Below are 141,917 nucleotides of genomic sequence, written 5' to 3' on the forward strand. Positions count from 1 at the left end.
TTTGTATTTTTAGTACAAACGGAGTTTCACTGTGTTAGCCAGGATGATCTCGACCTCCTGACCTCGTCATCCGCCCACCTCAGCCTCCTTAAGTGTTGGGATTAGAAGCGTGAGCCACCGTGCCCGGCCAGCTCTGCCTCTTTTGCAGATTGGGAGACAAGTGCAAAGAGGTACCTGGCATGGTTCTGAGTCCAGGGAAAGACAGGAAGCCATCCCCAGAGGGCCACGGTGATCTCTCCAGAGGCCAGCCCTTCCCACTGTGCCCTTGCTTGGGGCAATAATGGCTCAGCCAATGGACCATGCGTGGTGTGCACTGTCCCCCATTTTAAGAAAGAGGGAACTGGGCTTCAGAGGGGAACAGCCACCTGCCCGAGGTCACCCAGCCAGGAGGTGGCAGTGCCTGTCTGATGTAGAGCCTGTGAGTACGGTGGGCAGGGGAGAATGAGGCCCAGCGAGAGGAACGACCTTGCCCAAGGTCACGCCAGCACTACCAGGGCCCAGACCCCCAAGGCTGGGCCAGTGCTGGGAGCACTGGAATCCCAGGCAGAGTCTTCCCACGACCCTGGATGGGGGTGGGGGCTGGCCTGGCATTTCCTGTTTGGGCAGAACCCAGGGCATGGCCTGAGTGGGGAGATAGGGAGACTTCCCACGGCCCCTCCCCGCTCAGGAACTAGCCCAGGATGCAGTGCGGGGCAGGGTTGGGGCCCATGTCCTGGGTCCCAGGCCGGCTCTCCCCTTGATATCCTGGTGGTCTTGCTCTCGTCCCTCCACCCCACCTCAGAGTCTCCACATCCTTGGATTTCTCCATTCTGGGAGTTCACCATTCAATGAACAGATTCAGTCCCAGGTCCTTAGGAGAGCCTGAAGCTATGACCTTGGACAGTCACATCCCCTCTTTGAGCCTCAGTTGCCTCCTCTGTCAAATGGGGTGATTGTGAGAATGAAATGAGAAGTCGCCTGCCCAGCACTTTGGGAACCCCACTGCCCCAAGGGAGGAAGTCACCAAGGTCCTGACAATGACCTCATGTGCTTCCCAGACACAGACCCGAGACCACAGAGGTCAGGGGACCCATGCGAGGACACACAGCCAGCTGAGGCGTCTCCACTGCCATTTCCCGGGACACAGCCATGAAGTGCCAGGAGGGTGCACTATTGTGTCCAGTGCACTGGGTTCACCCCAGCGATTGCTGCTCACTGGCTGTGTAGCACTGGGAAGGTCACCCTACCTCTCTGAGCCTCAGTTTTCTCTTCTTCGAAATGGGAAGAAAACTAACCTGATGGCAGAACATGATAAGCTGATTAAATCATGGTCTCCCCAGAGGAGGAGGCTGTGGTCTGCTGTCTCGGGTCCCTTCGGGTGGGATGAAGGGCCCCCAGCTGGGAAGGGTCAAGTTGCTGGGACAGCTGGGAGCGGTGGCTGACCCATGCTCTGTGTAAGCAGGACCCAGCTTGTTTGCATCTCAGCACTCCACAGTGTCTGCCATGTCAATGCTCTGGGGTGTAGGCCCTGCTGACCTCTCCCACCTTATTCCCCCACCACACTCCTTTGCTAGCACATTCTCTATCCACGAAGCCCCCTTTCTGTTCCTCCATTCTACAAGTTCATTCCAGCCTCAAGATCTTTGTAGCTAAAGGTCTCTCTCCCTAGATCACACCCCCACCCCCATATTTCCCCTATTTTACTTTTTATTTTATTTGTATTTATTTATTTATTTATTTTGAGATGGAGTTTCACTTTATCGCCTAGGCTGGAGTGCTGTGGCACTATCTCGGCTCACCACAACCTCTGCCTCCCAGGTTCAAGCCATTCTCCTGCCTCAGCCTCCCAAGTAGCTGCGATTACAGGTGCATGCCACCACGCCAGGCTAATTTTTGTATTTTCAGTAGAGATGGGGTTTCACCATGTTGGCCAGGCTGGTCTTGAACTCCTGACCTCATGAGCTACCCGCCTCAGCCTCCCAAAGTGCTGGGATTACAGGCGTGAGCCACCTCACCCAGCTCCCCTATTTTATTTTTATCTTCTATCACTGGAATCTAAAACAGGACCTAGAATAGTTTAGGCACTAAATAAATGAAAGGCAATGAATAAATGAATGCATTCTGATTTTGAATCTAATATGAGTCTTTGTTTTTTAATAGACCCATTTAACTCATTTGCATTTATTGTTTAAATGGATATGTTTGGTATTGTGTGATTCTGTATTGCGTTTTCTGTTAATTGACTGATTGGTTGAATGAATAGATGAATGAATGAGTGAATGAAGCAGAGTAAATTTCAGGTTGCTGGGGTGGGCTGAAGATTGGGGCTTCTCTAAGCTTTCCTGGGCTATCCAGGGTGAAAAGAGCAATGGTGTTGACCCTAGACCCCTCACTTTTGCAATTATTTATTCCACAGACCTTGATCCCCCAGATGAGGGATCTGTCCATTCCTCTCAGCTCCAGCCTCTCCAATGTAACCTTCATCCTGTCCCTCCCAAACCACCTCCCCACACAGGGAGCAACAGGCTTATGATTCTTTGTTGTAAGTTGGATTCTCATTCCCATGCCTGCTCCCCCATTAACTGGTGGTGTGGCCTTGACTTACCTGAGTCTTCATTTCCTCGTTTGCAAAATGGGATCATAGTATTTGCTTCCTACAACGAGTGTTGAAAGGATTACATGGAATGACTTTGGTCAAAGGGCTTAGCACAGTTCCTGGCTTACAGTAAGCACTCAACAAGCTTAGGTTTCATTATTGTGGTGGTTGTACCTCAGTTTCCTTCCATTGTAAATGAAGTTGATTGTCACTTCCTTTCAAGCACCTTAGGATCCCTAGCCTGAAAATCTGGAGCTGGGGAATATGTCCAATCCACCTTCTCACTTTGTTCTCTACCCTCAGCTCCCAGAGAGGGAATTTTTGGGGACTCTAGGGGATCCACAGAGACCTGACCTGCCACCAGGAGGTGGGGAGAGCAGACAGCACAAAAAATGTGAAAGCTTCTTCAGGGACTGGGTGTGGTGACTCACACCTATAATCCTAGGACTTTGGGAGGCCGGGACAGGAGGATCACCTGAAGACAGGAATTTAGGACCAGCCTGGGCAATATAGTGAGACCCCCATCTTTACAAAAAGTTAAAAAAAAAAAAAAAAAAGGAGCTTCTTCGTGCCATCTCTGTGGCCACATCAGCATTATCCACACACACAGATGAGGTGAGGAAACTGGGACTGCACTTGCTCATTTAATTCCACAGACACACCCCCTTGAGCACCTACTGTGTGCCAGGCTGTGCCAGGCTACAGGGCAGGCAGACCAGGCCCCTCTCTCCCGGGGCTCACAGCCCGCCAGGGAAGACAGGAAATAGCAAGTCAGCCTGGGAGGATTTAAATCAAGCGCCTTGCCCAGCCCTTCAAAGCCTTCCAGAGAATTTTCCAGCATCCCTGCCTAGTGGGCGGCCCCGTTCCCTTTTCTCAAAAGAGAAAGCCGAGGCCAGAGAGGGGCGTTCCCAGCCCGGCTGGAGTCACAGCTTCCGAGGGGTGGTGACAGTCTTCCTGCCTTTGCCCCAGCTGGTGTCCCTGCCGGGAATACTCTTCTCCTGGTGGGTCGCCAGCGGATCCTGCCCAGTGCTGGGACACTGCTGGGCGTCACTTCCTCTGGGACCTTCCTGGCTGTGAGAGCGAGGCCCTGACACTCTTGCTCAGCGCCAGAGGGTTTCCTCTTTCATAATGAGTTTCCTACTCACTAGGAAGGTCTGTCTCCCTTGATACTCTGAGCCTCACGAGGGGCACAGGCTTTGCCATCTTCCTGGCGCCTCTCACCTGCCCAATCAAGATGGGACCGAGCCGCTGCTGGGTCTCCTCAGGAAGACGCCTCTGCCTCTGCTCCAGGCGTGGATGGCACCGAGGGCCTCTCTCCCTCCATCTTCTCCAGCTGCAATTTTGCACTTGGTTTATGGAGTTATTTCTTTTGATTTTTTTAAGACCTTAAGTACTTTTTTTTTTTTCTTCATTCTTCTTGCCCAGGCTAGAGTGCAGTGGCATGATCTCGACTCACTGCAACCTCCACCTCCCGGGTTCAAGTGATTCTCCTGCCTCAGCCTCCCAAGTAGCGGGGATTACAGGCGCCTGCCACCACATCTGGCTAATTTTTGTATTTTTAGTGGAGATGGGGTTTCGCCATGTTGACTAGGCTGGTCTCGAACTCTTGACCTCAGGTGATCCACCCGCCTCGGCCTCCCGAAGTGCTAGGATTACAGGCATGAGCCATCGCGCCTAGCCAAGTACTTTATTTTTTTAATTTTAATTTTTGTAAAGACAGGGTCTTGCTATGTTGCCCAGGCTAGTCTCGAACTCCTGGCCTCAATCTATCTTCTCACTTCAGCCTCCCAAAGCACTGGGATTACAGCCATGAGCCACTGTGCCCAACCTGTGGGGTCATTTTGTTGTCTAATTCCTGTTCTAGAATGTTGTCTCTGTGAGGACAGGACTTTTGTCTGTTTTGGACACTGCTGTGTCCCTAGTTCCTAGCACGGTGCTTGGCACATAGGTGCTTAATAACTATCTGTGGAAGGAAGGGAGGACGAGAGGGAGAGAGGAAGAAAAGAAGAACGGGAGGGAGGGAGAAAGAAGAAGGGAAGAAGGCAGGGAAGGGGAGGTTGCCATTTAGTAGTCCAGTTTTTCATTTGTTCGTTCCACATATACTTATTGAGCACCAATTGTGTGCTAGTTCTGGGGAGAGAGTGGTGCCAGACGTAGACACGATCCTGCCGACAAGGCACTGACTTTCTGCTCAGTGAGAACCATTGTCAGGTTTGGTGGTGGAAAGCGCTGGGAGGCAAGGTAAAGTGGGCGAGGGGCTGCAGACAGCATGTCGGGGGCACCTGGGCCAGGCTGCCAGCAGGAGGGCTCAGCTGGCAGGGACAGGTCCCGGCTCCCCCTACCCCCAGCTGGCAGATGCCCAGGGTTGTGGTAGCTGTGGGCAGCCCGGGTTGCCAAACGCCACCACAGCTGCGTCACTGAGAGCTGGGAGGGCCCTGAGGCTGAGGGGGCTGGATAGGGCCCCCACACCCAGGCTGGCTCCAGCCCCGAAGCAGACAGAACTGGTCACAGGCCTGCCCTGTGCACACTGTTCCCCACTCTACGTGACGTGGCTACATGGCTACTTCCTGTTCTGGACCATTTTCAATCTGCAAAAAGAAATGGTGCAAAAAATGTGTTTAAAATAAAATGAAAAAGAAAGAAATGGTCCTGAGCCTCTGTACATGTTCCCACCTCCAGGTTAACCATGGCAGTGACTGTGGGAGGCTCCTGGCATCCTTCTGATCTCAGCCCCTCCCCACCCCTCCAGAGGTAACATCATCCTGAACCTGGCATCCATGACTCTGTGTGTGATTTCACAGTATTACTTTCCTGGGTCTACTTTAGTGTGTCCCTGGGCAAGTCACTTATCTTCTCTGAGCCTCAGTTTCCTCAACTGTAGGATGGGGATAATAATAGTCCCCACGTCGGAAGAGTAGAAAATTAAATGAATGCATGTATGTAAAGCTCTTTGATGGGCACCTGGCACTACATAAGTGTTCACCAGTGTTGCTGCTGGACACCCAGAGCAGGGGGCAGACAGATATCACTTGTATCAAGAATATAACTTTCTTTCTTTCTTTTGAGACAGCATCTCATACTATTGTCCAGGTTGGAGTGCAGTGATGCAATCACAGCCCACTGAAGCCGTGACCTCCTGGGCTTCCTGCCTCAGCCTCCCAAGCAGCTGAAACCACAGGTGTGCACCACCATGCCCAGTCAATTTTTTGTAGAGACAGGGTCTCAATATGCTGCCCAAGCTGGTCTCGAACTCCTGAGTTCAGGCGATCCTTCTGCCTCAGTCTCCCAAAGTGCTGGGAGCAGAGGCATGAGCCACAGCACTTGGCCAAGAACACAACCTCTTAAACAAGCTCATGCGCGGCGGCGCCAGGATTCACGCCAGTGGCTGGCTGCGGAGCGGCATTACGGAGGAGCTGGATGCTAGCTCTGGTTTATTCTGTTTCACTTCCTGTCAGGTTTGTCTCCCTGATCAGTTCTGAAAAACCAGGATCAGTGCCTGGTTGGTTCTCTGCCGTCACCCCTGCCCCAGCCCTGGAGACTCCAAGGATGGGTTTGTGGAGTGAAGTAAGGGGACTCAGTTTCCTCATCTGTGTGATGGGTCTTACAGGCCATAGGAAGGCGAGGGTGCCCAATGTGAAGTAGATGCTTTATTTTTTTATTTATTTTTTTTTTTTTTTGAGACGGAGTCTCGCGCTCTGTCACCCAGGCTGGAGTGCAGTGGCGCGATCTTGGCTCACTGCAAGCTCCACCTCCCGGGTTCACGCCATTCTCCCGCCTCAGCCTCCGAGTAGCTGGGACTACAGGCGCCCGCCACCACGCCCGGCTAGTTTTTTGTATTTTTAGTAGAGACGGGGTTTCACCATGTTAGCCAGGATGGTCTCGATCTCCTGACCTCGTGATCCGCCCGCCTCGGCCTCCCAAAGTGCTGGGATTACAGGCTTGAGCCACCGCGCCCGGCCAAGTAGATGCTTTATAAATCCTTGTTTGTTTCTTCCTCTTCCAGCGGTAGCTTCTCCCCCTCCCCCAGGGCTGGGCCTGGACCCCACTACCTTCAGGGCAGCCATCATGCTGACAGGGCCCTCCGAGGCAGTTAGGCTGGGCTCGCCACTGACTCACTCGTTCTTTCATATAATCATACATTCACGCATGCTCGCATTCAACAAATGTTTTGTATGGTGGCTCATGCCTGTAATCCCAGCACTTTGGGAGGCTGAGGTGGGCAGATCACTTGGGACCAGAAGTACAAGACGAGCCTGGCCAACATGGAAGAACCCCGTCTCTACTAAAAATACAAAAATTAGCTGGGTGTGGTGGTGGGCGCCTGTAATCCCTGCTACTTGGGAGGCTGAGGTGCAAGAATCGCTTGAGAATCGCTTGAACCTGGGAGGCAGAGGTTGCTGTAAGCCGAGATTGCACTGCTGCACTCCAGCCTGGGTGACAGAGTGAGACCTGTTTCAAAAACACACACACAAGTGTTTTGAGCACCCACTATGCGCCAGGCTCTGGTCTAGGCTCTGGAGACACGGGCATGAATAATACAGGCCAAAATCTCTGTCATGGCGGGGCTGACACCTGTCCAGGGAGACAACCATCAGACAATGGTTATGGCACTGGGTGACCCAAGCCTGAGGGAGGGGAGGGGAGGGAGAGGGGTCTGGGTCTTATCCTGAGGGTGATGGGGGCACATGAGTTGGCAGAGGCCAGACTTGATACAAGTTCTTCATACTTCACTCTGGCCCCAGCAGAAGCGTGTGCTGGAGTGAGGCTTAGCGCAGATAGAGGTATCCACAAACTCTGCCAAGTCAGACCTGGCCTGAGTTCCCTAGAAACAGGCCCACGATGTGGGAGCCGGGGCCTCCACCGTCCTCGCAGGGCATGGGATCAGGCGTCAGCACCTCCCCATGGAGGACAGTTGGGCAATGGCCTTGGGCCTGAGGGCTGTTCAGTCCTGTGACCAGCCAGGCCCCTTCTGGGAATGGAACCACACCCCAATCCCCAGGCGATGACGTCCCACCAGGGTGTTCCCCACACAGTTCCCACCAGCCCCAGATGAAAACAACCCAGTGCTGCATCCATCACCCAAGGCCTCGTCAAATCCACCAGGATCCACCCAGACGGTAGAATATTCTGGAGTCTCGGACAGGCAGAATGGGGTGGAGTTTTGGACCACAGGCCTGGCCTGAACCTGAGTTCTCCAGTCACTGCTGTGCGGCCTTGGGAAGGTGCCTTGCTTCTCTGTGCTTCTGTTTCCTTATCCTCAAAATGGGGATGAAGATAACAACAGACCCTCGACCAGCCATGGTGGCTCCCACCTGTAATCCCAGCACTTCGGAGGCTGAGGTGGGCAGATCATCTGAGGTCAGGAGTTCAAGACTAGCCTGGCCAACACTGTGAAACCCATTTCTACAAATAATTTAAAAAAGAAATTAGCTGGGCATAGTGGCACTTGCCTATAATTCTAGCTACTTGGGAGGCTGAGTGAGGCAAGAGAATAGTTTGAATCTGGGAGGCCGAGGTTGCAGTGAGCCAAGATCAAGCCACTGTACTCCAGCCTGGGCAACAGAGCGATACTTTGTTTCAAAAACAAACAAACAAAACACAACCAGCCTGCGCTATGGCTCACGCCTGTAATCTCAGCACTTTGGGAGGCTGAGGTGGGCAGATCACAAGGTCATGAGTTCAAGACCACCCTGGCCAACATGGTGAAACCCATCTCTACTAAAAACACAAAAATTAGCCAGGTGTGGTGGCGGGCACCTGTAATCCCAGCTCCTCAGGAGGCTGAGGCAGGAGAATCGCTTGATCCCGGGAGGCAGAGGTTGCAGTGAGCCGAGATCACGCCATTGCACTCCAGCCTGGCGACAGAGCAAGACTCCACCTCAAAAAATAATAATAATAATAAACCACAACAGACTGTCATGATAGGCTCACTTCACCCTGTGGTTAATGATTTAATCCATATAAAGCAGTGGTCTCCAACCTTTTTGGCACCAGGGACCGGTTTCGTGGAAGACAATATGAAAGGGGCTGGGGGTTGTGTGGGGGGATGGTTTCGGGATGAAACTGTTCCACTTCAGATCATCAGGCATTAGTTAGATTCTCATAAAGAGCCACAACCTAGATCTCTTGCATATGCAATTCGCAATAGGGTTTGCACTCCTATGAGAATCTAATGATGTGGCTGATCTGACAGGAGGCGGAGCTCAGGCGGTAATGCTCAATCCTCCGCTGCTCACCCTCCTGTTGTGCGGCCCGGTTCCTAACAGGCCACGAATGGGTACCTGTCTCCAGCCCAGGAGTTGGGGACCCCTGAAATAAAGCCCCAGACTGTGTCTGGTACAGAGTAAGCCCTAGAGAAACTTTGCTGTTGCTATGATTATTATTGACATTATCATTAGGTCAGGCATGGTGGCTCACACCTGTAATCCCAGCACGTTGGGAGGCTGAGGCAGGAGGATCCCTTGAGTCCAGGAGTCTTGTGAGACCTCGTCTCTAGAAAAATAAAAAACAAAAAATTAGCTGGATGTGGTGGCATGCACCTGTAGTCCCAGCTACAGGGGAGGCTGAGGCAGGAGGATCACTTGAATCTAAGAGGTCAAGGCTGCAGTGATCTATGATTGTGCCACTGCATTCCACCCTGGGCGACACAGTGAGACTCTGCCTCTTAAATAAATAAATAATTAACTTAAAAATAAAAGCATTAGCAGCAGCAGCAGTAGTAGCAGTAGTAGGAGGAGGAGGAGGAGGAGGAGGAGGAAGAGTAGAAGTATGGATTAATCCAAGGGAGAAAAAAGGAGAGAGTGGGACAGAGGTAAAGCGGGCTGCTACTTGTAGAAAAAGGTAGAGAGAATGACCAGATAGATGCGTGTGTAGATGTTCACATCATCTCCAGAGACCTAAGAGACTGGTGGCAGTGGTGGGGGGAGTGGGGACCTGAGGGAGGGAAAAGGACACCGTCTTTCCACCCTTTGTCCCCTTCTAGGCTGTTCGGGTTATTCTTTTCTTCTGTGCACTTGTGTGGATATTCAAAACCAAACACTAAAGAAAGAAATTCTGCAAGAGGTTTCCTTCCTTAGCGAAAGCCCCAGATCATCCCTCTCAGCCCCGCCCCCTCCCACCCCCGCATCCTGGCCTGTGGGTGGCCCAGTCTGGTCTCCCACCTCTGCTGGTGTTCTGTGCTCCTAGCTTTGGAGCAGATCCGAGCCGGAATGCCCTGCAAGAAAGGGGGCTCCTCGGAGTCCCTCGGAGTCCCTCAGAGTGGCCCTGGCTCTGGGCGGCCAGGGGTGTGGGGCTTTGGGGAGGGGGGTCCCGGCTGACTGATGAGAACTCCAAATGCTCCCCAGCCCCGGCTGCTAATCACTTCCAGATTGGCCGGGTCAGGGCCAGGGCCGCCGCCGCCTGGCTCCATAAACAGCCCGTCGCTCCAGATGGCGGCTGGCTCCAGCCTGGCGAGCAGGTTCATGGGGGACTGGGGGCTGGCAGCAGGTGGAGGACCCCCACCCCACTAGCCGCCTCAGTTGCTGTGCCTCCACACCACCCTGAGTTGGGGACCCTGGGCCAGAAGGGGTGGCAGAAATTGAACCCATTGCTCAGAGGAGGGAAAGTGAGGCCCAGAAGGGGCAAGGTGGGTGGGGTCAAGTTAGGGGGTAGACAGAGATATAAGGGGGGTGCTCCTTGAGGGTTGATGCTGGGTTTGCTTCACCTCTGTGAATCCAGCACGGGGTGACGATGCTGTAAAGACCCAAGGAGGGAAGGAAGGGGGGCATCATTGCCTGCTGGGTTCAAATTCTGGCTCCAGCTTTTACTCCCTGAATGAATCAATTATTTCCACCTCCTGGCCTCAGTTTTCTCATCTGTAAAATGGGGATGGCTAGAGTACAGGATTGCTGGAAGATTCAATGATTCAGCTCCTGCAGAGGGTTTGCACTGGCCAGCCACACACGGCACAGGCACTGAGCACAGCCTCTCCCTCTTCCTGTTCCGGAAACTCCTTCTATTCCTGCTTCTCCTGCCACAGGAGAGCACAGTGGCCTCCTTCAGGAAGCCACCTTGACTTTTACTCAGACCTCTCCCTTTGTGCCAGGCACTGTGCTTTTCCCACAGCCTCTCTCATAAGGTCTCTCCTCCACACAACTGGCACCTGACGCTCTTGCCCTTTTGAAAACAAGGAAACAGAGGGTCAGGAAAGTAACTGTACCCAATGCTGTTAGGGCCCCCACCCCTTGCAGATGAGAAGACAAAGAGCCAAGGAGGCAGTGGGATGGATGTGTTGAGGTCGCCGGGAAAAGACAGCCCGGTGTGCACCTGGAGCTGTCTCTGAAGGTCACACAGAACCTGGCGCAGCGTCAGGTGACCCGGCTGCCTCTCCCGCCACACCCACCAACCCCAGAGCCCACACTTTGGCACAGGAGGAAGAGATCCAGGCTGGTGCTGGGTCGTAATATCCCAGGGAAAGGCGGAAGGAGCCTTGACCTGCTCCTGTACCTGCCTGTCTCCAAACTGGGCTGGATCCTGGCTGGGTGGCGGCTGGGTGGCAGCCTTGTCCCAGGACACCTGGCAGCAGGACTAGGTGGGGGAGCCACTTGCTCTGTGAGTTCCCCTCACGATCATCCCTTCCTGCTCAGCTGAGCAGAGACACAGCTCCTCCAGGCCTGAGTCCCCATTTTTTGCCATCTTAATCTTCATTCCTGGCACAGAAAAGCCTCAGTATTGCTTTGTTGAATGCGGTATTGAGCACATGGGTAAGGCACTCCTCCAGGCAACTTACTATAGTAACTTTTTTTAATGGTCACATAGCCCCCTGAGGAGGGGGCTATATTATTGCCAGTTTATAGATGAGGAAACAGAGGCTCAGAGAGGTTAAGTGACTTACCGGAAGTCACACAGCTGGAGCTAGGATTTGAACTCAGGTCTCCTAGCTCCAACGTGCACATTCTTGCCCACATGTCCCTCCTCCCAGGGTAGCAGTGAGCCTGAAATATGTGCGGTGCCTGGCAGGTAGTAGGTGCTTTTCCAAGCCCTTCTTTTGCATCACTCAGCCTTGAGGTCAGCGGCGCGTTCTGCCCTGTGCATGGGAGGAATGTTCGTGGCGGCCCCAGCCTGGGTCCGAGAAGAAAGGCAGCCTTGTGGGCGAAAGGTGAGCGGCTGGGTGGGCGCGGGCGTGTTTATCCAGGGCCGGCGTGTGGCTCGGGGTGGCGCCGCTGTCAGCCGCGCCGGCTGCCCCGGGCCTGTGCTGGCCTCCAGATGTGAGCTGGCTCCAGCCGGCCGGGCCCCCCCACCCCACGCACAGAGGGGCTTTATCAAAAGCGGCTGTGAGGAGGCCCAGGAGGCCGCCTGGCTCCAGCCTGCTGGCTCTGAGCCCCGGGCCTGCAGAAGCCAGGCCAGCCGCACTTGGGCTTTTGTGCCCGGGTCTTCGTATGTTCCACGGCCCAGCTCCTCTGTTCTCCTCTGTCCCCTGGGGGCCCAGGCGAGGGACAGTTTTTGCCAGGAAACTGAAGCTGCAGGAGCAGTCTGGGAGGGGTGACAATGCCAGAACCCTCCTGCAGCGTTTATTTTTCTACATTCCCGGGGGGTAGAGGTAACCTACACGGAAGAAAAGTGCAAAATTCATCAAAATTCAGGGAGTGCTCAGTGAGACGTCAAAATGCAGACACTCGTGGGAAGGAGAAATTGCAGATTCAGAGAGCCGGTTCTTAGCGGGGAGGAGAGTAACTGGGTGGGGGGAGGGTGGTTCGCAGGGGCTATGTTTTCTCTGCAGTATTTTCTTTCTTAGGTGGGGGCGGGGGCTGTTATTCTTTTTCTTTTTCTCTTTTGGAGACAGGATCTCACTTTGTCACCCAGGCTGGAGTGCAGTGGCGCCATCTCTGGCTCACTGCAGTCTTTGACCTCCTGGGCTCCAGCAGTCCTCCCACCTCAGCCTCCCGAGTGGCTGGGACTACAGGCACGCGCCACCACGCCCAGATAACTTTTTTTTTTTTTTTTTTTTAAATAGAGACAGGGTTTTGCCATGTTGCCTAGGCTGGTCTTGAACTTCTGAGCTCAAGCAATCCTCCTGCCTCGGCCTTCCAAAGTGCTGGGATTACAGGTGGGAGCCACCACGCCTGGCCTCCAGGGATGCTATTCTTTATATTTTATTCAGTGGCCTGAACTATTTTGTAATGATAAATTGTAATAACTGGGGGAAAAAAAGAGAAAAAACCTGAGACGTCTCCCTGCTCCCAACCCTCAGCCCTACTCCTGTTAAAAATGGCTTCTAATGCTTTCTAGAGAATGTCTGAACACCCACAAGAAAATCCACATACATTCTCTTCCCTCTTTCGTTTTTGGTTTTACAAATAGTATCAAAATATAGGCTAGCCATGGTGGCTCATGCTTATAATCCCAGCACTTTGGGAGGCCAAGGTGGGCGGATCCCCTGAAGTCAGGAGTTCGAGACCAGCCTGGCCAACATGGTGAAAACCCATCTCTACTAAAAATACAAAAATTAGCCAAGCATGGTGGCGAGCACCTGTAATCCCAGCTACTTGGGAGGCTGAGGCAGGAGAATCGCTTGAACCTGAGAGGTGGAGGCTGCAGTGAGCCGAGATCACACCACTGCATTCCAGACAGAATGTTTTTGTCTCAAAAACAAACAAACAAACAAAAAAACGCTGCTCTGCACCTGGCTCTCTTCACTTAGCAATATGCCCCAGCCCTCTCTGCAACTGTCCTTGTTTGCAGCTGTGTGGTATTCCACCATGGGAATGCACCATGCCCTGTTTTCCAGGCCCCTGTTGATGAAGATGTAGGTTGCTGCCTGAGGTTCAATACTACAGACCGCACTGACTATGGGTACCCGGTGTCCGAGTCTTCCAGGACTCAGGCAGGTGCTGCCTAGACTCTGAGGGTCAATTCTTTTTTTTTTTTTTTGAGACGGAGTCTTGCTGTGTCGCCCAGGCTGGAGTGCAGTGGCTGGATCTCAGCTCATTGCAAGCTCCGCCTCCCGGGTTTTTACGCCATTCTCCTGCCTCAGCCTCCCAAGTAGCTGGGACTACAGGCGCCCACCACCTCGCCTGGCTAGTTTTTTGTATTTTTTTTAGTAGAGAGGGGGTTTCACCGTGTTAGCCAGGATGGTCTCGAACTCCTGACCTCGTGATCCGCCCGTCTCGGCCTCCCAAAGTGCTGGGATTACAGGCTTGAGCCACCGCGCCCGGCCGAGGGTCAATTCTTAGAGGTAGAGCTGTGCAGAGTAGACACCTCCTCTTCTGAGAGCCATTGCTAATTTGCTTTCCGCAAAGTGTGTGTCCCTGTTATCCCACCAGCACGGCGGCTGAAAGGGAAACTGAGGCACAGGGACAGTTGGCTGTTCAGAAGGATGAGAGAAAACAGCTTCATAAGGAATCTCTACTAAAACCTTTCTTGGTTTCGTTTCTTTCTGATTGCAAAAGTGAAACACGTCCATTGAACAAACTTTAGAAAATACAGAGAATTGCAAAGTTAGAAAAGGCGGCCTCCTCCCTCCTCTCCACATACCTACCTCTAGTGGCTGGAGGAAGACGAGGGTTTGGGCCGCAGGGCAAGCTGCCTGGTGTCCTCCCTAGCCCCATGCCTGACTTGCTGTGTGGCCTCAGGCAAGTCTCAGCCTCTCTGGGCCCCTGTGTCCTCATCTGTAACTGGGAATCCAAGGGTGCCAGACTCGAAAGGCTGTTGTGAGGATCAGGTGAGGTCACGCGGGTACAGGAGTGGCCCAGCACAAAAGGTTTCATAAGAGGAAGCTGTGACAGGTCCTCCTTCTGCCCCTCTGCCTGTGCGCCTGAATCCAGGATTTTTCCCTTGACTTGCCCCCCACAGTGAGGGCTGGCATTTTATTCCCGCCCCCCATGCTGGCACGTGACACAGCCCCGGGCACATGGGAGGAACATGATAAGTGCTAATGGATGGCCCAGGAACGCCCTCTCCTCCACCAAGATCCTGAAGTCTGAGCAGTGGTTGGTGACAGAAGGCCTGGATGCGAAAAGCCAGCCGACCACCAGAGTCAAGGCCCAGAGAAAACAGCAGGTGCCTGAGGCAAGGAAGCCAGGATTCCCAGATCCCGGCAGCCTGGCCCCAGCTGTCCCAGAGGGTACTCCACCAGCCCCTGGGTCCACTCCACCCGGGGTCCAGCCCTGACTGTGCCAATGGCAGCAAAGATGGAGGGGACCCCAAGGGCAACTTCCCAACCACCAGCAGCATTTAGGAAGCACCAACTGTGTACCCCACTCTGGACTGGGCAGCATAGAGATTGTACCCAAGTGAATTCCTGGGGACCAGGGGTGGTGACTTCATTGTCTTCCTGTCCCTAGAGCCCAGCACTGGCTACTCATGGATTCAAACATTTATGGAGCGCCTACTGTGTACCAGTGACTATGCTGAGTGCATCTACCTGCCAAGAGAGGGAATTTCCGGACCGTGGATTTAGGGAGGGGAGGAAGAGAGTGCACTTTCTTTCTTTTTTTAAAATCTTGTTGTTGTTGTTGTTGTTGTCATTGAGATGGAGTCTCACTTTGTCGTCCAGACTGGAGTGCAGTGGTACAATTTCGGCTCACTACAACCTCTGCCTCCTGGGTTCAAGTGATTCTCTTGCCTCAGCCTCCCAAGTAGCTGGAATTACAGGTGCCTGCCAACATGCCTGGCTAATTTTTGTGTTTTTAGTAGAGACGGGGTTTCACCATGTTGGCCAGGCCAGTCTTGAACTCCTGACCTCAGGTGATCCACCACCTCAGCCTCCCAAAGTGCTGGGATTACAGGCCTGAGCCATCACGCCCGGCCGAGAGTGCACTTTTCTATCAAAGCTTTTTTTTTTTTTTTTTTTTAAACAGAAAGCATTCTTTTCGCAAATAAATAAACACATCAAGAATTCCCAAGTTAAGCCGGGAGCGGCGGCTCATCCGTGGAATTCTGGCACTTTGGGAGGCCAAGATGGGAGGATCACTTGAGCCTGGGAGTTTGAGACCAGCCTGGACAACATAGGGAGACACCATCTCTACAAAAAACTCAAAACATTAGCTGGGCATGGTGGCATATGTCCGAAGTCCCAGCTACTTGGGAGGCTGAAGTGGTAGGGTTGCTTGAGCCCAGTAGGTCGAGGCTGTAGTGAGCCGTGATTGCACCATTCCAGCTTATGCCACAGAGCGAGACCCTGTCTTTAAAAAATAAAAATTCCCAAGTTAGGAAAAAAGACAACCCTACCACCTACCAGTGATAGGAGGAAGTTCGGGGGCCTTGAGAGCCCCAGAGGAAACACCTGACATAGCCTGTGGGGCCAGGAGAGGCTTCCAGGAGGAAGTGAGTTCCAGTCAACGACCCCAGGAAGCATGAGAGGGAACTTGGGTGGAGGGAAGGAGCCCTTTGGAAGGCTGCTGCCCGGGGCAGCCGGGTGGTTGGGTGCTGATGGTCTCACCCATCCTAGCCCAGCTGAAGGTGAGGCCTCTTGCCCCATGAGTCCCTGTGTCCAATGCTTCTTGGCAGAGCTTATTGCAGCCGTAATGCAAGCATCATTTCCATAATTATGTTTCCGTCTTCCTCCCTTCCCCCCCGCACTCTGAACTGGAGCTCTGCAAGGGCAGAGCCCTTCCTGTCTGCCTCATCCACCACGCTGTCCCCTGGGCCTGGAGCACACAGCAGGTGCTTACGGTGGATGGCCTTGTGTTCCCCTGAAGTTCATGTCCACCAGGAACCTCAGAGTGTAACCATATTTGGAAACAGGAGCATTGGCTGATTAATTAGATAGGGATCTCCAGATAAGATCATACTGGAGTTGCGGTGGGCCCGAAGTCCAATGCCTGGTGGCCTTGTAAGAAGAGAAGTGGGAAGGCCAGGCATGGTGGCTCACACCTGTAGTCTCAGCACTTTGGGAGGCTGAGGCGGGTGGATCACTTGAGGCCAGGAGTTCGAGTCCAGCCTGGCCAACATGGTGAAAACCCATCTTTACTGAAAATACAAAAATTATCTGGGCGTGGTGTTGCACACCTGTAATTCCAGCTACTCGGGAGGCTGAGGCAAGATAATCACTTGAACCCGGGAGGTGGAGGCTGCAGTGAGTCATGATCATGCCACTGTACTCCAACCTGGGTGACAGAGCAAGACTCTGTCTCAAAAAAAAAAAAAAAAAAAAGAGGAAGAAGAAGAAGAGGAGGATACACAGAGAGGCACAGAGGAGAAGGCCTTGTGAAGACAGAGGCAGGAACTGGAGAGATGCGGCTATAAGACCAGGAACATGGAGGAACCCTGGGGAACACCAGGAGCTGGAGGAAGTGAAGGCGGGTAATTACCTGGAGCCTTCAGAGGAGGCACACCCTGCTGACGCCCTGACTTCAGATTTCTAGCCTCCAGAACTGTGGGAGGACATATTTCTCTGTCTCTCGCTCTCTCCCTTTTTTTTTTTTTTTTTTGAGACAGGGTCTTGCTCTGTTGCCCAGGCTGGAGTGCATTGCCTCGACCTCTCCAGGCTCAAGTGATCCTCCCACCTCAGTCTCCCGAGTAGCTGGGACTCCGGACATGCACCACCACGCCCAGCTGATTTTTGTATTTTTTGTAGAGATGGGGTCTCCCCATGTTGCCCAGGCTAATACTTCTCTTTTTCTAAGCCACCAGGTTTGTGGCAGCCCTGGAAGACTAGTTCGGATTTTGCTGTGTGAATAAATATGTGAATGAATGAATGAATGAAGAAAGGAATGAATCGAGAGCTCCTATGGGTTGTGCAGGGCCTGCAGGGTGTGGCCAGACGTCTGCCTGAGGGCCGTAGGGAGCCATGGCAGGGTCCCAGCCAGGAGCTGGTTGGGTCTGCATTTCAGGGCTGTTGCTCAGGCTGTGGTGGGTGACTGGATGTCATCCAGCCAGTGAGGTGGGGGCTGTGAAAAGCTGTCGGGGGCCCAGCCTCACGGAGGTAACCAAGAAATCAGGTTCTGTAGAATCCTTAATCCCATAAGCCCACGTCCACACCCAGCGTGGACACCCACAGCCGAGATTTCAGGGGTCTCTCCCCTTCTGGTGTCTTGCAGATAAGTTACAGCCAATGTTTATCCCCGAGTTCTGAATTCATCTCAGAAGGTCCATCCAAGTGAGTCTCATCACCTTCAGCTCCAGTCCAGAGCTCAGGCAGTTGGGAGGGAAGTTCTCCACCTGTCTGCCCTTCATCCCTCTTGCTGTGACCCTGGAAGTCAGGAGGCAGCAGGATGCAGGGAAAAGAGCCTAGAGTCAGCCTAGGTCCTGACTCTGCCCAGTGACTGGGCAAGCCTCATTTTCCCCATCTGTAATTGGGGAAAAGTCATCTGGTTTGCAGAAGCTGTTGTGCAGAGTGGAGGCCAACACGGGCTGACAGAACACCCAGCACATAGTAGGTGCTTGCTAGGAGAAGTGGGCCCAGGGTCCTCTCTCCAGGCACAGCCCTGAGTCTTAAAGGGAGACTCCGGCTTTCCCAACCTCAGATCTTTTGAAAGCCCTGACCCCTTCCCTGTGGCCTGTCCAGTAGCCCCACAAGGCCACCCTATCCCCCAAGGAGCTTGACACCCTCAGAGGGAGTAAGACTTGGATTTCATGCTCATAAAATGACTGGAATCAAAGCAGGGCTTATGACATGGAGCTGTTTTGAAGTTGGCCCAGGGCAGGAGGGGTGTGAAATTCCTGACTGTTTTGGCCCCTCCTGGGGGAAACCAGGGCCCCTGGCAGGATGTCTGGGGCCCAGACAGGAGGTTAATGGCTGGGTACAGGAGGTACCTGCCATTTTAGCAATGATCCAAATGCCAACATAGACTTTTGGGGAAAAAAATTCTAAGTTTCAGAGAAGACAAACGGGAAGACTCAATTGAAAAGCCCCCTTATCTGGGGCTGGAGACGGCGAGGACCCAGTGGTTGCAGTGTGGGGACTTGGGCCCTGTAGCTAGGGTTCCCATCCCTGCCTTGCTGCTTACTTGCTGTGTGATGTTGGGCATATTGCCTCGCCTCTCTGTGCCTCAGTTTCCTTCTCTGTTGAGTGGGTCTAATACCAGTCCTTTCGTCAAAGGCTTGCGGTGAGGGTGACCACATTGACATTTCCTGCCCTGCTGGCCCAGCCTCTGGGTATCATAAGCTCAGTCACTGACACTGTTACTAGTAGTTTTGTTTTTTTTTTTTCTTGCTATGTTGCCCAGGCTGGTCTTAAACCCCTGATCTCAAGTGAGCCTCCCACCTTAGCCTCCCAAAGTGCTGGGATTATAGGTGTGAGCCACTGCACCTGGACCAATTACCAGTATTTTTCCTGTAGACACGAACAGCTTCTGAATTGAGGGCTACCTGTGAACCAGCCCCTTCATAGGTCTCCTCTCACCAAATCTTCCTACAGCTGCATGAGGCAAGCCATGAACCCCCAGGCAGATGATCAGCGATGTCTGGACACTTGCCCGGGGCACACAGCCGGTGAGAGGCAGGGCCAGGATTCCAGCCCCAGTCCTTCTGGTGGCTCAGTTCACATTCTTGGTCACTTTCCTTTAGGAAATACGGAAAGGTGAGGGGAGGAAAGAAATGTCCCTACACCCATACAGGGAGAGCAGGGTTGCTTTTCTTTGATTTTGTTTTTTTTTTGTTTTTGTTTTTGTTTGAGACAGGGTCTTGCTCTGTTGCCCAGACTGGAGTGTAGTGGCACGGTCATAGCTCACTGCAGCCTCAAATTCCTGGACTCAAGTGATCCTCCCACCTCGGCCTCCCAAAGTGCTGAGATTACAGGCGTGAGCCACCATGCCTCATAAGAACAGGGTTTCTCAACATCGGCCACATTCTGAGCCCAGTGCATCTCTGCATGGGGGCCGCCTGTCCTGTCCACTGTGGGATGCTTAGCAGCATCCTGAGCTTCTGCCTACAGATCAGGAGTGTGACAACCTAAAATGTCTCCTCCACATGTCCTGGAGAGGGGCAGCCCTGCCTGAGAACTGGACTGAAGTACTGGGGTTGAAATGGTGGAGTGTTTTCTTCTGGGTTTTTTCCCTGACTACACACACTGGGGAAATACAGACACACGCTGGGGAAAATAGGCATTTTGTTGCATGCTTTGCATTTTCTCTTTATTTTTTAATTTTTAAAAATGTTTGTTGACCTGGCCCAGACGTGGTGGCTCACTCCTGCACTCCCCGCGCTTTGGGAGGCCGAGGCAGGCAGATCATCTGAGGTCAGGAGTTCGAGACCAGCCTGGACAGCATGGCGAAACCCCATCTCTACTAAAAATACAAAAATTATCTGGGCTTGGTGGCGTGTGCCTGTAATCCCAGCTACTCAGGAGGCTGAGGCAGGAGAATCACTTGAGATGTGGAGGTTGCAGTGAGCTGAGATTGTGCCACTGCACTCCAGCCTGAGCAACAGAGCAAGACTCCGTCTCAAAACAACAACAACAACAACAAAAATGTTTGTTGACCTGTCAGCAGGAAGAATTTTTAAAATTATTTATTTTTATATGTATTTAGTATTTTATCATAAAAAATACAGCTGGGTGACATCACACATACATTGAACTTAGGTGAATCCATGTTCTTGGGCTGGGGTGAAGGAGAGAGAGCAGTACCATGAGTGATAATGGGGTGATGCTGGCATCAGTGACCCGAGCCAGGAGCTGTCACAGGCCCATTGACTGGGGCTTTCCCCCATCTTTGCCATTGTACAGATGGGGAAACTGAGGCTCAGAGACTGGACAGCGTTCCAGAATTCCAGGGGTAAACCTCTGGAATTCAGTGTGGCTCCACAACCAGGGCTGCAGGTGTTGTCCCCTCTGGGTCAGGCCCCCGTGGCTCCTCGGGGCACCCCTTGTCTGGACCACTTCTGCCCCAGGGCCCCCCAAGAGTAGGATAAGGAATCAAGAGGGGTTGAGCAGGTGGGAAGGAAGTGAGGAGTCAGGTGCAGTGGCTTACGCCTTTAATTCCAGCACTTTGGGAGGCCAAGACAGGAGGATCACCTGAGCTCGGGAGTTCAAGACCAGCCTGGACAACATAGCAAGACCCCATCTCTACAAAAAATGCAAAAATTAGCCAGGCATAGTGGCATGAGCCTGTGGTCTCAGCTACTTGGGAGGCTGAGGTGGGAGCATCACTTGGGCCCAGGAGGTCGAGGCTGCAGTGAGTAGTGATCATGCCACTGTACTCCAGCCTGGGTGACAGAGCAAGATCCCATTTTTTTTTTCTTCAGATGAAGTGCTGCTCTGCCACCCAGGCTGGAGTGCAGTGGGGCAATCTCAGTTCACGGCAACCTCCGCCTCCTGGGTTGAAGTGATTCTCTTGCCTCAGTCTCCTGAGTAGCTGGGATTACAGGGGTGCATCACCAGGTCTGGCTAATTTTTGTATTTTTAGTAGGGATGGGGTTTCACCATGTTGGCCAGGCTGGTCTCGAACTCCTGACCTCATGTGATCTGTCTACCTCAGTCTCCCAAACTGCTGGGATTACAGGTGTGAGCCACCGAGCCTGGTCCCCATTTCTTAAAAACTAAAAAATAAAAACATTTTAAAAGGAAGGGAGGGAGGCAGGGTGGGAAGAAGAGGCCCTGCACCCGCCATCGCCCGCAGCAGCCACTGCAGGGAGGACTCTGCTGAGGGAGGCCCAGGGGCTACAGGGTCAGGGCCCAGGGCTGACAGCTCCCTCCCAGGCACACACACAGAGGCCGCTCATTCCCATTACACAAAGGAGGACGCCCCTGAGGTGGGAGGGTGATGGCTTCCAGGCTGTCTACCCAGGAGGGCCGTGTCTGCAGGAGGGGACCTTTCCCTAATCTGAACAAAGGCCTCCCTTTCTCCTTCTGTGCAGAGGTTGGGTTGTTCGCCCAAAGTCACACAGCAGTAAATCACGGGCTGGGATTTAAACACAGACTGCCTGCTCCGGAATCCTCGTTTTACCCATTCCGTATCTTATATGGCTTGTGGACATGCATACGTGTGTTTGGACACACACACACAGAGACACTCACACACACGCACAGACACACACACACACACACACGCAGTGGCAGCTGCTCCCCCAGACTCAAGAACCCCTGCATCTGTCTCCAGGGCCCTCTGAGACCTGGGGCCGCAGCAGCTGTGTCTGGTTTGCAGCCCAGCTGAGAGCAGATAATCCCAAGTCCCTCAGACCCCATTCCAGCCCCCATCAGCCCACTCCCCAGCTGTGCATCTTTGGACAAATGGAGCCTCTCTCGGAGCCTCAGGGTCCTTGCCACCCCAGCACCCCCGCACCCCAGGACTTTGCTAGGGGTCCTGTGAGCTGAGGCTGCTTTGTGATTTATCTGAGCAGAGTTCCAGTGGGGCGCAGAGACCACCACACGCAGCTGGCGTCCATGCAGCCTGGCTGGCTGGTAGGGCTCAGTGGCCTCCCAGGGTCCCTGCTCCATCAGGCTTCAGGGCCTGGTGTGTATGATTTCATAGGAAGCACTGACCTTGGGCAAAAATGTCACAGGGCATCAGCCTAACGGATTTGGCCTGGCTGAGAGTGAGCGGGAGGGTTGGAGTCCCCCTCCTGGGGCCGGGTTCTTCAGCGTAGGGGAACTCAGGGACCTCGGTCATTGCCTGTGATCAGGGTGAGGAGACAGAGGCCCAGGGACCAGCAGCCTTCCCAGGGTCACCCAGCACTGCCTGACCTCTTCCACCACCTCGGGGTCTTTGGGAAGGACAGGGTCGGTGGGGGTACAGGAACCTGCAGGGGCCAACAGACCTTCTCCTGGCAGGTCATTGAGGCCTCAGTTTCCTCTTCTGTAAAGTGGGTTTGATCAATAGTCCCGATCTCAGGGCTGGGGGAGAGTCCGTGAATTGCTTTGTAATGAGCTCAGCATAGAGAAGGGGCTCATTATGTCTTTTTTTTTTTTTCTTTTTGAGACAGAGTCTCGCTTTGTCGCCCAGGCTGGAGTGCCGTGGCACGATCTTGGCTCGCTGCAACCTCTGCCTCCCGGATTCAAGCGATTCTCCCGCCTCAGCCTCCCAAGTAGCTGGGATTACAGGCATGCGCCACCACGCCCGGCTAACTTTTGTATTTTTAGTAGAGATGGCATTTCGCCGTGTTGGCCAGGCTGGTCTCGAACTCCTGACCTGAGGTTATCCGCCTGTCTTGGCCTCCCAAAGTGCTGGGATTACAGGCGTGAGCCGCCGCGCCCGACTGTCATTGTTGGTTTGCCTCACATCCCTGACCCCATCTGGAAAGCTCTGTACTTAGTGCTGACTGCTTGGCGCTGCCAGTCCTGGGTTCAGATCCCAGCTCTGGTGGGTCACCCTGAGCTAGTGACAGAGCCTCTTGGAGCCTCAGTGTCCTCATCTGTGAAACGGTGTCACCAACACTACCAAGGAATGGTTGGGAGCAAAGTGAGATGGTGGCACTTCAGGCACCTCAGTTCATCAGGGTAAGTAAAGTTGCTCTCTGTTGACCTTGCCAGGCTAGAAGTAGCTGATTAATTGTCATGGTGAGTGGCAGATGGGCAGCTAAGGCCACCGGCTCAAGGTCACAGGGATCAGAGTGGAATCTCACTTTGTGGCTCAAAGCTGTGTGATCTTGGGCAAGCCAGTTGGCCTCTCTGGGCCTCAATTTCATCCTGTTGGCATCAGAAGACCCCAGGACCATACAGTGGAGGACTGAGTGTAACTTGGCATCCAGTCAGTGATGTGCTTTGCACCCAATGCCTGGCACAGCACTGCGCCCACCAGGAGAGGTGGAAGGGTGATGGCTCCCAGGTCGTCTGCCCAGGTGGGCCGTGCCTGCTGGAGGGGAGACCTTTCCTAATCTGAACAAAGGCCTCCTTTCTTCCATCCACACCCTCCCCTGGGAGTGCAGCCTCACACCTTAACCCGTTTCCACAGGGGCCACTCTGGTGCCTGTCCCCGGGTCACTCTGGACTGGCCAGCCTCCTTGAGCCCCCGATCTGAGGGTCTCACAGGCATTGTAGTTTAACACACTCCCATCCAGCTCCAGAAGGCCCCCACAAACTGCCTCTTCCTGAGCCTCCCCTGAGTTAGGCCAAAACCTGGGAGTCCCCCAGCTCCTTTCCCCCTCTTACCCTCTCACTTCTGAGTCCTGTGGGCTCCCTGGTCTGAGCGTCCTGCATTTCACGGACATCTAAGAGGCCACAGGAAAGGTATGCATTCCAGAATCAAGGAAATGCGGGAGCTGGAGTCTCATTCTGTTGCTATGTTGCTCAGGCTGGTCTTGAACTCGTGGCCTAAAGTGATCCTCTCGCCTCGGCCTCCCAAAGTGGTGGCATTACAGGCACGAGCCACTATGCCCAGCTCCTGATCACTTCTTACCTCTTCTGGAACACCAGGTCCAGTGCCATCCTCTGCCCCTCTGGTCTATGGCAGTCAACTCCCTGCTTCCAGCAATGCCCCGTGGTCTGTTCTCTGAAGGAAGCTAGAGGGAAGCTAGAGGTAAAAACCCGGGGCACATGCGTCCCTCCTCTGCAATGGTTCCCATCTCCCTTGGATAAAAAGATGGATCTTTGAAAGGCCCTGTAGGATCTGCCCCCTCACCCCTCCCCCACCCCATCTGCTAAGCTTCCTCCCCGCTCCCTGACCCTGCACTCTGCTCCAGCCGCACTGGCCTCCTGGCTGTTTCTCCAACAAATTAGGCATGCTCCTGCCTCACGGCATTTGCACTGGCTGCTTCCTCTGCAGGACACATTCTTCCCCCAGATGTCCACATGCCTCACTCCCTCACCTCCTGCAGGTCTGTGCTCAGACGCCATTTCTCAAGCATCAGGCACCTGCCCCCACTCCAGTTTTCAATGGCAACTCTGCCCCACCCCATCCCCATCCCCCTCCCTGCCTTGTTTCCCTCTATAGCATGTATCACCATCTCATCTTCTACATCGTTTACTTTTTCATCTGTTTACTGTTTCTCCCTAGTCCCTTGCCCTGCCCATCACCATTCCCAGAACATCCATTTCATGAGAGCCACGTTTCTGACTGTTTTGCTCCCTGCTGTGTCCGCTGGGCCTGGGGCCGTGCCGGGCACACAGTAGCTGCTCATTAAATATCTGTGGAATGGGCAGCTCTGGCGAAGCAGGAGCTCTAGGATTTGGAATCAGCCTGTAAGCTGTAGAGGGCAGTGTCCTTTGGATGGCACAGCTGGGTCAGCATGTTCCCAGCAGGGGTTTGTGGGAAACAGCTGTGGAGGGTCCTGGTGTCTACAGTCAGATTCCCAGGGCAGAATGCTGATGGATGGGCCATGGCACGATGGGGAGGCCAGGGGGTGTGGCTGGGTCCAGCTTTAAGCCTCTGGCCACCATGTCAGGTTTGTGAAGCAAAGGGTCAGGAAGGCACCAAGGGCAGTGTGGCAGGAAGTGAACGGCCCAGGCTTCTGGGAAAAAAAAGAATTATATTCCAAGGAACCCATGGCTTGGGTGCCTGAGCCACTGGGGGCAGGGAGGACTGTGAAACGGGCAGGGCTTTTGTGGGCAGATGGTGGCCTCACCTGAGGTTCAGAGTGGTCAGGTCTGTAGGTCAGGGTGACCCTGGAGAGCTGGGATTTTGACCAGGTCAGGGGAAGTGTCCCCAGATTGTGAATGGCTGGGGCGTGGCAGCCAGTCCACAGCTCCTGCTGTGGTGGGGAGGGGAGACCCCCATATGGGCTGGAGTGCAGCTCAGGGAGCCCCAGAGGTGACTGAGCCACTTCCTTGTGCCAGCCGGTGTCCATGTCCACCCCCAGGGCCAGATGTGGGCAACCAAGCCAAGAGAGGGGGCTGCCGAGGCCCCAAGCTCATCCATGTGTCCATTTATCCATCTGTTTACAGAGTGTCTATTGCATGCCATGGGCTGCAGACTCTTTTTTTTTGAGATGGAGTCTCGCTCTGTCACCCAGGCTGGAGTGCAGTGCCATGATCTCAGCTCAGTGCAACCTCCACCTCCCAGGTTCAAGCGACTCTTCTGCCTCAGCCTCCTGAGTAGCTGGGATTACAGGTGTGTGCCACCATGCTCGGCTAATTTTTGCATTTTTAGTAGAGACAGGGTTTCGCCATGTTGGCCAGGCTGGTCCCGAACTCCAGACCTCAGGTGATCCACCTGCCTCGGCCTCCCAAAGTGCTAGGATCACAGGCGTGAGCCACTGCACCCAGCCCCTGTGCTGTAGACTTAATGTGATCATGTGACTTGCATCTTACGGCCCGGGCCTCTGCTCTTGCTGTTCCCTTGGCCTGGAACTGTACCTACCAGACTCCAGGCCTGGCGGCTCCTCCTCACTTGTGGTCACCTCCTCCAGGAGGCTCCCTGCCCACTGCTGCCTGCCCACCCTCTGTTCCTTTACTTGGGTATGTGCTGAATGCCTGGAAGAGAACCTGGTGCATTTCCTTCTTTGTTGTCTAACTCCCCCATTCAAATATCAGCTCCGCAAAGGAGGGTTTTGTCTCTTTCATCACTGCATGTCCCTAGCACAGGATTTGGCACACTGTAAACACTCAATGAATGCTTGTTGAATGAACGAATGGACACATGAACAAATGGAAGCTCTACTGCGGAAGCTCAGGGATGGAGACTGGTTCCTAACCCAGAGGGAGAAGATGTCCTGAGTAATGATGCAGTCACTGGTAAACTGAAGCCTAAAGAAGCTCAGGCAGGCGGGTGAAGAAACCAGGGAGATGGTTTTGTTTCAAAACACCTTCCTCCAAGGGAGGAAGAGGTGAGCTACCTCCAAGGTTGCTCAGAGGTGGAGACTGTGATTAAAAATAAAAAAGGCGGCCAGGTGTGGTGGCTCACGCCTGTAATCTCAGCACTTTGGGAGGCCAAGGGAGGCGGATCACCTGAGGTCAGGAGTTTGAGACCAGCGTGGGCAATATGGTAAAACCTCATCTCTATTAAAAATACAAAAAGTAGCCGGGTGTGGTGGTGCACACCTGTAGTCCCAGCTACTCGGGAGGCTGAGGCAGAAGAATCGCTTGAACCTGGGAGGCGGAGGTAGCAGGGAGCTGAGATCACGCCACTGCACTTCAGCCTGGCTGCAGAGCAAGACTCCATCCCAAAATAAATAAATAAATAAACAAACAAATAAGGCTAGAAGTGGTGGCTCACACCTGTTATCTCAGCACTTTGGGAGGTCAAGACGGGAGGATCACTTGAGGCCAAGGGTTCAAGACCAGCCTGGGCAATATAATGAGACTCTAGCTCTACAAAAACAACAAAGCCTTTAATTCCTTGCTACCATAAAAATCGAGACATTTCACTACATCCTGATGTTCCTGTCTCTCTTGAAGACTTGGAAGATCTGGCCATGTGGGCCAGCATTCTAGAGGCAAACATGGTCAGTCCTGTGTTCTCCACAGCCCCTATCAGGTCCTTGAGGTATGTGAGCTTCAAAGCCTTGTATTCACAGCGCCACCCTCACTACCCCCACCTGCTGGGTGACCTTGGACAACTCTTTCTGAGTCTTACCTGGTCCTTGGCAAAAAATGGGTTGGAGGCCAGGCATGGTGGCTTACGCCTGCAATCCCAGCACTCCTAAGAGGCCAAGGCAGGATCACTTGAGCCCAGGAGTTTGAGACCAGCCTGGGGAACACAGCGAGACCCGTCTCTACTAAACAAATTTTTTTTTTTTTTTTTTTTTTTGAGACGGAGCCTTGCTCAGTCGCCCAGCCTGGAGTGCAGTGGTGCGATCTCAGCTCACTGCAAGCTCTGCCTCCCGGGTTCATGCCATTCTCCTGCCTCAGCCTCCCGAGTAGCTGGGACTACAGGCGCCCGCCACCACGTCCGGCTAATTAAAAAAACATTTGTTTTTTAATTGGCCAGCGGCCCGCACCTGTAGTACCAGCTACTCAGGAGGCTGAGGCAGGAGGATTGCTTGAGGAGGAGGTTGAGGTTGCAGTCAGACTTGATCATGCCACTGCACCCCAGCCTGGGTGACAGAGTGAGACCCTGTCTCTAAATGAATAAATAATTAGTTGGGCGTGATGGCGCCCACTTTTGTTCCGGCTACCCGGGAGGCTGAGACAGGAGAATCGCTTGAGCCCAGGAGTTGGAGGCTGCAGTGACCTGTGATCGCCTCACTGCACTCCAGCCTGGGCGACGAGAGACCCTGTCACAAAAAAAAAAAAAAAAAAGAAAAAAAGAAAAGAAAAAAAAAAAAAAAAAGAAAAAGGGTTGGAAGCGCAGGTACTGGGGGAAAAAGCTTGCCCACTCTGCTTTGGGGGTCTCCAGTAGGCTCCCGCTGTGCCAAATGCACACACCCAGATGCCCGGTGGTCCACCCCTGCCCGGCGGTCACGCCTGTTCCCTCCTCCAGCCCCAGCCCCAGCCCCGGGTCGGCTGAGAGGTGACGCGTGGCCCGGCCCAGCCGGAGCGTTGGTCCCTGGAGCGCTAGCGCCCTCTGCTGGCCCAGGGTGGGCTCGCAGGCCCGAGCCGGAGCCGGGAAGCCGGGCGCCGGGAGAACCGGGAGCTTCACTCTTCCGGTAGGTGAGATGGGGAAGAGCAACAGCGAATACATAAGCAGAATATACCGAAAGGAAAGGAAAGAACAATAGCGAACATTTACGGAGGCGGTGCTCCGTGCCGAGGACTGCAAGAAGCCCACACCATGTAAAACCACACGTAATCCTTAGAATAACCCGGCGAAGTGGCTACGGAAACGCACGGAGAGGTTAAGGAGCCCGCCCGGGGCCACACAGCTGGTAGTGGAAACGGCTGACTCCTGGGCCTGCGCTGGTATCCACCGAGGCGGAGAGAGGCTGTGAAGGTATCACCTCCGCTCATTCACTCATGCATGGCCTTCCAGCCACTCACCCATTCACAAGTATTCGCTGAGCACCTACTGTATGTCAGACATTGTGTGAGTGTGAGATGGCAGGAACACAGCCATGAACACAACTGGCCCCGTGCCTACCCTCTTGAAGCTGACATTTTAGTGGTGTGGGAGGGGGCAGATAATAAACATGAATATATCATTAACAGCTGCGCCAGAGGCCAAAGGATAAACGTGTATGCACTCGCTGATGTTACTCGGGCACCTACCCCAACATGATATTTTGCCGCATCTGAGCCCCACCTGTACTATGATTTACTTGACATTTGCTCCTAGAGTTGGTTTTTAGTTAAGTGTATTTACTTATTTATATATTTATTTATTTATTGAGACAGAGTCTCGCTCTGTTGCCCAGGCTGGAGTGTAGTGGCGCAATCATGGCCCACTGCAACCTCCACCTCTTGGGCTCAAGCGATCCTCCCACCTCGGCCTCCTGAGTAGCTGGCATTACAGATGTGCAACACCATACCTAGCTAATTTTTGTATTTTTTTGTAGAGATGGGGTTTTGCTGTGTTGCCCAGGCTGGTCTCGAACTTCTGGACTCAAGTGATCTGCCCACCTTGGCTTCCCAGAGTGTTGGGATTACAGGCGTGAACCACTGTGCCAAAGTTGTTTTTTTTTTTTTTCCCCGAGATGCAGTCTCACTCTGTCACCCGGGTTGGAGTGCAGTGGCACAATGTTGACTCACTGCAACCTCTGCCTCCTGGATTCAAGCGATTCTCCTGCCTCAGCCTCCCGAGTAGCTGGGATTACAGGCACGCACCACCATGGCCAGCCAATTTTTGTATTTTTAGTAGAGACGGGGTTTCACCATGTTGGCCAGGCTAGTCTCAAACTCCTGACCTCAAGTGATCTGCCCACCTGGGCCTCCCGAAGTGCTGGGATTACAGGCATGAGCCACCGTGCCCGCCTGCCAAAGTGTATTTTTAAAAGGGAATCTCGGCATGGTGAAACTCTGTCTTTACTAAAAATACAAAAATTAGCCGGGCCTGGTGTTGTGCACCTGTAGTCCCAGCTACTTGGGAGGCTGAGGTGGGAGAATCGCTTGAACATTGGAGGCAGAGGCTGCAGTGAGCCAAGATTGCACCACTGCACTCTGGCCTGGGCCACAGAGCGAGACTCCATCTCAAAAAAAAAGGGGGAGGGGGCGAGGGAATCACATCACCACACCTAGCCAACCAGTATCAGCTGTCACTCATCAGACAGCATCCTGGACTGACGATGAGGTATTGACATCACCGTTATATTAATCAATGTCCTTGGCATGCCACATCAGTTCCCCTGGTGCCTGGCAGGGGCACTAGAATCTCCCCCTGGGAATCCCAAGATGAAGCCAGCCCCAGGGCCAGGCCTAGGGAACGAAGGTGCCATCAGCTTCTGAAGAAGGTGGGTCCTCCCAGTCATCGTGGCCTGTGCCTTCTCTGGATTCTGCTGATGACCCTGAAGAATCTGAGGGGCAGGCCTTCCCTGGCCAATCTGAAAGCAGTGGCTTCCATCTTAGCGTCCTGCCCACCATGGACAACCCTGGGTCGTGGAACCCCTGTCTGCTTCCTTTCATGGCCAGCAATGGGTGTAAGGGAGACTTGCTCAGACCTGATTCTCAAAATTCCTACCAGGGAAGGCCAGGCTTCTGAGCCAGTCCATCTGTTGTCCCCTCGACCCAGCCACCCAGCTTCCCTGCGTGCAGGGCAGAGGGAACAGGAGGCCCCATGGGGCCACTGGGACCCTTCCCTTGTCACTGCCAATGGCCTGACAGGTCCACGTGACCCACCAAGAGAGGAAGGCCAGGCTCAGCCCTGAGGAGTGATTCACTGATTCAGTTGACACAGCCTGACTGTGCTGGACGCTGCTTTTTGTTGTTGTTGTTTTGTTATTTGAGATAGGATCTCGCTCTGTCTCCCAGGCTGGAGTGCACTGGCGTGATCTTGGCTCACTGCAACGTCCGCCTCCCGGGTTCAAGTGATTGTCCTGCCTCAGCCTCAGGAGTAGCTGGTATTACAGGTGTGCACCACTATGCCTGGCTAATTTTTGTATTTTTAGTAGAGACAGGGTTTTGCTATGTTGGCCAGGCTGGTCTTGAACTCCTGGTCTCAAGTGATCCTCCCACCTCACCCCCCAAAGTATTGAGATTATGGGCTTGAGCCACCATGCCTGGCCTAGACACTATTCTTTTTATTATTATTATTATTATTATTATTATTATTATTATTTTGAGACAGAGTTTTGCTCTTGTCTCCCAGGCTGGAGTGCAATCGCGCGATCTCGGCTCACTGCAACTTCCGCCTGCTGGGTTCAAGTGATTTTCCTGCCTCAGCCTCCTGAGTAGCTGGGATTACAGGCACCTACCACCACACCCAGCTAATTTTTTGTATTTTTAGTAGAGAGAGGGTTTCACCATGTTGGTCAGGCTCGTTTTGAACTCCTGACCTCAGGTGATGCATCTGCTTCCGCCTCCCAAAGTGCTAGGATTACAGGTATGAGCCACCATGCCCAGCCTATTCTTATTATATTTTGAGACAGAGTCTGGCTCTGTTACCCAGGCTGGAGTGCAATGATTTGATCTCGGCTCACTGCAACCTCCACTACCCAGGTTCAAGTGATTCTCCTGTCTCAGCCTCCCGAGTTGCTGGGATTACAGGCACGTGTCACCATGCCTGGCTAATTTTTGTATTTTTAGTAGAGATGGGGTTTCACCATGTTGGCCAGGCTGCTCTCGAACTCCTGATCTCAGGTGATCCACCTGCCTCGACCTCCCAAAATGCTGGGATTACAGGCTTGAGCCACTGTGCCGAGCCTTCAACACTGTTTTTAACACTGGCTTCATGGCAGTGAAGAAGCCAGATGAAGCGCCCACTTGCAAGAGGGACAAAGGAATAACTACCACAATGAATGAGATAGTTAAAATATACTGGGCATGGGAGTCCAAGGAGGGTGGATCATTTGAGGTCAGGAGTTCGAGAACAGCCAACATGGTGAAACCCCATCTCTACTAAAAATACAAAAATTAGCTGGGCATGGTGGCAAGTGCCTGTAATTCCAGCTACTTGGGAGGCTGAGGTACAAGAATCGCTTGAACCTGGGAGGCTGAGGTTGCACTGAGCCAAGGTCGTGCCACTGCACTCCAGCCTGGGTGACAGAGTGAGATTCTGTCTCAAAAAACAAACAAACAAACAAACAAAAACACTGGGCAGAGGACTGGGGGCGGCTGCTTTGCATGACTCAGGGAGGGCCTCTCTCAGGAGGAGACACACGAGTGATAACAGAGGGGCTGGGAGGCAGCCACCTAGAGAGAGGAGAGGTGCAGGAAGAGCATTCTGTGCTCAAGTGCAAAGGTCAAGGTAGGGTGAGGTTCCTGAGTTGAGCAGGATCCCTCTGGCTGTGTGACTGAGAGCCCAGGGCGGGGACAGTGATTTGGGGTTCGAAGGCAGCCGTATCCTGAGACCTGGCTTTGGACGCAGGAGCGTTCTAGGGTGTAAGCCTGGAGAACCCACTTGCTGGCGCGAGGCTGGTGCTTTTCAAATCACTGCCCTGGGCTGGAGACAGCAGAAACGCACGCCAAGCAGTGAAGACATGCTCTGGTCACGGGCAAGCTATGGGTGGTGTCAGGCAGCCACCCTGCCAGCCTGCCAGGCTTCGATTTCAACACCTCTTCATCCACAAGACTCTGAAGGGCTGAGGCCACTTTCCTGCCTTTTGAGGGAGGAACTGAAAATGTCCCCAACTGACCACCGGGGAAGCTTCTGATCTGACTGCACAAACTCACCCACCCACCTGTTCCACAAGCCACTTGGCAGCTGGTGAAGGTGGCTTCTGCTGGGCCAGTCCCGCCAAGCCATGACAGAGACACTTGTTTATTCAGTCAATGACCGTCTCAGACAGCGAGAACTCCTTTACATAAGGCAGTCTTACAGGTGAGTGAGAAAAAGTAACAAAGGCCAGGCTAGTATTACAGGCATGAGCCTGTAATACTAGCACTTTGGGTGACTGAGGCAGGAGGATCACTTGAGTCTAGGAGTTCAAGACCAGCCTGGGCAATGTAGTGAGACCCCCATCTTTACAAAAAATTTAAAAATTAGCTGAGTGTGGTGGCCCACACTTGCAATCCCAGCTACTTGGGAGGCTGAGGTGGGAGGATCACTTGAGCCAAGAAGGTCGAGGCCACAATGAACCATGATCATGCACTCAGCCTGAGCAACAGAGCGAAACCTTGTCTCAAATTAAAAAAGAAAAGAAAAAATAACAAAGATGAGTGAATGACAGAGTTGGCTTTTCACCACAAGGAAGGACACGAAGCCTCGTCCTCATGAAAACCAGGCAGCACCACGTTCAGAGCAAGGACGAGCAGGCACAGACGCGTGCCCACACAGAAAGGGAGGGGACCAGGTGGGCCTGCAGTGTTGGTGGGAGAGGAAGGCCACCATTCTTTGTTGGGAACTTGAAAATGTCAAAATTTAAAACGCAGCCGGGCACGGTGGCTCATGTCTCTAATCCCAGTACTTTGGGAGGCCGAGACAGGAGGATCAAGAGGTCTGGAGATCGAGACCATCCGGGCTAACACACTGAAACCCCGTCTCTACTAAAAATATAAAAAAATTAGCCGGGTGTGGTGGCAGGGGGCTGTAGTCCCAGCTACTTGGGAGGCTGAGGCAGGAGAGGCGTGAACCGGGGAGGTGGAGCTTGCAGTGAGCTGAGATCGCGCCACTGCACTCCAGCCTGGGCGACAAAGCGAGACTTCTGTCTAAAAAAAAAAAAAAAAGGGCCGATATCTGGCTAGCCGTAGTGGCTCATGCCGGTAATCCCAGCACTTTGGGAGGCTGAGGCAGGTGGATCACCTGAGGTCAGGTTCAAGACCAGCCTGGCCAACATGGCGAAACCCTGTTTCTACTAAAAATACAAAAATTAGCTGGGCATGGTGGCAGGCGCCTGTAATCCCAGCTACTCGGGAGGCTGAGGCAGGAGAATCGCTTGAACCTGGGAGGCATAGGTTGCAGTGAGCCGGGATAGTGCTATTGCACTCCAGCCTGGGCGACAGAGTGAGACTCTGTCTCAAAAATAAAATAAAATAATAAAATGCCTGTATCCTTGGATGGAGAAACCTGTTCCTAGAACTGTGTTCTACAGAGGTATGCAAATGCACACACATGCCCCGAAGCCAGCGGGCAGCAGAGCAGCGGAGACCACCTCAGGTCCAGCAGTCCAGGCCTGGCCACTGTGGTGGTGGCCCTTTGTGTGCTAGGTGTGTTGAGATTAACTAAGGAGCAGATCCCCAAGGGTGCTCTGCAGGGCGCTGGGAAGAATATCCCAGGGAGGAGTACAGTGGAGACCACATTCCCATTTGTGTAAAAAAGTGGGGAAAGTGCATGAGGGGAAGGGAAAGAATGCGAAGTGGTGCTGGCTGCACATGCATGCGCTCATGTGCTGCCTGTGCCATCTCAGAGGCTCACACAGTGGTGCTTACCTTGGGAGAACGGGGTCAGAGGTGTGACTTCGCCCTGCACTCTATTCACTTTCTTTTTCTTTTCTTCCCATTTTTTTTTTTTTTTTTTTTTGAGACAGAGTCTTACTCTGTCACCCAGGCTGGAGTGCAGTGGTGCAATCCTGGCTCACTGCAGCCTCCATCTCCCAGGTTCAAGCGATTCTCCTGCCTCAGCCTCTTGAGTAGCTGGAATTACAGGCATGTGTCACCACGCCCGGCTAATTTTTGTATTTTTAGTAGAGACAGAGTTTCATCATGTTGGTCAGACTGGTCTCAAACTCCTGAACTCAGGCGATCCGCCCACCTCGGCCTCCTAAAATGCTGGGATGACAGACATGAACCACTGAGCCCGGCATCTTTTTTTTGTCTCTTTTTTTTTTAGACGGAATCTCACTCTGTCACCCAGGCTGGAGTGCAGTGGTGTCATCCCAGCTCACTGCACCCTCTGCCTCCCTGGTTCAAGCGATTCTCCTGCCTCAGCCTACTGAGTAGCTGGGATTACAGGCACGCACCACCACGCCCGGCTAATTTTTGCATTTTTTGTAGATGGGGTTTCACCATGTTGGCCAGTCTGGTCTCAAACTCCTGACCTCAAGTGATCCACCCGCCTTGGCCTCCCAAAGTGCTGGGATCACAGGCTTGAGCCACTTCGCGCGGCCATTCTATTCCCTTTCCGCTGTTTGAAATCCGTTCTAGGATCATGTATTCTCTATTTAATAAAATAAAAATAGGCTCTTCAGCTCGGATCTCCCCCAATAGTGTAAGGGGCCGATTCATTTTGTCAGCAGGGTTTTGATATGGTCTCTGGCCTTCACCGGCAGTGGCTCATTCCCTGTCACAACTGACAAACCCACTCTGCCTTTCATCGACTCTAAAATGGACATCTTCACATTTCTGGAATTGGAATGTTTCTTACAGTTATAGTGTCTTACGCTTATAATTGGCAGCGTTTTTCCTTTTTTTCTTTTTTTCTTTGAGATGGAGTCCCAAAGTGCTGGGATTACAGAGTGAGCCACCATGCCAAGCATTTTTTCTTGATGGTATATAAACTAATAGTGCATCTTGCAGCAGGTTCAGTTACCTATGGGTCTGGTTCCCATGGGTCTCCTAAAAACAGGTGGCGCCACCCAGGCTCAAGCATGTCCCTGGGCAGAGCTGCCAGAACCACAGACCTCCTAGAGGTTAAAGGAACATCACATTGACCTTCTTGGGAGGACCAGGGACAGCTGGTGACAGAGAGTCACATATAGCAGTCTTAACTGTGGCCTGTGCTGGGCACGGCTCATGAATGAGTTTATTTTGTTCTACGTGGGATAGGAGAGGTTTTTGTTTTGTTTTGTTTTTTGAGACAGGGTCTCACTCAGTCGCCCAGGTTGGAGTGCAGTAGCATTATCATGACTCCCTGCGGCCTCGACCTCCTGGACTCAGGTGATCCTCTCTCCTCAGCCTCCCGAGTAGCTAGAACTACAGGCATGTGCCACCATGCCCGGCTAATTTTTTAATTTTTTGTAGAGACAGGGTTTCACCACATTGCCCAGCTTGATCTCAAACTTGTTGGCTGAACGGATCTGCCAGCCTTGGCCTCCGAAAGTGCTAAGATTATAGGCATGAGCCACTGCCCCGGCCAACTCTGTTAATTGACACATAAATGTGGGGAGACGTCATGTAAAATTCTGCCTTCACAGCTTCCTTGGAAAATCAGAAAAATCTGGCATTCACTCAGCCCATGTGCCCAGTACTTAGTAATACCTTCACACTCACCTGTCCTCACCCAGCTGCATGACATCAGACACATGTCAGAACCCCAAAGATGTGGCCAGTGTCGTCTTCTCACAGTGACAGGGCCACCGGCAGCAATGAGATGGCTCTAGCCTAAGGTCTCCCCTCTCCCAAGGTCACCTTGGCCCGTGTGTGACAGCTGACTGCATCTAGCAGGTGACCTTGCCCAGGTCTCACAAGGAAGTCTTTGATGTTGATCTGTTATCATCTGGAGCTCAGAGCTCTGTACAATCCACCCACCCCAGCAGCTTGTTTCTTGCAAACTGGAAAGAATGAAGCTTTCGCAAGCTGCTTTTTTTTGTTGTTGTTTTGAGATGGAGTTTCACTCTTGTTGCCCAGACTGGATTGCAATGGCGCGATCTCGGCTCGCCACAACCTCCACCTCCCGGGTTCAAGATATTCTCCTGACTCAGCCTCCTGAGTAGCTGGGATTACAGGCATGCGCCACCACACCCAGCTAATTTTGTATTTTTAGTAGAGACGAGATTTCTCCATGTTGGTCAGGCTGGTCTCGAACTCCCGACTTCAGGTGATCCGCCTGCCTTGGCCTCCCAAAGTGCTGGGATTACAGGTGTGAGCCACCGTGCCCGGCCAAGCTGCCTCTTCTAAAAGGAATTTCCTCCTCTGCCAAGTAAGGAAGTCCCTAACGCTGTATCTTGAACTTTGTTATGAGGCTCCGTGATGAGGGAGTGACGTCAAGAAGGGACAGGCCAAGAGAGGGAATATGACTGTCCCTGGGCTCCCCAAGGTCCTCTGAGGGGAGGTGCAAGAGGCCAAGCAGGGGCCGGGTGTGGTGGTCCACACCTGTAATCCCAGCATTTTGGGAGGGTGAGGCGGGCAGATCACCTGAGGTTGGGAGTTCGAGACCAGCCTGACCAACATGGAGAAACCCCATCTCGACTAAAAATACAAAATTAGCCAGGCATGGTGATGCATGCCTGTAATCCCAGCTACTCGGGAGGCTGAGGCAGGAGAATCGCTTGAACCCAGGAGGTAGAGGTTGCAGTGAGCCGAGATCATGCCACTGTACTCCAGCCTGGGCAACAAGATTGAAACTCCGTCTAAAAAAAAAAAAAGGCCAGGCAGGGTGGGAAGGGGCACAGAGGCAGGGGCCGCTCCGTTTATGTGACTGCATCCACATTGTCATGCAGCATCACAGCTAAAGGTGCAGTACAGCCAACAGTGCTCCCACCTAGAGGGCCAAGAACTTTCTCCAGTGGAGATGCAGCCCAAGGAACTGGCCCTTGCCCCAAGACCAGAGTCCGTCAGAGATCCGGGGCAGGGGGGCCCCATGGCTGGCTTGCTGTTGGTCAGCCAGAAGGGGTGCTTTCTACACCCGCTGCCTCCCCAACCTTTGTCAGATAACGACAGATGTCTCCCCACACCACAAGGTTTCACACAGTGAAAATTACCAGTGGACGCATCCCCTCTGGGACAGAAACCTGGCAGGGGCTAGAGACCAGAGGTGTGACCCAGGGAAACCACCTGGCAAAAGTAACAACATCTGGCTGGGCACAGTGGCTCATGGCACTTTGGGAGGCTGAGGTAGACAGCTCATCTGAGGTCAGGAGTTCAAGACCAGCCTTGCCAACATGATGAAACCCTGTCTCTACTAAAAATACAAAAAATTAGTTTGGTGTGGTGGCGCACGCCTGTAGTCCCAGCTACTTGGAAAGCTGAGGCAGAATTGCTTGAACCCGGGAGGCGGAGGTTGCAGTGAGCCAAGATCACTCCACTGCACTCCAACTTGGGCGATAAAGAGGATTCCGTCTTGAAAAAAAAAAAAAAAAAAAGGTGGCAACATCTGAACCTCAGATAAGCACTTCCTGTGTGCCCTCAATTTAGGCCTAAACTCTGTGCATAAACTTTGGACCATCTGTAAACCCACCACCAAGGAAGAGCAAATGACACAAACTTGGCACAACGCCCACAAGATCACAGATCCAAACAGCTGTCTCAGAGGGTTTTGAGTGTTGTTTCACAGGCCTTAAGTCCAGGTCCACCCAGCCCGCATCCCCTCTGGTATACAAACCTGGTAGGGGCTGGGACTGGAGGTGTGACCCAGGGAAGCCAGGTAAAGTGCACACTCTAGGATTTAAGACAAGGTTTGTTTTCCTTTTGGGGGTCACTCAGCACAGAAGAGGCCAACTTTAGATTCCACAAATTTGTTCTGGGGTTTTCCAGCAGCATTTTATTTTTTATTTTTATTTATTTTTGAGACGGAGTCTCACTCTGTCACCCAGGCTGGAGTGTAGTGGTGCAATCTCGGCTCACTGCAAGCTCTGCCTCCTAGGTTCACGCCATTCTCCTGCCTCAGCCTCCAGAGTCGCTGGGACTACAGGTGCCTGCCACCACGACCGGCTAATTTTTTGTATTTTTAGTAGAGAAGGGGTTTCACCGTGTTAGCCAGGATGGTCTCGATCTCCTGACCTCGTGATCCGCCCGCCTCGGCCTCCCAAAGTGCTGGGATTACAGACGTGAGCCACCGCGCCTGGCCATTTTATTTTTTAGAGACAGGGTTTCCCTCTGTCGCCCAGGCTGGATGCAGTGGCACCATCATGGCTCACTGCAGCCTCAACCTCTCAGATTCAAGTGATCCTCCCACCTCAGCCTCTCGACCAGCAGGGACTACAGGCGTGCACTACTACCCCAGCTAATTTTTTTTTTTTGAGACAGAGTCTCGCTCTGTCATCCAGGCTGGAGTGCAGTGGCGCGATCTTGGCTCACTGCAAGCTCTGCCTCCCGGGTTCAAGTCATTCTCCTGCCTCAGGCTCCCGAGTAGCAGGGACTACAGGCACCCGCCACCACGCCTGGCTAATCTTTTATATTGTTAGTAGAGACAGGGTTTCACCATGTTAGCCAAGATGGTCTCAATCTTTAACCTCGTGATCCGTCCACCTCGGCCTCCCAATGTGTTGGGATTACAGGTGTGAGCCACCATGCTCGCCTACACCGGCTAATTTTTTAACTTTTTATAGCGACAGGGGTCTCGCTATGTTGCTCAGGCTGGTCTCAAACTCCTGGGCTCAAGTGATCCTCCCACCTTGGCCTCCCAGTGTTAGGATTACAGGTGTGGGCCACCATGTCTAGTCTGAAATAATTTTGGAACCTCTCCTCTCCTCCCTTGGGAGGGCTGACTGAGGATGAAGAAACCATGGTTCTTTCCTGGCCCAATGTATGTACTTTCAGAACCAAAGGGCACCAGTCCGTGCAGAGGACTCCAAAGACCATCCACAGAAATCTGGGCAGGGCTTTCTGGAGGGTGGCCTGTTGGGAAGAACCTGGCCCTTTCCTAACAGTCAGCTCTTCTCACACCTGAGCTGGTGCCAACAGCCAGAGGGAAGAGCCTGCTCCTGCCACAGGGCACCAAGGTCGTACCTGTGTGTAGCTGGGACTACAGCAGGAAGTTCTAGCTCTGGGTAAAAACTAGACACGTTCCCACTGCATATGCAGTAGATGGTAGACAAATCATTAATCATCAGAACAAAAAACTTTTTTTAAACATCAGAGAAATACATGTGACAATCCTATGATTTTTTTTTCTCTGAACAGACTACTAAGTCCAGCCAATAACTGGCTTCTAGTGGAGTCTTAATAGCTCAAGACCTATGAGGCTACTTAAACCAAAGGAAGAACCCTTTTTTAAACTACCATCTTGGGCTGGGCACGGTGGCTCACGCCTGTAATTCCAGCACTTTGGGAAGCCAAGGTGGGTGGATCACCTGAGGTCAGGAGTTCCAAACCAGCCTGGCAACCATGGTGACACCCATCTCTACTAAAAATACAAAAAAATTAGCTGGGTGTGGTGGCAGGCGCCTCTAATCTCAGCTATTTGGGAGGCTAAAGCAGGAGAATCGCTTGAACCTGGGAGGTGGAGGTTGCAGTGAGCTATCATGCCATTGCACTCCAGCCTGGGCAACAAGAGCAAAACTCTGTCTCAAAAAAAAAAAAAAAAAAAAAAAGAAGGCTACCATCTTTAGGACAGGGGTTGGCAAACTATGATCCACGGGCCAAATCTAGCCCACTGCCTGATTCTGTATGGCTTCTAGCATGAAGAATGATTTTTACAGATGAACATTTGCAAGAGGCTTGATGACAGGGAACACGAATGAATCCCAATTAAAGTACATGTTATCTCCTAGAAGAACTCCAATCCTCATGTTAGTGGGCCAATAACATTATAAATAAACAGAACTCTACTTTGAATTTCACCAATTACAAATTTGGGAAATCTGTTTTCTCTCAGAATATAAGTACTCACACAATGTCCTCAGATTTTGCCTCTTGGCCTGCAAAGCCTATATATTTACTAATTTAGGCCCTTTTAGAAAAAGTTTGCCGACCCCTGCTTTAGGATGTCAATTAGAACCCCAAAGCATCTAAAACATTAAATTCTGTCCCTAATATGCCAAGAGGAAGAAGAGTACAGCCTGTTAAATATTAACGCACACTTTTTTTTTTATTATATTAAAATCAGGCAATGGTCTGACAATAAAAAGGCTGTTTATGGAATACTGTTATGTTAAACTTCACTTACAGGATGTTAAATCCTTAGAACTAAGGTTTTCCCCCCGGAAAAAGATTAATGGAAACATCAATTGCTTTTCAGACTTGATAGTTGCTGCTTCAAAAGGTGGTTTTACACAAATACTAAATTAAAAAAAAAAAAACCTTTAGTACACAATGAATTGCTTTTATTTCGGTATGCATCCACATTTCAGCATTTAGTGGTCCTGAACAGCAAGTGGAAAGATGCAGCAATTTGCTAGGAGGTCAAGCCCACCAATTTCGGGGATCTGCTGTGCACACCGGGTTCCTTCTTAATCCCTGCTGAGGATCTTGGGAAGCAGCAGCAGCACCAAAACCAAGGCATGCACCGGATTCAAGGTTCTTTTTGTTCCAGTTGTCAGATTCCAAACTAGACCCCAATGGATTGCAAGGATGACCAAATGAAAGCCCTGTTTAAAACTTCTTCAATTTTTAAAAGCAAAACAATTATAGGAAAGTAAAACAATTCAGAGGGATCATGTGTGCTTACAAGTGTCTTCATGTGGTCTTTCTCCAAGTTCAACCACCAAGGACTCCAAGAGCTGGCAGGTCTGAGTAACCCTGGTGACTATTCTTTTCACCTTATCAAAACCTGAGCTAAAAACAATGCATCAGCTGATGACAGCAGAGGGTGGCAGGGCTGAGGCCCCATTATTCATTTCCCAGGCTGGTGGACAGTGAGTGAGTACGGTTCCAAAACTAAACAAGGGAGGTCAGAGACTCTTTCCAACCTTACCTGATGGCTTCTGGCCAAAGCAAGGAAGTGTCATGGAAGGTGTTGAGTGGTGACGGTGCAAAAAGGAACTTGAGGAGGAGGGAGAAAAAGCAGCACCCCTCGATAAAGGTGGGGGAGAGAAGATATGGGGAAAGCCCTGAATTCCTCACCGAAGGCCAATCTCAGAGGGGAGCGGAGGGGTTACAATCTATGCTTCGGCCAAGGGTGGGAGTGGAGGAGTGTGGGAATAGGATGATGGCTTGGAAGGGACATCATTTAAGACTTAAAGAAACCAGGGGTGCAGGCGAAGCACCCCACACACCTAGCAGTAGTCCCACAGGCTGCGACCTGAAACCTTCACATCTACTCTAACAAGCCCCCCAGGCTAGAGGGCTGTTGTTGCAGGGAGGGTGGGAGGCGGGAGGGTAAGGGGAGAAGGCAGAGACCCCAGGCCGTGTAATCAGCAGCAAGGTGATTGTGTGATGTGTCTTTTCACAGTTAAGTTAGATGTGCCCCACCAGTTATGATGGGAATCAATTTAAATAGACTTTCTTGATCCCAGAAGTTCAACTACGTGGACAGTGGTTACACTTGACAGGATGATTTGTTATAGCACAACTTATATATTTCAAATGGACAAAAAATTAGTATCATTTACAGTATCTTAAGATAAATTTCCTTTGAATGGGAGCTTCCTTTCCAGTACTTTGAGGTCTACAAGACGTATCTAGAAAATTTACTACTGTGGAAAATGAAGACTGCTTAAATCGAATGGGGGGGGGGGGAAGGGGAAGGGCCTGTGGTTTTTCTTTTTGATTAATTGCTGTAACACTGTCCTTCGGGCGGCTGAGGGAGTTTCATATTTTCTTTAGACATCATTAGGCGCCGAAGCTCTTGCAGGACAACTTTGATGCTATATGAATTCTGCCATTTTGCTAGCACTGATATGGCTCTTGGGTCCACCTACAACAAGGCAAACAAAAGCAAATTACTCTCAGACTCTCAAACAAAACAGCTATATGCTGGGGCTAAGCTAAGATGCAAACTAGAGTAAGATGTACTTTTCAAGTTGAACCTGCTGCTAATCCTAATACCTTACATGAAAAATACCTACCTGCTGGAGTCCCCCCCTCCAGGCAGCCTGCCTTTCCCGTTTGTGTCCTGAACGCTTACTATCTGGGATAAGGAAACGGTGGTACTGACACTTGGTGAGACTCAACCCAGCCCTGCTTGGCTCCACAACAATGGCTGCAGCTGGGCTGGCTGCTGCCGTGCTCAGGGCCTGTCCTCTTCACTGCGCCCAGGTAGTGGGGACAGATGTGCATGCAGGGCAGTACGGACAGCCAAGGCAAAGGGTGGCCAGGACCCGTGCTCTAGTGACAAGGGTCTGCCACAGAGCCAGTGCCTCTCAGATTAGGGCAGCATTTCCCAAAATAAATTCCCCAAAGCGTGGGTTGAGTTCTGGGCTCAGGACTTTAGGTGGAACTCAGATTCAGGATTAAACACCGAACACACTGTAACGAAGCTCATCTCTTTTCAATTTTCCAGTCTTCTGAGTATCTCAAAGATGAAGGCTTGGTGTGATGTTAATGTGTAGCATCCCTTCAACACTTGCAGGAGAGCAGACCTCAAAAGCTCAAAGCCTTTGGGTAAATGACACATGGAGTCAAGATTTATTAACATTGCTCTGTTTTTATAATATTTACTGTTGCCATTATTGCCCAGTTATGAGAACTGAGACAGGTTTTCCATTTATGGTAGTAAAAATAAAAAAGCAAGGCAATTAAAGGAAAAAAATATTACGTGCCAGTGGTTCACAAATAAGGCCCAGGGGGTAAAGGTGTAGCCCTGGGCAAGATCTTCTATGTCTGTGCCTCAGTTTCCTCATCTCTACCTCATCGGGATGGCATGAGGACTGAAAGAGCTCATATCTCAAAGTGACCAGTACAGAACTAGCCCAGGGTAAGTGCTATATGAGTGATCGCCAGATATAATTGGGAAACAGGCCCCACCCGAAATCTGTGCTCCTATGCACAGTGATACAGTTTATCAACAAATAACCCAAGAACATACGGAATTGGGCCCAGTCTAAAAGCTCCTGATGTTAAGTACAAAGCAACTGTCAACCCCAAGGAACAAGTGGGGCAGAAAAAACAACTTACCACTCCATTAGAACTATTTACTCCATTCATATTAATTTTTGTTACAAATCTTACAAAGGGGGGTGCTTCTGGGTATTTAGGTCCACATTCTATTTTAAGGCTGTATATTCGGTTTTCATAAATTGTCTGGAAAAAAAGGGTACAGAGATGTCACGCAATTACAACAAAGCATTCAAAAAGGTAGAGCCTGTGAAACCCTATTTATCCCTGACTGGAGAACTGGTACATCTGCTTCCAGCATGGAGTCTACTTGTTCTGTGGTAGGCCAGCAGTTCTAAACTAGTTCCTATACTAGTTTATATGACTTCCAGGCCTTAGGGGAATAAAAAGAAGATGAAGCATTTAAGCTAGTACCAGTGAAGTTTTAAGTTAATATTATGTCTAATCAGAGGGACCTGTTTTTATGTTAATTTCTCTACTTTGCAGTCCTTCTCTGGGGAATGGTAAGAGGCACTCTCTATTCTAGGAAGCCAAGTTAAATGTCCACTCACCAGGCTCATCAGCCAATCAGTTAAATACCACTATGTGGTATTAAAGCGCAGAGCAGGCCACTGCTTTAGAGAACCTCAAAATTCAGACAAGATGAGGGAGGGGTGCAGACCCAGAGCTGCTTCCCCCTTCTCCATCACTCCGGGGTTAGGCACTGGGTAAGGGATTTCAGTGGGGGTGTTCCACCCCTCCCTGCAGTCTTTTTTTTTTTTTTTTTTTTTGGTAGTCTGACCTGAGAGATTACTGGTATTCAGTGGGTGAGGTGGCACAGGGAAAAACAGTTTTTTTTTTTTGAGACGGAGTTTTGCTCTTGTTGCCCAGGTTGGAGTGCAGTGGTGTAATCTCGGCTCACCACAATCTCTGCCTCCCGGGTTCAAGAGATTCTCCTGCCTCCTGAGTAGCTGGGATTACAAGCATGTGCCACCATGGCTGGATAATTTTGTACTTTTAGTAGAGATGGGGTTTCTCCATGTTGGTCAGGCTGGTCTCCAACTCCTGACCTTAGTTGATCCGCCCACCTCGGCCTCCCAAAGCGCTGGGATTACAGGCGTGAGCCACCACACCCAGCCAAAAACAGTCCTTCTTAAAAGGCTAACTGTGCTTTTGTTGAGAAACACTGAAAAGTCCAACCCCCTACGTCAATAATCTCTTCATTGTACCGTCTAACCCATGAGCAGTGAGACGCGCTCTGCTGCCCGACTGTTCGTTCGGCTTGGAGCACCCTGCCCGCACCTGAAATGCCTTGCAACCCTGAAGACCCAGCTCAAACACCACCTAGTCCCTATCTTTCTGTCCCATATGAAGTCACACTGCTATCACATGTGTCTGAAGACCACACTGAAGGGTGATGTCTCCCAGTTAAGAGTAGCCCCCTCAAAGGCACGAGCTCCCCTCTCTGCGGGTTCCCCTCTCAGGCATCAGTGCCCTCTCCTCAGTAAAGGAGTCTTGTACCGCGCAAGTCAATTGCTCCGGTGCAAAGAGCGGCATCTAGTGGTCTTTAGGGAGAATAAATCAGAGGATGTGATTTAAACCCTTAATTCAGAAGGCATTCATAATATACCCATGGAAACTTTTCTTGTCCACAGGGATCCCTAACTGTAACCAAACCAAAACTGTGAATTTCTACCTACCCTCAATCTGCCCTCTTCTTCCTCAGTAAGTGACATCAGCATCTACCCAGTTAGCTAAAGCAAAAATCTAGCAGGCAACCCAATTCCCCTTTCCCTTACCCTCTACCTGCCAGCGGTCAGAAGGTCCCACTGTTCTACCTCTGAAAGAGACCCTGTATCTGCCCACTTTCCTCCACCACCGTCACCTCTTCTGAACTCCCCTAAGTCTTCCTCTCTTGCTGCCGGCACAGCAGCCAGAAGACGGACATCTTCAAAACAGGAAGCTGTCTCTGCTGGCTTAACCCTCTGACAGCTCCTAGTGACCTGAAGAGGAAGCCAAAGTTCCCAGACTGACCTGGGCAGCCGTAACTTCCTCTTCTTTTACTCTTCTCCCTCCCCTGCCCACCATTCCTCTTCAAGCTTGCCAAGTGCTCTCTACCTTGGGGCTCTCACCCCAGCTGCTTCCCCTTGGAAGTCCTCCCAATCCCCTCAGCCCCTCCCAACCGAGGCTCAATTAGGCATCAGACACCCTCACTAAACAAGGAAAAAGGAGGGTGGGGGCCTTGACAGGGGCCCTCAACTGAATTGGTACTTAAATGTTTGTTGAATGAATGTTTATCTTCACACTTTTATGTTATAAAATAACACCTCATTGCAATTAAGGTGTTTCCTCAAAGAAAAAAAAAAATCCCTCAGTACACAGAATAAGTAGGAAGCAAACAAAGGCATGACTCACATACAGATTTATGGAAAATATGAGAGATCCATCTTCAGAACCTATCATAGTCTCCATCAACAACTACATACTCAATGTCGACTGAATGGATCCTGAATGGAGCAAAATTATACTCCTTGGTTTTGTCACACAATTCAAGGATGAAATTCCTTACAGTTTAAGGAATCAAATTTCTCACCACTGATGTTCATCTGGTAATTTCACTGGAACACAGTAAAACAAACAAACAAACAAACAAAAAAGCCTCAAGTCAAGTGATCCCACACACATACCTGAAGCCCCAAGCTAAGGCTGGGCGTGGTGGCTCACGCCTGTAATCCCAACACTTTGGGAGGCTGAGGCAGGTGGATCACGAGGTCAGGAGATGGAGACCATCCTGGCTAACACGGTGAAACCCTATCTCTACTAAAAATACAAAAAATTAGCTAGGCGTGGCGGCGGGCGCCTGTAGTCCCAGCTACTCGGGAGGCTGAGGCAGGAGAATGGTGTGAACCCGGGGGGTGGAGCTTGCAGTGAGCCGAGATTGCGCCACTGCACTCCAGCCTGGGCGACAGAGTGAGACTCCGTCTCAAAAAAAAAAAAAGAAAAAGAAAAAGAAAAAAAAAGCCCCAAGCTAAGGCTGGGGGCGGTGGCTCATGACTGTAATCCCATCACTTTGGGGGGCCGAGGCAGGTGGTCAGGAGTTCGAGACCCACCTGGCCAACATGATGAAACCCTGTCTCTACTAAAAATACAAAAATTAGCCAGGCATAGTGACAGGTGCCTGTAGTCCCAGCTACCCGGGAGGCTGAGACAGGCGAACGCTTAAATCTGGGAGGTGGAAGCTGCAGTGAGCCGAGATTGTACCACTGCACTCCAGCTTGGGTGACAGAGCAACACTGTGTCTTAAGGAAAAAAAAAAAAAAAAAGCACCAAGCTAGACTTTAATAGAAAACAGGGTTACAGGGTTTCTGTTTTTTTTTCTTTTATTTTGTTCATGAGTGCTCCAGGGACCTGCTAAAACAGTTTCAGCAAAGGAAATGTACCTGAAGAATTGCTGGAACATTCTGTGTCTGTGAGAAATACTGCTCTTAAGATTCATTATTTCATCATGAAACAAACACTTTCCACTTTGTTGATATGGCTCATGCTTTGTGGAGCCATTTGGCAGTGCTCACCAACATGTGAAATGAGCATGCTCAGACCAGCAGGCCCCTTCCTAGCAATTTCCTTCAGAGAGATGCATACTTGTGCACAAAATGTGAAGCACTATCTGCAATAGCAAAAATAACTACAATCTACATGTCTACTTGCAAGGGACTATATGAACATGGCATATTCATATAACCCAGAGACTTCGTAGCCTTCTCAAAGGCCGAGGGTACACACACACTCACATGAAAGACTGGCAAAACATGGTACCGGGTATTGACAGTACATTGTAGGGTATGTATAACATATAGAAGCAGGCCTACACTTTCTTCCAATTCTGGGTATATTTGTGTGCACACAGGCTACTTCATCCATTAGGCACTACAGGCCCAGAGCCTGGAGATTACAAATTTTTCCTGGGTCAAATGTATATATATGAGATAACCCCAGTCTAATCATTAAAAAATAAAAATAAAAAGTCAAATTCCAATAGAAAGACAGTCTACAAAATATCTGACCAGTACTCCTCAAAACAGCCAAGGACATCAAAAACAAGAAAAACCTGAGAAATGTCATTGTCACGAGGAGCCAGAAATATGACGACTAAGTGTAATGTGGTATCTTGGATGGGATTCTGGAACAAAACACAGACATAAGTAAAAACTTAAGAACACCTGAATAAAGTATGGACTTTAGTTAATAATAATGTATTAACATTGGTTTATTGGTTGTGACAAAGGTACCATACTAACATAAGATGCTAGCAACAAGGAAAAGGTAGTACAGGAAGTACCACCTTTGCAACTTTTCTATAAGCCTGTAAGTATTGGAAAATAAAATTTGTTTTAAAAATGTATGAGCTAGGCTAGGCACAGTGACTAATGCCTGTAATCTCAGCACTTTGGTAGGCCAAGACAGGAGAACTGCGTGAGCCTAGGAGTTCGAGACCAGCCTGGGCAACAAAGTGAGACCTCGTCTCTACAAAAAGTAAAAAAAATTAGCCAGGCGTGGTGGTGCACCTGTGGTCTTGGCTACTTGGGAGGCTGAGGCAGGAGGATTACTTGAGCCCAGGAGGTGAAGGCTGCAGTGAGCTGTGATTGTGTCACTGCACTCCAGCCTGGGTGACAGAATGAGACCCTACCTTAAAAAAAAAAAAAAAAGAAATACGAGAAAAGGAATAAGGTATTAATTACAAAATTATGCAAAGAAAATTACAAAATCTAAACATATAAAAAGGAAACATTACGTCAACTAGTCACCTGCTATTCAGTTTGAATCTTACGTAGTTATATACAAATTATGTTTAATGTACAATGTGGGTACATGCTATGTTAGAATGCAAATCACTGTTACTGCTGGGGAGAAGAGTAGGGATATGGCAGCTAGGGTAAGTCAGGAAAAAAGACTCCACACTAGGTTTTATAACAGAATTTAATATAAGACATTGGTTAAACAGGCGTCAGTAGACTGGAAATGCTAAAAGGGAATCTAAGCTAACACAGATGTAATAAACGAAATGAAGCAGGATGGAAACTCTTAAGGCAGTGGGGACTAAGCTGGAGTTTACTGGGGTTGGAGGCTAAGGAAGAGGTCTGCAGAGCTGAACTCAGATCTCTGAGGAGGGGGTGCTGCCTGGCTGCTGCTAGAACTTCCAAGGAAGGGGCCTGGCGGGATGTGATGAGGCTGGTTTTGTGACTGTCCCCAAAAAGCTGGAGACTGAAACCCACTGCTGATGCCAGGATGAAGGGCTGTTACCAGGGTGGTACAGACAGAACAAACAGGCAAACAAGACACAGCAAATCCCTTTTCCCTTCCCCATGCCTTTCAGGCTCTCTCTTGTGTCCCTGACTGGTGGAACCTTAAGAGGAAGCCAGCTGACAAAGGAAAAGTGTAGTGTGCAGAGTCCCACCCCAGCATCCAAAGTAGAGAGAAGCGGGCTTGGAGCTTCCTAACCAGCACCAGCAGGCACCTCTCTGCACAGCAACGAGACACAATTATCCTTTGTACAGAGACTCTCCCTCTTCCCACCACTCATGGTATCCTTCTGAGTAAGCACAGGACCCATCTCTAGGCAATATTAAGTTTTCACTTCTCTAGTTAGGTTGTAGAATATTTGGGTGACACTCAGACTTAAGGACTGAATGGTCAAATTAACCACATGATCCTAATATAAAATAAAAAGGAGGAGGCATTTGCCCCTTCATATTTGCTTGCCGTTCCTTTAGGTATCACCCCAGTATGAGTCCCCTCACCTTGGCAGCAAGAGCTGGTTTTGGGCTTCAGTGTCTTTTGTACTCCCCCAACCAGCCTTGCCCTTGCCCCGTGGGTGCCAGCAGCAGCAGAGGGGGCACCTTTTTCCCAAGTGCCAGGTTCTGACAGCCCAAGCTTCCTCTCCTGGCCTCCCAACCCCAGGGGGTGGTTACTGTTTCTGCAGCGGTATCTGTGTTCTCACAGTGTGCCTTCTTTGATTTTTTAGTCCAACTTAAATTTGATCAACTTCCTATATTATCTCTGTTGCCTAGTATTGGGTATAGATCCAAAGGAAATTAAATCAGTATCTCAAAGAGATAGCTCTTTGCAGCTATTCACAATAGCCAATATATGGAAACAACTTAAATGTCCTAGAGAAAATATGGCATATATCACACAATGAAATATTATTCAGCCATAAATAAGAAATCCTGCCAGTTGGAGAATTGCTTGAACCCGGGAGGCGGAGGCTGCAGTGAGCCGAGATGGCGCCACTGCACGCCAGCCTAGGCGACAGTGCGAGACTTTGTCTCAAAAAAAAAAAAGACAAAAAGAAATCTTGCCAATCCTGACAACATGGATGAGCCTGAAGGACATTGCGCTAAGTGAAATAAGCCAGACACAGAAAGACAAAAACTGTATGATCTCACTTATATGTGGAATCTAAAAGTAGAACTCACAGAAGCAGAGAATAGAACAGTGGTTGACAGGGACCAGGGTGTAAGGGGAAATACTGGTCAAAGGGCACAAACTTTCAGTTATGAGTAAGTTCTGGGAATCTAATGTAAAACATGGTGACTACAGGTAATAATGCTGGATTGTTTACTTGAAATTTGGTAAAAGAGTACATCTTAAGTGTCCTTACCACAGACACAGACAGACACACAAGGTAGCTACATGTAGTGATGGATGTGTTGATTAATTTGGTTGTGGTAATCATTACACAATGTATATGTATATCAAGTCATCACATTGTATACCTTGGATATATACAGTTTTTATCAATTACACCTTAATAAAGCTGGGAAAAAAAATTACCTTGTATGATTTCTCTTTTCCTGACTCACACAGAGTTAAAGCGGGACTAAGTTAACTTCTTATTCTATATACTCTATATTGTCGGAAAAAAAATTTTTTTTTGAGACAAGAGTCTTGCTCTGTCACCCAGGTTGGAGTGCAGTGGTATGATCTTGGCCCACTGAAACCTCTGCCTCCTGGGTTCAAGCAATTCTCCCTCCTCAGCCTCCCGAGTAGCTGGGACTACAGGCGCACGCCACTATGCCCAGCTAAGTTTTATATTTTTAGTAGAGATGGGGTTTCAACACGTTGGCCAGGCTGGTCTCAACTCCTGACCTCAAGTGATTCACCCGCCTAGGCCTCCCAAAGCGCTGGGATTACAGGCGTGAATCACCACGCCTGGGCTTTTGACGTTAAAAATATTTACAAGAATATATTCATTAATTAGTCATATAACTGAAGGCTTTTATTTTTTTTTTTTTAGACGGAGTCTTGCTCTTGTCGCCCAGGCTGGAGTGCTGTGGTGCAATCTCGGCTCACTGCAACCTCCACCTCCCGGGTTCAAGTGATTCTCCTGCCTCAGCCTCCTGAGTCAGGCACCTGCCACCGCGCCCAGCTAATTTTTATACTTTTTTAGTAGAGACAGGGTTTCGCCATATTGGCCAGGCTGGTCTTGAACTCCTGACCTCAGGTGATCTGCCCGCCTCGGCCTCCCAAAGTGCTGGAATTACAGGCGTGAGCCACCATGCCTGGCCTCAAAGCTTTTAAAAAAGAGATCAGTCAATAAGCACTGATATAGAAAGATGTCCACCATCTACCATCTATTAGGTGAAAAAAATTAAGTTGTAAAACATTATGCATAGGAAGATCTCATTTTTCTTAAAAAGATACATATTTACGTTTGCACACCCACAGCAAAAAATGGGTAGAAACACACCACACACCAACTTAAGTTTCATTCAATGGTGAGCGTAATGAATCAGAGAAAGGATCACTTTCCTTTTACTTCCTACACCCCTGTAATTATGTTTGGTTCCTCTGAAGCATGGGTACCAGTACTTCAGGGTAAGTATGTGTATAAACACACATCCAGGCTCTAACCTACACATAAAACACTATTTTGGCTGGGTGTCGTGGCTCACACCTGTAATCCCAGCACTTTGGGAGACCAAGGTGGGCAGATCACCTGAGGTCAGGAGTTTGAGACCAGCCTGGCCAACATGGCAAAAACCTGTCTCTACTAAAAATACAAAAATTAGCCAGGCGTGGTGGTATGTGCCTGTAATCCCAGCTACTAGGAAGGGTGAGGCAGGAGAATCGCTCGAACCTAGGAGGCAGAGATTGCAGTGAGCTGAGATCATGCTACTGCACTCCAGTCTGGGCAACAGAGCAAGGTTCCATCTCAAAAAAAAAAAAAAAAAAAAACAGAAAAAACAGAAAAAACACTATTTTGGAGAACCCCAGAGGCACAATAGTGCTTCTCAACGAGGGCAATTTTTGCCCCTCTGCTGGGAAGGGGAAGGGAGGATCAAGCACTGTCTAGACACATTTATGGTTGTTGCAATGGAGACGGGGTACTGCTGGCATCTAGTGAGTAGAGGCCAGGGATGCTGCTAAACAGCCTACATGCACACACCTAGCACCCCCATGACAAAGAAAAGAACTAGCCCAATATGCCGAGGCTGAGAAACCCTGCTCTATATAACTTGACTATTGTTAGTACTTCTGTGGTCAAAGTAGAAATACTCCATGTCTAATGCTATGAACAGCCAGACATTTGCCAGAATTATGCAAGGAGTAGTTGGCTCAGAAGCTTTGTTTTTAGGCTTGCAGGATTTGCTTTTCTTTAAATAAAAACAAACAAACAAACAAAAAAGGTGGGGGCACTATTCAAACAGCACACATATATGACTAAAACATTCAAAGAGTACAGAAGGGTATATGGTAAAAAGTAAGTTTCCTTTCCACTCTAGCCCTAGCCAGCCAGCTCCCTTCTGAAGAAGACACTGTCAGCAGCTTCTTTTCCATTCCTCCAGAGGTATTCTAAGCACACAGAAGCAGTGTATGCATGAGCTCTTCCTCTGCCCCCATGGCCCCCGACTCCAACTGGCAGCATACTCTGTCTCCTGCTTTATAATTTACTTTTTCACAATATCATGGAGATCATTCCATTTACTTTTTCACAATGTCAATGGAGATCATTCCATTTCAGCACACATAAATCTGTCTCATTGTTCAACAGCTAAACAGGAAATAATATGGTGTACTCAAAGATGATGTTGTTTCCAATATTTTGCTACTACTGACAATGCTGCATGAAATAATTTTGTACACTGCCTTTGGGCAACACATTGAAGAGAAGCTGGAAAGTAAATTCCTAGAAGAATTCCTGGATCATATGGTACAAACCTTTGAAATTTTGATGGAAAACATTCTTTTGAGTAAAACAAAAACAAAAATATAATAGGGAGATGAGTTACTCAAGTGCTCTATTTAGATGCTGTAATAATTATGTGGATATTCGAGTTATATAGCAAACAGCTCATGTGTTAATCATAAAAGATTGGTCACAGGAAGTATCTACATGCAGATAGTTCCTTTTATGACTTAGTTTCTAACCTTGGGGAACCAGGATAATAAAAACTAAAGGGGTCAAAAGACAGTAACAAGTACTGGTGAGAATGTTGAGAATGGGAACTCTCAGGCATTGCTAGTAGGAATGTAAAATGGCGCAGTCGCTTTGGGAAACAGTTTGGCATTTCCTCCAAATGTTAAACACAGTTACCATATGATCCAGCAATTCCACTCCTAGGTATACACCCAGGGGAATTCAAAATCTGTATCTCCGGCAGGGCGCGGTGGCTCATGAGGTCAGGAGTTCAAGACCAGCCTGGCTAAGATGGCGAAACCCTGTCTCTACTAAAAATACAAAATTAACTGGGCGTGGTGGCAGGCACCTGTAATCCCAGCTACTTGGGAGGCTGAGACAGAATTGCTTGAACCCAGGAGGCAGAGGTTGCAGTGAGCTGAGACTGTGCCACTGCACTCCAGCCTGGGAGACAGAGGGAGACTCCAACTCAAAAAAATATATATATGATATATAATCTATATATATCTATATGTAAATATATATAATATATATATCTATATAGATATAAAATATATATATTTATATAGATATATAGATATATATCTATATATAAATATAAAAATATATATCTATCTATATATAAATATATCCATATATAAATATGATATATATCATATATTGTTATATATAACATATGTTATATAATATATTGTATGTTATATATTATATGTTATGGATTATATATTATATATGCTATGTGTAATATATATTATATTATATATGTTTTATATATAATATAGGCGTGGAGGATTTGCTTTTCTTTAAATAATATATAATTATATACAATTATATTTATATTATACAATTATATATGTAACATATTTACATATGTGTAATTAATATATATGTAATATATGTAATATAATTGTATATAATATATATATGTTATATAATATATAACGTATATAATATATATCCATCTTCAAAGGAGAAAAAATTAGGTAGCCAAAAACAAAAAACTATGTCCATCCATTCCAGCAGGTGTAGATAAAAAAAAAAAAAGAAACTATATGTCCACTTACAAACCTCTAATATAAACATTCCTAACAGCATGATTTATAATAGCCAAAAGGTAGAAACAACCCAAATGTTCATCAACAAATGAACAAAATATGGCATATCTGTACAATGGAATATTATCCAGCCATAAGAAGAATAAAAGTATTGATAGATGCTACAGTATGCTTGAACCTTGAAAAAATTATGCTGAGTAAAGGAAGCCAGTCACAAAAGGCCACATACTGTAGAATTCCATTTTTATAATAGATATTCAGAAAAGGCAAATTCATTGAGCTAGAAAGTAGACTGATGATTGTCAAAGATGGGAAATGGGGCATGTGGGAGGGAGAATGGGGGGTGCCTACTGATGGGTATGGGGTTTCTTTTTGAGGTGATGAAAATGTTCTGAAATTAGTGACAGATGCACAATTCTGAATATAAGACCACTGAACTGTACATTTAAAGGGGTGAATTTTATCCCAATAAAGCTGTTACTAAAAACAAATACATGAGGCCTGGCGTGATGGCTCACACCTGTAATCCCAGCACTTTAGGAGGCCGAGGCGGACAGATCACGAGGTCAAGAGATTGAGACCATCCTGGCAAACATGGTGAAACTCCGTCTCTACTAAAAAGTACAAAAATTACCTGGGCGTGGTGGCGCTCGCCTGTAGTCCCAGCTACTTGGGAGGCTGAGGCAGGAGAATTGCTTGAACCCGGGAGGTGGAGGTTGCAGTGAGCCGAGATTGCGCCACTGCACTCCAGCCTGGCAACAGAGCAAGACTCCGCCTCAAAAAAACAAAACAAAACAAAACATATATATATATATATATATGGAGGACACCTGGCATACCATAGCTACTCATTACAACTTCCAAAGCCTCTTTTGGAAAGAGATAAACTGAAATTCAGGGTAGCCCAAGCTGTTTCAGGTGGATAGAATATTTTCAGCAGAACTTACTGATTCATTGTTTTGTGTGTTTTTTTGAAGTGTACAATTCAGTGGTATTTAGTGTATTGCAATGTTGTATACTGGTTCAATTCTCAGTATTTTAGAACCTGTAAATCATTAAGTTGATTAGCAAACCTATTGAGTACCCCATTTCTAGGTATTCTGGGAAGTAAGGAGGGAAGCACAGTTCTCATCCTCAAGAAACCAAAATCATTCTTAGGAAGAGAAGACATGCAGTGAAGAAGATGTCAGCATATGATGGACCTTCAGAGACAGTAAAGAAAATTATCTCCATGGAGAAATAGGATTTCTAGATTGGGTTTTCCCCAGTATTTAGCAGACACAGAACACTCTAGTTGTCATAGAAAAAAGGGATAAAGAAGTGAGTAAAAACAGATCGAACGTATATATTTTTAAAACTCCACAAAAGTACAGGGTCACAAAATGACTCAAGAAGCAACATTAAATGGTAAAGCCAATCATTCACCATGAATGTTGATGACCATCTGAGATGAGCATTAGTGTCCTAACACGTAATGAACAGTCACTTGTCCCTGTTCCAGCCGGGGCCACGCCCTGCATGTCTTTCTGCTCCCACAGTGCTAGTGCAAAGTCCTGTACACAATCAAACGAATGAACGTCGTCATCACCCTTAAACACACGCAGACACAGGACAGGTCTTGCTACATTCAGGCAGAAGCTCTCACTGCTTGTCTGAAGTGTGTGTCACAGTATGGAAATTGATTTCTTGACTCCTACATCAAGTTACTACTTGATTAGTATCTTCTATAATGGTAACAGATGAAAACTCAAAATGTAAACAAAAGGGAGACACCATGGCACAGTGGTTAAGAGCACAGGCTCTGGAGTCAGATCTGATTTGGGGGTTACCAGCTATGTGACTTTGGGCAAGAGACTTGACTCCTCTGAGTCTGTCTCCTCATCTGTAAACTGGAATGCAATTGCACCTAACAATAGGGTTTTGTGAGAGTTAAGAGACATTTCCTGAGGGTTTACTATGTGTCCTCGAAAAATGGTTGGCTGGCATTATGAAGACTAGGAACTCTCACAAATCAGGAAGTTCTGAAAGAGGCCACTTTTCCCCATCCTCATTGTCTTGGTCTTCTTTGCAAAGGCCTCTGGGTCTAGCAGTGCCTGGAATAGACCAGGAGCTGACAGGCTGGCATTAGGATACAGGTGCACGGCAGACCTGGGAGACAGTGAAGAAAAACAACAACTGGGAAGGCTTTCCAGAGTTCATTTGGAGACTAGCTTCAGGAATGCTGGCTATACCTAGGGCCTAGTTATTTGGTTAGTCCAGAGATTGTTCGGAATGACATCTGAGGGTGCAATGACCTCATACCTTACTGTCTACATTGTCATATAAATTCACACTATGAGTCTAAACAGATTTTTGCTTACCATTTAGAGGGGTTAAACAGCATCAGAGGAGGTTCAAATATATAAACTGAAACTGGTCAAAAAAGAATAGCCACATTTCAGAAAATATACCATTGGTGAGCTTTTTTTCCGTGATAAGGCTAGGATTTTTCTAAAAGGAGGCACAGTGAATTTAAGACATTGACATTTATAGCCGTAGCTCGACGCTTACTCTTGGAGGCCCAATTATCATCCCTGTCCATCTTGTAAGTGTCATGTCTTCGTCATCTTCTAGACCCCAGCTAACTGTGCCATCTCCTACTCCTTTCTGGCCTTCTTCGAGTTCTTCCAACAGTCGGAAATTGCGAGGGACTTTTACTCCTAAAATAAATGGAAAGAAATTCAAGATACCAGCAACTCCAGGGGAACTTGTAAGCCTAGAGCTAGCTGCTCATTATCGCTCCCTGGGAATAAAGATGCTAACATGCAAAAAAATCATGGGAAGTTATCACACCTCAAACTTGCCACTTATAAAGCTATCAGTATCAACCAGCACAACCAGAGGGAAGGGGCACATGGTTCTCTGACAGGTGAAATGACTAGGGCTAGATAACCAAACTTAGATACCCCACCCCCACCCCTCGGACAAACCTTATAAGGGGCTTACATGTCTAAATGTCGATGAATTGGGGTTAACTAGTGTGAGATGAAAACCATCAATCTCAAGTGCTAACAAAGTACCTTGGAAGACAAGAGGCTGAGACTATGCTTATTTGTTGGCATGACTCTCAAACAACCTTTAGGAGGAATAGTCGCCATGGATATGGCAAATAAAAATGGTGTCCTCTTAGTCAACTAAGAGTCAATTGAAGGCACCAAGGATAAAATGTTCTATTGTTTTTCAATTATTTAAACGATAGTTTCTCTTTTAACTTACAAAAAAAGTAAAAGGGAATAGCTGGCTCTCTAATTTTTTCCCAAAAATCCCAAAGCCTGGCAAGTAGCTCTTGAAAGCAACACATGAAAACACCTCAGAGGTTCAAGACGCAGTACCGGGTTCAGGCTGAGATTTGAGCCATTTCTAGATGTCTTCCAGAACAGAATATTGGCCAGACTCTCAAGAGACAAATAGGACTAACCATGTGACTGTGAAGAGAGGCTCACTTGAGGGACCCCAAATTGTGGGAGGTGTTGCCAGTATATGCATCTCCCAAAGTGTAGGACACATGCCATTAATTTAATTGGAATAAATATTTGAGCACCTATTATACATCAGGCACTTTTCTAAGCACTGAAGAACAAGCAGTGAATAAAACAAAAATGCCTGCAGCTTACATTCTAGTAGGAGACATATAATGGACAAAAATCAATATGTAAATTATACAGTATGATAGATTCTGCTGTTCTGGAGCAGGGAGTAATAGGGGAGGGGCAATACTTTCAAATGGAGTGATCGAGGAAAAGTGTTATTGCAACAGGTGTCATAACTAAAGACCTGAAGAAGGTGACAGGGCATGATTTATGGATAGCTGAGGGGAAAGTCTTTGAGACAGAGCAAACAAGTGCAAAGGCCCTAAAACAGAGGCTTGCTTAAGGTGTCAAAGGACAGCAAGGAGGCCAATTTAGCTTAAACCAAGTGAGGGATGAGACAGCAAGAGGAGATTAAGGATGCCAACTGTTACTGCGTGACATGATCTGTCCCTCAGACTGCTGTGTGAGGACAAGAGTGAAGGGAGCAAGAGCAGAAACAGCTAGGGGGATACTGCAATAGTACTAGCAAAAGGTAATACCGGCTTGGACCAGGGTGATAGCAGGAAAGTAGTGAGGAGCGGCGTAATTCTAGGCATTTGAGAGGTCTGAGCTGTGGAGATTTGCTATCAGGTTGCCTGTGAGGTGTGAGAAACAAGAGTCAACTACAGCTCCTGGGTTTTTGGTCCAAGCAGCTGAAAGATGGAGTTGTAGTGGTACGTTAGAGGACTTTAGGTGGTATGTGATTGAACACTTCGTTTTACAGTCATGTATTTATGTTTAAGAATAATTTATTTAGGGTAAGTAATATACTAACTTCCCATCCATAACAATGGTAAAAGTTTACTTTAAAATAAATGTAAGCAAAAGAGTCAGTTGATTACGAAAAAATGTTAAATAATACTACATATGGTATTTGAAAGGAAACAGCAAAACCTACAAGCATACTTGAACTGTTTGTTTGGAAAACACTGGCATTTTCATCTGCACAGCAGCCAACTGGATTATTCAGCTACCCGGGACTGAGTCTTCTCTAGCAAACATAAAACTGAAAGACAGTGGTGACATTACAGGCAAAAAGTCAGACAACACAACTGTTGTTCAGAAAGGGTTCAATCTAAATCTTTAATGATCCTAATTAGGCTAGGGGGGAGAAGTCACTGCCTTACTACTGGTTAATTTATAAGCCTACACTAATAAAAATGAAGATCAAAAGAACATAAAATCATATTGATAGGAAGGCTAATGACTGAGGTACTTGTTCACAGATGGTGTTACGGCTGAACTGTGTTTCCCTCAAATTTATGTACTGAAGTCCTAACTCCCAGTACCTCAGAATGTGACAAAACCTGCTGACACCTTGATCCTGAGCTTCTGGTCTCCAGAGCTGTGAGAAATTTGTTAAGCCCCCACCCAGTCTATGGGATTTTGTTATGACAGCACTAGCAAACCCATACAGATGAGAAGTGACATCTTGTTTTTTCTTTTTTTTTTTGAGATGGAGTCTCGCTCTGTCGCCCAGGATGGAGTGCAGTGGCGTGATCTCGGCTCACTGCAAGCTCCGCCTCCTGGGTTCACACCATTCTCCCGCCTCAGCCTCCGGAGTAGCTGGGACCACAGGCGCCTGCCACCACGCCCAGCTAATTTTTTTCTATTTTTTAGTAGAGACGGGGTTTCACCATGACAGCCAGGATGGTCTCGATCTCCTGACCTCATGAGTCGCCTGCCTCGGCCTCCCAAAGTGCTCAGATTACAGGCATGAGCTACCACGCCCGGCCGATAAGTGACATCTTAAGAAGCTTTATAGAGTTGGTAAGGATACAGAACAAGATGTTAACAGTTATCTCTGGGTAAAAGAATTATGGATGATTCCCCCTACTTTCTCTATTTCCTGATTTTTTACAACAATCCCATGTTATTAGCATAACAAAAAACCAATTAGGAACCATTTCAGTTGTATCCCACACAAGAACCTACTCAGGGCCTGAGCGCCTGTCATTCCTGCTGTCCAGAAGGCTCCTTCCCCTAGGAATCCATAAGCTAAGCTCCCTCAGCTTCTTTAGGGCTTTGGTTGTCCAGCACTTCATCTCACTAAGGATCAAGTGTTCTCCTCTGAGGAGGAATCTCACTTAACAGCATTCCTTAAGTGATTAACTTTTAGTGGACAATGTTTTTAATGTTACTAAAACTTGGTCAGCTGGGTATGGTGGCTCACACCTGCAATCGCAGCACTTTGAGAAGCCAAGACAGTCGTCTGAGGCCAGGAGTTCAAGACCAGCCTGGGCAACATGGAGAAATCTCATCTCTACAGAAAAATACAAAAATTGGCTGGGCATGGTAGTGCCCACCTGTAGTCCTAGTTACTCAGGAGCCTGAGGTGGGAGGGTCACTTGAGCCAGGGAGGCAGAGGTTGCAGTGAGGTGAGAGATTGCGCCACTGTACGCCGGCCTGGGCGACAGAGTGAGACCCTGTCTCAAAAACACAAATAAATAAATAAAAATAAATAAATAAATACATTAGCTGGGTGTGGTGGTGCACACCTGTAGTCTCAGCTGCTTGGGAGACTGAGACAGGAGGACTGCTTGAGCCTGGGAGGTCAAGTCTGCAGTGAGCTATGATCATGCCACTGCACTCCAGCCTGGGCAACAAAGCAAAAACCTGTCTCTTTAAAAACAAACAAACAAAAAGATGGGGCACAGTGGCTCACGCCTGTAATTCCAGCACTTTGGGAGGCCGAGGTGGGCAGATCATGAGCTCAGGAGTTCGAGACCAGTCTGGCCAGCATGGTGAAAAACTCTCTCTCTACTAAAAATACAAAAATTAGCCAGGCGTGGTGGTGTGCACCTATAGTCCCAGCTACTTGGGAGGTTGAGGCAGAAAAATCACTTGAACCCTGGAGGCGGAGGTTTCAGTGAGCTGAGATCACGCCACTGGACTCCAGCCTGGGTGACAAAGCGAGACTTCCATCTCCAAAAACAAACAAACAAACAGACAAACAAATAAATAAATAAAAGTGTTAAGACTGCCAAATAAATGGCCAAGTATAACAGCTTCTATAGCTGAGCCTTTCATTACTGAATGGAAGCTGTATTATACATGTGACCTCTATTTTGAGTTGCTCTTTTTGGCAAGACAAAAAAATGTGTTAGTTTCTTATGTCAGGTATTTAAATGTCAGCTGGACTATTTATAGTAGGACTATTCCTCTTATAAATTTAAGCAAAGAACATCTCTATGGCTGAAAGGTTACCTTTTCACCTAACAATCAGATCTGATTAGGAAATCCTAACATTCAAATATCACAAGCTTGTTGCTATTAGTTTCAAAACAGTGAATTCAAGTTATATTTTTCTGATATTTAATTTTTACTTGTGAAGTAGGGCAAAATATATCAGTAATTAACCCTATACTTCCAACAGACATTTCCATTGGATTAGATATTCGATTACTTAAAACCAAGCGTGCAAAGCCCACATATACAACTGAATCAAAGAAACAGGTCAATTTATTTTAGGCTAGTATTTGGAATAGGAATTGAGATCCACAGAGGGAAAGGTCGGCTTTCTTTTGTTCCTGCATTATAGGACAATTTGATTCTGACTCAAGTTGTAAAGCCAGCACCAGAAACAGTTCAATAAATGAAAAACTTTGGACTGGCCGATATCTATCTGTATTCCAACTAGGAGTTGTGATACACATATAAATATAAGAATAACTGCTATCTACTGAACAATTACAATAAACATTTATTTCATTTGAACAGCAGTTCTCAAACCTTTTGCTTTCAAGAATGCTTTATACTCTCAACAATCACTGAAGACCTCAAAGAACCTTTGTTTGTTTGTTTGTTTGTTTTGAAACAGTGTCTCACTCTTGTCACCCAGGCTGGAGTGCAATGGCGCGATCTCAGCTCACTGCAACCTCTGCCTCCTGGGTTCAAGCGATTCTCCTGTCTCAGCCTCCCAAGTAGCTGGGATTACAGTTATGCGCCACCACGCCCAGATAATTTTTGTATTTTTAGTAGAGACAAGGTTTCACCATGTTGGCCAGGCTGGTCTTGAACTCCTGACCTCAGGTGATCTGCCTGCCTTGGCCTCCCAAGTGCTGGGTTACAGGTGTGAGCCACCGCGCCCGGTGAAGACCTCAAAGAACCTTTATGTGGGTAACACCTATTTATATTTGCCAAGTTAGAAATTAAAACCGAGAAATCTTAAAATTATTAACTCATTTAAAAGTAATCACAACAAACCATTATATGTTAAGACAAATAATAAATTTTATTAAATAACTATGTTTTCCAAAGAATAAAAGAAAATTAGTGAGAAGACGGCATGGTTTTGCAAATAATCTTGACGTCTGGCTTAAAACAACAGAGCATATGAAGAACTGAGGTGAGGGGAGAACACACATGCTATCTAAAGGGGACAGTTACTCCTTAACTCTGGCCAAATGTCTACAGGCCAGATTCTGCTCATGGACCATCATGAGCTCAGAGAATATTTAAAACTCTTTCTTTTGTCAAAAGGGCAAGTGAAGACTGGTAAACATTGTGCTATCTGGCATTGGGCAGTTAAGAACTCTGTAAACCTTTATTCAACTAAATCTTGAAGAATTTAAGTCCACAAACTAGAAAGCTCCTAAAGTAGATTGTTAATCAGAAGTGGCAAGTTGCCACCAAGTTAGTTGGTATACTAAATTATACTGTGCTAAGAGCATAAAGCACTTGGTGAGGAAGCATTCTGGGGCTCGTGATGTTTAACGTGTATAGAACTGGACTCACTCCACATTTATAAGCAAAAAAACCCCCAAAAAACAAAACAAACAAAAAGAACTACACATTTCAGAACCACAATGAAAAAAGTTTGCTAGGCTTTTTACCTGCTTGTCAAAATTTCCCTATACATAAATTATCAGTGACATATATGCACACACACCTTCTCTCAGTGTGATAATTATCCAACACTTATCCAGCACTTTGCTAGACAATCTAGGGGCTACAAACAAAATAAAAAACTGGGGTCTCCCTAATGCAGTCTAAGGTGTCAATGTAGAAACAAGATATACACAAAAGGCAATGAAATAAAACCATATCAAAACATATGAGAAACAGAATCTACCAGAGGACAGTGTTACTTAGCCTTTGAGGGGTCATAGACGTCTCTGAAATTTGACAAAAGATGAAGAGGTTGGAGCCATGTTACTACTGGACTTTACCTTAAGGGTAACAGCGGGGAGCTGCAAAAGGCTCGGAGTAGGGCAAGAGATAAGGCACATCCAAGTCTCCTAGGTAATGATCAGCTTTGGGGTATGCTACTGCTAATGTCTCAGGATATAGAGCCAGAAGCATTTGCCTAGAGCAAATACTGTGACCGAACGTGTGGCATCAAACTTCTCACAGGCCTGCATGATGGGAAGTAGAAGAGATGTAGAAGATAGGGTAATTAATTCAGCAGCTCCCATTCATTTGTATGACTGTGGTGGTAGTTCGAAAAACAAAACAACAAAACAACAACAATAAAAACTGGCCTGTACGCAGTACTTCAGATAAATACTTGTTGAAAATTTTTAAAATTAAGCAAAAAAGGACAAAAGGTTGGCAAACCTCATTTTCTAAAAAACAAACACAAAAGCGACCTTTTATGCGTCCTTGTATGCTCATTGTACTCTCACCAATGATCCTGGGGTGTCATGACCCAGAATCACTAACATAAGGATGCCTGGTCTACCACTCTATTTTTAAAAGGCATGTCAGGGTAATGGATATATTACACCCCACAAGTAAGAATTAGAATATATTTTAGAGAAAATTCCATAATCTCTTAGCAGAGGATTAAGAGCACAGACCTAGGATCAAGTTCTGTCTCCACAACTTTCTAGCAATCTAGCTTTGTGCCTGAGCAAGGTAGAGCAGGGATCACGGCACGCCTGCTCCACAGGTGGCAAGGGAGACTACATGAGGTAAGGTCTGGAAAGCACTTTGTATAATACCTGGCACACAGTAAGCTTGCTGCTAAATCATCTCCATCGGCAGACTGTATTATCCATGACAAAACAAAAACCAAAAACCCTCACTTGACCCTATATCCCCCTCCAGCTATCATCTAATTTCTTTGTTCCTTAGTAGCAAAAAAACGAAAAACAGCTGTCTAGACTCCTGGTCTAGATTCTTCACCTTACCTGCACCTATTCCAATCATGCTATTCCACCTAGTCACTCAGGGGCACCAAGGAGCACCCTCTAAATCCTACAGCCAAATCCCATAGTCAGTTCTCAGCTCCCACCCTATAACTGGAGTTTGGGGCAGCACCTGATCACTCCCTCTTTTTTCTTGCTTCTCTGAGCTCCGCTTCTCTTCTCACTAGCTGCCCTGCCTCACCTCCCGGACCTCCAGACTCTGGCTGCCAGGCCTCAGGGCACAGTTCACCTTTGAGGTCTTCTGTCTGCTCCATTCTTCCAAGCAATTTTACCTACAACCAAGGCTTCGAGTAAGCTGACAACTCTCCAATTTATATTCTCAATTAACTGCCTCTTAGACATCTCCATTTAGATGCCTAATAGGCCTCTCACACTTAAAACACCTCCAAAACAGAATTCCCATGCACTGTTCCTCAAAAGACAAAAACTACCCACTCCTTAAGCTCAGTATATGGCATAAATATTGCTCCGGCCAAAAATCTTGGAGTCATGACGACAAGGCTTTCCCTTATATCCCGTATCTAACCCATTTCCAAAGCTATCCAACACCTGGTTATTTTCACCACCTCCACTGCGACCACTGTCATCCATGCCACCTCAGCCTCCTAACTGGCTATTTCATCCACCAGGCTATACTGACAGTCTATTCTCCATGATGATCCTCTTTTTTTTTTTTTTTTTGGGCCGGATTTCACTCTTGTTGCCCAGGCTGGAGTGCAATGGCACGATCTTGGCTCATCAAAACCTCCACCTCCCGGGTTCAAGTGACTCTCCTGCCTCAGCCTCCTGAGTACAAAGCAGTTCTCCTGCCTCAGCCTCCCAAGTAGCTGGGATTACAGGTATGCACTACCACGCCTGACTAATTTTGTATTTTTAGGAGAGACGGGGTTTCTCCATGTTGGTCAGGCTGGTCTTGAACTTCCAACCTCTCAGGTGATCTGCCCGCCTCAGCCTCCCAAAGTGCTAGGATTACAGGCTTGAGCCACCGTGCTTGGCTGACAATCCTCTTAAAGGTAAAATAGGTGCCCTAGCTCTCCTACCGGAAGCCTACTCTTGGCCTTCCGTTGTACCTGCAATCCAGCCAAACTTGTCACCTGGCCAACAGAGCCCCACCTGCTTTACCAGCATCATTTTGTGCCACTCCGCCTGGCTCCCCCATCCTCCTCCAGCCACACCAGTCCTTCCCTAAGTTTCTGAAGAGGCATCCTCATTTCCTGCCTTTGCATTTGTGAGTCCCTCACCCTGGAATTCTCTGTGCCAGAGCTGGGAATGGCTGACTGGTTCCCTTGTCCTCATCCAAGGGTCTAACTGTCCATTCCCTTATCTTGCCTTATTTTTCTTCATAGTACTCACTGCCACTCGACATTGTAAATATATTCATTTCCACTTTATTGGTTGTTTCTTGTCTGTCTCCCATCTGAACTTAAGCTCCATGAGAGTACAACTTCGTCTGTTTTGTTCACTGCTGAATCTCCAATGTCTCAGGGTGCTTTGCCCTCTAGAGTAAGCACCCAAATACTTATTGAAAGAATTAATGAATGACTAGGTATTAGCTAGGAATAGTATTTCAGAATGAACAATGCTCAATGTCACAAAATTCTAATTCTGGTTTATTCTTGAAAATACAAGAAACATTCACAGTATCATTATCTGGGAGTCTAACATGATAAGGATTATCAAAGGGGCTTAGTATGAATTTTAAAACCCAAGAACAGTTATATGTTAAGAGGCAGAGTCTCACTCTGTCACCCAGATTGGAGTACAGTGGTGTGATTTTGGCTCACTGCAACCTCAGTCTCCTGGGTTGAAGTGTTTCTTGCACCTCAGCCTCCCAAGTAGCTGGGATTACAGGCACCCACCACCACAGCCAGCTAACGTTTTCATTTTCAGTAGAGACGGGGTTTTACCATGTTGGCTAGACTGGTCTCGAACTCCTGGCCTCAGGTGATCCGCCAGCCTCGGCCTCCCAAGGTGCTAGGATTACAGGCATCAGCCATCACGCCCGGCCTGAATATAATAATTTTAAAAGCTATAAAGCTTAATTAGAAACCAGATGGTCAGGAAAGGTCCTCTCAGAGCCCCCAGTCCCATACACCTTTACTGCCACACAGGCCTGTGCGGTACTTTTTCTTTACATTTTATTTTCTTCCTTTTTTATTGTCTGACTCACTCTCTAAGTTTCTCAAGTCAGAGCTGTGACTCATTCAATGCCGCCTCCCCAGAATCTGGTATGCTGTCTGGCATATAATGATATCAATAAATGTTTTCTGGTTGAAGAAATGGCAGCATCAGGCCAGGCGTGGTGGCTCACGCCTGTAATCCCAGCACTTTGGGAGGCCGAGACAGGCGGATCACAAGGTCAGGAGATCATCCTGGCTAACATGGTGAAACCCTGTCTCTACTAAAAATACAAAAATTAGCAGGGTGTGGTGGTGGGCGCCTGTAATCCCAGCTACTCGAGAGGCTGAGGCAGGAGAATTGCTTGAACCTGGGAGACAGAGGTTACAGTGAGCTGAGATCGCGCCACTGCACTCCAGCCTGGCAACAGGGCGAGACTCTGTCTCAAAAAAAAAAAAAACAAACAAACAAAAACAAAAAAAGAAATGGCGGTATTTCCTACTGTAAACTCTAACCTACCGGTCCAAATTATTGGACAATGTTGCCATATAATTGACATTGGTTTTTTATTTTGAGAGAAGTAGAATTTGGTAACTATTTTTATTTTTATTTATTTTTACAGATGGAGTCTTGCTCCATCACCCAGGTTGGAGTGCAATGGCGTGATCTCAGCTCACTTCAACCTCCACCTTCCTAGTTCAAGCGATTCTCCTGCCTCAATCTCCCAAGTAGCTGGGATTATAGACACGCACCACCATGCCCAGCTAATTCTCATTATGTTTAGTAGAGACGGGGTTTCACCATGTTGGCCAGGCTGGTCTCAAACTCCTGACCTCAAATGATCCACCTGCCTCAGCCTCCCAAAGTGCTGGGATTACAGGCATGATCCACTGTGCCCCACCTAGTTTTATTTTTAATGAATGAGAATTTCAGGGAAACTTACAATTTTTTTTTAAATGAGGGAAAACTGGTGTCTCACCCAAACCACACAAGTGAAAGAATTCTTCACTATAAAATGAACTTTGTTTCATAAAATATGTATGAAAGCAAGTTACTAATATTTAAAACCTTTTAAAAACTGCATACAAATACATCAATATTTTCTACAAAACAAAAGAGCATTTAATTCCAAATGGCCTAACCATACCGTAGTTACAGAACTTCATGGTCTACTCCGGGGACATAAGTCCAAATATTGTTGGAATTCAGAGATCCTGCAGACTTCAGGATGTATCAGTGACAACTGAAAAGCTTATCCTATTCTAAATAGAGAGTTTAAATTAAAAATCATGGTACATTAAACAAAACATTTTAGTGAATATATTACAAAATTAAACCCACATATGCCAAACAACAGAAGCATAACAGATGAGAAAACCCCAGAATACTCTAACACATGTTTTGGTCCTCTAGCACTTTAATCAATTGAATCAACATAAATTTTAAGATTCCCAATATTTCTCTGTGAATCTGACACCAAAAAGGCAGCTGGAGAAACAGCATCAAGTGACGATATGGAAGACATAAAAATGGACTCTTACAGGCCAGGCGCGGTGGCTCACACCTGTAATCTCGGCACTTTGGGAGGCCGAGGCAGGAGGATCACCTGAGGTCAGGAGTTTGAGACCAATCTGGCCAACATGGTGAAACCCCAGCTCTATTAAAAATACAAAAATGAGCCAGTTGTGGTGGCACATGCCTGTAATCCCAGCTACTCAGGAGACTGAGGCATGAGAATCACTTGAACCCGGGAGGTGGAGGTTTCAGTGAGCTGAGATCATGCCATTGTACTCCAGCCTGGGCAACAGGGACTCATCAAAAAAAAAAAAAAAAAAGAACTCTTATAATCTTGCAAAACCAAGAGAACTACAGGCTCTATGATAGCTAGGAGGTACACTAGGAAAATCTATAGCTAATGATAAGTATAATCAAATAGACTGTGACTATTAAAAAGTGAACTATGAAAATGTTAAGAAAACTTCACCAAGGTGCTAAAATATCATAGTAATTCAAGACTTTTTGAAGAAAATATTTGTTCCTATTATTTCAGAAGTATTCTTTCCAGAAGGCTTTTTCCTGGATCTGTGTCAGTATCAAAAGTCAGCTGGTTATTCTCTTAGCAAAATATAAACTTAAAAGTCAGCAGTTGCAGGATATTGCAAAGAAAATATGGCAACCAGGTTTAAAAAGCATGAATAGTTGATAGAGCTTTATACCATGTCACAGTAAAACATTTAATGTAGTAATCTGAAACACAGCAACATATTAAAATATTTGTGGCACAAAAAGGATTCTGAAGTCCTTTAAAACATCTTTTGGGAAAATCATGGCCACCAAGGAGCAACTATCCCAGCATGTCAATCTTGGAAAACCCTGGCCTAGGTCTTGAATTAAAATGGTAGAACTGGCTGGGCGTAGTGGCTCACACCTGTAACCCCAACACTTTGGGAGGCCGAGGTGGGTGGATCACCTGAGGTCAGGAGTTCGAGAATAGCCTGACCAACATGGAGAAACCCTGTCTCTACTAAAAATACAAAATTAGCCAGGTGTGGGGGCACATGTCTGTAATCCCAGCCACTGGGGAGGCTGAGGCAGGAGAATCGCTTGAACCTAGGAGGCAGAGGTTGTAGTGAGCCAAGATTGCACCATTGCGCTCCAGCCTGGGCAAGAAGAGCAAAACTCTGTCTCAAAAAAAAAAAAAAAAAGTAGAACCTCAGAGGTTTCTCCTGAAAAGAAAGCTGCTAGATAAAAATGGTTTGGTTGCCCATTCAGGGAAGACAGTGAACTGAGCTAGGAATCTGATGCTGCTCCCACTTCAGAAAATGAGGAGGTATGGAAGGTGATGCACTGGGATTCAACGTCCTTGAAAACTGGACATAAAGCCAAAATCAAGTAACTTTTATTTCTGAGCAACCGGCCAAGTGTAGTCTGGCTGTCTAGTTAGCCTGCCCAGGAGATCTTTTTTTCTCCTTCTCTAGAGCAATGGTTCTCCAAGTTAGTCCTCAGACCTGCAGCCTGGACCTCATCTGCGAACTTGCTAGAAATGTACATTCTCAGGCCCCCAGACCAGAATTCCTGAATCTGAAACTCCAAAGGTGGGCCTAAGAATTTGACAAGCCCTCCAGGTGACTCTGAGGTATACTAGTTTGGGATGCATTGCTCTAGGGGAATTCTAGGGGAAGAATTAGTAGCAATGTGTCATTCTTTACAGTCCAACGATGTGACAACAGCTGGTGACAGAATACAAGACCTTATGCTCTTCTGCTGCTAGGGTCAGTGACCAAGGCCAAGCATCAGATTTTCTTTGACAAGGGGGGAAACAAGATGTGGGAAATGAGTCAGGACAACTGGAGAAGGGGAGGAGGACGGTTAATTCTATGATCAAGTACCTCTATAAATACCACCAAACAAGAATAAGAGGTTTAGTTTTTTGAAAGGCTGAATAGCCACTTTTGCTTCCGCCCTATCAGATACACTGTTTCTCCGCAAATTGCCAAATGTATCCATTTGGCTACATCAAAGAGATCCTGAATTAACTCACTGCAACATTCACAAATATTTACTGAGTACTTACTATTTGGTCCAGAACTGTGCTCGTGCTAGGGACACAGCAGATGGGACAGAATCTTGCCCTGGTGAAAAGGCATAGAAAATATGCAACAAAACAACACTTCAGGTAAGGTTAAGTGCTTTAGAGAAACAGAGCAAAACAAGAAGCTGTGACAATGACTGAAAAACTATATTGAATGGAGTGCTCAGGGATGGCCTCTCTGGGTAGCTGTGACCTGAAGAACAGCAGTCAGGTCCATGAAGATCTGGGGACAGAGCAAGATCAGAGGTGTATATGATACCACATGAAGTCACGGCGGCAGGGCCTTGTGGGCCGTGGAAAAGGGATGGGTTATTCAGTAATAAGAGTAGTGGGAAGGGCTTTCTGAAGGGGAGTGGCAGTTTCTGTTTTATGTCTGTGAAAGATCATTCTGTCTCCTGTATAGAAAGTGGAAAGGCCAAGACTGAAAGCAATAGGCTTTTTCCATCTTCCAGGCAAGAGAAAGATGGTTCTGGTTAGACTAGGATGACAAGAGTGGAGACAGAAAGGAGGATTTAGCATTTAGTTTGGGGTTACACCTACTGGACTTGTGACAGGGTGGATGTGAAGATGAGGAAAGACTACTACCTGAGAGGCCATTGCTATCTACCCACGAATAGGCTAAACAGCCAAGGCAGAAACAACAACAGACATGCCAATGGCTGAAGATGCTTGCAGGCCTACCTCAGAGAATAGGAAATGGGGGCTGGAAGAACCATCATCCTGGCCAAGAGCACGTGTCCTGAAGCAACACCGTCCCAGAGAACCCAGGCTCTGCACCTCAGGCTAGTCACTCCTCTCCTGGCCTGTTTCCTCACCTTCACAATCGATACAGCCCTTCACAGTGGTCTGCTGTGACAAGTGAGATAATGTAGTTAATACAGTGTCTAGCAGTTAGTTAACCCTAGGAGTGCAACTTAAAAAGAAGTTTGATGGCTTGCATGTAAATAAGGATGAGGAACTACTTTGTACATGCCATGATGGGGCTCCAAGCCCAAGAGTTGTGAGTTATTCAGTATAAAATATAAGCAAGAGCTTCCTTAAAAAAGGACCTCACTCTCCTTGGACAGCACATAACCCAGAAGAGGACAAACAGTGGCCAGAGATGCTACAAAAAGAGTTCCTGAAATGGGTAGCAGCAGACATTTCTTACTAAAGCCCTTTCTCTCTCCAAGATTAAACATTCCAAGACCTAGGAAGAACATATCCCTAAATCCATGCCTTTTCCTTTTCCTTCCTAAGGTACTGGAGTAGGCTGGGGAGGTAACGGGAGATAAAAATGCCTGGGCTCTAGTCTGAGCATCACCAGTCTCCCTTGGCTTTGGCTCCTCCCTCAGTAATGTGGATGGATACTGCCCCTGGCTGGTGACCAGGCTGTGGAGAGTTAGATGAGACAACATCACAGGTGAGTCAAAGTCCATGGGACACTCTAAAGCACTATCAACAATATAACAGTAATAATATTCAAATATTTACTTTGCAAAATGTGCTACTCTGAACTTCATTGTGCCCCTTCAAAATTAAGCAGAGGATTCCTGACTTCATATTTTGTATTCTACTTTATCAAATTTCTACAGAGCTACAATTTGGGGGGAGGTGGGAGGGACAGAGATATGAAGAGAAAAGAGAATGTGGTGGGGGAAATAGAGTGGTTTTAAGTTAATGTGAAGGGGGAAAATCATGATCATCAAAATTAACCTTGGTAATCCCTTAAGAAAATAATAGCTGGCGGCCCGGCGCGGTGGCTTATGCCTGTAATCCCAGCACTTTGGGAGGCTGAGGAGGGCAGATCATGAGGTCAGGAGTTCGAGACCAGCCTGACCAACATGGAGAAACCCCAACTCTACTAAAAATACAAAAATTAGCCGGGTGTGGTGGCGTGTGCCTGTGATCCCAGCTACTCAGGAGGCTGAGGCAGGAGAATTGCTTTAACCTGGGAAGCGGAGGTTGCAGTGAGCCGAGATTGTACCACTGCATTCCAGCCAGGTGACAGGGCGAAACTCCGCCACACACACACACACACACACACACAGAAACACAAAAGCTTGCACTAGCCCAACAAAGTCAGTTTCCCCTCTATCACTGGGGCAGGCTACTATTTCTTTGGCTGAGCACAATATGAGGCTGTTCTTTAAATGTTGTAAAAAAGGCACTTAATTACAATTGGCATAAGATGCTCACACAGTGAGACACAAGGGAACTGAGAAAAACTAAGGGACTGTGAGTTTTCATCCATTTCCAGCTCTCTCTGAGGAAGACCCTCGAATGGAAGGGAAGACTAATCTCTGCTGCCCACATGGTTAAGGTTTTTTTTTGTTTTGTTTTTTGTTTGTTTTTGAGACGGAGTCTCGCTCTGTCGCCCAGGCTGGAGTGCAGTGGCGCGATCTCGGCTCACTGCAAGCTCTGCCTCCCAGGTTCACGCCATTCTCCTGCCTCAGCCTCCTGAGTAGCTGGGACCATAGGCACCAGCCACCACGCCCGGCTAATTTTTTGTTTTTTTAGTAGAGACGGGGTTTCACCGTGTTAGCCAGGATGGTCTCGATCTCCTGACCTTGTGATCCACCCGCCTCGGCCTCCCAAAGTGCTGGGATTTACAGGCGTGAGCCACAGCGCCCAGCCTTATGGTTAAGTTTTTATAAGTTGAATGTGCATATGAGGCCACTCCGATGTATGCAAATTTAAAATCATGCCCCACCAGGGCTTAACACTCTGGCACTTACTTTCTGATTAAATGTCAGGGAAGCCCGTGGGCTGCTAAGTGAGAGGAAGGGCCTGGCAACCAAGGGCCACTATTTGATGTGCTGCAATCCTGGCCAAGGCAGGAGGAAGTCACCTGTCATAACATGGGGATTCTGAGGATCTGTGGTGGGCTTTTCACAGTTCCACCCTCTAAAACATATGTAGATATCACACATTGCAGAACCAAAGGAAGTGGGAAGGCGGTGTAGCCAAATGCTGAAAGCAGTGACCATAAAAAACTAAGTTCAGCCCTTACAGGAACTCAAAGGCTTCACAGCTGTTTCCTGGCAACCAGAAGCACAGATTAATCAAGAGCCTCACTCTAAACCTGACTAAGGAAGGCCTGAGGGCCCTGACCACACCTGGAAGAATTCTCAGGGTTAGAAAGCAGGGAGGCCTGTACACTCATTTTAGTTTAACCCAAGTAAGGTCTGCTTAGCACCCTGCACTCTTTTCACTGCCTAGGGACTCTTAGCACCCTGCACTCTTTTCACTGCCTAGGGACGAAGGTCAGATCTTGCCATACTCCTCTTTTTAAGACTCTTATCTATTCATTCAACAAATATTTACTGACTGCCTACTTCATACCAGATACTTGTTTGATGGCTTCCCCTCACACCAAGTCAAATCCAAAGCCATGTCTCTCCAACTCATCTCTTTAACAAGCCTTGCTTGCACACTAAGGCCTTTTATCCTGTTCTTTCAACATGCCAAGCTCAGTCCCACCACAAGGCCTTTGCACTCACAGTCCACCCTCTCTCCTACCTGTGACACTGTAGGGTTGGCGCTTTCCATTATTCCCCTCAGTTGAAATGTCACTTTCTCAGAGAAGCCTTCCCTGACCACCTCTCCAGACACTCTTTATCATATCCCACAATTTCCTCCATAGCACTTACTGCTATCTGAAATTGTCTTATTTACCCCTTAACAGCCTTCTCTCCTTGACTCGAATGGAAGCTCCCAAAGGACACAGACTATGTCCGTTTTGTTTGCTATCCACAATGGGACATAATAGGCCCTCAGTAAATATCTGTTGAATAAACAGACAAAAAGAATTTTGGGAAGTCCATTTTAGGGCACCTCAAAGCCTGTTCTATGTTATCTAAACCATGCCAAATGCTCTTGTATTCCACTAGAGAGCAGCTGACATTTTATCTGATCGCCATAGCCATTTACGAAGCACTCACTTTTTAACTGTCAGGGTCTCCAGAAGTTAGAATCGGGCAGCTGTTAACTCAGATTGTAGGTAGCCAACCGAGTGACTGCAAGCAGCGCTGAGCTGCAACAGCACCTTATTGCTGGCTACCGCCAGCACACTGGGCCCCTTGCTTCATTACGACCTGGTACGAGTGTTATTCTGGTGAGAAGTTTCCCCCAGCAGTCTGGCCTGACTCAGAATCTCTCTTCTGGGAGTGCCTGGGGCAGCGTCTTGGTAAATGAATTGACTCAGCACTGTTCCAGCTGAAACCAAAATTGAGTAAAAGGATTCATGGTCTCCGCTATGCTGCAAGAAGACCCCACTGTTTTAAATGCAAAAGGCAGCAGCTTCTGGTGGGTCACTTCAGTCAGATCCCCCATATTCAATTTCTTTTATTCTCACCCCAACCATCAGACAAGTATGGCTCCTTGAGACCGCAGAGGAGCAACGCTGTAAAGAATTTCCCTCACCCTATTTCTCATGGATCACCAATTCCTTCCCAACACTGCCCCTGCTGTGGCCTTAAATACCCCAATGACTGCCGTACTCAGGTTCGTGTCCCTGCAGCCCCACAGTGGGGAACACTGTGGTCCTGTTTGCTTCCTCCATCAGAGGTAACCCATCTTCACCCCATCTGAGAGCACCTCCTTGGCCAACTTCACTGCCAGGCACCCGAGGGTGCAGCCTCACCCAAGAGTTTCCATTTCATCTATTCACCTCCCTACTCCCATCAGCCAGTGGGGAACTTCTGAGCTGAACCCACATATCTGTCCCAATTATCAAAGGAGTGGATGAGAGTGAGCGTCTCCACAGAAGAGACACTTCTAGGATATGCTTCCCTCACTCGATTCAAAAAGAGGAGACTTTTCTCGTTTACAAGAAACATCTCTGGAACCCGACCTTTTCCACTAACTCATTTCAGGGGCTTCCCTCAGTTGAATCCCCACTCCCAAAGAGACATCCTCGGGATTCCCAATTCACCTGTTCTTCCTCATTCAATATCAGAGGCTTCCACCAATTGCCCCACTCGGACCTGTCCCCTGAAAGCGAAATTGGAACAATCCATCTGTATCCTCGAATAGGAGACTGGTAATGATGGGGTCATTTCACTATCACTGCAATCAAGTCCCTGTGGCATTTGAATCCTTTCCCCTCCGCTCTCACTTATCATGCGGAGATTCCCTTAATTCTCCCCAAAAGCAGCCGCTCCAAGGCTCCTCCTTTCTAGTCAACACAGCTATTTCCTCGGCTAACCCCATCTCTAAAACTAACGCCGGAGCCGTCCCCTCAACCAATAGGGGATCCTCTCGAGTCACCCCCTCAGGATCCCGTTTCTTCCTCCCATCCAGCTTGAGGGGCTCCTCTGATGTCCCCTCCAGACATCCCAAGGCCCCCGCTCAGCCGCACCCCTGGCACCCAGTATGGGACTTCCATCCGCTGTGGGGCGCCTCCTCCTCTAAGGAACCCCTTGGTCGCCCCTTAAGAGTCGCCAGTCCCGGTCTCCTCAGGAGTGCCTTGGAGCTCGCTCCTCGCCCACTCCGGCTCCCCCAGGTAGCGCAGCGGGGCCCTCACGCCTCCCGGGGGAGCCTTAAGGCCTCGCCGCGCCGCCCACAGGCCCCTCAGCCCCCCGCCCGTGCTTCCGGCCACCGCCTGCCGGTGGCTGCAGCGGAGCCCACCGGACAGAGGCGGCGCGGGGACCCTGGCCCCCCTGCAGGAGCCTTTGAGAGTCCCCAGCCCCCGGCCCAAGCCCATGCCCCTTCGGCCGGCCGGGCCCGGCGCCCCCGCTCACCCGAGCCCGTGGTGGCTGCCATCTTGCGTCGCTGTTGCTTGAAGGCCGGCCCCTTCTTCACCCCCCACCCGTCCCCTGGCCCTGATGCGCAGGCGCGCGCGCACGCACAGACGCCGCCGCTGACGCCCGCTCCGGAGACCTGCGCGACCCGAGGCCGGGGAGGCTCTTTTCTTTCCCTTTTAGAGAAAGGAAATATCTGCGTGCTCGAGGGCTCAGCAACCTGCAAGTCCCCCCACATCGGGTGCGAGGGAGGTTGTGACGTGCTTAGTGAGAAGGGCAGGGGTGACTAGGCTTGGGAAGGCGCGATTGTGAAAGAAAAAGAAAAGATAGCTTCAAACAAAAGCGCCGAATTCACTTGGGGCTTTTTCCTGTCTAGTTCCTATCTAGATCCTCACCACATCTCCACAAGGTCAGAATTAATGTGAAAAATGCAGCCGAGAGAGATTAAACGATTTATCTAAACTCAGCTGTTAAGTGGCAGAGACAGACAGAATTTTAACCTCCAGGTTCAAATTTGAATTTGAATCGTCGCCCTCCAGGTCAGATGATCTGGCTTCTAGGATTGATGCTCCCTGGCCAGAGAAGGCTTGAAGTGGGTGCAGCTAAATGATTTGGGGGCAATAAGGTGGCAGGGAAAACATTTGCTAACCATCTGCCCAATTCATTCATTCATTCAACCAAACAAACATTAAGCACCTACTATGTACCAGACACTGTGCTAGGAGCTGGGGATGGATAGACATCTCTGAAGAAGCAAATCCTTGCTTTCAGGGGCTTACATTCTAGTCATAGATAGCAAGTAAATAAACAGGAAACTACAATTCTGATAGGCTAGAGATAAACCAAGAAAAGGGCAGCGGAGGATGGTCAGGAAAGGCCTCCTAACGTGGTCGTATTTCAACAGAGACCCTAACAATGAGGAGGTAGAGGGAACAGCTTGTGCAAAGGCCCTCAGGAAATATTTTTGCAAATAAACCCAAGAAGTTACTCCTCCTATATTATAAATTGTCTGAGAAGCCCTTATATGGATGTAGACCCTGAAGCTGAGACAGGTGAAGGGACTGGCTTAAGGTCACAGAGCAAAATACTGGCAGAAGGACTAGGACTGTAAACAAAGAGGGACAAGGAAGCTGGAAGCCCTCACCCAGCACATCCAATTCATCACCTTTGTCTGACAACAATGCCTACTCTGCATCTCTCCTGCTCCATTCACTTCTCCACTCAGGACAAGCTGTCTTTATCTCCTACTTGGAAGACCCCGGCAGCTTCCATTCTCTCCCCCATGGTCCATTCTCCATATGGACCAACATCTGCTCAAAACACCCTCCAGCTAAAGCCTTCAGTGGCTCCCCATTCCCTCTGGATAAAATACAAACTCTACAAGTTGAGTGACCATAGATTATCACCTAATGAGGACACTCATCAGATTAAAAGAGGACCTATTATAATCTCACCAGGGCAAGTGGAAACCAGGGCTCTCCAGGGCAAACCAGGATGCCTGGACACCCTGTGCACAAGGCTTTGCATCCAGGGCTGGGACGAGGATGGGGCCATCAGATTTAACGGGGCTTTCACTCAGGTCCTGACTCTGCACTTGTACAGCCCTGCAGGTGAGTGACTCCTTAAAATCTGCACCCTAGGGCAGGGCGTAGTGGCTCATGCCTGTAATCCCAGCACTTTTGGAGGCAGAGGTGGGCGGATCACCTGAGGTCAGGAGATCCAGACCAGCCTGGTCAACATGATGAAACCTTGTCTCTACTAAAAATACAAATTAGCTGGGCGTGGTGGCAGGCGCCTGTAATCCCAGCTACTCGGGAGGCTGAGGCAGGAGAGTCGCTTGAACCCGGGAGGCAGAGGTTGCAGCGCGATTCCATCCCTTCCTTGCAAACCGGGAAAGACAATGGAGACTCTGTCTAAAAAAAAAAAAAAAAAAAATTCTGCACCCTAGGTCCCTCACTTGCCTCATCATAGCCTTGGCACAGCCTGCGCCTCTGAGACTTTCTGTACCTCTGCAGCGACACTGGCCCTTTGCAAGCCCCCTGGAACGCAAGGCCTCTCCCACTTCAGGGGCTTTGCTTGTGCTGTCTCCACTCTTCAGTTCTCAGATCCAGCACCACCCCCTCAGGGAAGTCTTCCTCGATTCCTTCAACCACGTCAAATTCAGCTGTAATTAGCTCTCAAAGTGCCAGCACTGGCTACAGGTGAAGCAACTTGACTTTTCGTGTATCACGTGATACAAGTTTGCTTTGGGGAGCACAGAAAATACTTGCCCTGGACTTGGGGTCACTGTAAAGCATCAGTAGCAGGTGGAAGCATTTGGGTTTCTAAGGTGGACTCACTTTTGCAGTTAAATTTTCTACGTTCAAGTCTTCCTTCATCACTCAGTGTGCTTTGTGACTTCAGGTAAGACGCTTGAACCTCTCCTGGTATCAGTTTCCCCTTCTATGAGGATAGCAGTGTCAACCTCATAGGATTGCTGTGGAGATAAAATGCTTTCCTAAAACCCCTTGGCACAGGGAGGAGGAAAGGACACTAGAAGCGCTGATATTTACCAAGCCGTTACATCCAGTTTTTAATCCTCACAACTCGATGCAGCAACTCCTGTGACTATCCCCGTTTTAGAGATGAGAAAACAGACTCAGAGCTAACAGGTGGAGGATGAGGATTAAAACACAAGCCTTTTATCCATGATGCCCGTAAATGTCTACTCGCATGGATTCCTTGGCTCTTGTAGGAAACTTCTTGCAAGTAAAATTGACAATAATAATTACCGTGCAGAGCTCATCGCAGGAAGAGGTTAAGCGAGACAGCCCGGGGCATGCTGGTTATTGTAGGCTGGCGTTGGCGCGGTGCCTGGTGGGAGTTATAGTACGTCCCGTGCACACGCCCCCTCGAAGAGGCTCTGCCCCATTCCTGGACGTCACAACCGGTCCCCAGAGCGGGATTCCTCCCGGCGCCTGCGCCTGGTCGCCGCTGTGCGCTTGAGCTGATAAACTCAGCTGATGGGGATAAGAGTCTTGTTTCATCGGATTTTGGGGAAGATTAAAATGGTCAATAAAACTAGAGAATTTAGAAAAGCGCTTGGCACTAAGTGCAATATAAGTATTAGCTGCTATTATTACTTAATCCTCAATGACCCTTGCAAAGTAGCTGTTACCATTTCCATTTGTGAGATGAGAAAACTGAGGCTTAGAGGAGTTAGATGGCTTTTCCAAGGTCACACAAGGAAGGAGTAAAATCAGTTCTGGAATCCAGTTTTCTTTATCCTGTGTCACCTGCTGACTCTCCTGTGATGAGGGAGGTGGAGCCTGGGAGGTTTTGAGCAAAATGTGGGCAGGTTTGCCTTTTTGCAAAGTGCATCGTGCTGCCATGAGGAGACAGGGTGAGGACACCCAACTGGGCAGCAGCAATATTGGTGGCAGGGAACCCGGAGAGGTGTGTTGGGCACTGTTTACTGCCAGTCCAGTTGCCATGTCCCCACATGGCGGGGTGGGTGTTTGGAAACTTTGCCTCCCCTCATAAAAGCTGAAGAGAAGGTTGGGCGCCCTGGCTCACGCCTGTAATCCGAACACTTTGGGAGGCCGAGGCGGGCGGATCACCTGAGGTCAGGAGTTCGAGACCAGCCTGGCCAACATGGCAAAACCCCGTCTCTACTGCAAATACAAAAATTAGCTGAGAGTGGTGGCTCATGCTTTTAATCCCAGCTACCTGGGAGGCTGAGGCACGAGAATCGCTTGAACCTGGGAGGCAGAGGTTGCAGTGATCCAAGATCACGCCATTGCACTCCAGTCTGAGCGATAGAGTGAGACTCCGTCTCAAACGAACAAAAAAGCTGAAGAAAAAGCCTATTTTTGTCCCCTTTCCTCCTTCCTACCATATGAGGTTGTAATGATTAGAACCAGAATCCTGGGTGATATCGCTGAGCTGCTGAAGGAATCGCGGGGCTGCCCACCTGCAGACTTCTGAAGACGTGAGATAATGTGCCTGTTGCTTAAGTTGTTCTTAAAGGTAGGTTTTTGTTACCTACCACCAAAAAGCATACCTCATCGATACAGGAAGCTGATGCAGTGGTTCAGTTGAGAGGCATATAGACCTGACTGTTCTGCAGTGTTCATTCATGAACTCTGTTCTCAAGTGAGAAAACACTAGGGCTGGTTTGGAATCTCAGGGATGTGAAAGGCATGAGTAGTTTGAAAAAGTATATTCGAAAGGTGGAAAATCAAAAATTATATAATGTTATCCACAACTTCATATTTCCTATTTATAGTTAAGGAAAACCCCCAACCTCTTGCTATAGTTTTTGTAACATAAGCTACAGAAAGTAAAGCTGACAAACTGTTGACAGGAAGGGCTGTGGACTTGCAGAAGACAGAGAGGATAATCCCTGGGAAGGGATGTGTGGTTAACAGGGTGTGTGATGAGGCCAGGCATGGTGGCTTACACCTGTAATCCTAGCACTTAGGGAGGCTGAGGCGGGTGGACCACCTGAGGTCAGGAATTCGAGACCGGCCTGGCCAACATGGTGAAACCCCGTCTCTACTGAAAATACAAAAATTAGCCAAGCGTGGTGGCTCATGCCTGTAATCCCAGCTACCGGGGAGGCTGAGGCAGGAGAATCGCTTGAACCTGGGAGGCAGAGGTTGCCGCAGCACTGCACTCCGGGCTGGGCAACAGAGCGAAACTCCATCTAAAACAAACAAACAAAAAAACCCCAACAGGATGTGTGATGCATTTGCTAGTGAAATTCTATGGCATATATGTGGAGTCATGGTTCCCTGAGGTGTGTCTAGCCATAGCGCTGAGACATCTTATTTAATGTCTGATGTAGTTTTGAAATATACAGTCAAAAAGAGGTGGGAGTGGGTGGGCAGGGGGCCTTGGTGCACTTCATTAACTCACTCTATCAATGGACATCTCAGTTGTTTCCATTGGCTTCTTCTGATACAATTTTTGTAATGTCTGAATTTTGTATTATATGTTACTTTTGTGGTCAGGGAAAAAGGAATGAAAACCAGAGGTTTGAGGCGGGGAGGCAGGGGAATAAAAAGGATGTTTCCTTAATTTATAAAGAGCCCTTGCAACTCATTAAGAAAAAATAACTCAAAGATGACAGTTATAGCAAATATTTATTGAGCATTTGCCATATTCCAGGAACATGGTATTTTGCATATAATAATGTATTTAATCTTCACACCTATCCTATAAGGTAGGTACCATTATTATCCCCATTTTGTAGATGAGGAAACTGAGACACAGAACGGTTAAGTAACTTGCCCAAAGTCACAGGCTTGTAAGTGGCAGAACTGGGATTGGAATCCTACACTTTTAACCACTACTACCCTGCCTTGCAAGAAAAATAAGAAAAGGGCATGAACAGATGAGGAAATGCAAATGCATTTTAAACTCACAGTAAGATGCCCAATCTCACACAACATATTGTATTTCAGTGATTTGAAGATACACGTTTTTACTTTTTTTCTTTTTTTTTTTTTGAGACAGAGTCTCACTGTGTCGCCCAGGCTGGAGTGCAGTGGCATGATCTCAGCTCACTGCAACTTCCACCTCTCGGGTTCAAGCAATTCTCCTGCCTCAGCCTCCCAAGTAGCTGGGACTACAGGCGCCTGCCACCACGCCCAGCTAATTATTATTATTATTATTATTATTGTTATTATTTGTATTTTTAGTAGAGACGGGGTTTCGTTATGTTGGCCAGGCTGGTCTTGAATTCCTGATCTTGTGATCTGCCCGCCTTGGCCTTCCAAAGTGCTGGGATTATAGGCGTGAGCCACCGCACCCAGCCACATTTTTACACGTGAACATCTCTGAAATCAGGATGCACCTTAGAATCAGTGACATCTTAGAATCAATGAAATACAGTAAGAGAAATGCAAATTAAAACCACCTATCAGATTGGCAAAGAACAAAACATTTGATAACATGCTGTGTTGGCAAGGGTGTGAGGAAACAGGGACTCTGAAAACTTGTGAACTTAAACCGGCATGGCCTCTGGAAGACAATTTGGTATGCACTATCAAAATTTAAAACACACTCGTGGTTCAAGCCTGTAATCCCAGCACTTTGGGAGGCTGAGGCACGAGGATTGCTAGAGCACAGGAGTTTGAGACCAGCCTAGGCAACAAAGCAAGACCCTCGTCACTAAAAATAATAAAAAAAATTAGCCCAGCATGGTGGCATCCACCTGTAATCCCAACTACCTGGGATGGGAGGCTGAGGGAGGATAGCTTGAGCCCAGAAGGCAGAGGCTGCAGTGAGCTGGGATTGCACCACTGCACTCTAGCCCAGGTAATAGAGCAAGACCTTGTCTCAAAAAAAAAAAAAAAAAAAAAAAAAAAAGGCCAGTTGCAGTGGCTCATGCCTGTAATCCCAGCACTTTGGGAGGCCGAGGTGGGCTGGTCACGAGGTCAGGAGATCGGGACCATCCTGGCTAACGTGGCAAAACCTCGTCTCTACTAAAAAATACAAAAAATTAGATGGGCGTGGTGGCGGGCGCCTATAGTCCCAGCTACTTGGGAGGCTGAGGCAGGAGAATGGTGTGAACCCGTGAGGTGGAGCTTGCAGTGAGTCGAGATCACGCCACTGCACTCCAGCCTAGGCGACAGAGCAAGACTCCGTCTCAGGAAAAAAAAAAAGTCAGATCCATTCCATCCTGAAGTTGGAACACTATACAGCTGTAAAAAATAATAACGTTTTGTGAGCACTGATGATAACACTATCTCCAAAATATATTAAGTGAAAAAAGGCAAGGTGCAGAACTGTGTGCATAATATCCTACATATTGTGTGAAAAGGAGCGGGGCAGACATACCCCTCTGCCTACATAAGGCATTGCGAGTGTCTTGTCAAAGTGATGGCCTCTAAGGAGGGGAACTGAGTACCTGAGGGAACATGAATGGGGAGCAATTTACTCTTCCATCTAGGCCAGAGAGAGGTTGGTAACTTTTCTCTGTAAAGGACCAGATTGTAAATATTTTAGGCTGTGTGGACCATGTGGTCTCCGATGCAACTATTCAACTCTGCTGCTGCAGTGCAAAAGCAGCCTTGGACAATGTGTAAATGAGGGGCATGGCTGTGTGCCAATTCAGGTTTATAAACTGGAATTTGAATTTTCTGTGTTAGGAAATATTGTTCCCCCTCCCCCAGCCATTTAAAAAATGCTCATGACTGACATAGTGGCTCACACCTGTAATCCCAGTGCTTTGGGAGGTTGAGGTGGGAGGATCACTTGAGGCCAGGAGTTTGAGACCACCCTGGGCAACATAGCGAGACACCATCTCTGAAAAAAAAAAAAAAATTAGCTGGATGTGGTGGTGTCCATCTGTAGTCCTAGCTACTCAGGAGGCTGGGGTGGGAGGATCACGTGAGCTCAGGAGTTTGAGGTTACAGTGAGCTGTGAATGTGCCACTGCATTCCAGCCTGGACAACAGGGCAAGACCCTGTCTCTAAAATACAAAAAAACCCACAAAAGCTTCTGAGCTATAGAAAAGCAAGTGGGCTGGATTTGGCCCACTGTCCAGGGTCAGCTGATCCATACTCTAGCCCCTTTTATATTATTTGATATGAGCCACTGCGCCTGGCATGATTCTTATTCTTTACCTATGCAAGCATTACCTATTGCAAAAAAAAAAAAAGTGTATATACATACATATATGTGTATATATGGGTAGCTTGAAAATATTTTTGGTTGATCAAAAGGGGTGTTGGCTGGTCGCGGTGGTTCATGCCTGTAATCCCAGCACTTAGGAAGGCCGAGGTGGGCAGATCGCTTGAGCTCAGGAGTTCGAGACCAGTCTGGGCAACATGGTGAAACCCTGTCTCTACAAAAAATACAAAAAGAAACTAGCTGGGGGTGGTGGCACATGTCTGTCGTCCCCACTATTCGAGAGGCTGAAGTGGGAGGATTGCTTGAGCCTGGGAGGTTGAGGCTGCAGTGAGCGCAGATCATGCCACTGTGCTCCAGCCTGGATGACAGAGCGAGACCCTGTCTCAAGGAAAAAAAAGGGGGGGTGGTGACGGAGTTGAAGTTGGGGGTGGGCGCCCTAAGGTGTGTGCCCAGGCCGCCTCTAAAGAACAGTAAGCACAGAGGGGTATTCAAGTTCACTACAGCTCCCCTGGTGGAGCTGGAAACCCATCTGTTTGCCCTGCATGCCACTACCCTGTGCCACCACCAGATAGCAGCACATGCCCACCTAAAACCAAGCCATCCTGCAGCAGCTGGGAGGGAGGCTGCAGGCATTTGGCCCGTGCACCCATTTTGTTTTGCCCACAGTATGTTTTAAACACGGAGCCAGCATTTTTAAAGTTTAGATTTCTGGCGCCTGTTTAACCAGCTGCTGTGAGTAGCAGCTGCCCTTTGGGCCTGATGTCTCCAGGTTATCCCAGTCCGCAGCATCAGCGGCCCTTTTCTCAGGCATGCTGCATTGCCTCATAGTGGACACTAGTGGACACATTTCTCGCCTGCCACCTGCCTCACCTCCCTCTCCACAGTGGGAGCGTTAAAGCACAGGGGCTTTGGGTCAGATGCTGGCTCAAATCCTGATTCTACCATCTACCAGCTCTGTGACCTTGGGCATATTACATGACCTCTGTGCCTCAGTTTCCCCATCTGCAAATGGTGCAAAGAGTACTCACTTCTCAGAGCGGCAGGGACTGCTTGACAGGACCCGTGCCAGAGCTCTCTGCACAGTCTGACGCAAAGTTAAGTGCTCAGTAATATTAAGTAGCATTTTTCCCTGTCTGGCCCTCACAGGCACTTGTTTGCAAGTCCCTGATCTCACAAGTGGCCCCAACACTCTCAGACCCAATGCAGCACACCTTCTGGTTTTGAGAAGGACTTTTTTTCCAGCCCCCAGGATTCAGAAGTGAAATGGTCTGAGTCTGAGGCCTGCTCTACCCTTACTACCTGTGGGACCTTGGGGGAGTCACTTTACCTCTCTGGACTCAGGCTGAGGGCTTTTTTTTGTCGGCTCCAGGGGAACTGACACAGATTGGTGGGGCCTGGAAACCAACACCACAGTCGCGAGGCTACTCCTCTGGCCTCTAAAAGAATTTAGCTGCCTGTCCCATCCACCATTGACTTCTTTTTGTAGTAATGCCTTAGGAAGAGGTGATCACAACCCTGCAAATCCAGATGGACATTTTTCAGCCCTGGGCAACCAAAGCATTTCACCCCACTGGCCAATGTGATTGGTTCAAAGGTGGGCACATGACCCAGTCCAGACCAATGAGAGCCTGCCTTGGGACTTCCACTGCAACTATTGGGAAAGCACTTTCAACTGAGATTGCTGAGCTGGTCTAGTAAGTCTCAACTCAGAAAAACAGAGCGTAGGGAGACCACGTTTTGATGAATCATGTGAGCCCCTGGGTCCTGCCAAACTTTAAGTCAGAACACCTGTGGACTTTTCCATTTTATGAGCTGATACAATTATTTTAGCTGTTTGCCTTAATTTTCTATCATTTATGAGTTGTCGAATTCTAATACCCTTCCTTGTGTGGTCCTCTCAGGCATAGTCACAAAAGTCTAGTGGTGGGCAAAGGAAAATGGCATTATGGGTCACATTTAAAAAAATAAATGTCATGGCTGGGCATGGTGGCTCATGCCTGTAATCCCAACACTTTGGGAGGCCAAGGTGGGTGGATTACCTGGAGTTCGAGACCAGCCTGGCCAACATGCTGAAACCCCATCTCTACTAAAAATACAAAAATTAGCCGGGCGTGGTGGCGGGCACCTGTAATCCCAGCTACTCAGAAATGTCATTGTCTGTGACTGCTCTGGAGTCCTTTAGGCATTTCCCTGTCCCTAACAGGCTTTCTTTTTTCTGGCTAATATTGCAGAAACTAGCCAGCCTAGACTAGCTATTGACTATGTCTGTAGTGTTCACTACAGAATCACAGTACCTAGTTCATAGGAGATGCCTTATAATTACTTATTCAATGAATAACAAGTTACTAATTTGTCTACAATGTCCTGACCAGGTGCAGTGGCTCATATCCCAGTACTTTGGAAGGCCAAGGTGGGAGGACCACTTGAGGCCAGGAGTTCAAGACCAACCTGGACAACATAGTGAGACCCCATTTCTTTTTTTTTTTTTTTTTTTTTGAGACGGAGTCTCGCTCTGTCGCCCAGGCTGGAGTGCAGTGGCCGGATCTCAGCTCACTGCAAGCTCCGCCTCCCGGGTTTACGCCATTCTCCGGCCTCAGCCTCCCGAGTAGCTGGGACTACAGGCGCCCGCCACCTCGCCCGGCTAGTTTTTTGTATTTTTTAGTAGAGACGGGGTTTCACCGTGTTAGCCAGGATGGTCTCGATCTCCCGACCATCGTGATCCGCCCGTCTCGGCCTCCCAAAGTGCTGGGATTACAGGCTTGAGCCACCGCGCCCGGCCGGAGACCCCATTTCTTAAAAAAAAAAAAAAAAAAAACCCAAGCCAGGTGTGGTGGCACGTGCTAGTCCCAGCCACTCAGGAGGATCATTTGTGTCCAGGAGTTCAAGGTTGCAATAAGCAATTACACCTCTGCATTGTAGCCTGGGTGACAGAGCATGACCCTGTCTCTAAAAAAATAGTAATAAATACAAATAAATAAAATGACCAGCAGCTCCCCACTCACCTCAGCCTATGAGTCTCTGTATAACAAAGTCCATGTTTTCCCAACCTTGTCTTCCATTTTTTAGCTCATTCTAGTCCAGCCACAGTGGCTACCTCACCGTCTCTTAAAATCTCAAGCTTGTTTTTTTTTTTTTTTCTGAGCGAAGTCTCGCTCTTATCCCCCAGGTTTGAGTGCAATGGCTCGATCTCGGCTCACTGTAACCTTCGCCTCCTGGGTTCAAGCGATTCTCCTGCCTCTGCCTCCCAAGTGGCTGGGATTAAGTCGTCTGCCACCATGCCTGGCTAATTTTTGTATATTTTAGTAGAGATGGGGTTTCACCACGTTGGCCAGGCTGGTCTCGAACCCCTGACCTCAGGTGATCCGCCCGCCTCGGCCTCCCTGCTGGGATCATAGGTGTGAGCCATTGCACCCGGCCCCAAGCTTGTTCTTGCCTCAGGGCCTGTGTACTTGCTGTCCCATAAAGAGGCCTCTTCCCTCACTTCTTTCCTGTCTGGCCTCCTCTCCTCCTCCAGGTCTCAGCTCAGAGGCCCTTCATGACCACTCTGCCAAAGCAGCACTGACCCTGCTTTTCTGACGTGGTTCTGTCCTGTTTGATTTTCTTCACAAACCACCACCCGAATTTCCATGTGCATTTATTTGTTTATTGACTCTTTCCCCAGGAGGTCACCCCCACCAGGACAGGTCTTTGTTGGTTCTTTCACTGCTGTACCTGTGTACAGGAGAGAGCCTGGCACACACCAGGTGCCAGTGAATATTTGCAGACGGAAGTCACAAACAGGGATCAGCCATCGTTACTTTATCATCATGATCAATAAGAAAGACCACTGTCCTCACCCAATCCCCTCCAAAAGGCTTTGAAGCAGATGTCAACATTAATTCACTGTCTTAGGTGACAGCTCTCATCCTAAGGCCCGGGTTGGGGGAGCTGGGAATGGAGTGAGTTGGGCCTCACGTCTCAGGCTCCTTGATAACCACCCCACCCCACCCAGCCAGGAAACACCACGAGGCAGCCAAGGTTAAGTAGACTCTTGCTGCTTTGTTATAAATATATTATGTACATCCAAAACATGACATTAAAATATTACTCCGTGTTACAGAAAAGATATTAAGGCTTTCTATTATTTACATTAAACAAGCAAGCACCTTTAAAAAAAAACAAAAACAGAAACAAAAAAGCCCTACTCTTCCTTCTCTGACATACTCTGGCCAGAGGGGATACTGTGTCCTCTTCCAAATAACCAAGACCCTCTGCAGGGGCTGTGCCCTGTGAAGACATCCTGGTATTGGAAACATCAGCTCTGGCAGGGTGGGGGCAGCAGAGAAGTAGGGGTCTAGACGTGGGCAGGAGGTTCCAGCCTCTTCTGGCCGGCTACCCTCAGACCCCTGCTGAGCTTTGCCATCCTTGGGGGACAGGCTAGGCTGAAGGTGGTGGCTGGGGCTGTCCAGCCTTCCGGGGTCAGTATGCAGGGCCGTGGCAGAATAATGCTCCGCGACGCTTAGGTGTGCCTGGGGGCTCCCCAGACCACTGGGGCCACACAAGGAGGGAAAGATAGAGGCAACTCAGTGGCCCCAACGCCAGCCACACTGAAGGGCTGCCCAGCAGGGCAGAGGCGGCAGGCGTGCAGGGAGTGGATAAGCCTCCTCTCTACCAAGGGAGGCTGGCAGAGTCAGGCTTGTAGACAGAGCAGCTCAGGTGGCTGAGGAGGGGCCGAGGAGAAAAAAAACAAAAAAAGGAAATTAAAAATCAGTGGCTCAAGTATTCTGTGTCATGAGGGGTGGGCTGAGGGTACCCGGGCCCAGCCCAGGAGATGTCCTCTCCATCTGGAGGGGCCAGCTCGAAGAGGCTGGAATTTGGCAGATGGCTTCGGTTTGGGGGCTAGGGAAGGTTGGCAACCAGGTAGCAGGCTCAGAGAAGTTATTTGATCTTCTGGGCCCATTTCATGTCATCTGCCCGAGGCTTCTCGCCCGTCAGGCCCTGGATGAGGTCCTCCAGGCGTCGCCAGAAGCCTATCTTCTCCAGAGGGTAGTTGAGCCAGCCTGCAGTAGAAATGGCAGCGGGAGATTGAATGGGAGAGAGAGTCAAGGGGACATTGGAAGAGAGCTGACCTTCACTGGGCTGGAGGGGCCCAATGAGGAGTGAGTCAGTACAGGATAGGACACAGGGACCAGCCAAAGAATTGGAAGTGGGGGCCTCCCAACAATGGGCCTGGGGCTACTCAGGCCTCCAATCCCCATATTCATCTACTTTCTTACTATATACCAGGCACTTACTTATATTTGAGTACTTACTACATACCAGGCACTGTGGTGGCCTTATCACTCAGCTCAAATGCTACCTCTGCCAGGAATCCTTCCCCGAGCACCCACTCAAGCAGCACCCCAGGTTTCTCACATTACCCTTTCTTTATTTTGAGACAGAGTCTCACTCTGTTGCCAGGTTGGAGTGCAGTGGCGCGATCTCAGCTCACTGCAACATCCACCTCCCAGGTTCAAGCAACTCTCCTGCCTCAGCTTCCCGAGTAGCTGGGACTACAGGCATGTACCACCACGCCCAGCTAATTTTTGTATTTTTAGTAGAGACAGGGCTTCACCATGTTGGCCAGGATGGTCTCAATCTTTTGACCTGGTGATCCGCCCACCTCAGCCTCCCAAAGTGCTGGCATTACAGGCGTGAGCCACTGCACCCGGCTCTATTTCTTTCTTTCTTTTCTTTTTTTTTTAATACAGATGGGTCTTGTTTTATACAGGCTGGTCTTGAACTCCTGGGCTCAAGCAATCCTCTCGCCTTGGCTTCCGAAAGTGCTGGGATTACAGGCGTGAATCACCATGACAGGCCGCCTTCTTTCATTTCTTTATAGCCTTTATGATAACCTGTAATCATCTTCGTTAATTCTCTATTTTCCTGTTCTGCGTTTGTTTACCCCCCAATCCCCAAATGGAACATCATCCCCAAAATGCAAAACACCATTCCTTTCACTGCTGATCCTCAGTGCTTAGAATACAGCCAGGCACAGAGTAAGTGCTCTATAAATACTGCTCACAATCTTACAGCCTTCCAGCTCACCATGAGGTAGATACTAATATCAGTCCCATTTTCCAAATGAGCACACTGAGGCTTAGAGAAGAGTTTCCCAGTTAGCAGGTGGCCAAACCAGGATTGGAACCAAGGCCTGCCTAAGTAGTTAACCCATCTCTTAAATAGCCTAAATTCTAATCCCTCCACCTGCCCTCCGAGGAGCACAAGTTGAGGACATGAAAAAGAATTTTTTGTGTGTGTGGTTCTCAATTCTGTTTCCAGAAAGACTTCAAGAAAAATAGTAGCTGTAATTTATCAAGTACCTACTATACGCCAAACACTGCATTTGCCATTCCCACTATGGCCCTAAGAAGGTGATATATGAAGGAGGGGGCTGTAGTCCTACTTTGTGAGGAGAAAAGCAGTCCCCAGGGAGGTTTATAAGTTTCCTAAAGGTGCATATGGAGAAGCTGGGAGTTAGGCCTGAGGTGGCCCGACCTGACCTTGATACCCTGAAAGCAGCCCAGCTGGCCCCAGAGAAACCCCCCATTCACCTCACCGCTTTCACACTGGCCGCTGAGCATGGCATGTGGGCCTCCTTTCCCTTCCTCCACTGCACCGGGCATGTTCCTGCTTCTGGCCTGCGTGCTTCCTGTTTCCTTTGCTCTAATCTGTGCCCATCTATCTGCAGGGCCCTCCCACGCTTCTCTCCTCCCTCTTCCATTGCTCTGCCCCCAGCTCCACTCCAGTCAGGAGCGTCTGCCATTCCGGAAGCACCAAGCAAGCACAGGCCAGCCTCAGGGCCTTTGCACCTACTGTTCCTGCTGCCTAGAGTGCCTCCCACAGAGGTCTGCCCGGCTTTGTCCCTCAGTTCCTCAGGGTCTTTGTTGAAGTGTCACCTTCCCTGACCACCCCATTTAAGAGGTAAAGTCCCCCACTTCCTTCTCCCAGCCCCTGCTTTATTTTTCTCCATAGCAGTTAGCACCATTAGCTACATTACATATTTTATTAATTCGTTCCAGCTCCCTCACTAGATGGTAAGTGCCACAAGGGCAAGGATCTGTTTTTTTTTTTTTTTGAAACAGTCTCGCTCTGTCACCCAGGCTGAAGTGCAGTGGTATGATTTCAGCTTACTGCACCTCTGCCATCCAGGTTCAAGCAATTCTCTTGCCTCAGCCTCCTGAGTAGCTGGGAGTACAGATGCCTGCCACCACGCCCAACTAATTTTTGTTTTGTATTTTTAGTAGAGACAGGGTTTCACCATGTTGGCCAGGCTGGTCTCCAACTCCTGACCTCAAGTGATCCACCCGCCTTGGCCTACCAAAGTGCTGGGATTATAGGCGTGAGCCACCGCACCTGGCTGATTCATGCTATGTTGTTTGCTGCAGGAGCCTAAGCCCAGAGCACTGTGGCGTGTGGTAGGTACTCAATAAATACGGGATGATGGGTGGCTGGAATCACAACACCATGAAGTCGGGGGAGAGGACTTTGTCTGTCTTATTTACTGTGTCCTCAGCACCTAGAATAGTGCCTGGCACACAGTAGGTGCTCAATAAATGCACGATCTGAGAAACTGTTCCAGAGGGCAAGGACTGTGTGACCTCCCGCTGTGATCTCTGCCCCTCTGACCTCGAAGATGGTGCAGTGGTTGGGGTGGGGAACGCCCATTCCACGCCACCAGTGGCCGCACCTGTGGTGATGCAGAAGTAGGTCTCGTGGGGTGAGACGTGGTGGATGCGATGGTGTTTACGTGGCAGGATGACATGCCAGTCCTGCAGGAGCGTGACCCAGCGTGGCAGCCCAAAGTATGTGTGTGACCACTTGTGGATCTGGTTGGTGAAAGTGCCGAAGATGATCAGGCAGAAGACGAAGCACTCCCAGGGGTAGAGCTGCTCCAGGGCTTCTGCAGGGTGGGGAGAGGGGGGCTGGCACAGCTGTCACTCGGGATGGGGAACCCACCCCAACAGGCCCTCACCACCTGCCCCTGGGCGGCTCCTGCACTGGGCAAGCACCCAGGATTCTCTCCCACCCCCTGCAGGGTCACAGGAGAGCTCAGGTGCTGCCCTGGGCTTCAGGCTTTCCTCCCGCTCAGGAAGCAGGCATAATGGCCTAATAGGATAATGGCGTAAGCACGGCAATGGCTAGGAATGTGGACTGCAGTCAGCTGGAACTGGGTTCCAACCCCTGCTGACATTTCTTGGTGGTATGAGCCAGGGTCGGTGACTCCGCCTCTTAGAGGCTTAATTTCCCCATCAGGAAAATGGGAATGATGACTTCACCCAGGTTCCCTAGAAGCGGAGCCTCAAACAGGTTCTTGTGTATGTGATTTATCAAGGGAGCCTCTTCAGGAAAAAACCTCAAAGGGAGGGAGGGAAGCAATATATGGCAGGGGAAGAGGAGAGTGAAGAAGGGGTGGGCGTCCTATCTCAGCCTGTTCCTGTAAGGAGCTCTGAGGCTCTTTAGAATTAGACCCACTCAGAGGCAAAGGGACTGCTTCGGAGGCATTTTAGTCACTGGCTCCAGCCTTATCCCAAGGGGAGAGGTGGCACCTCCCCTCCATCCCTGGAGAAGCTGGGAGCTGTCAGCAGCCACCTCTCACAGAAGCAGAGGATGGGTGCACCCCCAGGGAAGGGGATGGGCAGGGTGCCACAGCACCCACTACATGACACTACACGTCCTCAGCACCTCTACCCACGGGAGGCTGCCTGAAGAACCAATGGGTGTTAAGGTGCCGGAACAGGACCGGGCCCCACTCTACCTCCATCTGACAGATAAGGCAACTGAGGCTCAGAGTGGTGAAATCACTTACTTTGGGACAAGTCCCTCTAAAAATAGGCAGGCCCTGTTTTCACAGCCTAGACGTTTTCCACTAGGCCACAGTAGTAAAACCCCAGAAGCCCTGCCAGGCAGGTAACACAAATGAATAAGGTGGGTTGGGTGCAGGGAAGCAAGGAATAGTGGGGACGGTGGTAGACTAGAAAGACGTGTCCTGTTAAAGGCAGTGGCTGCAGCTCAGCTCCCACCCAATGAGGCCAGGTGGGAACATGGACCCAGGGAGGCCAGAGCAGATTGTGCAAGAGAAGCTGGAAACCCCGATCTTTATGTCAGCTTTCCTGATTTTACATGAAGACAACGAATGAAAACTCTTTTAAAACACCATAAGGAGCCAAACACATAAGCCCCAGAAGGCTCCTGGGGGTGGGCCTCTGCCCCCAAGACCCCCTCCTAGCCCACCACTAGTTGGGCGTCTCACCAGGGCTGTGGGTGCGGAACTTGTAGGCCATGTTTAGCAGCGGCAGCAGTGTCACCAGGCAGTTGTCCCCGTTGGTTTCGATGAAGTCGTGCCGTGTGATAGCTGTCGGGTCAATGTGGTGCTCCCGGAAGGGTCGGATGAAAGCCTGAAGTTGGGGGGACACAGCTCCAGCAGTCAGCCTAAGGCGGTCAGCTGCTCTCCACGGCCCCCTAAACACACTCACCTTGGGCTCACCTCCCACCTTTGCTCCTAAGTTCCCTCCACCCTGGATGCCTGAACATTCCCGCCCCGCCCACTGCTGGACACAGACCCCATCCAGCCCTTGGGGAGATGAGCCAAAATGACCCTGGAGGGACTCTGGGTTGGCACTGTCTGCCTCTGGGCCTCAGTCTCCCTACCTGTGCTGTGAGGGGGCTTGGAGACAACCTCTGCCCTTACTCCCCAACCCAAGGCAGTTGAGGAGCTCCCTCCAAGTAAGAGGTGGAACCCTCTGGACCCCCTGCACCTCCTGGGGTAACAGCCTCCCCTCCTTAGTCCAAGCTCTTCTGACAGGGCTGACCCCGCCCCCTGGCTGAGAAAGAACATGTGACCAGGCCTGGCCAATGACAGCATCTCCTCCTTCTGGCCAGTGACTGCCTGATGACCCAGCACGTGACCCAATCTGGGCCAATGGGAGTGAGCCATGGGACTTCAGTTGTCAGAAACTACGGGAAGGAGAAATGCTGTTCTCCCGGGAGGACAGTTCTCTTTTCCTGGAAGCTGGAAGGATGGGTCTCTGGGCAGTGAGAAACCACACACACTGGCCACCTCATGAGGGGAAAGTAGAGACAGAGATGGAGGAAGACGGAGCCTGAAGAATGTGGTCTCTCTGTCCTACTGGATGCAGCCATACCTTAATTTGGCTCTAACCCTGAAATCTTCAGTTACATGAATCAGTACTCTTGTTTGCCTAAGCCAGTTTAGATTTTCTGTCAAAACCAAAAAAGTGTGACTAACACAGGATAAAATGAAGTTAAAACAGCAAGGAGCAGCAGGGGAGACAATGGAAAAGCAAGACACCCCCAAATTCAGGGGTTGTGGTGAGGCAGGCACATATCTAAACTCTCGGACCATCGCAAGCCTGATGCTTTTGCTTCCAAAATCCCAAGGACTCCTGTTCTAGTCTTGCAGGACAGGGGTGAGGGACAGGCTGGAATGATGGTTCCCATCTTTCAGATAGGTAAACAGCCTTAGAGAAGAAAGAGGATTCACCCAAGGCCATACAGCCCAACCTCCTTGAGGACATGGTTAGGTCAACATACTCACCTTCCCCACAATGGGCAGCTCCACGGAGCCCCACGTGTCAGCACCCCAGTGTACCAGGCCAGATAAGAAGTCAGCAATGAGAGCCCCTGCAACTGTGGACAAGAAGAGGGTGAGTGAAGGAACATCCCTGCACCCCCCCAATCAGAATAACTCATTCATTTACTCACTTGCCTGCTCATTCATTTGTTAGGAGGGGAAGGTGTCCCTTCTCTAGTTTGGATGTTTTCTTCCCTGAACATGGAGCCTCAGGCATAACACTCCTGCCTGTCACTTGCTGTGCCCCAGGGGAGATGCCAAGACTCATGTGCTTGGAGAGTTTGGAGAGCATAAACTGGGCATGCCCAGATCAGTCCAACCTTTCCCTATTAGGAGCTGGCTGGGCCCTTCTCTCTGCCCCACATAGGGAAGCCTGCTCTGCACCGGTGCTGCCTGGAACTGGAGCAATGTCCTTCTGGGTCTGGTGTTAGAAAGTACCTTGGCCAGGTGCGGTGCCTCACGCTTGTAATCCCAGCGCTTTGGGAGGCTGAGGCAGGCAGATCACTTGAGGTCAGGAGTTTGAGACTAGCCTGACTAATATGGTGAAAACCCATCTCTACTAAAATTACAAAAATTAGCCAGCTGTGGTGGCATGTGTCTGTAGTCCCAGCTAATTGGGAGGCTGAGGCAGTCGAATCACTTGAACCTGGGAGGTGGAGGTTGCAGTGAGCTGAGATCACACCACTGTACTCCAGCCTGGGCAGCAGAGTAAGATCCCGTCTCAAAAAAAAAAGAAAGAAAGTACCTTACCTGCAGATAGAAGCCTCGCTGCTCAACCCCCACCCCTCCAGCTTTTATCAGCAATAAACATGATCATTTGGTCTCCAGCAGCCTTTCCTTGTTTCTGTTCTCAGTCTGTTCGGAACTTGAGTAGGGTTCCCTCAGAGACTCCAACACCATTCACTCACTTGAGGGTTCAGTAGATATGGACTCAAATTCCAGTCCTGGCACTCACTAGCTGTGACGTTGCATATGTTATTTAGCCTCTCTGTGCCCAGCTTCCTCTTGTAAAATGGGAATGATGTGACTGGGCACGGTGGCTCACGCCTGTAATCCCAGCACTTTGGGAGGCTGAGGCGGGTGGATCACCTGAGGTCAGGAGTTCGAGACTAGCCTGGCCAACATGGTGAAACCCTGTCTCTACCAAAAATACAAAAATCAGCTGGGTGTGGTGGCACATGCCTATAATCCCAGCTACTCAAGAGGCTGAAGCAGGAGAATTGCTTGAGCGGGAGATGGAGGTTGCAGTGAGTCAAGATCGTGCCACTACACTCCTTCCTGGCCAACAGAGTGAGACTCTGTCTTGAAAAAAAAATAAATAAAAGGGAATGATGCTAACATTTATGAGCACTTTCTCAATGCCAAGCACAAGTGCTTTACAGGCTAAATGAATTCTCACCATTTGTTGGAAATTGGAAGCATTTTTATTCCCACTTTATAGAGGTGGAAACTGAGGCTTCCACCCCATGCCACCTCCCGTCACTCTCCTCTTTCACTGCAGCCCAGGCCTACTTTATCCCCTTTCCCTTGTATGCCTCTGTGTCTTTGCAGCTGCTGTTCCCTCTGCCTGGAACATTCTTTCCTAAGATGCAACACAGCTTACTTCCTCACCTCCTTCAGATGTTTACTCAAATGTCCTCCCTGGACACCTGATGGAAAATTGTAACCACCTCATCTTCCAGCATTTCCGATCTCCTATGTATATTGTTCTCCAAGCACTCAGGCCCTCTGACTGCTCTTTTGCTGGTATATTTTCTCCCCCAACAAGGAGGTCGGCTCCACCATGGCCAGGGCTTTAGTCTCTTGTTTGTGGCTGCATCCCAGTTCCTGGCACCTATTCAGAACTCAGTAGAGCACTACTAAGTGCACTGCTTGGCACATAGTAAGCCCTCAGGCCATATTATTGTTGCTGTCATTTAGTCAATCAACTAAGCAACACTCCACAAAGGCCTACTGTGTGATAAGCTCTAGGGACAGGAACATGTCGGACACTGAACTCATGTCCATGGGGACGCTGTAAAATCCAGCAGAGGATGAAGGCGGCTGTGAGTGATGACACGTGCAGCCCCCGGCTCATGGGGCTTCAGATAAACCCCTCCCCAGACTCAGTTTGTCTGTGTCAACTGGTTGTCCGAGGTTCTGAGTTCTGCTGGTGCTCTCAGCCCCTTGGTGACAGGGGACCAGGGTCTTGGGGTACTGTAGAGACTGCAGAAAAGCCCCTGGATGCCTCCTGGGTGAGTGAGACTTGTGGTTGAAGGGACAAAAGTAAGCACGCAAGTCACTGTGAATGTGCAATCCTGATGTCCGGGCCCGGGGTGAGGGGCAGCCGCTGGACTCAGACTTTCCAGAGGCCCTGTGGTATCCATCACAGATGCCAAGCATGGGAGGGGTGGCGGGGGTGGGGGCAGCACAGCTTCACGCAGGCACCTGCAAGTTCCTGGTGATAAGGGCGGGAGGGCAGGTGGGGACAGGTGGCATATATCTCCTGGCACACAGACGCCTCAGGACAGGCTGAAGGGTGTCGCTGCACAGTGGCTGGGCTGAGGTAAAGGGGCTGGGACTCAGCAAGGTCCCAGAGCCTGTGCACCCAGTAGTCCTGCTCTGGTCTGGGCAGTCCCTGCTCCTTGGTGATGGGGAGGGTGGACCCAGGCCAGGGGCAGGGGAGGGGGTGTAGAAGGCGAGGGAGGTGGAAGCCCAAGAAGGGCTTCTGGATTTTCTGTTCCTCTACCCAGCACCCCACCCCCACTCCAGATCCCCTGTGCTGGCTCCTCCTCAGCCTTCTTGCGCAGAGCGAAGGTCAGCCAACCCTTCTGGCTAAAGCCATCCTTCTGGGCAGCTGCTCTCGCTCACATCTCCCTGCTTCATTTATTTCATGGCACTTGTCATCCCCTGAGATGGCCTCATTTGTCATCCCTTCTTGGATGAAGAAAGAGGCCTGGAGAAGTTGAACCACTGCCTCCCAGTCAAGTGGCCTGGAAGTGGCAGTTATGGGATGGGAAAGGGCCTGTCGACCTGCCTCCAAAACCAGCACCCTTTTGTGTCCTTAAACTGCACCGCAGCAGGTCTAATAATAGCATTATTAGAGCCCCTACTGCATACTTTGGGATGCTGTGTATGCACTGCCTCTGTCTACCAGCAGGGACAAAAGGCCATGTTGCCAAGAGCTATGACAGAGCTAGATCAAGTGTTGGGGGCCTCAGCCCTTGCTACCATATTGCTGTGTGACACTGTGCCTACTGTAGGCCTCAGCATCTTTACTTGCTTAATGAGGTCAACTGAGGTATCTTGAGGTCCTGTCGCCATAGCTTGGCCTAATGACATCTCTAAATGCTGCCTTCAGGTCGGGCTGCAGTGCCGTGCAGAGTTGTAGAGCTCCCGCCATTGCACTCCTCCCAGCCAAGGTAGGCTTGGCTCCTGGGATGCCAACGTGGGTGGATTACCTGAGGTAGGGAGTTCAAGACTAGCCTGGCCAACATGGTGAAATCTTGTCTCTACTAAAAATACTAAAAAATTAGCCAGGGATGGTGGTGGGCACCTGTAATCCCAGCTACTTGGGAGGCTGAGGCAGGAGAATGGCTTGAACCCGGGAGGCGGAGGTTGCAGTGAGCCGAGATTGCGCCACTGCACTCCAGCCTGGGTAATGAGAGCAAAACTCTGTCTCAAAAATAAATGAATGAATGAATGAATGAATGAATGAATGAATTCTGCCTTCATGAAAGAAATAGCTACAGAGGAGAAGTGACTAGAGGTCATAAGGGTGGGGCCTTGCAAGGGATTCAAAGTTCAGGTTCCTTGTTCCCTGAGTTCTGGGCTCCTGATGAGATGGGGACAAGCCCCTTCCCCTCCCTAAACCTTGGCTCATTTTATGTTATAATTGAATATAACCTACAAACAGTAAAGGCCATAGGCCTTACATAGCTCACAGCCTTTTTATGCACAGACACACCTGTCTGACCACCCCCCAGGTTAAGATAGAAATTCTATACCTACACAGAACATAAGGGGTTGGCAAACTTTCTTTAAAGGGTCAGGCAGGCTGGGCGCGGTGGCTCACACCTGTAATCCCAGCACTTTGGGAGGCTGAGGCAGGAGGATCACTTGAGGTCAGGAGTTTGAGACCAATCTGGTCAACATGGTGAAACCCCGTCTCTACTAAAAACACAAAAAAATCAGCTAGGTGTGGTGGCGTGGACCTATAGTCCCAGCTACTCAGGAGGCTGAGGCAGGAGAATCACTTGAACCTGGGAGGCACAGGCACAGTGAGCAGAGCTCATGCCACTGCACTCCAGCCTGGGCAACAGATGGAGACTCCATCTCATAAATAAATAAATGGACAGTAAATATTTTGGGCTTTGCAGGCCAGGCAGTCTCCACTGCACCTCCTCAACTCTGCAGCTATAGCGTGAAGGCAGACATCAACAGCATTCCCAGAATACTTGTTTACAAGTATTTTTGGTCCTCAGGCCATAGTGTGCTGACCCCTGATAGAAAGCATTTCCAGGCCATGCACAGTGGCTCACGCCTGTAATTCCAGCACTTTGGGAGGCCGAGGCAAGTGGATCACCTGAGGTCGGGAGTTCGAGACCAGCCTGACGAACATGGAGAAACCCCATCTCTACTAAAAATGCAAAATTAGCCAGGCATGGTGGCGCACACCTGTAATCCCAGCTACTCAGGAGGCTGAGGCAGGAGAATCGCTCGAACCCAGGAAGCGGAGGCGGTGGTGAGCTGAGATCATGCCATTGCACTCCAGCCTGGACATCAAAAGCAAAACTCCATCTCAAAAAAAAAAAAAAAAAAAGAAAGAAAGAAAGCATTTCCAGCTCCACAGCTGGCTCTCCTGTACCCCAAGCTCCCTTCCGACCCTGTTCCATGCAACCATAGAACTGCCTTCTTTCAGCAGGGACTGATTTTGCCTATTCTAAAACTTTATGTAAACAAATTCATATGGTAGGTGCTCTTTGGAGCCTGGCTTCTTTTACTAGTATAATGCTTCTAGCGTGAGCCATGCAGTCATGCGGATCAGCAGTGGTTCATCATTTTTAGGGCTGAGTATCCCACTATCTGGATGTACAATGATGCATTGATCCACCTGGCCATGGTTGGCCATTTGGGCTGTTTCCAGTTTGGGGTTATTTTGAATCTGCTGCAGTGAATATTGGTGTACAAGTCTACGTATAGACATCCACCCTCATTTACTTTGGGTTAAGATGTCAACTACTTTAAAAAAAAAAAAAAAAGCCAGATATTTATTGAGCCCTTATAACTACCAGGCCCCGTGCCAACACCTTAAATGTTTTATCTCCTTTAATCCCTGAATGGCACCAAGGCCTTGCTTAGGCCACATCTTCTCTCTTTACTCATTCTAAACACTTACTCCTCACAGATAATGAGAAAGATGAGAATAATAAAAATGACACAGATGAGAAAACAGTACTTGGGTTAACACTGTGTACTGGGGCTTTGTGAAGTGTTAAAAAGTGCATCACTGAGAGCATAACTTGCCATTCCTTAAGTGTGGGCTGTGTACAGCGACCTCCTTCCAAAGAGAGCACAGTATGAAAAAGGAGGGAGGCTGGGCGTGGGGCTCACACCTGGAATCCCAGCACTTTGGGAGGCCGAGGTGCGTGGATCACTTGAGGTCAGGAGTTCAAGACCAGCATGGCCAACATGGTGAAACCCCATCTCTACTAAAAATACAAAAATTAGCCGGCCATGATGGTGTAGGCCTGTAATCTCAGCTATTTGGGAGGCTGAGGCAGGAGAATCACTTGAACCTGGGAGGAGGAGGTAGCAGTGAGCCAAGATCATGCCATTACACTCCATCCTGGGTGACAGAGTGAGACTCTGTCTCAAAGAAAAAAAAAAAAAAGAAATGGGAGGAAGGCTGGGTGCATTGGCTCACGCCTATAATACCAGCACTTTGGGAGGCCAAGGTAGGAGGATTGCTTGAGTCCCGGACGGAGTTCAGTACCAGCCTAAGCAACATAGGGAAACCTTGTCTGTATATAAAATAACAAAATTAGCCAGGTGTGGTGGCATGTGCCTGTGGTCCTAGCTGGAGGCTGAGGTGGGGAGATGGCTTGAGCCTCGGAGGTTGAGGCTGCAGTGAGTTGTGATCGAGTCACTGCACTCCAGCCTGGGTGACAGAGGAAGATTTCATCTCAAAAAAAAAGGCGGGGCAGGGGGAGCAGAGTAACTTTTGTTTGTTGTTTTTCTGAGACAGACTCTCCCACTGTGGCCCAGACTGGAGGGCGGTGGTGCCATTCACAGCTCACTACAGCCTTGAGCTCCCATGCTCAAGCGATTCTCCCACCTCAGACTCTCGAGGAGCTGGGACTACAGGCATGCGCCACCACACCCTGCTGATTTTTAAACTTTTTTGTAGAGACAAGGGTCTCACTATATTGCCCAGGCTGGAGTGTAGTGGCACGATCTTGGCTCACTGCCAAGAGTGAACTCCTGAGCTCAAGTGACCCACCCACAAATCCTAAAGTGCCTCCCAAAGTGCTGGGATTACAGGCGTGAGCCACCGCACCCAGCCGAGAGTAACTTGACTGTGGGGAACTCTGGTATCTGCTACCTTAGCCAGGGGATCAAAGTCATCACAGTGATAAATCATGTTGACTGTACTTTTGCTATGATGTGATGAAAATGGCACTTCACCTCTGAACTCTTCCTCCTCATGACCTGTAACCCCAGTCCAATCATGAGAAAAGCATCAGACAGATACCAACAGAGGGGCAGCCTACAACACACCTGACTAGCACTCCTCAAAACCGCCAAGGCCAGCCGGGCGCGGGAGCTCAGGCCTGTAATCCCAGCACTTTGGGAGGCTGAGGCAGGTGGATCACGAGGTCTGGAGATTGAGACCATCCTGGCCAACATGGTGAAATTCCATTTCTACTAAAAACACAAAAATTAGCTGGGCGTGCTGGCGCGTGCCTGTAGTCCCAGCTACTCGGAAGGCTGAGGCAGGAGAATCACTTGAACCCGGGAGGTAGAGGTTGCGGTGAGCCAAGATTGCGCCATTGCACTCCAGCCTGGCAACAGAGTGAGACTCCGTCTCAAAAAAGAAAAAAACCTGACAAGAGGATCCTAGAGGGGACATGACAACTAAAGGCCATGTGATACCCTGGACGGGATCCAGGTACAGAAGAAGGACATTAGGGAAGAACTAAGGCAATCTGAATAAGCCATGGACTCCAGCTCATGATAATGTATCAACACTGGCACACACTGTAACAAATGTGCCCCACTAATGTAAAATGTAAGATGTGAATAACAGAGGAAACTGTGCCCCAGGCATATGGGGACTCTGTACTATCTGCCCCATCTTTCTGTAAATTGAAAACTTGTTCTAAAAAATAAAGTCTATTTTTCAAAAAGTGCACAATCTCACTTCATGTCCATGGTAACAAGCCCCACCCCATCCTGACCTTCCAGAGGAGGGTAAAGACTCCCCAAGGTCACAGGGTGGCAGGAGCAAGGCAGGGCTGCTGGTGAGTAGCCAGAGACTCACTAGAGTCATTCAGGATGATGCAACCTTAGGGTTAGGGTTAGGGAGCCTTTGCACCCAGGTATGGAGAATGGGGACATTTACCTCCCTTAACTATGAGAAGTTACTAAAATGGGCTGCTGGGTAAAGAGCCCAGTGGGTCCCCCGACACAGCCAGCATCCCCCGCAACGCAGCTCCCGTGAGCTCTCTGCTGAGCCTCAGTCTTGCCATCTGTCCAATGGCCAAGCCCTGGCGCCCACAGGCTGCCCAGCACGGAGGGATGTGTGCTTTAGAGAGAAGTCAATAATTATTTTAGGAGACGAGGAGCCCTCCCCCTGGCTCCGTGATCTTGCGGCCTCTGCCGGTGGCAGTGACTCCAGGCTGCTGTCTGAGGCTGCTTTAACGGGGGCAGGGGTGGCAGACAGGCACACAGAAGCCTCTTTGTCCCAGCTCTGGGGTGGTGGCGATTGGCAGCCGGCTCCCCTGGGGGCAGCTTCGGCTTGGTTACCACCCCTCCCTGCAGAACACTGGGACAAGGAGACGGATGGGAGACGGCTCTCCCCAGGCTACCCTGACTCACGGGGGACCTTGAGGTAGTCTCTGGGCCTGTGGGGGCTTCCATTTCCCCAGAGGTCACCCAGCTGGGACTTCTTCACCCCTCTCTGCCCACCTCAAAGGCCTAGCATGGAGACGGAAGGCGTGGCTGAGGGGCCAAGTGAACGCACTGAGGGCAAATCCATGGGCTTTGGTCCTGGGTCCCAGTCCTGTCTTTCCTGCCTTCCAGCTCAGTCAAATCCAGACTCCACTTCCACATACAGGGCGGGCCACGACCTGAGCCTGGGACTTCTCCGACCTCATCCCCGACCTCTGGACTCACTGTGCCCTCTGCCCGGAAGGCCCTCTCCCAAGGTCCACGGAGGACTCTGACTGCTCCTTTAAGAGCCAACTCATAACCCAAACACTTCCTCCTCCTTCTCCACGTGGAACAAAAGCTCAGGGCTCCCACAGCCTTCACTTGTTCACCCACTGACTCATGACAATGATGTCCTTGTCAAAGTGGCTGACCTCCACGTGGCTAAATCCGAAGGTCCCTTTACTGCCCACCTTGCTGGTCCACTCGGTGGCTGTTCCCAGTGGACCCCCAAGACTCCTGGAAACACATTCTCCTCTTGGCCCCTGCAAGCCCTTCCTGGTACTCCCCTGACCTCCCTGGTTCTCCCCCGACCTCCTTGGCAGCGTCATCCCAGCCTCCCTTGCTGGCTCTTCCTCCTCCCCAGCCTGGAAACATGGGAGACTCAGCCCCTGGGGGTGCTCAGCCAGCTTAGGAGATAAGGAGCTCCATCTCAACACAGATGACCCCGGATTTCTTTTTCTTTTTCTTTTTTTTTTTCCAGAGGGAGTATCACTCTGTTGCCCAGGCTGGAGTGCAATGGTGCGATCTTGGCTCACTGCAACCTCCGCCTCCCGGGTTCAAGCGATTCTCCTGTCTCAGCTTCCCTAGTAGCTGGGATTATAGGCACGTGCCACCACACCCAGCAAATTTTTATATTTTTAGTGGAGACAGGGTTTCACTGTCCCAAAGTACTGGGATTAAAGGTGTGAACCACCATACCCGGCCCGACCCCCAGATTGCTACTTCCAGCCACCTCTCCCTACCTCCAGACCTGGATTTCCAGTTTCCTGCTCGACACCTCTCCTTAGCTCACCAGTGGCCATCTCAAGCATCTCCCTGAGGCCTGCTCTGCCGACCTCTCTCCATGTCTGTGAATGACAGCTTCATCCCTTCCACTCTCGAGAGAGAAACCTTGGAGTCAGGCTAATTCTTCCCCTTCTCACCTCCACAGCCAACCTGGAAGCACATTCTGGCAGCTCACCTTTCACAGCTCCTCCAGAATTTGACAACTCATCATCACCTCCACTGCTCCACCCAGGTCTGGGCGACCCTCGGGTCTGGGCTGCCATCTTCATGTAGCTGGACCATGGCAGGTGCCTCCTCCCTGGCTCTCCCCACCCCCAGCCATCTTCCCTGCAGCATCAGATGATGTCAGCTCCCTGTGGGAAACTCACCAATGGCTTCTCATGACCCCACATCCAGACCACGGCCCTCAAGGCCCCACAATGTCTGCTTCCAGTGCGTCGCTGGGCTGCCACAATTTTCCTTTGATCAATTTCCTCCAGCCACAATGGCCTTGCTCTGTTCCCAAACACAGCAAGCATGTGCCAACCTCGGGGCCTTTGCATTTGCTCTTCCCTGTGCCTTGGATGCCCCACTCCAAGATCTCTGCACGGTCCCTCCCTCATCTCCTTCAGGTGTCTGTGCAAACGTCACCTTTTCAGAGAGGCCTTTCCCGCCTACCCCCTTAGCTTGATTTTGCTTCCCAGTGCTGCGTCATGTGTGTCTGTGTTTACTGACTTGACACCTTTCCGTGCTTCTGCCTTCCTTGATTTCTGGGGCCTGCCTGGGACTATGGAAGCTCTGGGGCAGAGAGTGAGGGGTAGGGGGCAGGCTCTGCAGGCTGGCATGGTGCCCTTACTGCCTGCATGTTAACACACAAATCAGGGTGGCTATTTAAATCGATTAGGGACTGTGCAAACACCACTATCAGGGGATTGTCTACTCTTATCAGCCCAGAGGCAAAGGTGTGGGATGGGGAAGCTGGTGTTGTGCAGCCTCGAAAGCCAGAGAGTTCCTGGGCTGTGGCTGGAAGCTCAGGTCCCAACCAGGGAAGGGAGACAGTGACCTGCCTGGGACATTCACCCTCCCAGCCTGCACAGCACACACCTGGGCTCTGATAGAGCCCATCTTTTACCCCTGTAGAGGCCTGGAACGGCCTGGCCTCCCAATGTTAACTGGAGGCTATACAGGCCCTGGTGGGGAAGTCCTCATTTGAAAGCCAGGCAGGTCTGGATTTGTGATCTCAGACTCTGCTGCTGCCTGGGTGAGGACCAACAAGCGACTTACGTAGCCTCTCAGATGGTGATGGGAACCTCCTCACTAGGGTGGCACAAAGAGTGAAAAGTGCCCAGCATGGGGCTTGGCACATAGTAAGTGCTCACAAAACATCCGTCATTAAACTGACCAGTAAGCTAAGGTGCAAGCCTTGATCAGCGGTCTGGCAGGTGCTATCCCCTCCCGGCCCCTGTTTAGTCACTAGTTTTCTCAGCACCTAGGTACACCTGCATTTTGCCTTCACAACAGCCCTAGCCAGCAGCCTCATTTACACTGTGGAAAATGAGGCTCAGAGATGCAATAACACTTGCCCAAGACCACAGAGCCAGAAGGTGGTGGAGCTGGGACTTGAACCCAGGTCTGTAGAGACCTGCTCGTAACCATCCCCAGATGAGGCTGCAAAGCTCAGACTGTCTATATTCCTGCCCTTGAATATGGGGCTTGAGGCAGAGAGGCTTGGGGTGCAGGTCTCTCCCATCCCTGGGGGCAGGGGACATGCCTGGCTCCTGCCTGGGCTTCCCAGCAATGGACGGGTTCATCTCTCTCCCATCCTCAGCATATACCAACCCCATCCCAGACCCAGAAGGTTCAATTAGCTGGCCTGAGCACTATTGGCTTAAGCAGCTAGAATGCTTTTAATGAGATTGTGGGAGTTGAACCCTTAGGGATGGCCAGGCAGGACCAAGGGCACAGCCGCCCCCTTCAGTCTGAAAGTTGGGGACTGGGAGGGGACGGGTGGTGCATGGAGAGGAAGGAAACTGAGTCACCCAGGGCCTGGGAGTGGAGATAGTGTATTAACAACTATGTTGTGCTCTGCCTTGAAGTGTGACTCTGGACTGGTCCCTTCTCTGAGCCTTAGTTTCCTCATCTGGAAAATGATGACAACCTTAGCGTAAGAAGTGACCGACGGAAAACACCCAGGAGGTACTAATAAACAACAGCTCTCTCATTCATTCATTCATCGATTCAAAAAATACTGAGCACCGGCTGTGTGCCAGGCCTGAGGCTTGAGCTAGGGACACAGCGGTGAATGAAGAAAACAGACAAAAATCTCTGCTCTCAGGGAGCTGGCATTTGAGTTGGGAGAGATAAGACGATAAATAAAGACACTGTGGACACAGTGTAACAACAGAAAAGGGGGACGGTGTGTGACAGGACTGCTATTTTGAGACAGAGTCTTGTTCTGCTGCCCGGGCTGAAGTGCTGTGATATGATCTTGGCTCACTGCAGCCTCCGCCTCCTGGGTTTAAGTGATTCTCCTGCCCCAGCCTCCCAAGTAGCTGAGACAACAGGCACCTGCCACCAAGCCCGGCTAATTTTTGTATTTTTAGTAGAGGCAGGGTTTCACCATGTTGGCCAGGCTGGTCTTGAACTCCTGACCTCAAGTGATCCACCCCCCTCAGCCTCGCACAGTGCTGGGATTACAGGCATGAGCCACCACACCTGGCCGGGGCTGTTATTTTTTGTGGGGCAATCACACCTCCTCTGCTGTGAGGAGGTGACCTCTCAGCAGACACCTGGAGTGAGCCATGTAGGTGTCTACTGTCAGAGTTCTAGTCACAGAGAACGGCACATGTAAAAGCCCTGAGTAGGAATGTATCTGAGAGTAGGTGACAGAGGCATAGTCAGGGGGCCAGCATGGCAGGTGCAGGGTGACCTAGCATGAGGGTGGAGAGAGGAAGCTGGGGCAGGTACACTGAGAAGCGTGTGTTCTGTACGGCTGCAGGTGTATGCAGATAAGAGTAGGGGAGTGGCATGATCTGCCTGGGGCTCTAGCAGGATCCAGCTAGCCGTGTGGAGACTGGATGGTGCAGGGCAAAGGTGAAGGCAGGGAGACCAGGAAGGAGGCTCCTGAAACAGTCCAGGCGGGAGGATGGTAGCTGGACCAGCGTGAGGACCATGAAGGTACAGAGCCATGGCGGCGGTACTCCTCATGCAGTTTGAAAGTAGAGTTAACAGCGTTTGCTGATGGTTTGGATGTGCAATGCAAGAGGGAGGGGGAGGAACTGAGGATCATGTTTAGGTTTTGGGCCCAAGTGTCAGGCTGCAGGGAGATGCCGCTGACTGCGATAGGGAGGCAGGGTACCCAAGGCACATACTGGACTCGAGCACACACATCTGCGCATGCGGACACACGCACGCGCCAGTTACCCGGTGGGTCCCTGGCCCCTAGGGAAGTTGAGGCAGGCAGCAGTGCTTCGGGCACTCACCAACACCGACTATGACGAGGGGCGTGTGCTCCCAGCGGGCCAGCAGCAGGAGGTGGACCAGGTTGTGGGCGATGAGGCTGAAGCACAGGATCACAGAGCACCACTCCTGGAGGCGCTTGCCTGCAGGGAGCAGAGGTAAAGCAGTGAGACGTAAAGGCTGGAGGGTCAAGGCCAGGCAGAGTGTGGCCCCATGGGAACTTTTCTTTTCTTTCTTTTTTTTTTTTTCTGAGACAGATTCTCACTCTATCACCCAGGCTGGAGTGCAGTGGTGCCATCTCGGCTCACTGCAACCTCCACTTCCTGGGTTCAAGCAATTCTCCTGCCTCGGCCTCCCGAGTAGCTGGGATTATAGGCGCCTGCACCACACCCAGCTAATTTTTGTATTTTTAGTAGAGATGGGGTTTCACCATATTGGCCAGGCTGGTCTTGAACTCCTAACCATGTGATCCGCCTGCCTCAGCTTCCCGAAGTGCTGGGATTACAGGTGTGAGCCACCGCACCCGGCCAGGAGCTTTTCAACTGTGTTCAATGCGTCTATATTGCCAAACACAAGCTGAGCTTACAGACTCCCACAAAGGATTCTGTACCCATTTCACAGATGACGTCACTGAGGCCCTGGCCAAGATCAAACAGTCGGGGCTGGATGAATTAAACCAAGGAAGGGGCCCTTCAGAGAGTGGCCCAATTCTTTGACAGACAGGACCAGAACTCTGGTCTCCTGGGCCCCTCTGGGCTCTCTCTGGAGACGCCTAAGGGAACTTTAATGAGCTTCTTTTTCTTTTTTTAAACTAGAATCTTTGTGGCTTCACTTGTCCCCGTTTGCAGGTAATTATTTGAAGGCAGAGGCTACAAACAACCTTTAATCCTGGTGGCTCACACCCTGCCCAGTCTCCCTCAAGCAGGCTCCAGACAACGAGTCAGGAATTCATGGACAAATAGGGCTATGGGGACAGTGGGGCTTCTCAAAGTACGGCAGGTAGGCCAGGGAGGCAAAGCTTCTGATTCCCAAGAGGAGTCAGAAGTCAGGCTTTGGGTGTGCAATCTGTTTAAGTGTTGCCACATAGTTTTCATAGACACATGAGTTCAGACAAGCTGATTCACTCACTGCGGCTTTGTGGTGTCAAAACTTGGGAAATAACCTAAGTGGCCGTTGCCCGGGGATTGGCCAAATGAATTCAGTCCACATCATCTCTGCAGCCAGGAAAACGCCTGGGCAGTTGTCTATATGTGGACGTGAAGAGACGCCCAGGATATCTAGGTAAGCGCAAAAAGCAAAGCGCCAAATAGTAACCATTTATGTTAAAAAAAAAAAAAAAAATCTATATAGTTAAGACTGGCTTTTCCCTTATTCCCTTTTAAAGTACTAGCATATTACATTGTTTTCTTTTAATCGTAAATTAAAATAAAAAAATAAAAGGGGGCCATGTGCGGTGGCTCACATCTGTAATCCCAGCACTTTGGGAGGCCAAGGCAGGAGGATCATTTGAGACTAGGAGTTCGAGACGAGCCTGGCCAACATGGTGAAACCCCATCTCTACTAAAAATACAAAAATTAGCCAGGCATGGTGGCGGGTGCCTGTAATCCCAACTATTTAGTTATTTAAAAACTAAAATAAAAATAAAAATAAAAATAAAATAAATAAAAGGGGTTAGGCCCAGTGGCGTACTCCTGTAATCCAAACACTCTGGGAAGCTGAGGCGAGAGGATTGCTTGAGCCCAGGAGTTCAAGACCAGCTTGGGCAACACGGCAAGACCCTGTCTCTATTAATAAACAAAACAAAACAAAAAATTTTAAAAATTAAAGGAAATATGGCTGGACGCAGTGTTTCATGCCTGTAATCCCAGCACTTTGGCAGGCCGAGGCAGGCAGATCACCTGAGGTCAGGAGTTTGAGACCAGCCTGGCCAATGTGGCAAAACACTGTCTCTACTAAAAATACAAAAACTAGCCAGGCGTGGTGGCAGGCACCTGGAGTCCCAGCTAGGCTGAGGCAGGAGAATTGCTTGAACCCAGGAGGCAGAGGTTACAGTGAGCTGAGATCCAGCCATTGCACTCAACCTGGGTGACAAGAGCAAAACTCTATCTCAAAAAAAAAAAAAAAAAGGCCAGTGGTGGCTCATGCCTGTGAGACCAACACTTTGGGGAGGCCGGGCAGATCACAGGTCAGGAGGTCAGGGAAACCATCCTGGATTAACAGGTACGGAAACTCTATCTCTATAAAAATGCACCAAAAATTAAGCTGAGGCGTGGTGGTGCGACCTGTAGTCCCAGCTACTCGGGAGGCTGAGGCAGGAGAATGGCGTGAACCTGGGAGGTGGAGCTTGTGTGAGCCGAGATTGCGCCACTGCACTCCAGCCTGGGCGACACTGTGAGACTCCGTCTCAAAAAAAAAAAAAAAAAAAAGGAAATAAAAACACCATGTGGGTGACACAGAACATGTGACTAGGGTATGCCCCAGGCAGCTGCTCTGTAAGGCAGAGAAGACCTTTAATGACAATAATTTGATCATGGGTGTTTAAAATATACTGAGCAGTTACTACACGTCAGGCGCCTGCTAAAGTGATGTCCTTTTGCAGATGAGAAAACTGACCACCAGAGTGGTCAAGGAAGTAGCCCAAAGCTACCCAACTAGTCAGCAGAGACCAGAATTCCATGGCCAGAGGTCTGGCTCCTAAGATCCTGCTCTCGCCCGGCTCCATCCTGTTCCTGCTGCCCCTGGTCCCTCCCTCTATTCCCCATCACCCTATCACCTTGATGACATTCTGGGTGAGGAGCCCAGGTCCCCCTTAAGCAGCGGGGCCAGGCAGGTCCCTGTGAAGGGGTCAGGGCCAGAGCAGGTGAGAAGGGCTCCTCCCGTGTCCATCCTTTCTTCTTTTTAGGGCTCTGTGTATGCTGTTCCCTTCACTCCCTGTGCACCTGACACTGCTCCTGCTGATCTCACCCTGGAAACCTCCATCTCCAGGAAGCCATCCATGATGCCTCCTCTGACCCCACACTCCCCCAACACGAGACCCATCACTCATGCCTGTGGCCTTGTCTACGTTTGCCTTCCCTACCTAAATGTGAAGTCGGGAGGCCCAGAACCATGTCTGGCTCACTCACCAGGGCCCTGACACTCAGTAAATGCTTGCAGAATGAGCATTTGGGAATGAAATTCCCAACCACAATCCTAACGGACAACTCCACAGCTTTGTGTCTGGGTGCCGCTCACCGACATACCTTGGGAAGGAAGTACTGGGTTCCCCATTTGTCATGATAGGGAAACTGAGGCTCAGGGAGGGAGAGGGCCTTGTTCAGGTCACACAACAGCAAGCTGCTCCTGACCTACCCCGAACCAGAATCAGGATAGCTGCCCTCCCCTGGCCTATGAAAAGACCAAGGCTCAGAAGGGGAAGGGGAGACACCAAGGTTACATCCCTTTGGCCCCTTTTGTACAGAGGAGGACACTGAAGCCCAAGAAGGCGAAGGACCTCAACAGAGGTCACATAGCAGAGGTCACAGGGGCCTAGATCTCCTGGTTTCCCAATTCTCAGGCAAGGGCTGTTTCCCTTGAGCCACGCAGCACCCCCACTGCCCCGCAGCTGCCCCAGCCTGGGGATCACTATGATCAGGCCCAGCAGGGCCTTCCCCTTTCTGGTTCTTGTTTGTAGCCAAGGCCCAGGGCTCAGAAGCAGAAAGCCCCGAGCGGCTGAGGTGGGAGGACATGGAGAGGCGGTGAGAAGGAAAGAACAAGTGAACCCTCCCGATGGACCTGCCTGCCTGCCCCACAGCACACAGGGACAGGAAGTGGGCAGAGCCAACTGCAACACAATCAAATAAGTTACCCTAACAATGGCTGACACCCACTGAAGCCTGTCATGTGCTGGGGTGTGGCCCATATTGGAGACGTTGCAAACTGGCTCCCTCTGACATTTTGCCCTCAGTTTTAAAAAGTGAACTAAATTTGAAAATCACGTAAAATTCCTAGTTTCCTGCTTCCCTCAATAACACAGGGTTCTGGCCACCCTAGGCCTGAACAGTAATAGCTGCCCCCATCCGATGGGATACGAGCTCCAGGTTCACCCTGGTCCTCTCCCTTCCCTGGGGTCTCACACTCGGTGGCCAGATTTGGTGGTGGCCCTGGCTGGGCCCCTGTAGTCATCTGAGTTTTTGAGCCCGAGGCACAGTCTCTCATTCAAGTATCAGCCCCTCAAGGAAGGAACTGAGTGATCTCATTTCCTAGACAAGGAAACTGAGGTTCAGAGCTGGGTTTGGATCCCAGACTCATCAATGAGACATGTTAGCCTGGATGTTAGGGGCTGTCCTGAAACCAGAGATGATCCAGCTCTTTCCCCAGGCCATGGAGAACATCCTCCAAATCTGAATACTTTTCCGTCTAAACTCCATCTCTCTTTGGCCTCTGGAAGCTGGATCCTTCTGCAGACCAAATACCTTAATTCTGATCCATAAAAAATGCATACACAATGGCCAGGTGTGGTGGCTCATGCCTGTAATCCCAGCACTTTGGGAGGCTGAGGCGGGCAGATCATGAGGTCAAGAGTTAGAGATCAGCCTTGCTAACATGAACATAGTGAAACCCCGTCTTGACTAAGAATATAAAAATTACCCATGTGTGGTGGTGGGCACCTGTAATCCTAGCTACTCTGGAGGCTGAGGCAGGAGAATCGCGTGAACCCCAGAGGCAGAGGTTGCAGTGAGCCAAGATTGCACCACTGCACTCCAGCCTGGGTGACAGAGCAAGATTCCATCTCTGGGAGGGGAGGTAAAAACATACACAACGTAAGTAGCTTTCACTGAGCAACTAGAACATGCCAGGTACAGGGCTAAGGTGACCTCAGCACGCCTCATCACCTCCTGGGGCTAGGGATCCTCTGTCTCATTCTTCAGAGAGAGAAGCTGGGCCTGGAGAGGTGAAGGCACTTGTCCAAAGTCACTTGAGGGTTACCAAAGTCACAGCATGGACCATCAGCCTGGTAGGGCCTGTGGGGTCAACTGGCCTAAACTGTGTCACTTAACAGATGGGCAGACTAAAGCGGGGTCAGGGAGTGTGGCTGCTCAGGACACAGGAGGCCTGGGCTGTCCTCTGGCTGTAGTGCTGAGGTCCTGCTTTTAGAGCCAGCCCCTGGCTTGGCAGGGGTTGAAGATCTGAGCCAATAGTAGTGGCCACTTGTTGGCCAGAGGAAGGGCTGGCCTCGTGTGGTAGGTATGGAGGGCTAGGAAGAGCAGGGGAGGGCTGGGATCATGCCTTTGTCATCCTGCTTTCCAAGTGACAGGCTGCAGTAAAAGGCTTGGCGGGCCCAACTCTTCTGGTTCCAGGTAGAGACAAGCCCCAAATAAGCTGAACTTCGGAGGGCCCCTGGCCTCCAGCAGACCCTCAGCCTCAGGGAAATGGGGGACAAGAGGTAAAGAGAAGGCGGGGATGAGAGACGGACAGAGGGATAAATATGAGATGAGAGACAAATAAGGAATCAGAGCCACGGGAAGATGAGAAACAGGCTGAGTGCCGCGGCTCATGCCTGTAATACCAGTGCTTTAGGAGGCCAAGGTAGAAGGATCACTTGAGGCCAGGAGTTGGAGACCAGCCTGGGCAACATAACCAGATCCTGTCTCTACAAAAATAAAAATAAAAATTAGCTGGGCGTGGTAGCTTACACCTGCAATCTCGGCACTCTGGAGGCTGAAGCGGGAGGATAATTTGAGCTCAGAAGTTTCGGGTTGCAGTGAGCTACAATCGCTCCACCGCACTCCAGCCTGGGTAACAGAGCAAAACCTTGTCTCAAAAACAAACCAAAAAAATGAAAGAAACAAAGATGAGAAACAGAGACAAAATGAGCAAAAAACAGAAGGCCCATCTGGGGGACTGTGAACCCCTGGGCTCAGCTTCGAGAGTACAGGCCAGGACTCTCACCCAGTACTCCTGACACCCTCCACCTTTCCCCTCCCCCGGTGCCAAGAGCCTCTGTAATCCCCAGGGCAGGGGGCACCAACAGTTAGCCTGGGTTGGGGACAGGTGGATCAAGGACTCTTCAGGCTGCACCCTTGAAACCTGGGGCACCTGAGAAGCAGCACACACACATGGCCAGATTTCAGCTGGGACCTTTTGGGAAGTTGGACACCCGTCTCACCCTCCGGCCTGCCAAGCTGGCCAGGCCCTTTACAAATCCTGACATCTGGCATGAGGTGGGCTGCTGCTGCAAAACTCAAGCCTAGAACAGGACCCTTCATGGCTCCCAGGTCCCGCAGGACCAGGGCTCAACCTCTAGGCCAGACAGTTGGGGCTTGCAGAATCAGGCTGCGGCTGCCTCCCTGCTGCACCTGTCACCATTCCCTCGGCCCCATGCTGTTCTGGTACAACTACTCACAGTTCCCTATACACAGAGGCCCATTCTCTGCCACCTGCCCTGCACACATGCTGTTCTGATGATCTGGAATACTCGCCCCCGCCTCCCACACACTCACCCCTGGCTGGCTGACTTCCATAGTGAAGAGTAAGAACATAAGACCTAGGGCACCCGCTCCCTGCCCAGTCCCGGGTTCCAGGCCTAGGCCTGCTGCTGCCCGGTGCCCCGCCCTACGACCTCAGGCAGTCTCTCCCATTTTCTAAGCCTCAGGAAACATTCCGACAAAAGTGGACTGGGTGCTCGTGAGGGGCCAAGCACTTCAAGCAAACCAAATAGGTTCAGTCCCTGTCCTGCTGGCCTTCCCATCAGGCGAGGGCAGATGTGGGCCTAACCCCGATTAAGGTGAGCTTTAGGAAGAGCGTGCATGGGGTGGGGGTTGGGAGGGGTTGCAGCCTCCTCCTCTGTAAATGGGGTTAATATCAGGGTACAGCTCACACAGTTGTAGTAGGAATGCACTGAGAGCAGATGAGGAACATGCCAGCATAGTGAGGGCTCAATCACTCGGCTATGTTGATTGCCATGATTATGACTGTCAACTGTCACAGTGCCAAACCACCTCCGGCCCCAGTAATCTCAAACATTCCGCTCCTAGAACCCAGGAACTTCTCCCACTCTTCCCTCCAGCCTACATGTGTCCTCCATGTTCCCTAAATATGACTGGCAAGCTCCCACCTCAGGGTCTTTGCATTTGTTGTTTCCCTGGTCTGGACCAACCCTTCTTCAAATATCCTCAGGGCTCCCTCCCTCGGCCCTTCCTCCCTTCAGGCCTCCCTTCAGGCCTTCCTTCGAATGTCACCTGCTCAGGGAGGCCTTCACGCCCCCTCCCTAAAATGTCATCCCGTCCCCAACATTTCAGGTCCCCCTCTCCTGCTATATATTTGCTCCACAGCGCTTGCCACCACTGGGCATGTGAGACAGTTATTTGTCAAGTTTATTGCCTGGCTATCTACTAAAATGCCAGCTCCATTTTTTTCTTTTTCTTTTTTTGAGACAGAGTCTCGCTCTGTCATCCAGGCTGGAATGCAGTGGCACGGTCTTGGCTCACTGCAACCTCCGCCTCCCGGGTTCAAGAGATTATCCTGCTTCAGCCTCCCGAGTAGCTGGGATTAGAACTGCCCGTCACCACACCTGGCTAATTTTTGTATTTTTAGTAGAGTCGGGGTTTCTCCATGTTGGCCAGGCTGGTCTCGAACTCCTGACCTCAAGTGATCCACCCAATTTGGCCTCCCAAAGTGCTAGGATTATAGGTGTGAGCCACCGTGCCCAGCCAGCTCCATTTTTTTCTGTCTTGCTCACCACTCTGCCCCCAGAGCCTAGAACACGGGCTAGAAGATAGGTGTTCAACATACATTGCGCCTGGTTTCTCATTTTATCAGGCCCAGAGGGGTCAAGTACTTCCCCAAGATCACACAGTGAGCGGATAGAAGCAGAGAGGCCAGTGGAAAGGAAGTTGGAGAAACCAGTTTGGCAAGTCTCCTCCCCTACCTCCAGGTCTGGAGGAGATAAGAGGCCTTGACTGCAGATTTGGGGCACCAGGCTGTCTGCAGACTGTGATTCAGGCATGGCTGTTCAGAGAGTGAAGTGCACTTGGGGAAACCAGAAATGGACAAATATGCAATTGATCGTGATGAGGTGGGGAGACAGCAATCCCTGGGGAGGCTTAGAATGCCTGGGAATGATTTGGGCTGTCTGAAAGTAGGCAGGGTTCACAGGAGCAGGCAGAGCTGGACACTAAAGAGGGAGGCCCTTGAATCCTTATCCCCAATTCCCAGGTGGGGAGTTTGAGGACCAGAGAGGTGAGGTGGATCCCCCACAGCAAAGGTCAGACTACTGTTAACAACAGGGAGTGCCTACTGAATGCCTAGTGCCGCACCACAGTGGACGATCTCATTTCCACTTCCTAACACAAAGGGGCAGATAAACTTTAACTTGCAAGGAAACCAAGGGGAAAAAGAGACGGAAAGTGGCTTGGACCAGGTCATACGGCTGAGTAATAGAGTCAGGATGTTAACCCTGGCCTACCTCCAGGAGAGCGGGAGGTTGTAAGTCCGTAGGCTGGGTGCCTTGGGTACAGGCCTGAAGAAACCATAGCGGCATGGACCAGGTACCCAAGTCAGGAGTTAAAAAATCACATACAGAGAATGGAGTGGTCTAGGACCCAATGAGGAATCGCAAATGGCCCATGGCCATGCTGCCTTTTAAGGAAGAGAGAGCATGGAACCCAGACCAGTGAGGGTGGAAAGCTAAGGTGCTAGTGACCCAGATCCACTCCAGGCAAGGGCTGCGTGTGGTGCTTGGTGGCTGCCCCACAGCAAAAGGATGTCAGAATGTATGACAAACAAAGCTTGATGCAATGGTGACACCTAGGCAGAGGTGCCTCCCAGTAACCTGAATCTGGAGTTCTCAAAGGCGCTTCCTTAACCCCTGGGGACACAGGGCCCTTCTGAAGCCAAACAATAAAACTCCTAAGGCTCACCATAGGAGTCAGAGAAGGTGGGGGTGCCCCAGCGTGCTTACTGGAGCATATACAGTGAGCAAAGCAGGAAGAAGCTAGGGAGAAACCGTGGCCCGAGGGAAAGGGGCAGAGGGAGAGGTGAACTCCAACTTGTGATCTGGTCTGGGGAATATGGGGGTTCCAGTCCCAAGTCCTAAGGAAGGGGCTAATACATGGACGTGAGGAAGGGGCAAGAGCTGGAGTTGGGGCTTATGTACAGGGGAGCTTACACTGGGGTACGTTCAGTCCCTTCACTGCCTGGGATCCAAGAATATGGGTTAAGGACTGATGCTCCCCACTGGAGGGTTGAGGAGAGGATATCGGTCTGTAGCCACTGAAGCTATCACTAGGATGGGGTTTTGGGGGAAGGGTGTGGGGGGTACCGTGCAGCTGGAAGCCCCTGAGTTAGGGTTCCCTGGGCAGAGGAGCTGACATTCCCAGGTTAGGGAAGTGAGGTCATTGTCTGCAGCCCAGGGCCTGGGCTAGGGCACAGAGGAGGCACTAGGGTGTAGATTCCAGATTTGGGGAACCTGGGATGAGGTGTGACTTTTAGGGGCCTGAGGGCAGTGCTTATAGCTGAAGGGCAGCTTTGGGCTTGGACTGGGTCCTGCAGGGATGAGGGTGTGGGGTTCTAAGTCTAGGAGCACTCTTCGCAACCAAGAATGCCCCGGGGCTAGGATTCCGTATCTGCGGGTCCGATGGGAGCTCCATTTGTCGCCTAGGAAGCTCATGGTAGTTTCTTGATCTGGGGAGTGTCTTTGCAGCCAGGAAACCCCGGGGCCAAGGTTCTGGCTTGGGTTTGGAAGGGACGCTGGGGTGGGGTTCCCGAACTTAGGGGCGCTATTTGCAAATTAGACACCCAGGCTGGAGTTCCGCATCTGGGCCCGAGGTTGGGGCTCCAATCTACGGTCGCTGTCCACAGCGGGGGCTGGTGACCGCAGGCCTGGAGGGGGGCCCGGAGGTCTTACCTGGCGAGTAGAGCGCAGCCAGCTCGCGGGCCCCAGCGTGCTGCGCGCCCCAGCGGCAACAGGACGCCTCGTCCTCGTCCAGCTCCAGCTGCTGGCCCGGCCCATTCTCGGCGCCCGCCATGGCCACTCGCCCGACCGGCCCGGTGCGCTTTGCTGGCGGCGGCGGCAGGGCCGCGGAACCGCGGCGAGATCACGCCGCCCAATGACCGCCCAGCGCCGGGCGCGGCGGCGCCGCGGGCGGGGTCCTCGCCCGGCCGCGCGTCACAGCCAATCGGGGCTCGCGCTGGAGCTGCGCAGGCCAATCGGATGCCGCTGAGCCGCAGCCAACCGCCGCGAGCCGGAGGCTGGGCCGCAGCTGGACGCAGCTGGGCGCGGAAGCGTGGGGCGGAGGCGGGTGTCCGCCTGACCCGCTCAGCCGCGGCTGGGTTCCCGGCTCCAGCCCACCTGGAGCTCGCGGCGCGTCGCCGCCCACCTAGGCTTCGGTTCACTGGCCCTTGCAGTGGGCCGAGGCTGGGCCCAGAAATGGGCATTTCTTGAGCCCGCAGCGTTAAGCGCCCACTATGTGCAAGGGACGCGAAGGGAGGGCGCCGGGCCAGGGCGGAGGCCAGGGAGCATTTGGCGGGTGCTTTGCACAATGCTCCCTGGCGAGGCCGATGGACGGTGGGCTGGTTTATGAAGCCCTACTGTGTGCAGAGGTTTTGGGGGCCGTGCGTTCATCAGCTGTGTGCCAGCTCTGTGCTGTGCGCCCAAAGAGGAGAAACCTCGAGCCTGTCCCACATCTTCCCCAGCTCAAGTTCTCCCGATGGAGAGGACAGTCAGCTAATGAAAATGACAGCTAGGGTCACTATGAGATTTGCTGAGCGCTTAATATCTGTCAGGCGCTGGACCAAGAGCTAAACGAGCAACATTTATTTGACTCTTAAACACCAATGGTATTGCCTCCTCAGAGAGCCCCACCACCACCACCCTGCTCAAAGGTGCCCCCTCCTCCAGTCACTGTGACATCACCCTGTTTTGTCTTCACAGCGCTTGTGGTGGGGATTGAGCTTGCAGTCCCTGTCTCTCCTATCAGAGAGCAAGCTCCTGAGGGCAGAGAACAGCTTTGGTCACAGCAGAGCCCCCATGCCAAGATTGGGGCTGGCACATGGTAGAAGCTCAATAAATGCCTGATGAATGAATTAAGGCTCAGCCAGATGCGTTTAATACTTCAGCAGATAAATGACAGCAGCAGGGATTTACCCCAGGTCTAACCGACAACAAAGTATGCAATAATTGCTCATAGAAATTCCATACAGGCTGGACGCGGTGGCTCACGCCTGTAATCCCAGCACTTTGGGAGGCCAAGACCGGTGGATCACCTGAGGCTAGGAGTTTGAGACCAGCCTGGCCAACATGGTGAAACCTTGTCTCTACTAAAAATACAAAAATTAGCCAGGTTACTTATCCCAGCTACTTGGGAGGCTGAGGCAGGAGAATCACTTGAACCTGGGAGGTGGAGGTTGCAGTGAGCTGAGATGGTGCCATTGCATTCCAACCTGGGTGACAAGAGTGAGACTCGGTCTCAAAAAAAGAAAAAAAAAAAATCCATACAGTGAGATCACATAGGAGCCTCCCTGGAGGCTGTGGAAGGTCCTGAGAGGTGCTCAGGGGAGCAGAGAGGGGAGGTAAGAGCCTGCTCCAGAATCCAGGTTCTCTGAGGGTTTAAGTCCTGGATTCCTGCACTACCAGTCACCCCAGGGCTGTTTCCTGAGTGTTCCTGCCATAGAGAGCCACTGTCCCCCACCAGGCCTATGCTCCCTCCGTTTCTTTCCCACACCTCCTCCCAGGAAGGAAAAGCCACCTTTCAGTGGCAGGGACGGGTTGCAACCCAAGTCCTGGTGAATTCTGGTGAAGCTGGCTGGTTTTGCATCATGTATTAACAGCACAGTTAATCCAACAGTTGGATTTTTTAACCCAGGAGCTTAAGGCTGGAGATGGGGGTTGGTGGCTTTGGTGGGGGCTGGTTGTCAGATTTCAGGTAAACACCTTGTAAAGCTCTCTACTCGCATCCCACAGCCTCCAAACAGGGTAGGGTGGCTGGTTACTGCTGGTGACCCAGGGAAACAGCAGGGAACATGGCAGAATCCCTGCTTTCTTGGGAGGTGGGGGTGAAGGTTAGGGAAGTCCTGTTTAAGAAGATGACATTGGATCCAAGACCTAAAGGGCATGGGGGAGCCGGTTACTTAAAATGAACTGGGAAGTCCCTTCCTGTGGGGTTTTGAGTAGAGGAATGACATGATGACATGATCTGACTTACTTTTTCTTTTTTTTTTTTTGAGATGGAGTCTCAGCTCTATCACCCAGATTGGAGTGCAGTGGCGTGATCTCGGCTCACTGCAACCTTTGCCTTCTGGTTTCAAGCAATTCTCCTGCCTCAGCCTCCTGAGTAGCTGAAATTACAGGTGCCCGCAATGCCTGGCTAATTTTGGTATTTTTAGTAGTGATGGGGTTTCACTATGTTGGCCAGGCTGGTCTCGAACTCCTGACCTTGTGATCTGCCCGCCTTGGCCTCCCAAAGTGCTGGGATTACAGGCATGAGCCACCGTGCCCGGCCAAGAGATATAAATTTCATACCTTTTAAAGTATAAAGTGAACCCTATTAAAGTAAATTCCGTGGTTTTTAGTATATTCACACAGTTGTGTAATCATCACGACTATCTAGTTCCAGAACATTTTCAGTACACCCAAAAGAAACCCCATATCCATTAGCAGTTACTCCCTCACTTCCCTCTTTCCCCAGCTCCTGGTAACCATTAATCTACTTTCTACTTCTAAGGACTTGCTTCTACTGGACTTTTCAATGTAATGGGATCATATAATTATATGAAGCCTTTTGTGTCAGGCTTCTTTCACTTAGCATAATGTTTTCAAGGTTCATCCATGTTGTAGCACATGTCAGAATTGCCCTTTTTTTTTTCAGTAGCTCAGATTACAGGCATGCACCATCAGGCCCGGCTAATTTTTTTGTAGAGACGGAGTTTCACCATGTTAGTCAGGCTGGTTGTGAACTCCTGACCTCAAGTGATACACCTGCCTCGGCCTCCCAAAGTGCTGGGATTACAGGCATGCACCACTGTGCCCAACCACGTATATCTTTTTTGGAGAAATATCTATTAAAATCCTTTGCCTTGGCCAGATGCGGTGGCTCATGCCTGTAATCCCAGCTACTTGGGAGGCTGAGGCAGGAGAATCATTTGATAATGGGAGGCAAGTGATCCAAGTGAGCCGAGACCACGCCATTGCACTCCAGCCTGGGCAGCAAGAGCGAAACTCCATATCAAAAACAAACAAACAAAAAAATCAAATATTCTGCCTTTTTTCAAATTCAGTTATTGGTATTTTTCTTGAACTGTAAGAGTTATTGATATATTATAGCTATTAATCCCTTATCAGATATAAGATTTATGACATATTTTCTGTCATTCTGTTGGTTGCCTTTTAACTTTCTAGATCATGTTCTTTGACATATACATTTTTTTTTTATAGGGTCTCATTCTTTCGTCCAGGCTGGAGTGCAGTGGTGTGATCATGGCTCACTGCAGCCTTGAACTCTCGGGCTCAGGTGATTCTCCCACCTCAGCCACCCAAGTAGCTGGGATTACAGGCAAATTACAGGCATGGGCCACCACACTCAGTTAATTTTTTGTATTTTTTTTCTTTTTTTGAGTGGAGTCTTACTCTGTTGCCCTGGTTGGAGTGCAGTGGTGTGATCTTGGCTCACTACAACCTCCTCCTCTTGGGTTCAAGCAATTATCCTGCCTCAGCCTCTCAAGTAGCTGGGATTACAAATGTGTGCCACCACACCAGTTAATTTTTTGTATTTTTAGTAGAGATGAGTTTTCACCATATTGGTCAGGCTAGTCTCGAACTCCTGACCTCAGGTGATCCAACCGTCTTGGCCTCCCAAAGTGCTGGGATTACAGGCGTGAGCCACTGCGCCTAGTCCAGACTTGATTCTTTTAAAAAAACTTTTTTATTTGTGACAGGGTCTCTCTATTTGTCTTCCTGGCTGGAATGCAGTGGCACCGTTATGGCTCACTGTAACCTCAACCTTTTAGGCTCAAACAATCCTCCTACCTCAGCCTCCCAAGTAGCTCAGATTACAGGTACACACCACCATGCCTGGCTAATTTATTTTTTGTACAGATGGGGTCTCACTATGTTGCCCAGGCTGGTCTTGAACTCCTGGGCTCAAGCAAACCTCCCACTTCAGCCTCCCAAAGTGCTGGGATTACAGGCGTGAGCCACTGCCCCTGGCCTCCGAGTAGTACATTTGTTAATTGATAAAGCTACATTGACCCTCCATTATCAGCCAAAGTCAATAGTTTGCGTTGGAGTTCACTCTTGGTGTACATTCTGTGGGCCTGGGCAAATGTGTAATGACGTGGATCCACCATTGTAGTTACCAGACAGAGAAGTTTCACTGCCCTAAAAATCCTCTATCACAGATGTATTTTAATGATTTGATTGAATATGTGGGCTGCTAAGAAGTGGGCTTTGAGCCCACAGGAATTGTGGGCTCAAAACATCTCAAAAAATTAAAAAAAAAAAAAAAGCCCTGAATTTTTGGAGGAATCTCTCTTGCTGCCCCTGTTCTCAGCCCCTGAAGTTAGCGCAAGCTAAGCAACATCGTCCAGTCCCCTGGGATGCAGTGATTGATTCAGAGATGAGCATGTGACTTAAGATGGTCTATCACAGTGGACTTCAGGATCCTGGTATGGAATTGGGATGTGAATAAGGAAGCAAGTCTCATCAGAATCTGCTGGCAGACATGAAGGCATCATCCTCAGAGTGAGTCCAACATTACAGGAAGCAAAAAGGAGAAACCAAGAGAAATCAAGTCCTTGCTGAGACCGTTAAGTGGCTGGATCAAGCTTCACCTGAAAGCAGCCCTACCTTTCTAGTCAGACAGACTTAGGTTAAGTCTCAGCTCCATCACTTGTGTGCTGTGTGACCATGGGCAAATTATTTACTCTGTTAGGATGTCAGTTTTCTCCTGTAAAAATGGGGATCCTAGCAGAATGCCTGCTTCATAAGGTTGTTATGAAGATAAACAAGTTAATATATACATAGTTGTTAGAAGTGCCTGGCATATTGTAAACCCTCAATAAATTTTATTTTATTTTTTTGAGACAGAGTCTCGCTCTGTCACCCGGGCTGGAGTGCAATGGCTCGATCTTGGCTCACTGCAACCTCCGCCTCCGAGGTACAAGTGATTCTCCTACCTCAGCCTCCCAAGTAGCTGGGATTAGAACTGCCCGTCACCACACCTGGCTAATTTTTGTATTTTTAGTAGAGATGGGGTTTTGTCATGTTGGCCAGGCTGGTCTCAAACTCCTGACCCCAAGTGATCCACCTGCCTTGGCCTCCCAAAGTGCTGGGATTACAGGTGTGAGCCACTACACCCGCCTTCAATAAATTGTAGCTATTACGGTTAGCACTGAGCCACTAGAACAAACCTTACCTGAACTGCAACTCTCCTTTGAACTTCACTGTTATGGGAATCCAATAGATTCTGTTTTTTTTGTTTGTTTGTTTGTTTGTTTTTTTTTTTTGAGACGGAGTTTCGCTCTTTTTGCTCAGGCTGGAGTATAATGGCGCGATCTTGGCTCACAACAACCTCCGCCTCCTGGGTTCAAGCGCTTCTCCTGCCTCAGCCTCCCGACTACCTGGGATTACAGGCATGCACCACCACACCCAGCTAATTTTGTATTTTTTAGTAGAGATGGGGTTTCTCCATGTTGTTCAGGCTGGTCTTGAACTCCCGACCTCAGGTGATCCGCCCGCCTCAGCCTCCCAAAGTGCTGGGATTACAGGCATGAGCCACCGCACCCGGCCTGGATTCTCTGTTTTTATTTTGTTATATTTTTTCTTGCTTGCAGAGTGTGGGGCCTGAGATCAGGGAAGGATCAGGGAGAAAGGTGTGGGGAACTGTGTTTGAAGGTGGCTGTTACTCTGTGTCAGGCACTTTGCATACAACTTGCTATTTGGCCCCATTTTCCAGAAGAGGAAACTGAGGCTCAGAGAAGTTAACTTGTCCAATGCTTTTTTTTTTTTTTGCTGTTTTGAGATGGAATCTCACTCTGTCGCCCAGGCTGGAATGCAGTGGCGCAATCTTGGCTCACTGCAACCTCCGCCTCTGGGGTTCATGCCATTCTCCTGCCTCAGCCTCCCGAGTAGCTGGGACTATAGGCGCCCGCCATCATGCCCGGCTACTTTTTTTGTATTTTTAGTAGAGACGGGTTTTCACCGTGTTAGCCAGGATGGTCTCAATCTCCTGACCTTGTGATCCGCCTCCCAAAGTGCTGGGATTACAGGCGTGAGCCACCTCACCCAGCCAACTTGTCCAATGTTTTTACCAAAGAGGAAAGGTAAGGTAAAGGGCCAGGCGTGGTGGCTCACACCTGTAATCCCAGCACTTTGGGAGACCGAGGCGGGTGGATTACTTGAGGCCAGGAGTTCGAGACCAGCCTGGCTAACATGGGGAAACCCCATCTCTACTAAAAACACAAAAATTAGCTGGGTGTGGTGGCACGTGCCTGTGCCTGTAATCTCAACTACTGGGGAGGCTGTGGCAGGAGAATGGCTTGAACCCGGAAGGTAGAGGTTGCAGTGAACCGAGATCGTACTACTAATCTCTAGCCTGGGCGACAGGGCAAGACTCCGTCTCAAAAAACAAAACAAAACAAAAGATAAGGTAGGGAAGTTGGACAGTGGGTATGGCAAGAGTAAAGGCCAGGAGGTGTGACTGTACCTGATGTGCATGCAGGGAATGGGAGTCATTAGGAATCTAGAGGAATTAGCGAGCAATAAAAGGCCAGGAGGCCAAGAAGGGCGGGGCCGAGCTCAATCCATGTTGGTGGTGGTTGGAGCTATCTTTGTGTTATGGCCACAACTGCGGTTCCCTTGCATCAATCTTATCTGTGAGGGTGACATAGAGGTGCATTTGTTTGGATTAGATCTGATAAGCCACAGATATTCCAAAGTTATAGTGGCTTAAACATGGCAGACACACACACACAAACATGGCAGACACACACACACTACACAGACACACACACAAACTTAGCAGACACACACATACTACGCAGACACACACACACAAACTTGGCAGACATTTCTTTTCCTTTCACGTAGATATAGGGGACCAGAGGTAGTGTGGCAGAATCCACAATCGCCAGGCCCCTTCTATCTGGTCACTCCTCCATCTGGTCAGTCAACCAACAGGTGGCTTCCACCTCAGGGTCCAAGAAGGTCACTCATGCTCCAGCCATTGTGTCATATACTAGCCAGCAGGAAGGGGCAAAGAAGGCAACGTTTCCCTGCTTTGATCCTACTGGTTAGAACTTGGTCTTAGTCACATGGCACTCTCTGCTGTACAGGAGGCTAGAGAATGCAGTTGTCCTCTGTGGAGACCAACTAAAAAGCTGGGGTTCTATTAATAATAAGAAAGGAAAATGATATTATTAATAGTTGATACTCGGAAGCTTCTGCCGCACACATGGCAGGCACGAGTCCTTCTTTTTGGCCTCCAGTGTCCAAACTGCTTTCCTAGGCTCTCTAGCCATCCTGGTGTTCCTGAGAGTTCCCCAATTATTTCCCTAGTAAATTACTTGTTTCTTGCCTGTCATCACGAGCCCTCATAGTGAATGGCATAGGGGACGAGATCAGAAATGCATGATCAACAATAATGGTGAACATTTATTGAGCACTTACTGCATGCCAGGCCATGTTATAACCTTACCTCAGCCTCCCGAGTAGCTGGGATTACAGGCATGTACCATCATGCCTGGCTAATTTTGTATTTTCAGTAGAGACGGGGTTTCTCCATGTTGGTCAGGCTGGTCTCGAACTCCCAACCTCAGGTGATCTGCCAGCCTCGGCCTCCCAAAGTGCTGGGATTACAGGCATGGGCCACCGCACCTGGCCAGGCCTGGTTCATTTTAAAGTTGTTGTCTTAATCTGAGTTGCTTAAGAACACCGAGTTGTTACTGCTTGCAATTCTGTGTGTTGGCTGGTGGTTCCTCTGTGGGTTTCACCTGGGCTTGTGCATGTGGCTGCTTCTGGCTTTCAGCTGTGCTGGCCAGGCCAAGGTGGCCTCACTCATGGTGACATGGGATTCAGATGGGATTCAGATAGCTGGTTGTTGGCTGCGGCATCTCAGTGCTGCATCTGGGCTCTTATCATCCAGAAGGTTAGACTAGCTTCTGTATGTGGTGTTTTCAGCACAGCATCCAGGAGCCCTAGGCCCAGATGTCCCATAAAGTCTCTTTCTCCCATTTATTCTATCTCAGAGCAAGTCAAACATCAGCCCAGGGCTTCCAGGAAACTGCTCCTTGCTCCTTGTTGGACCCTAGACCTCATTTGTACTCACTAGCAGAGGGATAAGATTACCCTTTGACTTATCCGGCCCTCCAAGGTGGGGCAGGGAATGGGGTCACTTCCCTGAGGCACGTGGGCTGCCTGGGGAAGGGGTGGACCTTTGAACAAAACTGGGGAGGGGCAGATGCAGGGAGAGGGTGGTTACAGAGCGGAGACAACAGACAACAGGACTATGATCACCCACTGTCAATGTTTGGTGGAATTTCTTTCCAGGCATTTTACAAATACTCAAGAGATATTCCTGCCTGCCACACTTATACTGAGAACCCGTTTCTGGAAGCCTCTTGGGACTGTGCCCTGATTGTGCCTAGATCCTGAGCACAATCATACAATGATGTTTTTCCTTTTCCTGGGAGCAGGTGGGAATGACAGATTAAAACTATGCTGTAAAAACTAGAACAAAACATAGGTGAGTTTCTAAAAAATGCCTTTAAAAAATAATAATTCAATTTTTTTTCAAATGTACAGAAAAGTTGCAAGAACAGTACAATAAACTCTCAACACCCTAATTATCAACATTTTGCTACACGTGATTTATCCTTCTATCTCTCTGTGTGTACTATTTTTCGGAACCATTTGGGAGTCAGTTACAGACATCATAATGCCTTTTTAGCCTAAATTCTTCAGTGTGTATTTCTTTCTTTTTTTTTTTTTTTTTGAGACAGAGTCTTGCTCTGTGGCCCAGGCTGGAGTGCAGTGGCCAGATCTCAGCTCACTGCAAGCTCCACCTCCTGGGTCTACGCCATTCTCCTGCCTCAGCCTCCCGAGTAGCTGGGACTACAGGCGCCCGCCACCTCGCCCGGCTAGTTTTTTGTATTTTTGGTAGAGACGGGGTTTCACCGTGTTAGCCAGGCTGGTCTCGATCTCCTGACCTCGTGATCCGCCCGTCTTGGCCTCCCAAAGTGCTGGGATTACAGGCTTGAGCCACCGTGCCCGGCCCAGTGTGTATTTCTTAAGAACAAAGACATTCTCTTACAGGAACTCTGTATAGTTTTTAAGATCAGAAAATGTCACATTGGTACAATGTTATAATTTAATTTCTTTTCTTTTCCTTCTTTCTTTTTTTTTTTGGAGAGGGAGTTTGGCTCTTGTTGCCCAGGCTGGAGTGCAATGGCGCGATCTTGGCTCACCGCTACTTCCGCCTCCCAGGTTCAAGCGATTCTCCCGCCTCAGCCTCCCGAGTGGCTGGGACTACAGGCACACACCACCACACCCAGCTAATTTTTGTAATTTTTTTTAGTAGAGATGGGGTTTCACCATGTTGGCCAGGATGGTCTCGGTCTCCTGACCTCGTGATTTGCCTGCCTCGGCCTCCCAAAGTGGTGGGATTAGAGGCGTGAGCCACTGCGCCCTGCCTGTCCTGACTCTTTAATCTCTTTTTTCCCAAGGCAGCTCCTCAGCCTTTCTTTGTGCATATGGAATGCATAAGAAATGCTAGCAGAAGAGCCTCACATGTAGGAAAGGGCCAATAAATGGTGGGTCATCATCTTATTACACACAGCAGAGTGAAAGGAAGGGAGGGATTGGAATCCATTTCCCAGGGTCTGCGGCAGTCACAGAGAGTGACAGAAGATTCCCTGGGCTGGCAGGTGGAGCGGCAGCCCTGCTCATGGTGTGGGGAGTGGGGAGCCCTGGACCTGAGGAGACCCAGCTCTGGGTGGCCTTAAGCGAGCCACTGTCTGGGCCTCAGTTTCCTCATTTGGAAAACAGGGCCGATAATGCCCACTTTGTGAAACTGGGGGTGCCATGGGCTGAATGATGACCCCTCCAAATCATTATGTTGAGATTCTAACCCCCAGTACCTCCGAATGTTATTGTATTTGGAAATAAGGCCTTTAAAGGGGTAATTAAGTGGCTAGGCACAATGGTTCATACCTGTAATCCCAGCACTTTGGGAGGTCGAGGAGGGCAGATTACTTGAGGTCAGGAGTTTGAGACCAGCCTGGCCAACATGGTGAAACCCTATCTCTATGAAAAATACAAAAAGTAGCCGGGCGTGGTGGTGCACATCTGTAATCCTAGCTACCCAGGAGGCTGGGGCAGGAGAATTGCTGGAAACTAGGAGGCAGGGGTTGCAGTGAGCCGAGATCGCGCCACTGCACCCCAGCCTGGCCCACAAAGTGAAGCTCCCTCTTCGGGGGAAAAAAAAAAAGAGGTAATTAAGTAAAAATGAGGTCATTAGGGTGGACCCTAATCCAATATAATCGTTGTCTTCATAGGAAGAGGAAATTTGGACACAGACACAGAGGGAGGGCCATGTGAGCCCAGAGCAAGAAGGCGGCCATCTACAAGCCTCCGGAGAGGCTGCGGGAGAAACCAGCCCCACTCACACCTTGACAACAATCTCTGTTGTTTAAACCACACAGTCTGTAGTCCTGTGTTAAGGCGAGCCCTGCAAGCTGAGATGGGGTTGATGTGGAAATACGGCTGGGCACACAGGAGATCCTCAGTGGAGGCTGATTTCTGTGGCCCAGTGCCACATGGAGCCCGACCATTGGCTGAACTGGAGGCCTGATTGTGACCACTCAACGTCTCTGTTAAGCTCAGGGTCTGCCTTGAGATCCTGCACTTACCACGGAGTGGCCCTGCCTTGGGGACCCATCTCACCTCATTTCTGCTCTCCTTTCTGGTTCATGACTCAGCCATCCACTAACGTCTCAGGGTAGCACTGTGGCCACTCTGTAAACGACAGCACCACTGGCGTCTCACTGGGGGCCAGTCTGGAAGAGGGAGACCACTGAGGCATTTCAGACAGAAGGGATGGGATACAGGCGTTGCTTACACAGAGGACGGATGAGCCGAGATGCAGAAAGGCCAGGTGAGGCACTGGCCACAGCTGGAGGCGCTCCGCCCTAGGCCAGCGGGACAGAAGGAAGCTGGGTCCGAGGTGGGGGCTGCCTGGTAGGAGCCGACCAGGGAGGGAGGGTCTGTCGGGCGGGGGCAGGCGCTCTTTGCTTTCCGATCCAAGCCCCGCCCTCTGCAGCTCTGTTCTGTCTGCCCCGGGGCTGACCCTGAGGCGCCTTTCCCAGGCTCCCGTCCGCTGAGTTCCTATTGGCCAACGGGAGGCCCCAGTCGGAGAGCGCCCCGGGACAGGCCCCTGTGCCTCCGGCTTTGCGGAGTGACGCAAGCCCTGGGCTACAGCAACCCTACCAGCCCCTCCAGCTTAGATGTGGCAGTGGCTCTTTGCAGCTGCGATTTCTTTCTCGGAGCGTCCTCCCCATCCCGTTCGGTCTCTGCCTCCACCATCGTCTCTGTAACCCGTTCCCTGTGGGAGAGTCCCTGCTGCAGCGTTCAGAGGTTTCGGTTTTCCGGCTGAACTTAACGCGAGGGAAGGCGCTGACGGCAAGGTGGCAGGTGACCAGCCCAGCAGGCCGCCCAGGCCTCCCCTACCTACAGACAGAAGCGCCGAGGACTGCGGAGGGGAGAGGCAGGTGGGTGTAGGGGATCGGGGGCAGCCCTGGAGTCCAGACAGGCCTTGTTTTGTCCCAGGAAGAAAATTCCAACACAGACCACAACACCGATGGACCTGGAAAACACTGTGCTCAGTGAAAGAAGTCAGACACACAAGGACAATGTTGTATGAGGTACCTGGGATGGGCAGATTCTGAGAGATGGAAAATAGAATAGAGGTTACCTGGAGAGAGGGGGGAATTGTTGAATGAGGACAGAGTTTGTGTCGGGGATGACAGAAAAGTTTTGGATACAGAGAGTGATGACAAGTATACAGCATTGTGAATTTTCTTTTCTTTTCTTTTCTTTTTTCTGTGACAAGGTCTTATTCTGTTGCCCAGGCTGGACTGCAGCGGTGCAATCCTAGCTCGCTGCAGCTTCGACCTCCCGTGCTCAGTGATTCTCCCACCTCAGTCTCCTGAGTAGTTGGGACTACAGGTGCATGCCACCACGCCTGGCTGATTTTTCTTGTATTTTTTTTTTTTGGTAGAGATGGGGGTATCGCTATGTTGCCCAGGCTGGTCTTGAACACTTGGGCTCAAGTAATTCTCCGGCCTTGGCCTCCCAAAGTGCTGGGATTACAGGTGTGAGGGTGTGAGCCACTGTGCCTGGTGTGAATGTATTTAATGCCACTGAATTTTACACTTGATGGTGAAAATGATAAATATTCTGTTAAATATTTTACCACAATAAAAAAAATCTGTGACAGTTGTCAGAATGAAAACCTTCACAAATAGAGAAAGACCATGAAGAGGGGAGTCTCATGCTTATATGCCTGATAAAGAATGACTGTAAGAACTACAACCCTTGGCTGGGCGCAGTGGCTCACATTTGTAATCCGAGCACTTTGGGAGGCCGAGGCAGGTGGAACACCTGGGGTCATGAGTTTGAGACCAGCCTGGCCAACATGGTGAAACACTGTTTCTATTAAAAATACAAAAAAAGATTAGCCGGGCGTGATGGTGGGCGCCTGTAATTCCAGCTACTCAGGAGACTGAGTCAGGAGAATAGCTTGAACCTGGGAGGCGGAGGTTGAGATAGCGCCACTGCACTCCAGCCTGGGTGACAGAGTGAGACTCTGTCTCAAAAATTAAAAAAAAAAAAAAAAAGAAGAAGCCGGGCACGGTGGCTCGCACCTGTAATCCCAGCACTTTGGGAGGCTGAGGCGGATGGATTACCTGAGGTTGGGAGTTTGAGACCAGCCTGGCCAACATGGAGAAACCCCATCTCTACTAAAAATACAAAATTAGCCAGGTGTGGTGGCGCATGCCTGTAATACCAGCTACTTGGGAGGCTGAGACAGGAGAATCGCTTGAGCCCAGGAGACCGAGGTTGCGGTGAGCCGAGATAGTGCCACTGCAGTACAGCCTGGACATCAAGCGCAAAACTCTGTCTCAAAAAATATATATATATATTTATTTTTAGAGACAAGGTCTTGCTCTGTTGCCTAGGCTGGAGTGCAGTCATGGCTCACTGGAGCCTTGAACTCCTGGGCTCAAGCAATCCTCCTGCCTCAGCCTCCCAACTATCTGAGACTACAGGCAGGCACCACTATATCCAGTTAATTTTTAAATTTTTTCATAGAGGTGGGGTCTCACTATGTTGCACAGGCTGGTCTAGAAAATTTTAAATTAAATATGTAACTCACATTTACAGTTCACATTATTTATTTATTTATTTATTTATTTATTTATTTATTGACACAGAGTCTTGCTGTGTTGCCCAGGCTGGAGTGCAGTGGCATGATCTCGGCTCACTGCAACCTCTGCCTCCTGGGTTCAAGTGATTCCCCTGTCTCAGCCTCCTGAGTAGCTGGGATTACAGGTGCCCACCACCACGCCCAGTTAATTTTTGTATTTTTAGTAGAGTCAGGGTTTCACCATGTTGGCCAGGCTGGTCTTGAACTCCTGGCCTCATGATCCACCCGCCTTGGCCTCCCAAAGTGCTGGGATTACAGGCATGAGCCACCATGCCCAACTGCAGACATCTTTTTGTTTTGTTTTTTCTTTGGAGATGGCATCTCACTCTGTCACCCAGGAGGGAGTACAGTGGCATGATACCTGCTCACTGCAGCCTCGACCTCCTGGATTCAAGCGATCCTCCCACCTCAGCCTCCTGAGTAGCTGGGGCTACAGGTGTGCAACACCACGCCTGGCTAATTAAAAAGGTGACAGAGAGACCCTGTCTCAAAAAGCAAACAAACAAAAAACCACATGTGTGCAGGTGTGTGTGTGTGTGTGTGTGTGTGTGTGTGGGGAGAGAGAGAGAAAGAGACGAGGAGGATATGATACATCAAATGTAGTAAAATGAAAACATTTGGGAAATATTTGAAGTATTTGTAACTTTTCTTTAAGTCTAAAAGTATTTTAAAATTAAAAAAAAGAAATAACATAAAAGGTAAATAGTGCCAGGTGTGGTGGTGCACGCCTGAAATCCCAGCACTTTGGGAGGCTAAGGCAGGTAGATCACCTGAGGTCAGGAGTTTGAGACCAGCCTGGCCAACATGGTGAAACCTCATCTCTACTAAAAATACAAAAATTAGCCAGGTATAGTGGTGGGCACTTGTAGTCCCAGCTACTTGGGAGGCTGAGGCAGGAGAATTGCTTGAATCCAGGAGGTGGAGGTTGCAGTGAGCTGAGATTGTACCACTGCACTCCAGCCTGGGTGACAGAGCAAGACTCTGTCTCCAAAAAAAAAAAAAAAAAAAGAAAGAAAGAAGAAAAAGGGTGAGTAGTACCAAGTGGTGGTGGAAGATACGGGATATAAAACCCTTGGGCACAGCTGGTGTGAGTGGAGAGGGGATAGCCTTTCTGTAGGGCACCTGGTACTTAGTCAGATTAGTCCCCCCATCCCCTACAACCCATTCCCAAGCCAAAGTCCCAGAGACATCCTCACGCCAGCCCTGGAGGGTGCAAGGAGGCGGCAGCTGACCTTATCTGTGGTGGGGCAAGTTGGGGGTCACTTGGGTGTCTACCCCAGGGACTGGGCGGCTGAGACTGGGGACTGCTCACAGAAAGGACCGTGGAGGAGCCACAGCCACAAAACCCTTAACACAAGTGTTCATGCACAAAGTAGCCACATGGGTTTTGCAGGGACACATTCCAGCAAAAAGACACAAAGTGACAGAATGGCTGCCTTTGAGTGGGGGTGAGAAGAGGTGGATGGCAGGTACCAGAAGAGAAGGGAATAAATATATGAAGAAAAACGACCCCCTCAGGCAGTGCCTGGCACAGCATAAGTGCCCAGGAAACAGAGGCCCAGCTGCTCACGTTCTGGGCAGCAGGGCTGGGACCAGCGCCGGCTTCCTGGTTAAGGAGGTCACCCTTTCCTCTTGAGGGGTCTGAGTATGCATGTCAGTACCTGGTGGGCATGTAGCACCCAGCTGACCAGGGGCCTTCCCCTCTGTGGGTGTCACCAGCCTGGCCCTGAGAACTGGATGAAAGCTGGAATAATTCTTCCTGTAATAAAGCAAACGCGACCATGTTCAACCTTTCCCTTCATTTCAGAGGCTTCCCGCACCCGATGCCTCCCACAGCCTCAGGCTGAGTCCCCAGGTGCTCCAGTGGGGGTGGCAATGCTGAGCACTGAGTTGGTTTCCATAGTTTTCATCATTAAAATGTTTAAATGACTAGGCTGGGCACGATTGCTCAGGCCTGTAATCCCAGCACTTTGGGAAGCCAAGGTAGGTGGATCACTTGAGCCCAGGAGTTTGAGACCAGCCTGGGCAACATGGCAAAATCCTGTCTCTACAAAATGCAAAAAAATTAGCTGGGTGTGGTGGCACTACAGGTACCTGTAGTCCCAGCTACTTGGGAGGCTGAGATGTGAGGATTGCTTGAGCCTTGGGAGGTTGAGGTTGCAGTGAGCTGTGATCGTGCCACTGCACTCTAGCCTGGGTGACAGTGACAGACCCTGTCTCCAAATAAATAAATAAATAAAATTAGCCTGGCATGGTGGCACATGCTTGTGGTCCCAGCTACTTGGGAGGCAGAGGGAAGGGCATCTGAGTCTGGGGGGTTGAGGCTGCAGTGAGCTGTGATGGTGCCAATGTACTTGAGCCTAGGCTACAGAGATCTTACCTAAAAAAAGCCTAAATGAAAGTGTGGTGAGGAGCAGGCTTGAGTTATATTCACGCTGAGCTCTTCAGGATAGATTCTCAAAAAAAGTGGCATTGGTGGGGCTCTCCCTCTGTTTATTCACTAATCTGTTTTATTTTTTATATATTTTTTTTAATCTACTTTTTTTGAGATGGAGTTTCACTCTGTCACCCAGGCTGGAGTGCAGTGGCACGATCTCGGCTCACTGCAACATCCATCTCCTGGGTTCAAGCGATTCTCCCACCTCGGTCTCCAAGTAACTGGGATTACAGGCATGCGCTACCACGTTCAGCTAATTTTTAGTAGAGACAAAGTTTCACCATGTTGGCCAGGCTGGTCTTGAACTCCTGACCTCAAGTGATCCACCCGCTTTGGCCTCCCAAAGTGCTGGGATTTCAGGTGAGAGTCACCACGACCCACCCATTTTAACATTTAATTGGGTAAGCTGCAGATACCCCTCAAGATGTCAGTGTGCATGTCATTAACTAGAGTCCAATACTTGTTTCTCTGTCTGTAAAGCTTACATTTGATGAATTGCACAACTCTTAGGTGTACTTTTGATTACTTTTTTTTTTGAGATGGAGTTTTGCTCTGTCACCAAGACTAGAGTACAGTGGTGTGATCTCTGCTCACTGCAACCTCTGCCTCCTGGGTTCAAGTGATTCTTCTGCCTCAGCCTCCTGAGCAGTTGGGATTACAGGCGCCCGCCACCGCGCCTGGCTAATTTTTTGTATTTTTAGTAGAGATGGGGTTTCACCATGTTGGCCAGGCTGGTCTTGAACTCCTGACCTCAAGTGATCCACCTGCCTCAGCCTCCCAAAGTACTGGGATTACAAGTGTGAGCCACCGCGCCCAGCCACTTTTGATTACTTTTGACAAATGCATCTAGCTGCACTGCCCAGACTCCCTCCAAGATATTAAACATGCGGTGGGTTGAATTGTGTCCCCCAAGAAGATATGTTCAAGTCCCAACCCCTGGGACCTGTGAATGTGACCTTATTTGGAAATAGGGGCTTGCAGATGTAACCCAACTGAAGACGAGCTCATTCTGGAGTAGGGTGCACTGTAAATCCAATGAGTGGTGTTTACATAAGAGAAAGGAGAGGGAGATTTGGAGGTGAACACACACAGAGGGAAGAAGGCACTGGAAGGAGGCTGTTGGAAGATGAAGGCAGAGATTGGGGTCATGCAGCTAGAGCCAAGGAACATGGTGAATGGCAGGCAAGCACCATGGACGAGGCAAGGAAGGATTCGTCCCCAGAACCTCCAGAGGGAGCAGGGCCCTGGTTTCAAGGGAGAATAAATTTCTATTGTTTTGGGTTTGTGGTATCTTATCATGGTGGCCCTAGGAAACCCACACGAAACACGTACCATCACCCCAATGAGCACCCTTGTCCCCTCCCCAGTTGTGCTCTCCCGCAACTGGCAACCACTGTTCTGATATTTTCCTCATGGGTGAGTTCTGCCTGTTCTAGAGCTCTATACAGATGGGATCACACAGGAGGTTCTTGGTGTCTGGTATCTTTCACTCACACAAGATCTGAGATCTACTGTTGCAGCTATCAGTGCTGGCACGCCTATAATTAAAGTCCATTTACTTGAAGAGGAAGTAAAATTTGAAGTTGAGGAGGAGGGGAGTAGGCAGTAAGCTTTCTCTTTTTTTTTTGAGACTGAGTTTCGCTCTTGTTGCCCAGGCTGGAGTGCAATGGCGTGATCTTGGCTTACCGCAAGCTCCGCCTCCCGGATTCAAGCGATTCTCCTGCCTCAGCCTCCCGAGTAGCTCGGATTACAGGCATGCACCACCACGCCCGGCTAAGTTTTGTATTTTTAGTAGAGATGGGGTTTTGCCATATTGGTCAGGCTGGTCTCGAACTCCCGACCTCAGGTGATCCGCCCGCCTCGGCCTCCCAAACTGCTGGGATTACAAGCGTGAGCCACCGCTCCCGGCCTGTAAGCTTTCTCTTTAAAGCTGGGCTTGAGGCCCCCTCTTCCCGGGGGTCTCTGGCCCTCAGGCGCCTCGACCTGAAGCTGTTTCCCAGTTCAGACAGAGGTTGCAGAGATCGCAGGCGGGGCTTCCGCGCCACCTTGTGGCCATTCTAGGCAGTGCAACCCGTGATGCCTGTGGTGGGGCGTGGGGGTGGGGGTGGGGTGGGGAAGGTGGCGTGGGCCCTCAAGTCACTGAGCACCTACTCAGCGCCTGCATGATTCCACTGTATGTGTGTGGGGGCAGAGATGACCTAGATTGGGCAGACCCTAGAGGGGTTCCCAGGAGAGGGAGATTGCACAACACTAACTCCAGTAGGGTGGATGGAGTGAGGCCCAGAGGCCTGAAGTCCAGCTAGAGCCTGGAGGAGGGGAGAGTAATGGACTTGGGCATTCAGGGAACATTTCCCTGGGCATCTCTACAGCTGGGGATGGAAAGGAAGGGTGTTAAAGGCAAGGGAACAGCACAGGCAAGGTGTGGAAACAGGACCCGGCAACATTCTGCACCCAACCAATCATAAGGTAATACGTGTCCATGGTGAACATTTTTTTTTTTTTCTTTTTAGAGACAGGGTCTTGCTCTGTCACCCAGGCTGGAGTGCAGTGACACAATCATGGCTTACCGCAGCCTTGACCTCTTGGGCCCAAGAGATCCTCTTGCCTCAATCTCCTGAATGTCTGGGACTGCAGATGCACACCACCATGCCTGGCTAGTTTTGGACTTTTTTTTTATAGATGGGGGTCTCGCTGTGTTGACTGACTTGTCTTGAACTCCTGGCCTCAACTGATCCTCCTGCTTTGGCCTCTCAAAGTGCTGGGATTACAGGCGTGAGCCCCCACGCTCGGCCCCATGGTGAACTGTTTTTTTTTTTCTTTTTTGAGACAGGGTCTTGTTCTGTTGCCCAGGCTGGAGTGCAGTGGCATGATCTCGGCTCACTGCAGCCTCCACTTCCCAGGCTCAAGTGATTCTCCTGCCTCAGCCCTCTGAGTAGTTGGGATTACAGAGTCGCACCACCATGCCTGGCTAATTTTTGTATTTTTAGTAGAGATGGGGTTTCACCATGTTGGCCAGTCTGGTCATGAACTCCTGAGCTCAAATGATCCACCCGCCTTGGCCTCCCAAAGTGCTAGGCCTCCCAAAGGCTAGCAGCTATATAAGAAGTCTGTGCTGGTTGCAAAAAGTGCAAGGTTTAAAAAAAAAAAGACTGTTCTGAGACCACATGGCAAGGCCACGAGGCAAGAGAGGCCACTTGAAGGGACAACTTGCAGCATGTGCAGAGGCCACATGGGGAGTAAGAAACTGCCAGAGGGAGCACTGAGGAACTAAGGCAGCAGACACATGATCCAGCCAGCCATCTGCCACTCGGGCCAGCCGAGCTGAGGTGCCACACATGCAGCACAGAAGCCACTGTGGACACTTGGAGCAGAGACAAGCTGTCCCCTCATGCTCTGTCCTAATTCCTCACCCACAGGATTATGAGTAAATACATTGGTGGTTATTTTAAGCCCTTAAAAGACAGAATTACTGGCGGGGTGTGGCAACTCACGCCTGTAATCCCAACACTTTGGGAGGCCGAGGTGGGTGGATCACTTGAGGTCAGGAGTTTGAGACTAGCCTGGCCTACATGGTGAAACCCTGTCTCTACTAAAAATACAAAAAAATTTTTTATTTTGTATTTTTAGGGCATGGTGGCAAACATCTGTAATCCAGCTATTTGGGAGGCTGAGGCACAAGAGCTGCTTGGACCTGGGAAGTGGAATTTGCAGTGAGCTGAAATCTGAGATCATGCCACTCCACTTCAGCCTGGGCAACAAAGTGAGACTCTGTCTCAAAAAATAAACAAACAAATAAGTAAATTACTGTATAATCCAGTAACCACCACTGGGTATATATCCCATGGAAATGAATCTAGTATGTTGAAGAAATACCTGCGTTCGCATGTTTATTGCAGCATTATTCACTAAGTTTTGAGGTGTGTCATCACATGGCGGCAGCCAGAACCCCTGGCCCTCGGCTACTACTGTTGCTGGTTTCTTGTGACCCTTCCAACACGAACCTCTGCATCCTCAAATACATGAAGCTGGGCACGGTGGCACACGCCTGCAGTCCCAGCTACTCAGGAGGCTGAGGTGGGAGGATCACCAGAGCCCAGGAGTTTGAGGATGGGGTGTGCTATGATCTCACTGTGAACAGCCACTGCACTCCAGCCTGGGTGATACAGTGAGACCATTTCTAAACAGACAAACAAACCAAAAATAATATGTACATTCCCACTCCTCCCTTCATTTATGTGGGGTTCACACACCACACATCTGGCCTGCTCTTGGCTTTTTTTTTTTTTTTTTCCAATTAATGATAGATCTTGGAGATTGTTCTAGGTGTGTACTGTTCAATATAGTAGTTACTAGTCCAGGAGGTGATTTAAATTTATTAAAAAAAATTAAGTTTTATGTATTTTTTAAAATAGAGCAATCCTCCTGCCTCAGCCTCCCAAGTAGCTGGGACTACAGGCACACACCACCATGCCTGGCTTATTTTTTTTTGAGACGGAGTCTCACTCTGTTGCCCAGGATGCAGTGCAGTGGCACGATCTCGGCTCACTGCAACCTCTGCCACCTGGGTTCAAGTGATTCTCCTGCCTCAGCCTCCTGAGTAGCTGGGATTACAGGCACCTGCCACTGTGCCTGGCGAATTTTTTGTGGGTTTTTAGTAGAGACGGGGTTTGACCATCTTGGCCAGGCTGGTCTTGAACTCCTGACCTCATGATCCACCCGCCTCGGCCTCCCAAAGTGCTGGGATTACGGGTGTGAACCACTGCACCCGGCCTTAACTTAAATACAATTCAATAAAATTAAAAATTCAGTTCCTCAAGTACACTAGCCACGTTTCAGGAATTCAACAAACACACATGGCTGATAGCTGCCATATCAACCCAGATAGAGAACATGTCCATCATTCTAGAAGGTTCTGTTGGACAGTGCTGGTCTAAATCCTCTCCCATGGAGCTGCCTTATTCTTCTTAGTGTTCTTTGGTAATGACAGCCACTGACGTTACCTCACAAGCTTTGCTATTGTAAAGCATTTGCCATTGTCCATTTGTCTTTAAGCAAGTATGAGTGTCTTGGTGGCATAAATGCCTTGCATTTCTGGGTCCAGTGACATTTCCCATTTTGATGGGCATGGCCAGATTGGAACTGGAGGTTATACCACTTTGCACAGCTACTGAAACTGTAAGAGTGCCTGTTTTTCCACACCTTCATCAACACTGTGTCATTCACATTTTAAAAATATTTTAGTTAATGGCAAAGGTTTTCCAGACAAACATGGCTTTACCAGGCCCCTGCCCTGCCTGTTGCCTCTCAAGTCACAATGCCAGTGGGCACCTTTCCACAGGTGAAGATCTTTTGTTTGTTAGAAATGAGATCTTACTGTATTGCCCAGGCTGGTCTCGAACTCCTGGGCACAAGGGAACGTCCTGCCTCAGCCTCCCAAAGTGCTGGGATTACAGGTGTGAACCACTGCGCCCGGCCCATGTTGGCCTTTTTTTTCAAATTGGGGTAAAATATGCAGAACATAAAACTTACCATATTAACCATTTTAAGTGCACAGTTCAGTGCCATTAAGGACATTCACGCTGTTGGGTAATCATCACCACCATCCATCTCCAGAGCCCTTTCCATCTTCCGAAACAGTAACTCTATATCCATTAAACAAGAACTTCCTCCCACCTCAGCTTCTGGCAAGCACTGTTCTATTTTCTGTCTTTGTGAATCTGACTACTCAAGGTACTTCATGCAAGTGGTATCATGCAGTATTTGTCCTTTTGTGACTGGCTTATTTCACTAGCACAATATCCTTAAGGTTCATCTGTGTTGTAGCCTGTGTCAGAATCTTCTTCCTTTTTAAGGCTAAATAACATTCTATTGTACAGACACACTGCATTTTGTCCATTCATCCATCGATGGACATGAGTTGCTTTCACCTCTTTTTTTTTTTTTTTAAACAGAGTCTTCTCTGTCACCCAGGCTGGAGTGCAGTGGTGCGATCTTGGCTCACTGCAACCTCCGCCTCCAGGGTTCAAGCGATTCTCCTGTCTCAGCCTCCCGAGTAGCTGGGATTACAGGTGCCCGCCACCACACCCGGCTAATTGCTTCTACCTTTTGGCTATTGTGAAGAAGGCTGCTATCAACATGGGTGTACAAATATCTCTTCCAGATCTTGCTTTCAATTTGTTTGGGTACACACCCAGAAATAACATTGCTGGGTCATTTGGTAATTCTATTTTTAATTTTTTGAGGAACCACCATACTATTTCCTACAGTAGCTACACAAGCATTCCAGTTGCTACACATCCTCCCCAACGCAGCAGCCATCCTAAGGGGCGTAAGGTGGTAGCTCACTGTGTTTTATTCCTTTTATTTTTAGTTGACACATAATAATTGTACATGTTCATGGGACACAGAACGATATCTCAATACATGTATACAACATGTAATGATCAAATCTGGGTAATTAGGATATCCATGACCTCAAGCATTTATCATTTCTTTGTGTTGGGAACATTCAAAATCCTCCCTTCTCATTGCGTTTTTTTTTTTGTTTGTTTGTTTGGTTTGTTTTGTTTTGTTTTTGAGATGGAGTCTCACTCTGTCGCCCAGGCTGGAGTGCAGCGGTGCAATCTTGGCTCACTGCAACCTCCGCCTCCCAGGTTCAAGCAATTCTCCTGCCTCAGCCTCCCAAGTAGCTGGGACTACTGGCACGTACCACCACGCCCAGCTAATTTTTGTATTTTTAGTAGAGATGGGATTTCACCATGTCGGCCAGGCTGGTCTCGAACTCTTGACCTCAGGTGATCCACCAAAGTGTTGGCGTGAGCTACCGCACCTGTCCTCATTGCAGTTTTGGTTTGTATTTCTTTAATGGTTAGTGATGTTGAGCATCTTATCATGTGATTATTAGCCATTCACAGTTTTCTTTGGAGAAATGTTTATTCAAGTCCTTTGCTCATTTTTAATTGAGTTGTTTTTATTGCTGTTGAGTTGTAAAAGTTCTTTATGTATTCTGGATATGAACCCCTTATCAGATATATGATTGGCAAATATTTTCTCCCACTCCATGTTTCCATGTTACATTTTTTTTTTTTTTTTTTTTTAAGGCAGAGTCTTGCTCTTGCTCTGTCACCCAGGTTGGAGTGCAGAGGCACAATTTCGACTCACTGCAACCTCCGTCTCCTGGGTTCAAGTGATTCTCATGCTTCAGCCTCCTGAGTAGCTGGGATTACAGATGCGCGCCACCATGCCTGGCCTTTTTTTTTTTTTTTTTAATTTTTAGTAGAGATGGGGTTTCACCATGTTGGCCAGGCTGGTCTCAAACTCCTGACCTCAAGTAATCCATCCACCTCGGCCTCCCAAAGTGCTAGGATTACAGGCATGAGCCGCCATGCCTGGCTGATCCCCACTATTTCTATGACACAAATTCCTGCTACTCTGTCATCACCGCAACTACGTGCTCCTACCTCAGGGCCTTTGCACTTGCTGTTCCCTCTGTGTGGTCTGAGGTCCCTGCAGATACCTGCTTCACCACATTCAGGTTTTTGCTTAAATGTCACCTCAGTGAGGCCTTCCCTGACTACTCTAACATAAAGTTAAAATGAACTCCCCTAGCTTGGGCAATATGAGACCCGATCTCTACAAAACATTAAAAAAAAAATCTGCTGGGCATGGTGGCATGTCCCTGTGGTCCCAGCTACTTGGGAGATTGAGGGGGGAGGATCACTTGAGCCCAGGAAGCAGAGGTTACAGTGGGCAGACATCGCGCCACCGCACTCCAGCGGTGAGGCCCTGTCTCAACAAACAAACAAAATAACCCGGAAAACAAACAATCAAATTTTCGAGAACTCCCGCTCTGCTCCCCTGCTGTATTTTCCTCCGTAGTGCTGACCAGAATTGAACACAATCTATACTTTAATCATTGATCTTGTTTAGTGCTTGTCTTCCCCCAGGACAATTTCAGCTCCATGAGAACAGAAATTGCTTGTCTTGTCCATGAATGTGTCTTTAGGGCTGGAATTACATGATGTGCCAAGGAACATCTGATGAAAGACTACATGAAGGTTGAGCACTATTTTCTGTTCGTGGGACACTCTGGTTCCTCTCGGCAGCCTGCTGATGCCCTGTGTGCATCTGTCACATCCATGGCACTGGCCTCCCCTGATCCCAGAATAAGGGCGCCCAGCGGGTCTTCACGCATGTGAATGGCTCCTGCAGCCCCAGAACCTACCACCTGGGGGCACTATATACTCAGGCAAGTTTCACTACCAGGCCTGAGCACCTCCCGTCTCCAAAATCCTGGATCCCAGTACCTCAGAGCCTGGCAGCCCTCGGGGATCTATCTCTGCCAGCCCCATTTGGCAGATGGGGGAATCGAGGCCTCAGAGAGGAGGCATGATGGGGAAAATCTCAAACATTGGAATCAGGGAATCTGACTTTTAAGTCTGGCTCTTGTACCCATTCACAAGGGTATAAGGGGGATTTGGAGGGGGAAGTAGGAAGTACTAACCTCTTTGGGCCGCAGTTGCCCCATTTGCCTGCTTTGTGGGGTGAAAGGGACATCTGATTCACTCTGATGTGTCGGGGAAGGCCAGCGGCGAGGGGGAACAGCAGGCCCAGAATCCCAGATAGAAGATTGTCACCCCATTTTATATATCAGGGAATGAGGCCCAGAGGGGACATCAGACACAGCCGGAGAGCCACAGCATGGAAGGCACAGGGCAGGATGAAAGGCCAACCCCTGCCATCCCCCTGCCCCATACCCACTAGAGACGTCCCCCATTCATGTTCTGATGGTTCTCCTTTCTGCCGTATTTTCCCGCCTGCTAGTTCTAAGCCCCTTCGCAGAACACTCGCTGTCAAAGCAGCCACGTGGGTCTCCCCTTGGCGAGTCGCCTCAGTTTTCTCCTCTTGAAAATGGGATAGGGAAAAGCTGCAGAGATGGGGAGGAGGAATTGTGAAAGCAGTTTGGGGGCAGAGGAGGACGTGTGTCCCAGGTAGGAAAGTGCCTGTTCCCTCCCCGCCCCCGCCTGGCTTCTGCCCACCACCATGTGGCCACGTGGGCCCAGCCCACAGCTTCAGGTTTTAAAAGAGGAGCTGGAAATTTGAATTTCGATGTGAAATCTCCTGATTTTTAAATGTTGGCAATAAATTCACTTAAACATACATACATCAAGCAAAACGCTATGGGGTCAAACTGAACACATCTGTGGTCTCGATTTGGCCACTGGCTGCCAGTTTGAGACCCTTTCCAGTTCTAGGTTCTGAGGGCAGGTGACTGGGAGAGGTGGCGCCAGGGGGATCCTGGTTTCCTGGGCCCACACAGCCACTCGCGTGCTCTGGGCCTCTGGGCCGTGGTGGTTCAAGCCCCCACCATCCCCGCTCCTTGGGGAAAGGCTGAAAAGTACTGGGGTGGGGGTGGGGGAGCAGCAGGCGTGGCCTGTTGAGCAAGAGCCTTGTAAAAACAAGGGCTTACGTCACCCTAGCTTGCAGCTTCCCTGCAGGACACCTGGCTTGGCACTGGGGTGGGACCTGCTCTGAGAAGGGATGGGTCATCCCCGGCAGGGGGTGGAGGGCGGGGAAGGGTGGCAAGCATGTTCCACCCCAGAGGCCAGAGGGCCTAGACCCCTGCTGGGGCTGAGTCTTTGGGGGCTGGCCTGCAAGGTCCGAGTAACACCTTAGCGCACTGTGTGACCCCAGGTCTACCATTCTCTGGGCCTCAGTTCTTCTATCCAGAAGATGGCACTCACATTGCCAGGCCTGTTATGCCAAACCCAAGGGGGTAAGTCTGGCTGGAAAGATGTTATTCCTTCTCGTCCTTTCATGTGACCTGGAGCAGATGCACTTAGCTCTTTTGGGCCTCAGTTTCCTCATCTGTAAAGTGGAGATAATTATAAGACTTTGGCCAGGTGCAGTGGCTCATGCCTGTAATCTCAGCACTTTGGGAGGCTGAGGCAAGAGGGCCACTTGAGGCCAGGCGTACGAGAAAAGCCTGAGCAACACAGTGAGATATCCATCTCTACAAAACATTGAAAAATATGAAAAAAGAAGAAAAAAAGACCTGCCTCCCACAAATTATCAGTAGGATTAAATGAGTTAATACATGCAAAGAGCTTGGAATGTGGTTCGGGGAGGTGGAAGGTTGGCCTGAGGATAAACAGCAAACCCTCCAATTAGCTTCAGTCCCCCAAATCTCCCTGCATCTCTTCAGAATCCAGAAGCGGGCCATGGGCGAGTGCCGTGGCTCAGAGAGGGGAGCCATTTTACCTAAGGTCACCAGTCCAGCTAATGAGGAACCTCTCCTCCTTCTCAGCCTCCTCCATTTATTCACTCACCATTCATTGAGCACCTTCTGTGTACCAGGCTCTGTTCTAGGCACCAGGGACACAATAGTGAAGGCTGTGGGGACAGACAGCAAGACAGGCAGGCAAGGTAATTGTGATTACAATGAGAACGGTGACAGAAATGAAGCAGGGGTGTGAGAGGAGTGACTGAGGGCCTGGATTTCCCATGCGGAGGTCAGGGAGGGCTTCCTGGAGGAGACAGCTTTTGGGCTGAGACCTAGGAGCTGCCTTGGGCAGAGGTGGGGGG

The 141,917-nt window shown here is 49.6% G+C and overlaps 2 protein-coding genes and 1 long non-coding RNA gene across 12 annotated transcripts in view; all 3 read right to left on the reverse strand.

The window, feature by feature from the left end:
* Nucleotides 1-39,995: 39,995 nt before the first annotated feature.
* UBE2V1 (ubiquitin conjugating enzyme E2 V1) lies at nt 39,996-77,362 on the reverse strand. 9 transcript variants are annotated; one of them, XM_009215928.4, is made up of 7 exons: nt 74,572-74,588; nt 69,530-69,697; nt 68,831-68,888; nt 66,404-66,518; nt 55,929-56,077; nt 42,984-43,109; nt 39,996-41,784 (listed from the first exon to the last, which is right to left on the reverse strand). In XM_009215928.4, exons 4-7 carry the CDS (start codon nt 66,420-66,422, stop codon nt 41,638-41,640), a joined length of 441 nt encoding a protein of 146 aa, XP_009214192.1. In that variant the 5' UTR covers nt 66,423-66,518; nt 68,831-68,888; nt 69,530-69,697; nt 74,572-74,588; the 3' UTR covers nt 39,996-41,637. The 9 variants fall into 9 exon arrangements, with proteins under 9 accessions (XP_009214192.1, XP_009214196.1, XP_009214194.1 ...); XM_009215932.3 differs by lacking the exons at nt 66,404-66,518; nt 68,831-68,888; nt 69,530-69,697 and adding an exon at nt 57,893-57,992 and having other exon boundaries at nt 74,572-74,659; XM_009215930.3 differs by lacking the exons at nt 66,404-66,518; nt 68,831-68,888; nt 69,530-69,697 and adding an exon at nt 72,772-73,045 and having other exon boundaries at nt 74,572-74,659.
* Nucleotides 77,363-85,812: 8,450 nt separating this feature from the next.
* Nucleotides 85,813-115,551, reverse strand: TMEM189 (transmembrane protein 189). Of its 2 annotated transcripts, XM_003904621.5 has the most exons (6): nt 115,327-115,551; nt 105,463-105,582; nt 92,768-92,859; nt 91,463-91,607; nt 89,900-90,112; nt 85,813-87,230 (listed from the first exon to the last, which is right to left on the reverse strand). In XM_003904621.5, exons 1-6 carry the CDS (start codon nt 115,445-115,447, stop codon nt 87,109-87,111), a joined length of 813 nt encoding a protein of 270 aa, XP_003904670.1. In that variant the 5' UTR covers nt 115,448-115,551; the 3' UTR covers nt 85,813-87,108. The 2 variants fall into 2 exon arrangements, with proteins under 2 accessions (XP_003904670.1, XP_031512708.1); XM_031656848.1 differs by lacking the exon at nt 105,463-105,582.
* A 23,672-nt stretch (nt 115,552-139,223) lies between these two features.
* Nucleotides 139,224-141,917, reverse strand: part of LOC103887957 — a 3,983-nt gene continuing 1,289 nt past the window's right edge. Inside the window, exons 2-4 of the long non-coding RNA XR_652242.4 lie at nt 141,662-141,725; nt 141,077-141,200; nt 139,224-140,259 (exon numbers count right to left, since the gene is read on the reverse strand). This is a non-coding gene — a long non-coding RNA (uncharacterized LOC103887957). The remainder of the gene's footprint in view (nt 140,260-141,076; nt 141,201-141,661; nt 141,726-141,917) is intronic.

The sequence above is a fragment of the Papio anubis genome, chromosome 16 (genome assembly GCF_008728515.1).
Source record: "Papio anubis isolate 15944 chromosome 16, Panubis1.0, whole genome shotgun sequence".
NCBI lineage: Eukaryota > Metazoa > Chordata > Mammalia > Primates > Cercopithecidae > Papio > Papio anubis.

Coding starts and splice junctions, on each gene's coding strand:
- UBE2V1 (XM_003904622.4), bottom strand. CDS start 74,593: ATGGCAGCCACCACGGGCTCGG. Junction 56,078..74,571: donor GGCAGCCACCACGGGCTCGG/GTGAGCGGGGGC, acceptor CATTTATTTTAG/GAGTAAAAGTCCCTCGCAAT. Junction 43,110..55,928: donor TGATAATTGGGCCTCCAAGA/GTAAGCGTCGAG, acceptor CTTTTTTTCCAG/ACAATTTATGAAAACCGAAT.
- TMEM189 (XM_003904621.5), bottom strand. CDS start 115,447: ATGGCGGGCGCCGAGAATGGGCCGGGCCAGCAGCTGGAGCTGGACGAG. Junction 92,860..105,462: donor CCTCGTCATAGTCGGTGTTG/GTGAGTGCCCGA, acceptor TCTTGTCCACAG/TTGCAGGGGCTCTCATTGCT. Junction 90,113..91,462: donor GTTCCGCACCCACAGCCCTG/GTGAGACGCCCA, acceptor CCCACCCTGCAG/AAGCCCTGGAGCAGCTCTAC.